At 40.7% G+C, this 115,620-nt stretch overlaps 3 protein-coding genes across 3 annotated transcripts; 1 reads left to right on the top strand and 2 right to left on the bottom strand.

Annotated features, from left to right (window-relative positions):
* Nucleotides 1-16,285: 16,285 nt before the first annotated feature.
* LONRF3 (LON peptidase N-terminal domain and ring finger 3) lies at nt 16,286-33,967 on the bottom strand. The gene is made up of 12 exons (XM_074147215.1): nt 33,224-33,967; nt 32,020-32,138; nt 31,314-31,436; nt 29,028-29,183; nt 27,402-27,636; nt 26,553-26,643; nt 23,202-23,316; nt 22,659-22,780; nt 21,855-22,013; nt 20,657-20,819; nt 19,774-19,923; nt 16,286-19,012 (listed from the first exon to the last, which is right to left on the bottom strand). Exons 1-12 carry the CDS (start codon nt 33,852-33,854, stop codon nt 18,854-18,856), a joined length of 2,223 nt encoding a protein of 740 aa, XP_074003316.1. The 5' UTR covers nt 33,855-33,967; the 3' UTR covers nt 16,286-18,853.
* Nucleotides 33,968-40,723: 6,756 nt separating this feature from the next.
* Nucleotides 40,724-65,192, bottom strand: COMMD5 (COMM domain containing 5). Its single transcript, XM_074147476.1, has 7 exons — nt 65,015-65,192; nt 61,733-61,893; nt 60,559-60,587; nt 56,695-56,745; nt 52,599-52,694; nt 50,715-50,790; nt 40,724-41,243 (listed from the first exon to the last, which is right to left on the bottom strand). Exons 1-7 carry the CDS (start codon nt 65,178-65,180, stop codon nt 41,142-41,144), a joined length of 681 nt encoding a protein of 226 aa, XP_074003577.1. The 5' UTR covers nt 65,181-65,192; the 3' UTR covers nt 40,724-41,141.
* A 207-nt stretch (nt 65,193-65,399) lies between these two features.
* FAM199X (family with sequence similarity 199, X-linked) lies at nt 65,400-77,771 on the top strand. Its single transcript, XM_074147477.1, has 6 exons — nt 65,400-65,590; nt 68,274-68,493; nt 70,172-70,321; nt 70,651-70,812; nt 71,934-72,194; nt 72,981-77,771. Exons 1-6 carry the CDS (start codon nt 65,403-65,405, stop codon nt 73,149-73,151), a joined length of 1,152 nt encoding a protein of 383 aa, XP_074003578.1. The 5' UTR covers nt 65,400-65,402; the 3' UTR covers nt 73,152-77,771.
* Nucleotides 77,772-115,620: the final 37,849 nt, after the last annotated feature.

The raw sequence follows: 115,620 nt of genomic DNA, 5'->3' as shown, positions 1-115,620 counted from the left end.
AAGAATGACAGTTCAAGCTGAGAAACAAAAGGCTTAGAGCGGGAAGCTACAATTCAAATTACTCTTCTGTAGTGGGATGTATCTAAGCCCAAGGAGAGGTGTTGAAAGGGGCCTTTAAGGAGTGAAGCTCTTCATGCTTCTCTTCTCCCTGCACATAAGGAAGCAGAACTTCGTAAGTTCTTGTAAATGAATGGAAATCCAGCAGAGTTGCCCACTGCCATTTGATGCAGTCCAGGCATTTCCACTTTATTTGGTCCAGGAGAGGTAATGCTTTTTTACCAGACCTCGTTCCTTATTCTGAACCACACTGTGCAGGTGAGCACCTTGACTGCGCTGCAAGTCAAAGCATGTTGTGCCCTGCTGGTAAAGTGCACAGCAGTGCAGCGCTTGAAATGGAAGTGCTGTATGATCTGTGTTAAATGCAACTTCTCAGATGTGAGCTAAACCAAAGTTTAGCACCTTGCCCTGACTTGCGGGGCAGATTATTGACTGTGGAAAATGTGAGATGCTACTATTATTCTTGTTGTGCTAGGAGAGATTTAAGAATAAGCTGTTTTAATATCTGTTTATTTTTTAGAGGCAGTTAAAAGAAGAAAAATCTAGAGGCAGATTACCTAAACAGGATTATTAACTGTCAATTCTTAGACTGACCTATAAATGAAGTTCGTCGCTAAACAAGAAACAGGTATGAAAATGGCTGAGGTGTGGAGTATTTCATTGATATAATTTTGTATGATGTAGAAATGAAAAGGCAGCAAGAAGGGATTGATTGATATACATAATCTAAATAGAAAAGGTTGTTTGGTACCTGAAGATCTCGTTCCAGTCTTTCTTCTATCTGCCTCAGAATAATTCTGTTAAAAACCTCCTAGCTTCTGTCTCTAAGCATTCTTACTTTTCATTTGTGGGGTCAAACTCACTTTTTACTTAGCCTGTTTTGCAGTCAGCCATATTTTGCAGAAATCTACTGAAAAGCTGACAAATCCAACATCACATACCTATCAATACTGGCAACACTGCCTTGTTCAAACTTTACCCTAACCGGATTTTTTAAGCTAATACTTCATTACTTTTTCCCTATTATACCATCCTGGCTCCAAATTAGTTTTGGTTTACAGGTATTTTTCCAATGTAGAAGGGTGACGTTTAATGCTTTAAAATTAGAAGCATTCCACATTGCCCAGGAATGCCTTCCTGTGGCATTGAGGTAACTTTTTCCAAATTACACAGTAAGTTCATTGTAGCAACTGCAGCAATGTATGGGAAAGGGTCGAAGTCCTGGGGCTGTGTTGTGTTTCCATAGAGTTTAAATGACACACAGCAGCCTCCCCTAATGATGTCATTGGCGCTTGAGAGCTAACAAAGCAGGAGGAGATGTTGCTGGCTGGCTCCTAGAGCAAGTGCATCGCTCCTGCTGTGCTAAATACCTATGTCATTGATGACGTGGGCAAATAGAGTAAAGAGACAGTCACTGCGAAGCAATGGAAGGGTGATGTGCCCCTGAAAGGTGCAGCTTTTTACCAGTTGTGCACGTGTGATGAATAACGTCACTGGACTTCACGAGCTGTGGAAGTATGCTTTATTCATACGGGATTAAATAAAGTGACTTTTCTGTCACAGCTAGATGTACAAATTAGGATACGTCTACATTAAACTTCAGCTGTGTTTTAAAGATGAGGCGTTTACTGAGTTTGGATCCTGAATCATACATATTTCAAAGAGGAGGGATATGTATCTGTTTTAGTAGAGCATTTCATTGGTAAAGGGTGTTCTACCCAAAGATGAGTGACCTGGTCCGTACTTGCATGAAAGGAAAGCAGAACACAGCCTCATTTTATGGTTTGGTTTGTTGTTTTTTTTTCTTCCATTTTGACAGGACAATTTATTACACAAGCATTCTTAGTGTTATGATCCCTTACAAAAATGTCTTCTTACTTTACATTGTTTATAAAATAAGAGCTTTGGCTTTAAGAAGCACTACGTATTGTGGCAGAATAATAACTGAGAAAATATGTACTTTGAATGTGAAATGCTAGAAGAATCAACACAACTTTTTACTTGCTGCTTATTTAATGGTTTCTGAGCATGACTTACTACTACAGCCCAAATTCTGCAGAGTACTCTAGCGTGGATCAGTACGGGCCAGCCCAGAGCTCCGCTGCTGCGGGAGGGTGGCAGCTCCTGCGCTGACCAGGTGCCACTCGTCCTCTCCCCGGCCGAGACCAGTGGCTCGGCTTCCTGCAGGCGCTCTGCAGGCGGCTGCCGTCTCGCAGGCACAGAGCCTTGACATTTATTTACTCTCCCCTAGTGTTTCCCTTGCTGCGCTGATGTAACCAAGGCCATTGCATAATAACCTGGTCTTCAAAATGAATTTCTTGTAGCTTTTACCATCTGAAAGAAGTTGAGCCAGCAAACGCTGGCGGTGTCCGGAGCCAGAGCTGCTGGACATCTGAATTCTTTGCCTTGGACAGGCAGCTTGTCAGCCTTCTCACTCTGTTTAATAATGGGAAGTTTAGAAGCGCGCGCACACACTTTGGTATTGACTGAGCAGATAAAACCAACCATTTTCCAGACAGAACTGATACTTTTGCTAGACTTTTGCATTTGTTTTTATTAACAGTATGGCTCTGTAACAACAGTACTGCAGCAAAGAGATTTTCTTTCAGGGAGTGACTTAAACACCACCACATTTTATGCAATTTTCCAAAGAAATGTAATATAACAAGAGGGATTTCAGTGCTAAGTGGCACTTTGGGCTTTCTTTCAAATCTCAGGCACAGCTCTGTGAGTCAGGAACAAATCTACTAAAGCCAATGGAATTAGTTTGGTCTAAATAAGATTATAATTGGGCCTTTTTGTTTCTGCATTGCTCAAAAATAAATCCCAGTAAATAACTTGGGGTCAAGTCTCCTCCTAGCTATGCCAGAACTATGCTAAAGTTGGGGGAAGTTGCTCCAAATCCACAGAGTCTGACAGTCTACAGTGAAAAAATGGTTGAATAAATACCTGTTTTTCCTAGGTAGCTCTTTCAGAACTTGACTTGTAATTAATAACTTTTTTTTTACTAAAAATACTATTTTATTGGCTTGAGTTCCTCAATGTCACATGTCGCAGACATTTCTTCCGCTGAATTTTCACAAGGTGGGAGATTTCACAGGCTGACCACAGCTAACTCAGCTCGTGTTCAAGGCTGCAGGGATGTGAGCTGGCACCAGACTGGGTGCCACCACGTGTCACCTATTGTACAGCAGTGTCACCTACTGTAATGCAGCGCCTGTGGTATAATGGCTCTTGGGTAAGAACCGACTGACGTCTGCCTGACTCTGAGAGAAAGAAGAGCAACTTGCACCTCCCTGGAAAACAAAGCCCAGGCATTTCCACGGTCATTCGTAGCATGTTCTTTGTTCATGTTTCCATTGGTGATGGATCCAAGATAGAAAGCTACATTTTGAGCTACATACAGAATTCTCCAGAGCCCAGCAAGTATATGAATTAAGATCTGGGTTCTGTGTGTTGTGGAACTGTAATTCAGATGCACTGCTCTGGTCCAGGTCTGGATCTGAACTCCCTCAAAACTTGGGGTCATTTGGAGGATTGTTTATGTTTTTAAAACCCAGGCAATTTTCTAGCTCTTATAAACTGTGTTCAGTTTGGGCTTGGCCTAGTAATAAACAGTCTAATAGCAGAATAGCTGCTACTATCAACACGTAATCATGAATATTTCTACTAGTAGCCCAAGTTTGACATTCTGATTCTAATTCATCTGATTATGTTTAATAATAAATTGTAGCAACGCTTTGGATATATTTGTAACTAGTGAAGCTGCTAATCAGTTTTGCAAAACTGGCATTCAGTGGGCTAGGGATTTACCTTGCTTGAAGGCAATATTAATCCCTGGCTGAAAAGATTACCATCTTTATATTTCTGGGATGATCAAACTAATCTTTTTTTTCCTTTTTTTTTTTTTTTTTTTTTTTTTGTAATGCAGTGAAGTATACACCGTTATTGGTTTGGAAGAAATTAATTTATGGAAAATGGTTCATCTACCACATGAAAAATATAGTTTTGAGGTAGGTCTTAATTTATTTTGGCTTTCTGAAGTCTTTGACTTGATCAGTTACCAGCTGTATGCTTAAAGCACAGAAATGATAGCTAAACTGATGAACCTGTGACCATTTGTTGTAGCAGAAGTAGCGAAGTGCCTGTGCGTCTAAAGCTGGCTGGCCAATCTTGTCTAGCTGGGAAGGGCTGAAAATAGGAAGCAGATTTCTATTCTGGTTTCCCTGATGAGTGTGTGTGGTTTGGCTCCGAAGAAGGCAGGGAATAGACATAGAGCTTTTGCCTTGTTTTTAGGAGACATCCGACTTCGCTCTTACCTGATACTTTGTTAAACTTGCCCAAAGATGTTTCCTGAGACATAAAAGGGCTGCAAATTTGACTCTGACTTTCTGTAGAAGCTTGTCCAGCATCTGTTCTGCTCTTGTGAGACGAGGCTCTGTGAGACGTGCAGGTCCCTGCAGGACTTGTGAATGTTTAACTTTGACCAATGTGAAATGGTGTTTTCGCGTTCAGTGCCTTTGCTGAACTTTCGCTGGTGCATCCTGCCTCCACAGAACAAGCCCGACATAAACTTTTCCACAAGGTTTGAGGAAAAAAGTTGGTGTCTGGCAATGAAATGCTGTTTTTATTTTAGGCATTTCAATGTATGAGTGAGGAAAGTAATCTGATTAGCACATTTGCTAGAGAAATGAACCAATGGGAAGGTGAAAATATTAATAAAAGTTAGAGTTGATTTATACTCAAACTGGCCTTTAAATTTGCAGTATATGCTGTAAGAACATGCTTATATAACCTCTATTTCTATTCATAAAGGTTTATGTGGGTCTATATTGAATTATGCATTTAAAATTAATCCACTGAGGCAGCCCACTGAGATGCCACTTCTCATTTAGTAACTGCATTAAGGACTTTGTGCTTCATTTAGAAACTGTGAGAAGCTTGCTTTGTGCTGTGGAGAGGAACTGGCCTGCCAGATTCAGACTGGCTATTATAGGGAGTTTAAAACAACCATCTCTCTGTCTCTCTCTTTCTGAGTTACCAGTAAAACTCTATTCTTGACTGGTATGACCCGACTCATGCAGCTTGGCTGAACCTGACAAACCCAACCGACTTGTGTCAGATTCTTAGAAGAGATTAATGATTTTCTTCAAGGGTTGGGAAGAGCTGGGTCTGCCTTTGCAGGGCTTGGGGACCCAGAATGAACAGACGCACACGTTGGGTTTTTATACCAGCAGCTGTAATTCATGTTCACTAAATGTCTTGTTTGTGTAGTTTTCCTTTTCCTCAGACATTGCGAAAGGGTCAAGAGCTCTTCTAGATGTTTACATGGATTTTTTTCTCAGAAATCTTAGGCTCTTAGCTCTTCCTATCTGCATTCTCCAAAGTGCAATTCCACTTCTAAAATGGCTGCAAAATGGTACTGTGAGGCCTTCTGTTGATTCTGAATTAAACGTCTTTAGCTTAAAAATAAAAGCAGACCAGTTCTGCATATTCACACTGTGATGTAAAATACAAACTGAGATATCTACACGGCCTATCTCATTCATCACCAAAAATGACTTGTTTGGGGAATGACTGCCTTTATTGACTGTAGGCAAACCTGGTGACTTCCTATTCTGCTTTTGCTTGTTATTGTTTTTAGTATTAAGATAGTGCTTGGTGGCCTAAGTTTAAAAAAAAATAATAATTGCTAAATACCTAGGAAGCCTTTTAGTTTGCATTTCTCATTCTGTGAATTGTATTCATGCTGCCAAAGTATTCAAGTCTCTCCTCAATATTTAAGAACTTAATTTTGTGAATGCTGACACTGAAGAAGTTTGCTGTAATACACAGTTGTGTACCTTTTCTTCCTTATTTCCCACTGCATCTGTCCCTCCGTCCCTTGTGCCGTCCACTCCACGTTGCAGCTAGACCAGAGCCACCTGGAAGCTCACCACCTCCTCTGTGCGTGTGCGTGTGTGCATGCTGGGTGACTGGCTGGCAGTTTCAAATTTGAAAGGAGGTGGTAGAAATCTCAAAAAAATTGGGTTTTTTTTGAAAAATCAGCCACCTGGTTCAAAACTTATCAGAGATGATGGACAGGCAGTATCAGATTGTAAGTGAAGCTTCCGTAGAAAACCAGGCTAAAAGGATAAATAATTGTAAGAAGAACATTCTCTCGTTTTTGCATTCTGTCTCCATTTACAGTCAGCAAACAGAACAACTTGTTTGGTTTGCCTCTTTATTTTTGCGTGAGAGAATTAATATGTGTGATTTGCTAGAGGGAAGCTAAGTTGAAGAAAAGGATTTTTATGTAAGTACAGAAAGTGCTTAGTCCCCTGATCATTTTTATCTGCTAAGGGATTAAATTCCATAGTCTAGATTCAGCTGCTATAAAAATTTTGTCCCTTGCATCTCTGACTGTGCTGTATTAGATGAGAGTTTCACTGCTGCAGGGTGTCATGCAGCCGGTCCCAGAGAGGTCTTTGACTATCAGGGTAGACACTTTAAATGAGATTCAGTAGGTAAGGTAAATAACATTTATATGTAATGACCTTATTTTAAAATAGTCTTGCCTTTACCAGATCTGCAACAAAATTATCCTCCAATTTACTTAGTTGTCTCAGTAATTCAGTGGAGAACTGGATGTCTTAGTATTTGGGGATCTGAAGTTAAATTAGAAAACAATGAACATCTTGAGGAAAATATTATCAATGATTAAAAATAGATCAGAAACCACTTGCTTTAAGTCTCACCATTTTAAGGACCTCTCATAGGTTTATTTGCATTTAGATTATGGGTAAATAAGAACATAAAATTGAATGTTCATTTTAATATGTGAAAAGCAACTGGTTGCATAACTGTCGAGTTATGAAACCTATATTTTTGTCCTCTGCATCCTGAACATCTGTGGCCTATATTTAATTGCAGTTTTCATCTTCAATTTGAAGAAACAATGTTTAGCCTGAAGACAAAAGTGATCTGTGTAGTGAAATCAGCTAAATAGCGTCGCTGAGTCTCACTTGCTAATAGAAAAGGCATTTTTATACATGTTCTAACTTAGAAATTGTATTCATTTGATAGTTTAAATACAGTTAAGAATACTCTGATGTTCGGAGCAGCGTGAAGGATGGAACTATTAAGACATAGAGGGATTGTAACTCAAGAAGAACAGGTGCATAAGGATAAAAATACGGGGCCATATTGCAGTATCAATTTTTAAGCGGATATCCATACTGATTCCAGTAGGGAGTCATTCTGATGAAATATTGATGAAATGATATGATACGGCCCATGGGCAGGAAATAAAGACATGTGGAAAGTAAAGCAAGCCGGTACAAGTAGGGAAAAGAATATGAAATGCAGAACCAAAGGGAATGGGCAACCTCAGACATAATACTCCTGAAAAATCTGGAGAATGATGTAGAAAGGTAGAGTGGAGAGGCAATGTGATATATCTCATCACCTTTCACGTAGCAGTGCATACGGCCAGATAGCTTCAGCCCAGATTTGCAGCTGTGATCTGTACTTTGCAGTTGGTCCGAATAATGGAACGGATGAGATTTCTGTTTCAGTCAACCTCCGTTTTTTGACTTGTAATTCAAATCCAAATGCTAATCTGCATTTGTGACTCAGAAAACTCTAAGTGGCATCCTTATCATAAAGGAAAAAGATGGAGCCTTCGTGTAGGTATAGAAAGGTAAGGTTTGAAGGATATTCATTACAGACTTTTAAAATGCTGGTAGTAAAAAGCTTCTGCGATGTTTGCATTCAGTTTGCTTCTGCTTCATTGTAGCTGTTAAATTCAAGGTCTCAATTGGCTTCATAGCCCACGTCTGAGTTAGAAATCAAGATGTCTGCAAGCATACACTGAGGAAAACAAGGCTAGTTATGCCCTTTTAGTTTTAAAACAAATTCTGTTGTTTGAAGTGAATCTTAGACAGGGTGCCCAGGAACAATCATGATGAGATACCTTGTGGTAAAAGTGCAGTTTGCTCCGAATACAATATGATTTACTTCCACAGAGGCAAGGATTTCTAAAGTTCTAGTTTCTGCCTGCAAATCTCATGAAACAGATAGGTGATCTGTCTGGCTTAGGGTAGACTGTTCGATAATGAAGGCTTGCTCATAGCCATGGCATGAAAGAGCCTCATCAAGTAGGTATCCCAGTTAACTGAACTGAAGATGGAAGTATTTTCATCTACTATTAGAACATAGCTTCTACTAGTTTTCTGCCAGAGACATAGTAAATATTTTATTTTGAGAGTTTTGTAGCACACTGCTATTCGTTTCCCCACACTGGATGTGTACATTAAAAAGAACACAAAGACGAAACATTTAAAGCATATGCCAACAATACGTATATTTATGCAACCAGCAGTTCCCTTATTTAAAAAGAATGCTTTAGGAATTAAATTTTATAATTTTCTGAAATAGCGAGGACATTTAAAGAGCATCTGTGGATTAGTCTGAGTAAGTTTGTTCTGTGAATTGCTTGAAAAGAAAACAGACTCTTCCTAGGTATTGCAACAAATTGTTCCCAGCACTTCAGCTTAATACATTAAATGAAAATTCAGAGGAAGCCACACAATATTGGATGAACCTGTTTCAGAACATTGGCTCAGGCCACAAAGCAAGTAATTAACAAGCTGAATGAAGCATTTAAACCCACGCCTTATCATTTATGTAACTAACCTTTGAGTTTTGGACGCATTGGTATGCTGCAGTGAAGCCTACACAGTGTTTCTTTTATGTGTGTGTATTGAGCAAATGGGAAATGCATACCCTGCCATTTGTTTTTCAGATTTTCAGCACTTATCGGAGTTCTCTGGCTGAGTGATCTTATATTGCAAAAATGTACGCCTCTTGGTCCCTTTTTCTGTCGTGCACTATAAATCTAGATGAGTCTCAGCCTTGTTATGTGTGTGGGGGGATGTATTCTACTTTTAAGGCTGCTTTTGAGCTTGTTTAAAGCATCGTTATTAGCACTAGAAATGAATTAATTGAATGCCACTTTTCACCAAAGAAGTGAGCAACAAAAAGAATGGCAGAGGATTCTGCAAACTCCTCGTTTATGGAGGCAGCCTTCACAAACAGCTTTGAAATCAGAACAGGAATGCTGTGAACCGATGAGGTATGAAAAGATGTAGTTTCCATCCTTGTAACACATCTGTTTTTCCCATCCTGAGAAATGCTGGGCATGTTAGGAATACTGAGACTGCTGGTGACAACATTAGCTTCCTATAGAGCAACTGAGATTTAAGTGGAGTGCAGCATCACCTCTGCACTCGGGGAGTGAGTCATTTTGCTTATTAATTCTCTCACTTCCATGTCTCCCTCCTGTTCTTTTCCCCATCGCTTTATAACCAGACTTATTTGGAACTCTTGTAAGACAAACACCGTTTCTCCTTGGCGGGAGGGAAACAAAATAGCATACTTAACATGGTTATATAACTGCTACGCATGCCTAAAATAAGGTCATTTTGATTAATATATTTATCTGGTGTGCAGCTGTAACAGGAGATGTAATTGTGATTAAAAGAGCACCCTTTTATTTAGTCTCTTTTCAGTAGTGTTCAGTTTTTGTAACTAATATCCCCCAACTTGAGGAGAGTTACTTGTTAGTTCATGTCATAATTTATGCCTTTGGGCTACGGTCCCAGCTCTCCAAACCTTGCAAAATCTTTATAGTGTGGAAACACAACTTCCTTTCTCCCTTCTTTCCTCAGTCAGAAGTCAGGTGAGAATTCTGCAATAATTAATTTATTAGAAATAATCCAGTAAGATATACATAGAAGCAGGAAAGAGAGCAGAGGCAAACTGTGGAATTCCTTAAAGTTGAAGATGTTGCTGGGCGATGAAGTAAAGAGACAAGAGACGAGTGACAAAGCCAGCTACAGCGGGCCAGGGGAAGGAGCCCAGCAGCACTCTGCAAATGGCTCTAGTATCATCTCTGGGAACGAGAGAACCGGTAGGATCTGCTTTTGGAATACAAGCAGATGTATTTTTCTTTTGGGATGTTGAACTGCCATTCTTCAAAGTTCTGACGCATCCGGTTCTATTTCGGTTTGATGACTCCTAACTAGACACGTTAGGCGGCTGCTGCTCAGAAGCCAGCATTAAAAACACTGTGTTTTTCTGTTCTACTCTTTCTGGCAAAAAGCTCGTTATTCAAGTGCTTGCTCTAACCTTTAGTTACCCTGGTTGCATAAGTGGAAAGCAGCATCCCACCATGCACTTCTGTGACCCAGTTGTGCCTTTCCAGTAGTGACTTTATGATTTATGAAAGGTGTGTCTGCCAAATTGCTACAGAAACATTTACTCTACTGACCCTGATTTCCTTAATATTATATAGTCATCATTCACTAAGGAGTAAAAAACAATGCAAAAGCATGTGAAAAAACCCTAATTCCGCTATGTTGAAAAGCCTCGTGTACGCTTTTTAGCCTTGATAGTGCTTGGGTTTCTCATTGATAAAAAATACTTGTAGAAACCACTTTTAAATCATTAATGCTTCAGTAATCTTTCAAAATGAATTTTAGATGGTACATTCAGTACTAATAGTCACAGTACAAATCATTGGCTCATCCAAGGAAGAGTCTGAATAACAATTGCTTTGTTAAACTAACTAAATTGTGATCTTCAGCATTCATTTTCTAGACTGTCTGCAGACTTGCTAAAATCTTTCCACGTTATCGTGTCATCTATTACTGTGTATTCTACTCGTGATAAAACCTCCCTGCAGATGAGACTGAATTTCTAATGTGTCACATAGAGAAAACTATTTATTACTAGCATTACTTTCACAAAATCTTTCTGTAGCTCATAGAAAACACACAAAAGGCATGTGCTCGGTTTTCTTTTCCATCACACAACACAGCGTAAGTCAGTTATATAAATAAAGTCACTTACATAAATAGCTTAATTCTCCTTTCATTTATGGCATTATAAATCAAGAGCAGATCTACTGAAACAAAAGATGTTACACTGGCATAAAACCGGTACTGACAGCATGTGCAGGCTTTCATTTTATAGATTCTTTTAGCCGGTAATTTTTCTGCTTTAACAGCTTAAAGGCCATCTTATCGTAGGATGTAAACTGTTCACTATCTGGCAGCTGAAGGTCAGTCTTCGTAGCAAATCTTGCTGCTTATGTCAGTGCTCTGTTTTTCAGGTAGCCATATTCATATAGGAATTCATATAGGAATTCATATAGCCAAAATTCATATAGGAATTTTTGGTATCAATACACAATTTATCTGGTTAGTTAAAAACATAACACTTCTGGTAAAGAAGGCCTGATGACGTTGCTGTTTGTTACTGGTAAGCGTAACTTAATCTGTTCTTCTATTGTGTAGTTTTTGGAGAACTTGGTATTAGTGACTGCTGATAATAAAAATCTGTTTGAAGATTAGAAATACATTTTAAAAAACCCAAGCCCAGCCCTGCGATAGGTTAGTAACGCAGTTCCGTCTTCCTTCTTCTGTACGTGTGGCCAAGAGGATGACAGATAGCGTACCTTACATTTTTACTGATTGTGAGTAGTGTGCAGCAGAGACCAGTCAATCCACGCCTGCTACAGCGGAGGCTTAACAACTGTTAAATTAAGAAGTCAGCTACATCTTTTGGAGATAAAAATGTTGCTGTACCTTTCACTCAGTCATAGAGAACCACAGGACATTAAGAGATGTTCCAGGACTTTGTGGCATCTCATTCACAGCCTAACAAGCATATTACAGCTGAATGACAACATTTTCAGAGCTGTGGCAGGTACAGCCAGGAGCGATGGTGTGATACACCGTTCTCTTTGCTCAGCACAGTCCTCATCCAAATCCCAGTGAAGTCAGTGCAGCTTCTTGTGTCAGGGAACCGTACTGAGAAGCAACGGCTGAGTGGAATAAGTAGTTTCCCTTGAACTGCTTTACATGATAGAGATCGTTAGCAGTTTTGGATGATCATTTTAATATGAAGCATTACGTAACTGCAGATGACTTTAGAATATTTCAAATATCATCTGAATAAATCTGTTATAAAACAAGAACACAGTGAGCAAGTAGTTGGGAAATAATTTGCTATCCCATATTTGGTTTAAATTTTCTCTGCTTTATATTGTATCTAAACACCACTTTTTAAATAACCTTTATTAAAGCTTTCAAAACTAACATCATGACTTAAAAGGAATAGCTTAAATCAATACTTTCCCAAGCAAACCTTCAGTTTTGATTATTTACTATTTCCTGATGGAAAAGCACTTCAACCAAAACACTTCCTCTACTCAGACGCAAATGTTATTTTGTTAGAGAAAACAGCAGTCTTGACATAATTAGCTGTTGGCTTACCATATACAGTCCTAGCCTGTGCCCTGGATTCTAAAATAAATACAGGGCCTGAGCAACCTTACATAAGAGCCCAGCAAGCCAGTCTCCCCCGCCAGAGGTGGCTGGGACTTAAGCAGCAAGTCACAAACACGCCACATCTTGCTTAAATGACAAGGCAAAAGGAGCAGCTCACACATATGTAACTTAAAAAGCTTGGTGACTCTTACATGGTTTTATTAGAATAAGATATGGAGCCACTCCCCATAATGTTAGGTTCATGAATAAAACTATTCACTGGCTTTTTCTGTAAAATTAAGGAGTTTGAAAATCCTATAGGACTTCTTGGTAAAGGGTCTTCCCTGAAAATAGTCCTTCCGTCGCCTCAGAGATACAGCTTAAATGGGGCTAGGATTTATTCTTGCCCGAGACTGCAAATGAAAAGGTACCCGGTTACGGCTTTAAATCACAGAAGCCTGTACAGCAGAGTAACGCAGGGGAGGTACCAGAGTGCAGAGTAGTGCTCTAAGCCAGGCCCTCTTCAGTTCCCATTATTCTTACTTTGTTACAGCAAAGAGGGGAAAAAGTACTCAATGTCCTTTACAAATGATGAGGTTCGGGCAACTTCATTTCTATGGTTTGGTTCCTTCACATAAGTGTTGTTGTGTGACTGCGGGATCTAGGATTTGGTCTTTGTTCCTTTATCTAAAACCCCTAAAAAAGCAGCTCAAGTGTAATATTTATTCACCTCTGTAGTTCTGTGTTATGCAAGGCAAAGAGTAAAGAACACAAAAATTTTAATTAGCAAACGACTCTCCACACAGACTTTGTTGGTACAACATAGTTATAAGTACATCTACAAACACAGGTTCTTTGGACTATGATTTTTTTAAAATATATTTTATATGACAATGTGAACAAATCTGGAAAAAACAAATTACTTCAACCTTACGTAGAGGTAGCTGAACAGTACTCTGTTCAGTGATATGAGAGTATAACTTAAGTTTCATTTCAAGTTCATTACAGTGCACAAAAGGATGTTTTACAAACGAATGGAATATACAAGTCCACAAAACTTTTTATTTAAAATGGCTTGATAGATATATTTCTGGCACTCTTGTAACCACATAGCTTGATAGAATTAAATCGGACAAGAATATGGTGCCAAATTAAGACATCTTACACAGATAGTCTTTTGCTCCTCGTTTTTCTACTTCTCCCGTTCCTCACCAGGGAATTATAGAAGCTATTACATTGGTTTTGCTACACTTCTGCTCTGTAAACCTTTGCTCTGCAAATTGAATGTAAAGATTTAAAGGTGCATATGTTTATATTTATAAAATATATGGCTATGACTCTATTAAAAAGCTCAAGAATGGCAATAACAGAATACAGGCACTTCTATGTGAGGGTTACTTTAGACCTTATGAAACTCCAACGTTAGTAAGCACTTCACATGATACCTGGACGAGTAAGTCAATGTAATTGTTCAGTTTTTTATTATCCACCATTTAAATCCTGTCTAAGCAGATTAGTTTCTTGTACCCAGACAACATTTATTTAGCAAAGTGTCTCAAAATAGTGACTTTGCCGAAACTACCATTTTTCTGTAGCTGTAAGACTTTCATTGATTTACTGGGCTTTGGAATAAACCCCAGATCCTAAACCACACGCTGCACCAGTTACAGGTTAGTTTGTGACGCTGACAAATTAAATGAGAACTAAGCAAGGGCTGAAAGCAGGGTTTGAGTTCCTCTGATGTAGGACTCGGGGGAATGGGGAGCACTACCCTAAGTGCATATAGTTCCATTGGGTTTTTATGCACAAAACACCTGTAGTTAATTTACACTTTTTTTTTTCCCTTAAGTTTGTGAACATGTTTTCCATTCCTAAACACTGCATTTAAATATAACTCCCATCATTAATTTAAACACCAGTAAAACTTCAGCACCATGTAGAAATCATTAAAAGGAAAATTCTTCCCAATGAGAACCATCAGCCATTGGAATAATCTCCCCAGGGAAGTAGTGGATCCCCCAACATCAGACACTGTTAAGATCTGGCTGGGCAGGGAGCTGGGCCACCTTGTCTAGACCGTGCTTTTGCCAAGAAAGGTTGGACCAGATCCCTTGAGGTCCCTTCCAAGCTGGTATTCTATGATTCTATGAAAAGGCGATCTAAAGCAAAACTTCATTTTATAAAGCTCTTCTCTACAGCACAGATTAAGCCAGCCCTGCTACATCCAAATCCATATCCATATGATTTTTTTTTTTTTTGATTAAAATAATCTTTGGATTAAGAAATCCACGGTTCAGGTGTTCTGTTAGTAACTAGTCATACAGGACAGAAGGATAGGCCAAAAAAATCAGTGTGGTCGGCCACTCAATATGACAGCTGCTATCTCTTATTGCTACAAGGTAATGGAAGATCAAATATCAGCATTTAAAATAAAAAAGAAGAGGAAAAAAAAATGAAAGGAACTTTTACAATTAACACCAGAATGTCACTTAAGACTTAGCATAATAACGGCCTATCACACCATTTTATCATTTCATTATTAAACCTATTGAACTACTTTCCACAACTGTGTCTGAGATCACTGTCAGGCTTCATTTTTCCTGATTAATCCAGTCCTGTTTCAGGTTCACTCTCAACCAAGTCAAGCCAGCCAAGGTAACAGCTGTTTTCATGGAAACATATCCCCTTAAGTTACAGCTAGACAAAGGAGCATGTAAGACAGAGCAAAGTTATTTTGAGTATCATAACTCTGTCTATATATGGGAATGAGAAATTAGTATTACTTCCTGCAGAAAACTTCTGGTTTTAATTAGAAACTATATAATATGAACGTACATGGATTTGGAAAGATGATACAGCCAGTCTTTGTTATTTATTTTTATGTATTTTGTTAAATAGTTCATTTACAGAAAAATGAAGAGATTTCAGATTACCTAAGCCATATCTTACAAACACAAGTCTAAAACTTTCAAGAAGTCTCTGGGAGGTGTTTAGATGATGTAGCCCCAGAGACTGGCTTACTCAGAGTTTGATCTGCTCTTGGTTCTCTCTCTGCCCCCGTTACAGAAGACTTGCTTTTTGTATTCACCACCTCCCCCCCTTTTTTCCTTTTTTTTTTTTTTTTTTTTTTTTAAAGTTTGACTGATCACATTTCCTTGGAAATAAAAAATTCTATTGTTTTTCATAATCATAACTCAGTGATCTAGGGTCAAAGGAAATTAGCTTCTTTGAAGAACTAGCAAGAAGCCTATGCATTACTTAGGCCCTCACAGCAAAGATTAATCAATAATTCTGGCCACACAGGAAATGGAAGTTTGAGTCATGCTTATTTTTAACAGATTAGCAATACTGGTTTATGGGAAAATGCAAGAAGCTTAAATAAAATACTCCCCCAATTAATATTTTCTCTGATCAATGTTGTTTCTATAATTAAAGTGAAAGTATTTTTAAATCTGTTCAGCTGTTTATTCATGCCTGTAATAAATATTGCATTTACGTCCTTGTAGTGATTAATACAACTGAAAAGAAAAGCAGCAAGGCTGTGGCATAACTAGAAGATATTTCTGTTTCTTTTTAACCCTCCTTACTGACACTTTCCTGTCTCAGCCCACTGAAGGCTAAGGCTACTCCTCGCCCAGCTTTTCCTGGACAGGTTTGTGTTCTCTAGTAAATCTGTTTCTCAATATTTTTTTTCTTCTGATGGAACTTGCAGACTTGCCTTTAATCTAGGATGTGCAGCCATAGAGCAGTCCCAGACAGAATGCTACTGTACAGGAATAGATGAAATTTCTTGATGTGTTTGATTTGCTGTGCATATGCAGATCAGCTGTATGCATTACATGCAGTAGGTCCAGTGTTTCCACGTTCCAACAAACACACTGGGCATTCATGATATGGGGCACGTACACGAGTTTCTGCTTAGGAAATCCTGGCAGCTTTACTCAAGGCTAATAGAAAAGACAATATTCACTTTTAAAGTCAGGGACTGTGTCCATGCCAATTTCTAAATCAACAAAATAGGCAGAATATGAGTGTGCAGAATGCATAGCATGCAGGATAAAAGAACAATGACATCAGTGAGAAAACAGTTTGAAATAGATATTTAAGGTCCTTTTCTCACAAGTTAAGAGTAACAAAGTGACACCTTTTTTCCTATGGGAGCAATATGGGCCCCTTATGTTTGCCATAATACATAATGGTTTAAGGGCAATTTGCATTTAATGCAGCTTCACTTCTGAACAAGTAGAAATCACTTTGTTATTGACTTATGAAGACAAATGCCATAGCAGGTGTCACCCACCATACACTTGTTAATTGTTCAGAACATGTATGTATTTCTATACATTGTTTACAGAAAAGCATGTAAAGTACCACCTATGGAAGAAGTGCGGCAAACTTGCAGTAAGGAAGTAAGTTGTAGCATTTCTAGAGTAGCTCAATGCAAACACAGGGTATATATTCCATTTGCATCACAAGGTTGAAACATCTTTGTCTTCCCTTTGTTTCTTTGGTACCTTTATGGAAAAGTTCTATAGAACTTAACAAGATGGGAAACAAAGGTAGTTTTATGGAAACTTAACAGTATGGAAATTACTTTTAACTAATAAATATTTCTGATGACATGATGATGGAAAAGAAAACCACATGGAAAACTGACATTAAGTTGTACTGCATTTTTTCATAAAGGCATGGAATGGCAAAGAGTGCTGCCCTGGGTAAAAATAACAAAGGAATTTGTAGCATGCCACAACATACTCAATTCAATCAATTTTTTTGCCACCAAAAAGAAAAACAGTAGCTTAGAATAAAAGGCCCAGGTCTGCTTACATTGAAATCAGTGAAAGTCAAAGTCAGAAGGAGGCAAGATCAGTCCCGGAAAGTGGTACACTGAAAGCAATAAAAGCAGCAAAACAAGTATATGAACTGTTGATTTAAAAACAAAACAAAACCAAAAAGAACCACCTCAAAACCAAGATACTTCTTATTCTCATTTCTGCCCTATTTTTACCTGCTTTATAGCTAGAAGTAATCATGCTAAAATTCAGTTTTCCTTGGGAGTTAGCTATTATTAGCAACACTACCCAGTCTCTTAAGAGAAATGCAATGGCTGGGTAGAGGTTTGAAGCTAACAGAAACCTGAAGATTGTGATGAAATAAATAGCATTTATTACAACATATTCCTTCTCATGTGACACAAACTGCCCTCCGAGTCCTACAGTTCAAAATAACTGCCCCCCCCCATATACACACACTCCAAAGCCAAATCCCACCAAACAATTAAAAGAAATAAAACTGATCTTAACAGCAACAAGAATTGATGAAAAAAAAAAGTCTGTGTAGTAACCTACAATGAAATGATACCAATACTTCCAGTTTTCTTTAGGAGAAGCCACTTTTCATATATTGTGGCTCTTCCTTTGCAGTTGTTTGTAGCCATTATCCATTCTTGCAAGACAGTTCAGATATAAATTCAAGTCCAAGTTATCCTCTGTTCTGTGAAAAATTAGGGGACTGTCCTGGTTTGATAGATCCTTCTGTCACCACTATGGCCAATATTCCCACTGACATCAACTGATCAATACGTGAATTTACCCATGTGCTTAAACGCTCATGCTTAAGGTTAAGCATGTGCTTGACTGTTTTGTGGTACTAGGAACCTAGTTGCAAGCACAGGATCAAGCTCCAACAACTCTGCTTGAATCATCTCAGACATAATCTGTGTATTCAGAGACTTCACGGCAGGCTGTTGCAGGGGGAAAAAAAAAAATAAATCCTTCTTCGGCTACAGTAGAACTGGGGATAAGTAGAAAAACATTCAAAATATTTGAACACAAATATCTGAAAAATTATGAAAGCAGTTGCTTGTGCACTGCTAGAATCATCATTGTGCCCCCCATCATAAATACAGGGTAAAAACACTATAAATAAATAGAGCAGCTCACCTTCCTTTAGAGAATGAACACATAAATAATACACATTTTGAAACAAAAAAATCATAGTGCAAAAATAAATTATCAAACGGAAGTTGTGAACATTATTTTACACAATTCTATATAAAACCTGAACCATTTGGAATAAAAGACTTTGCAGTTCACTGAAATAATGCATTAACATTATTATTTCTGCTTCACATTAAACTGCACAGTTTATCCTTTATCCACTAAAAAAATAAAAATAAAATAAATTAAAAAAAAACCTTTAAGCTTTTTCAAAGGTTTATGGCAAACAGGATCACTTTTTGTTCTATCACATTGTTATTAATTTAGCAGTGCAGTGATTGAATAATCATCTCAGAGTTCCAAATGGAAACTATTGAAGTATCCATAAACATCCCTTGCTCTTTATAACTCATTTGCTTTGAAATTCAGGCTTGAAACATCCTGACACTCAAATCTGTAAGACATTATTGCAGTTAGATGAAGTTACAAGAGACAGTCTACAGTCAAGTACTGTGGGAGACTTCACAGCTCTCCTCCTCACCATCACCGTGATCTTGTACGAGACATGAATGTAAGGACACGTCTGATGCCATTCAAGCGGTCTTTGAGGGATTTCATGGCAAGGAAAGGGAGCTGAGCTCTGTTCTCAAGTGGAAGGACAGCAAGGACCCACCAGCACCAGGCTGGCCCATTAGGGTTAGCCTGCAGTAAGGGGAAAAAAATGGAAGTTAGGATACAGATAAATGGTAAGGTCTTGTTTTTGAAGATAGAACTTTGAAAAGACAGTATTTTGATAGCAATCTACAAACAGGTCACTTCATTGCCAACCTAATGGCTTGTGATAACAGGTTGGCTTGAAACAAGTTACAACCAAAGTTGCACCTTTCCTAAAAATAGGATGAAAGCAGAAGCAAGATGCATTTCTATTTCTAGCCACAATTTGTAGGTTGGGCCTTCTAGTTTGTTGTTTTTGGGGTTTTTTGTCTGTTTTTTTTTTTAAAATGTATTTTGTTCCCATGTTATTATTGACCCAGTTCTTTGGGATTCCTTCCTCCCTTTTTCATACTTTATGACATTACTTCATATTTAGTCTCTGTTGTTATATTGTGTTATTTTAGGATCCCTACTATTTGCAGTCCTTGAACAAGAGTACCAAGTTCCTCTGGTCTATTTTCTCTCAGTCATTTAACTGGGGGAGTAGAGTAGGCAAAAAGGCATTTAAGTCTCATGGGATTAATGCAGTTGGTTAAGTAGTCTCAGGAAGTTACCAACATTAGATACAAGCTTTTTGTTCACAACGGTGCTACCACTAGTGTATGGCAACATAACTTAGATACTTAGGCTTATGCAGGATAAATGAAGAGCATTCATATTTTCATCTTAAAACACAGTGCCTCCCAGCTTATCGGATATCCCTGCTATTTCTGTATCTGAAAGTTACATAAGCCACTGATTCTGGATACCTGTGGGTCAGGATCCTTAGCTGGCATTGGACCAAAATGACTGAGAATTCGACTTTTGAGTGCTTGCTTGAGGGAGTTAAACCACATATATGCCTGATCATAGACAGAATCGTGGAGAACAAGTAAAGCAGCATACTCTTGTCCTTGCACCTGAAATGAGTAAAGAGACGGGCAAGGTTACTGTTAGTTCAGTCTGCTTGTTGGGGAAGGCACAGTGGGTAGGGGAAAGAAAAAGAAAGAGAAGCATGCCAAGAGTTCTGGGATAAATCCTGAAAGCTAGTTTGGTGCCCCCCTTTCTGGATTGCTACATGAGAAATCCTTTACATAGACATCATACAACACAGAAGATTATGCAAAGCTTTTTTTTTTAATTATTAGCAGCTCCTCAGAGTAGACGTTTTATCTTCCCATTGTATACCAAAAGCTCATACATCACCCAGAATACTTTGACTGCCTAGATGTATTTTTCTTTTAATATGAATTAATGTAAATAATTTCAAAGATGTAGTGGACCCAATTCTTCTCCTCCTTACCCAAATGGGAGTTTTCTAATTGGTTTCCATGCAAAGGGAGGCAGGCTCCTTGCCACCCCCTTAAAAACTGCAGTTATTCTGTCCAGAAGAGAGGTAATATCTTATCCTGGACTCAGTTTTGTCTTCTGCTAAAAACCTCTAGGAAAAACATTCTTCAGTGTATGAGAAGTGTGTGTGCATGCTTTTGGTAATTATTATGTATTCCATCTTTAACCTTAAGCAGTTAGTAAATACCACAAATTTGTTTTACTAGAAACTGTTTAACAAAAAAAAAAAAAGAACTCACTGAAAACACATGTGCTTAAAATTTCACATGTAATACAGTTTAAATGAAATATTTCTAAATTTACCTTTTGATCCTCAATGTACTCAATATCTGCTGTATTATAGCCATCACGCTGGCTGTGCTGGATCACCTTAAATCTCCTCTTGCCGATGCTGTCTACGACAGAGCGACCATCAGCAAAGAATTCAACATTTCTTATCTCCAGAATGCAGCCATAATCTGCAAACCTATTGAAATCAGAACAAAAGCAAGTAAACAAGTCTTATTCTCTCCACCCTTAGTTCCACAAAACCGCCATACAGCCAGTCCCTACCACAAAGGTATTTACCAGTGTCAGCTCATTTCTATTGTTCATAGCACTGACCTGCTGTAGTTCAAATTATTCCACAATTGTTTTCAAAACTATCAGGAAGATTCAGGCTGTCTAATCTGATTAGCACTAACTGCATGTTTTGGAATACAGAGAACATCTTATGAAACAAAGTTACACAGCTCAGAAGCACACTTTCTCCATAATCCTAATATGTTCAGTCTATTTTTACAAAAGAACAAGCGCAATTCAGGGTATTAGAATTATGGAAAAACTATAAAATCTGTAAGGAAAAAAGGTTTTCCACCATTTCACCAGATTTTACTTTGTAGGTGTGTTACTTTGTGCCAAACATACTTTTTATGGTGTATACATACCCTGTAAGTATACCCTCTAAAAAGAAGGGAGGAAAGCTAAATACAGAGACAGACATTAAGGTCAAATTAGACTAAGTAGCTCAATGTAAATATTCAGCCAGCCCTCGTGGAGGTCCTGTTGTACCTCTGCAGGCTCCACTATATTCAGAACCGTGAGGATGTAAATATATCTCAATAGCTTAGCTATTCTTTTCATAATTTTTTTAAAAACACTAAACCCACCAGCACACCTTACTGCTGTTTCAATTTGATTTCTTGTCCCAAAGCATTCAACAGATTTCAAATCAGTACAAAAACCTTCTCATGTGTGACAGGAGGTCTGCAGCTCAACTTCACATAATACATATTAGCTACGTGTTTCAAGAAAAATGGGCAGTCATATCAGTCAGAATCTAAGTGCTCAAGAGAGAAACTTCAGTCTTCTCAGTGTCTTTAACTGGCACGATTAGGAAGATTTTCTGTACTGGAAAAATATCACAGCTATTACAGCCATGGACCTTTTTGCACCTCTCCAAAGAGACTTGCTCCAGACTAAGTGGGGTACATCACATGGTCCGAGCCTGCTGCTCACTCACCCCTTAACAGGGTCACTGATGCACATCCCAAATTGTTTGGTGCCAGTCTCCATGCACCTTCGAATCATCAGGCGATAACACGGCTCAAAAATGTGCAAAGGGCACGGGACTGTAGGATAAGCCATTGTGCAGACAAATATAGGAACATTCTTATTTAGGCTGTAAGAAAGAAAGGACAAATCAGATACGGCATTTTACTAAACTACTGACAAGGTATCAAATACTTTTTATGCAATAACATTCTTTAAAATGATGATATCTTTAAATAAAAATTATAGCATCTTTAGAATAAAATTCTTACAGAGTAAGTACAAACTAAAATTATTTTTCCCCTTAATTGACTAGACATTATGGAAAGTGATATACCACTTAGCAGAAGAATTTAGTTATGCTTTCTGGTTTTACTAGTGGGAGCATTGATGCATCTCTATTATTGCTTTTATTTACTTTATTTTCCTTAATCCCATTTCTTCCCTACCCAGTACATTCAAACCCCCAGCCTGTGAGACTACTTCCACCTATTGTCTCACCCTGTGGCTTTCACGGAGGGCCACTGAAAGCAACCACGTTGCTTTATCCTGTTTATAAAGCAACCTTCTGCATTTCTTCTACTTCTGTTTAACACAGTATCCAGTTTTTATATTAACTCAAAGCACAATTTCACCTGTTCTCTTTGAAATTACACAATACCAAGAAAGAAGCGCCTTTATCAGCATCTTAGCTTGTGTTCCACAGAAGCAGGAGCCATTCATCACCTAACGCAGTGGTATTAAAGATTGGATTTTACATAAATGGATTACATACTTGGAAAGCTCTGCTATTTCCTCTTCATAAATCTTTCTTCTTTCGGTGAGTTCCTCTGGAAGATATCTAGCTATTAACTCTTCCATTAGTACTGTTTTGCAGTATTTCCTCATAGCCAAACACTGCAGTAAAAACACAGGCAAGCAGTTACAGATAATGTCTAGCATTTCAAAGTGTGTGGTGCCTATGCACAAGGCAGTCATCCCTTAGCTCCATTTTCTTAGGTCTACAGCACATCAAAATGATCTTTTAAGCTTGCACTACCACTGAAGAGTTGTTTATTGAACCATTCCCTTATGTTACAGGCATTATCTTGGAAAATCTGGCAAGTAAAATCACCTACAGATTTTCTAAGTACAGGTCTGGCCCTAAGGTTTGAACAGAGGAGACTATCCATGCTAAGTCACAAGAGCATTTTAAAAGTACATTCTTAAGTTATGTAACATTTATTTTGAGTTGGGAAATATCAAAGTTTTCTGAAGGTGCTGCTTGATCCTATCCCATGCCCTTTAATTTATGCTAAGAAAATCCAAGCATCATTACCTCCGAGAGCCCTTCCTTGCACAGGGGACATTTTGGGTTGTGATCCAGACATCTCTCAAGACACTTGAGGCAGAAGGTGTGTCCACAAGGTGTAGTGACAGGTTCATAGAAGAGCCTGGATTGAAAAATCCAAAACAAAAGAAGACAACAATATCGTGTACCAAAGTAAAAGAAAAAGCTGCTACCAAAAAAAAAAAAGCTGTATTCATTTGCTAATTTAACTGCTGACTACTCCAGGGACAAAGCTGTTCCTTGCTTTTAATTTCTTCAATCAACTTTTCTATTTATTCAGTTTACAGACTTTCTTATTACCATCAAGTGTGAAAGGCAGCCCATGAACTCTGATTCTATTGAACAGGAGAGAGAATATTGTCATAAAATTCCAAAAAGCCAAGATTTAATTTTTCTCTATGTGAATGATAAATATAAGCAGAAGTTGGACCATTTGATTTTTTCTAATGAAATTGAGCAATACTTGCACAACTATTACTGTGGAAATCATGTGATTACTTGTATGTGTAGAGCTAAGCACAAAATAGCTATTTGCAGTAATAGCCCACATAAGTGATTGCAATAAACTACTATTGCCAACTCTAATGTGGACTTGGAAAACAGTTTTGTTGGAATAAACAGTTTTTAACCATCAAATGACTGCTTTTCTGGAAAATGAGTGGCATTAGGTTCATGTTTCATCTAGAAGATTAGTTAAATACATAAGGCCAAGTCTTCAAAGTATCATGGCATCTAATCTTTACCCATTTCAAGTACCTCTGTGACACTTATTTTCATATAAGGATTTTTTTTACTTACTCCGATTATGTGATCTTGCAAAGTGATGTTTCCTTACCATAAGTGCCTTAAGGAGATGTAAATAACATGGAAGTTTGTTGTTGTTGGTTTTTTTTTGTTTTTTTTTAGTATAGAAAACATTCAAAACTAGAAATTAAGTTGCTTGGCATATAGTATATTTTACAACACACTGTCTAAGCATTTTAAAGTCTCAAATATTAGTCTAATTATAATTCAAGTGAATTAATAAGTTTACTTTAAAATATTAAATTTTATCAAAACAGTACACTAAGTTCTATTCTACATGTAGAAATTATAAATATGTAAACCCACATTTATTAGCATCTTTAACAAGATGAATGTATTTAAGAACATAATTGGCTCTTCACAAGATTGCCATAGCCAGTTTAATAAATGTCATTAGTTACTATAAATATTGACATTTAATTGAGGGAAAATAGGAAGAAGTATCTAAAATACCCCACCTGTCTTATTGCAACTTGTGTGTAACTGAAAAGCCTTGTTAATTATTTCACAAACAGAAACCTCACTGCTCCAAGGCTACCTCATTGCTGTAAACTACGGAAAATACCAAATTCTACACTGTTTCAGTAAGTACTGGTTTGCATAAGTAATTATTTAGTAGTGATTTACTTGATTTGAAACATTAGCATAAAGACAAGAAATTCCTGTTATAATGCATGATTCCACCCTAGCTCTCACAAAAGCCAGTGACAGGTTTTTGCTAGTGATTCTAAGGAAACCTAGACCAAGCCTCGTGACTTACAGAAAGAAACACTATACACCAAGATTTCTCATTACATCATTTAAAGTTATTGTAACAGCAGAGTAAATATTTACTCCTGCTGACTGATGCTTTGACTATTACTTTTTATTTTTTGCTTGCTGCTGGAGTGAATGTAGATCAATAACATTTTGGCCACTCCATCAGACAAATAGGTTAATAACAGCTCCTGCAGTTAATTGTGAACAGGTCAGTAGGTTACTAGGTAATTAGTCCAAAGTATCTCGGGATCCAAATCCCTAAAATACTTCTGAAGAACATAGCAGGAAATAATTATAATCAATCTTTATTAATAGCAGGGAAAAAAAAAATATCTTGTGACAGCTTCCCTTAGCACAAGCTTTCATTGTTGCAGTGAGGTTACAAAGCCAACATCCTTCTTGATGCAAGGCCTGTATTTGTGATTGTAATTACAAGATCAGCATCACCATCCTCTATCCTGTAAGGGAATCAGCAATCCTTGAGCAAATTCCTTTACAAATACATTGTAACCTGGCTCTTTCTGATTCAACATAGAGGATGAGAAAGTAGGGCTAATTAATTTTATTAAAAACATCTGAAAAATGCTTTGTGGACATAATGATCATAAACATACAGACTCATTAAAACCAGATAAGACTAATTGTGTGGCTTTCTGTTAAAAGAAAGTTTTCTTCTTAGCAGCATCAAGTGTTTTGACAGCTGTATAAACTTCGGGAGCACATTTCAGCTGTAGGCAGAGGGAGAAGGGGCAGATCTAATTTACTTCAAGCAGAAACGAATCAAACACAGCAGTTGTTCCCCCACAGGTTTCAGTTTGCCTGAAACATACTGAAGCCCCTCCCTGCTGCACACAAACAACAAAACAAAGCAAATCCAGATTTCTCAAAGCACAGGCCTTCAGAAATGCAGAAATAAATGCATAAAGAGGCTATTTGCTAATTAAGAATTTAAATATAGTGCAAAACTAGCCCCAACATGCATTATTGATACATCTGGGTAATTAAAAAGACAAACCTAAGCAACACTCACTGCAGAGGTCAAGACCCCTGTGAAACCCCTTCCCCATATTTCCTTCCAAGTCAGTGACAAAACCCCACATGTATATTTGCCAAAGTTAAAATGTTTTTTACAAAACAAGTAGTAAAACAGATGTAGTTGATAACTACTACTACTAAGTTATCGCTGTCCTGGAGAACAGCTGTTGTTCAACTGGAAGAAGAGCTCATTAAGCAAATGGAGTGATGGCCTTAGTAAACTATGGAACACATCTCTTAAGCAACAGAAAAAACATGCTTGTTTGCTTGCAAGATCCTCCTATTGCAACAGCAGCACCACAGTATTTTATATGCAAATTTGGAATATTCACTGGATGTGGTCCCTTTAGCTATTTTGTGCGTTATATAACATGGTACACAGCTCTACAAATTCCAAGGACAAACTGTGGATTTGTGCACTATGTGTGTCAGTGGGTGGGCGTGTGTAAGCGGTGAGAGGAAGTCTTCCAGACACCTTCACTAACACACTTAACCCTCACATCACCTCACGTGCCCTTTCCCAAACAATCACTAGTCCACAGCAGATCAAAAAGTTCCTATTCATCAACAGCATTCAGAACCAAAGGTCCAGAGTAACCTGCATCACTGGAGTAACAATTACAATAAAAACTAATTTCAAGTCAGAGGGAAAAATAAGTACCAAGTAAGTTACTCTAGGTCATAAAAGGGAAAGAGATACAGCTAAAAAGCTAGACACATACATGAGAAAGCAATGAATACCTCATACACAGGGAGCAGTCCAAATCCGATGGATCCACAAATCCAAATGGAATATATTGTCCAGTACTATTTCCCTTAGTATCAACTGTGTCTATGAATAACAAAAACCATATTATAATGTAATTGAACAGAACTATGTAAACGCAATGGTATTCTATGTACCTACAAGCAGCATCCGATATTTAAATGTCTATCGTATCAACTTGCAAGTTACTGAACCATTAAGCATCATTACAATAATTTCTATGCAAAGCATCAAATTAAGCCTTGGCACAAGTCATCACACTCCCCTTAGTTTTGGTGACATTATACCCACTAACAGAGGGCTGAATTTAGCCTTGCAATAACAACTATCATCAAAACATTTTTTATTGGCATTGGAAGTCTAAAGTGAGACAAATTTTTCTGTCATACCATTTTAAATACATCCCACAGCATGAAAACAAGGCCAGATATCACGAACAAACAGAATTTGTGCTTTTAAACAAACTTTTTAATTGATCCATGTGCAGCATTGACATTACTTAAAAGGTCTGGAGCTCTGCTGGTCAACAAGCACTTTACCCAACGTTCTCAGCCCCCTTTTTAGACTTTTTTGGTTGGCTTTGGTTGTTTGGGTTTTTTTTGGTTTTGGTTTTTTTTGTTTGGGTTTTGTTGGGGTTTTTTTGGGTTTTTTTTGTTATACACACAAAAGAAGGATTCTACATCATGTCCTGATTAGGCTAACGAGAAAATATAAAAGCTAAGTTGTAATTTGGACCCTTTTTCTCTAAGTTTTACAAAAACAAAATTACAAAATTCCCACTGCTTGCATGCCATGGAACTTATCCTGTGCATAATTAAACATACCTTTCTTCATCAGTTTGCAGGGTACCTCAGCATTTCGCATCTCCTCTGAGCAGCACTTCCTCTTCAGGAGGCTGCACTTCTCAGAAATGAGAAAGGTAGACTCTGGCATGGAGGTGAGTTTGTTCTCCTCCTCTTCCTTTTTGGTCTCTGTAATCTGTATAGATTTCCTCAAACTACCGGAAGTTAAATTTGGATCCTCTTGAATGGGAAAACCCTTTTTCTGCTCCACATTTACCTGTGTGAAGAGAGGTTCGACATTAGACCAATCTTCCAATAACTTGGTAAAGAAAAAACCCCAAACCTGTCACAAGTCTCTAACGTTATGGATCAGCGGGAAGGACTTTGTAGGTCAAGAAACCACAGTTTGAGAATTGCTGTGTCAGGGCCTGATTTCAATTAAAAAAAGGAGCAAACTATTTCTCACCCTCTGCCTCCCTCCACCCCCACCATGGCACTGAATATTTTCAGCCCTTTTGTTTGGCTTTATAACTTGGTCATGAAACTTGATTCAGGCTGAAATATGGCAAGATCTCAGGTTAAATATATTGTTATCACTTAACCTATGGAAAAATGCATATTGTTTATATCATAATGATGGTATCAACCATAAAAACAAACAAAATAATGCAAATTTATTTTAAGGAAGCAGCATAAACACACAAAATTTACAACAGAGAAAATGCACAGAGCTTCCTTTAGCAAGACAAATTTTTCACAAAGGATAAAACGATCAGTCTTTATCCCATTATGGCTACTGAACAACCTGTGAGCAGCCATTACACAGGACATCACCTATCCGCTTGTCACATCAACTCCCCAGATGAACCAGAAAGCAGATACTGTGGACTGTGGTCAGGAGCTGTGGTGATGTGTATCATGCAGAAAGATGAGTGAACTTTCCCTCAAATGACTTCACGAAAGGGTCATACAAAAGGATTTCTTGTCAGAACATCCTAGTAGCCTTTCCAGAAGGCAATGGCACTGATTGTTCTTATCAGTCTCAACAAGGCTGCTCAAAACCTACCATTTTTGTTTCTAAGGACAAGTGAAGTTTTCTCACCTACCCTCAAAGTTCAGGCTTCAGTGAAGCAAAAGTGGTCCTTGCAAACCCATGAATGTAAGTAAACCTCTACAGCCATTTACAGAACTATGTCTGTGAAACCAAATGTAGGGAGCAGCTAATATATCTTATGTGGCTCTACAATAACCTCTCAGCAGTGTACAGAATCTGAATGCAGGATGATTGTCACTGACATCATCAGTTACAGTTCAAGCTGAAACCCTAGATTTTAGCATGTCACAGCTTTTGAGGGTATCTCAATCCAATCTTCAGACTCCCTTTCCCACTACCAAATATTTGGAAGAGCTAAAGACAATTGCAAGAATAAAACCCACTCAACTCTAGCATAAAATTTACCAGAACAACAACACAGGACATCTATTAAAGAAAAAGAAGTCAGATAAAGAGACTTCAGTAAATCAACATTGTTTTGTATCTTCTGAAACTCAGTAAAAATCAGAAAAAGTATCCTCCTGTCTCCCAGAGGTGAAAAGGAGAGAAGGCTTCCCAATGTGAACATAACACACACAACAAATTAAGAACCACACATCAGACTTGATCTTTACCTTGAGCAACCTTTGTAGGTTATGGCTGGTGCCTCCAGATCCCACTGAATTTAGGAGATTCCCCTTTAATCTAGAGTGATGTGACAACAGCTGCAGGATATCAGGTAAGTGTTCCTGAGCATTTCCCGGGATGAGTGAAAACAAACTAAGTAGAAGCTGTGATATAAAACAGAATACTTCACTGCTTAGTTCCTTCCTTGCAACCTCTAAATGAAAAAGCAAGTAAGGGAAAAGCTCAAAGAAGCATCCTTGAGTTTGTTAAAAGCATTTAAAGAGGCCTTTAGACTAGGGTAAGAACAAAAAGAAGTGCAAGAGCAACATAGGCCAAGCAGACAGCAAGAGACATTTTCAGAGTTAAATAAGCCCATAAAGTTATTAACCATTCTCTGTGATGTGACACACACATCTTTGTCCTCTTTGTCCTGCAATTCAGAGCGCACCAGAAAGTACTAACTTCTTAAATGTTTTTTGCTGCACATCAGAAGCTTTCACTGGAGTTTACTGGTTCAGAAAGCACTCATCTCACAGTTTTAATCCAAGTTCAGTTAACTAAATGTCTCTGATATTGTAAACTGTAGCTATTTTTAATTCACTTACATGAGAATACAAAAAAATGCAGGCATTAGAAAAATGCTATTTTTTCCTTTGCTATCAGAAAATAAGTGAATCTGTTTCAAGTAGCAGCTTGTAGCTATTTGTACAGCAAAGCTTATCAGATGATTATTTAAGGAAAAAAGCAGAGCTGAACGGAAGATTCACACTTCAAAAACTAATTGCAACATACTACTGAGGTGATCCTGCTCATGCCCGAGGAAGCCACAGATAAGATTTCTTTTTAGAGCCAAAAAGGATTCCACAGGATCACATTGTGTCAAAACTAACATGGACAGACAATACAAGCAGAACATCACAGCTGCATCCAAAGAATTTGGTAAAATGTAGTATGTCATTGTTATGCAAACAGCCTTGGAAATGACCCAGTAGATTATTGCATCATGGATGAACTCTGTGTCTGATGAGTGCATGAGTAATTCTCTCAGTCATAAGAAGCCTAGTTTTTGTCAGAACCCCACTGCTCAGAAATTAGGTGTCTTGGATAAGGCTATTTGGAGTCTGAATTTAGAAACATATCTATTTGTTCCTGTTCTTCTTGCTCTAGTGCACAGGAAGTCTCCCACCATGACTATGAGAACAAATCATGACACAATGACAGTGAAAGACTGCATGGAACCCATTGGAAAAAAAACACCAAACAAAACCCCCAAATATCAGTTGCAAAAAACCTCACAGGAGATGGAAATCTCAACCATATACAAAAGATAAAAGTTTGATTGCACTACAGCCATCCAGGTTACACTCTCAGTTACCTTCATGAACAGTGCTATACTGTAAGAATTCTACTGTGCTTTTAGAAAGCCTTACGTATTACAGCACACAAACACCAGAAGTTCTCATCCCACCAGTGATGGAGAAAAGCATGAATGCACTGCCATAAAGGATAATAGAACTATTACATTTCTGTTAGCCTAAACTATCACTGCAATGCTGAGCCCTTCAGCTACGACAACAGAAAAAATGGTCAAAAAACTGATTTAGAGGAAATCAGAGATTTGAGGGGTGTGCTAACCAGAGCAGTATTCACAAAAGCTGTTTAAGAATCACACACCACATCTTAGGCTGCTACTGAAAAAAGCCTCCATGCAGATCTATTTTTTGCTTATGTAGCATTAATTATTAGCAACCTTTAAAAACTATTTTAAAGCAGCTCTTCTTTTGTTGAGTGCTTCCTTTCACACCGCCTTCACACACTGATACTCAGCACAGCACGGCTGGCAGTAGGAAGAGAGCTGCTGCTCCCAAGTGGAGTTTGAGGGGTGCTGCGTGTTGCATTCTACCAGTCAGTGGCCTGATACAACATTCAATAGCAACACCCCCTCTTCTGCACTCTGTTATTGGTAATATGTTGCCAAGCTAGAAAACACATTAGAAATTTGACTGTAGAGAATCACAATAGTCTGTGGGTGGCAATTATTAACAATTTGGTTTTACTTCAAATTTGCTGATGCTAACACCATAACTGTTTCCACATAGTGGCTTCTAAGTACGTTTTCTTGCTGCCTCCCTAACTTCAAGTAAGCAATACACATGACTCAAGTTTGAACACCAGTCTGGATATATCTCTCCATCTAGCTCTTTGCAGTAATGAGAGAGGAGGAAGGGAAGAGAGAAAAAAATCCTATCCTCCTTTATGAAAGGCTACTGAAAACAATGATTTAGGGAACTCACCTTTTGTGCCTCAGACTTCGCTGTCTTGTTCCCAGTATCTAGAGCAAGGCAGAACAGAAACTCTCTTAAAGCTTCTTCTGTTTTCCCCAGATTAGCTAATGCTTGTCCTTTCCTTAGGTGACCCTGCAATGAAACACATCCGTAGTTGCAGCTTTTACTCTTTTGTCATTAGACTGTGCAATAAAACCAAGATAAAATTACAAAAGATCTTTCCGGAGAAGAAAAAGTTGAGGAGGGGGAATCACTATAATAACTATCTCCTATACTTAGATACCAGCAGTGCCTGGGGTTTTAACCACAATGGTCCTGAAAACTCTTACAGGCAGAATTAGGATATTCTCTAACTCAAACAAGTATGATTCTCACAGCACCTGAGCCCAAGTGATCTTGGAGAAATCTACATCCCCTACATTAATCTCCTAAAATAGTCATTACGTCCTTATAGAATTTTTAGAGAGAGTTCATGAACTTGAGATTCATCCAGGTCAAAGACAGTAGCGTTAGCTCATCCTCCAGGATTATCACTCTTTTCCTTTACCCCAGGAAGCTCAAGAATATCACGGTTAAATGTCTGTACATCACAGGGGCCCAGGAAGTTACAGGACCTAAAGCCTCCTTCAGATTCAGCTATCTGACCATTCTAACAATCTTCTATCAGGGCACTATTAAGGTTTTAAAACAAAGTACAACTGGAGTTAGAACTTACTTTCAACCAGTATGGCTGCAGTCTGCACGCTGTTTCTGCATCGTGCAATGCATCTTCACAAGCTTTCAAAGTAGAGTTAATCTGGGACCGGTTGCTGTATAGTAAGTGGTCATTTGGAGCTGTAGGAAAAAGAAAAATTGGTTGACTGAAGTAAATTTAAAATAAGTTACATAAGCTTTATGCTTTAAATTTCTATTTTATTTTTTTTAAACCACATGTTGGTGCTTCCAAGTTGTACAAACCCACAAAATACCCAATCTTTAAATAACTGCACTAACTGAAATCTGGAAACCTTTTTGGGCAACTCCAGGCAAAGTGTCAGCTATGTATTATATAACTGCAGGGAACATTGCATAAATAAATGCTGAGATGATCACACAATAAATTACCAGCCCTGACTGAGGATCAGATGGTTGATAGAAACATTCGGGAGACATCTAAGGTGGCAAGAGGAATGCTGTCATACTGTAGGGAGGAGTTTCAAAATTTTTAGCATTGAAGTTTTTAAATGGTACATAGGGATCTTTTTGTGCCACAGCTCAACAAGAGGAAAACAAGTGACAACTACAAGAATCAGACAACACTACATCAGCGCAGGTGAAGCGACCTCCTAGTTACACACACTGCATGCTGTCACGTCGAGACACAGTGTGTACTGGATGAAGGCTGTATGCTTTTGTTTGGAACACTCTTTGGTTTAATTGAAACTCTTACCCCTAATACCTCGCCTTTAATTTCCACTTACTGCGTGCAGTTGCTTCTCCTCAAACTAGAGCCAAACGGCCGCAGCAGAAGTTTTCGCTGCTCGGCCCCGCGGGCGCTCCCGGCGATGGGGTGCGGGGAGCCGCCCGCCCCGGACCCGGCGGGACACCCCACACCCTTCCCGGGGAGCGGCGGGCTGCCCCGGGCCCGCCGGTTACACAACGGCCGGGGGGAGCCGGGCCGGACCGCGGGCTCCGCCTTATGCAACCGCCGCTCTCCTGACCCAGTTTCGCTACGGGCCGAAGGGCCCCTGCCCCTCCCCGGGGCTCCCCCACCACCCACCGCGGGGAGCCGGCGGCAGAGCGGCCCCGGCACACACACCCCCGGCCGACCCGGGGCTCAGCGGGGCGAGAGGCGCCGGCGAGCCCCGGCCGGTGGAAACTTGCCTCCCCCGCGGCGCTGGGGGACGTGGAGGCGGGGGGGGGGGGGGGGGAGCCGTTACCTAGGCTGACCGCTTCGTTGTACTTCTGCAGGGCGGCTTGTAGCTTCTTCTCCTTGTAGAGCAGGTTCCCTTCGTGCCTGAGCTGCGAAGCCTTCACTTGGCAGGGGAACCACTTGGCCAGCAGGTTGCTGAGGATGACATTGACCCGCAGGAGCTGCCCGGCCGCCGCGCCGCCCTCCTCCTTGCACAGGACACAGCGGGACCCGGCCGCCCGGTCCCTCTCCAGGCACTTTTTGCAGAACGTGTGTCCGCAAGGCAAGGAAACGGGCTCGAAGAGGAAGCCCTGGCATTTGCGGCACCTGAAGACGTCCCACTCGCGGGGCTGCGGGGGGCCGCTCCCGGCGGCGGGCAGCCCCTCTTTGATCCGGACGCTCTGCGCCAGGCACTCCACCAGCTTCTCCAGCTGCTCCGCCCGCAGCTGCTGGTGCCGGGACGCCAGCTGGTAGAGCGGGAGGGCTTCGTGCAGCCGCCCGCCGTAGGCCAGCGCGTCGGCCCGCCCGAGCAGCACCTGCCACTCGGGCCCCAGGCCGCCGCCCGACAGCTCCAAGTTCTGCGCCTGCAGAGCCCCGGCAGCCAGCTGCAGCACCAGCTGGGGCTCCGGGCGCTGCTGCGGCGGCAGGTGGGAGCCCATGGCGGCGGCGGGCAGCGCCTCTAGCAGGGCGGGCGGTGCGGGGCGCCGGGGCGCGGAGGCTGAGGGGGCGCGGGCGCGGCGCGGCCCCGCCGGCCCATGCTGCTGCCGCCCCGCGCCGGGAGCGCCCTGCGCCGCCGCCGCTTATATAAAGGCGGGCACGTGACGCCGGGCGGCGGCGCTCATTGGGCAGCGCCCGCAGGTTGTTACAAAACCAGGCGGTTTTGTAACGCGACTGTAACGGCTCCCGGCTCGGCCCGGTCCGCTGAGGGGACCCGCTGAGGGGACCCGCTGAGGGGTCCGCCCGCCACCCCGGCCCGGCCGCTCGTCCCCCCCGAACCCCAGCCCACGTCCCGCAAGGGCGGCGGGAAACTGGAGCCGCCGCCGTGGGCTGTCCGAGCCCGACCCGGCCTGGGGAGGGGGCGTCCTGTCAGCAGCGGTCGTTCCTGTCAGCAGCGGGCGGGCCGCGCCGCGCCGGTGCGAGGGTCCCGTCAGGCGCGGAAGCAGCTCGGTAGGTCTGACACGCAGCCGAAACTCGCCCTCCGACGGCCCGGCCGCCGCCGGGTCTGGCCGAGCCGTGCACCAGAGGAAGGCGGCTAGCCGGGAACCGTTTCCCACCGGGCAGCCCCGTTCACGCTGCGCTTAAAACAGTTGCGTTTGACCCGTTGGTCCACAGGGACACCGCGGTGAGACACCGAGTTCGTTCCCGGGCTCGGTGTTTTGATACCCACGGCAATACAAAAGAAACGACAGTTCAAAGGGATTTTGAGAAACGAGAATGCCATTTCCTGCGAGAACTGGAATTTTAAGGGCTGTAGTTATACAGTTAGTCACTCTCTTTAAGCGAATCTACATAGTAGTGAAGCTATTTTAATGTCAGGTAATCATGTTTTTAGGACAAGTAATCAGAACATTAGAAGGAAAATACGTTTATTTGGTCATGCGGTGTGGCATATTGCATAGATACACCTGTCCATGCCAGATTCTAGATAAAAAAAGCACATGCCTTATGATGTATGTTTGTTTTATTTAAGACCAGCTGTGTCCAGGACTTCAGTCTGCACATTCCCACCAATTGTCATTATATGAAAGGATCGCACTAGTTGTATAACTGTTCATGCTAAATGTAGCCTAGGGAGAAAATGACCTGTGCTACCATAGAACAGAAGCGGTTGTTTTAAAAGAAGTTGTCTGCTTTTTTTGTTTGTTTTGTTTGCAGTTTTACACAGACCTACAGTTACAGTTTCTAGAAATGTCCATGATATATATGCATATATTTTCAAATACTCTAAAAATACATGGCACTTCTCACACTGTCTTAAAATCCACTGCAGAGTTTGAAATCTGTGATAATATCCTATTACTGATACTATTGGCCTCCTCACAAAGCTCAAGAGAGGGGATGAAGGAATTAATTTCCCATTTCTTACAGAAGTGCCTGGACTCCCTAGCTTATACTGTGTAAGATAAGCAGGTGTTAAGGGACAAACCTTGCCTATGGGGTTTGAATGGACAGGACAAAAGATGGAAGAAACGAGGGGTAGCGCAACTTTTGTAAGACCATGTTTAGAGAGGATATTTGAGAAAGTTCAGATGAACTTAGATTTAAAATGAAAAACTAATTTAAAGCCACTTAAATTCTGGATCTTAATTCTTATTAACATACACTTTAAATTAAGAATGAGGGCTAATTTTGTGATGTTTATGTGTCCATGTGTAGGGAATTCTTAAGCTTATACAGAAAATCATATATATATATATACCTGGAAACAGAAGCCAGCCATCAGACCCTTCAATTGTCTTTGATTCCTGGGATGCTAAGATATTTTGCACCTGCCAAAAATTTGGCCCCTGTCTCTAGGGCTCTTGGATCTATTAAAAAAAAAAAAGTTCAACATCTAACCGTTGTTCCCAAGCAAGTTCTTTAATTAGAAAAAGAAAAAGGTTAATTGAATAACTGCTGGTTTCAATAATCCTTTCTGCCATCACTTAAGTCAGACAATAATTCAAAATATAGTACATCCTGCCATCAAACAATTCAAAGAAAGGCAGGACAACTGAAGGACTTAAAATTTCAGTCAAGCAATGCTTCAGAACAGTTAGAAAGAATTAGCGTTTTCATGTGTGGGGTTTTCCTACTGGACTCAAGCTTGCTAACATAGACTTCTTTCCAAACTTCCATGCAAGAAAAACTCATACTATAAAAGAACAAAACCCTTAACAACAACAAAAAAAACAAAAAAAAAAAAAAAAAAACAACAAAAAAAAAAAAAGAAAAATGCTTTCTTGTAGCCTTGAGGTTGACAGTTGTCTCTATTGCAAAACTATAGTCTCAGCAACCCCTCAGTGTGTTATTTTATAACCATTGTCCTGAAAACCACCATGAGTCAAAGCCTATTCAAGCGAGGGAAAGTGACATAACCACTGGTTACCAGTAGCAATGCAACGACAATCTCTCTATCAGGGATACGCCACCAGTATTTACATAGTTACATAGCAGACACTTAAAGAGATAAGTCATGGTATAAAGGGAAGGTTTCTAGCAGCTCATGAAGTCAAGATAGGGAATGGAAATAGATTATCATAGAAAATGTAATCAGCATTTGTGCTCTGAAAAGGAACTTCCACAGTTTCTATTTACAATGTATGAAAGGATCCTCAGGGCTCGCTGACAGTCTGATCACTCAGGGCTGAAATGAGTCTCAAAAAAGCACTGTGAAATGTACTTCTGGGAATTCTCTTACACCAGCAGGGACGTGGCTGAGACATTTCAAGAGAAAAGGGCAGCTGCGGTTTATGAACTACTGCTGTGGTGGAAGCTGTATGCTTATGAGGGTTCAGAACACAGACCTTTATTCACAGCCAGAAAACAGTTAAGACCTTATCACAGATGGCCTATGGGCAACAACTCTGTGACTTCTTAGGGGAGAAACCAGCTGGCTCTGCCTCTGCTAGTTCCTGGTATGTGTGGTGTTTGGTAAATGTTAGCACTTTGTGGGGTGTGACAGGTACAGAGTGAGCTGTATGGTCACTAATGGCAAAACGTTTTAAAGCCACGATACTAATTTACTGTTCACTAGAAGTCAAACAGCTACAAAATATTTGATTCTGACATCACGCCTGGCTCTGCAAAGACTGTTTTAGCAAAAACAGCTGTGTAAATTGAATGGTACATGCTCAGTCTAGATAGGCTGGGGTGTTTTTATATAATATATCCTGAAAGCGTGGAGTTTTCATACATTCATACATTCATACATATATTCATGGATTTGGAGCAACAGTGGGTCATGAGGTGTACTTGATTAGAAAGCAAAAAAAGAAAAAGCAGATAGCGGAAAAAAAAAGTGCAACCCCCTACCTATCTGCATTGTTCATGAGATCAAGAACGGATTTATCCTTCACTTAAGCAGAAGAAGCTAAAGCTAGGAGGTGACTCACTCTGCAAAAGCACATCTCCTTTGTATGACTTTTCTACAAAGGGAGGTTTAATTTCTTCCTTTTAACGACAACGAACACAATACTGATCTTCTTCCAGCAGTTAATGGCTGGCATAACAGGCAGTATGAGAGCATGACTACATTCTTCAGCCTTCTTCTGGAGCAATCTGCATCACACTTTGAGACCACAGAAACAACCAACAAACCTGTTTCTTTCCTCTTTCAAACACAACTAACCCAAGTGTGAAATTCTGACCTGCTAGTCATGCTGACAAAGCTCCTTCTCTACTGGCAGCAGGGATGCGGAAAGTCACATAAAAAATACAGCCACACATGGCTTTTTATTTTCAAGTGCTCTGTACACACTGCCATAGTCCATAGGCAAGAGCAGATTTGGACTGATGGCCCATGGGGTTGAACCAATTGAAAAAAAAACCCAACAAAACAAATCCAAGAGGGAGGCCTGATCATTACGTCAGGAAGCCGTGCTGACTTACGGTTAGAGAATAGGAAGTGAAGACACGTGAGTTCTATGTGATTTTGCCACTGAATCTCTGAATGACTTCTGGCAACTATCTCGAACTCTCCTTTTGCATTCTGCCTAGTGTGACGACTCCTGCATGTGCTGGGCATCTCTGCTATTGTACACACAGGATTTACATTGGAGCACAATCAAGTACAAGTTCTATTTTAAATAAGTTTTGACACATTAATCTTGAAAGAAAAGGCATAATGCTCCATATGTTATAAAGGAAATGAAATAAAAGGTGTAACGGAGAAATTTACATTCATATGCCAAGAAAATTGCTAGAATTAAGATATTCACAAATATATCAGCCAATTTAAATAAATGCATGGCACCATCAAGTAGAGAAAGCAACTGGATCATTGGGGTTTATTTTTCAGGGAAAACTACCAATAGAGCCTGTGAAAGGTGCTTGTTGCCTGCTGGTCCATCAATGTGTGTAATAAGAAAAAAACCAGCAGTGCCCTTCCCATGCAAACATCCTACCTTCCTGATTGATGGCTGACTAGTGGTCGGTTTGGCAAGACCTCGGGACCAACAAAGCGAGCATCCTGTTCAAGTTGTATCTTTCACCATGTGATACAGGGAGATCACACAGGGTGTCCTTAAAGTGCAATCACACCTGGAGCGAGTTGGGTTTCTGAACATTTCTGTTCAGGCATACCCAGACTCTTAGAAGCTTACTTTCGTTCTGTATTGGAATGAAAGGGCTACAGTCAGAAATGCAGTGGAATTAAAATTCCAGAGTATTTTAATTGTGAAGTAAGAATTTCAGTGTTGAACAAATATTTAACACATAATTCAACATGAAGTTCTGAGAAACCTAACAATAATTTGAAGGCTTTTATTTTATCAAAATTGAGGAATTATCCACTAGCCACTCCCACTAGCCATTTTCATGACAACTGCTGTTCTACTGGAAAGCTAATCTGTCAGAAGGAAAGCTTAAACACACTCTTAAGTAGAGAGGAATTAAAATCCCAAGTGTTTAAATCCCCCTCAGTGTCCATGGTAAACCTCCAATTACAGTAAAACTCCTGCTTAATGTGTGGCAACACAAACTTGAGACTAAGACGTCCATCACCTCTTGTAGAGAACAGAAGAAAATGGTCAGGAAGCCTTTCCATTTCTGGAGAACATGGACAACTGCTGTTACAGGAGAACATCTGAATGAATATATTCTGTCAAGAAGGTAAAGGTATTTTTGGATTCTTCTACTCTGACCAGTGAAAAAACCAACTTCGCAAGTATCTTAAGCAGTAGGTAATTTTACACCCATGCAGTGTTCTGTTTGTCTGAAAAGATTTCACATGATCTCAGCTGAGATACGTTTCCAGTTTGAAACCACGTAAACCTAAACATTCAGAAGGGAAAGGTTATAACAAGGAATATAAGAATGTGTATTTTGTTTTACAGCTTGTGACAATGTCATTCCAGAAAGAAGACGGAAAAGCTTCATAAAGTAAAACCAAAGAGAAAACCTCACATTAATGCAACCTACAGTCCACTTGAAGTGATAGGAGCTAATTCCTCTTCATATGCTTTGGTGTGACCTGAACACAGTAGTTAAGATGCAATATGGATCAAACCTGGAAGTTATTGATGAGTAGCCTACAAAGCAAATAGAACATGCAGCTTTTGAACAGTTTGAAATCATGGCTGACAGTTTGACTTGAAGCTACAGGACACATTCTTGCACAGGCTTTAAAAGCTCTCTGGACCACAGCTATTTAGCCGTCTTCAGATTGGTACGGACTGCTGTCAAACAACTCTCCTCTTAAAAAGTATGACAATGAAGTATTTTTATGCCTGTTTTGATTCTTAAAATCTAAGAGCCAAGTCATCCTTTCCTACACAAACATCTGTGGGAGTGTAAAAAGGCCTTCTGAATCCACGATTTCAGTAGGTTTCTGTGGGGAGTGAGAAAGATTAAGGCAAATTTTACAATGAAAAAAAATGAGAGAGAGAAGCACGGGTGGTACTACTGAGGTAGAAACCCTGAAAGCAGCTAGAATAAGCCAATGCTTAACCATGGGAGTGGCATGTGCTTTCTAAACTACTTTAGACAGCCAGAAAAATCCTATAGTTCTAGGGCCCACAGCCTCTCCTGTCTTTGGGCCATTGCTCACAGCCTCCATATCTTTGCTGCTGGAAGAAAATTTGTTCAGACAATGATTGAGGAATGCATCCCTTCTTGGCAAAACTCCTAGGGGCATACTTGTGGTCCCACAGCGTTTAAATGAGACTTAAAACATATGCTTCAAGTTAAGGGAGTTCTTCCAAGGTTTACTCATCGGGGAAAGGAATAACTTAGAAAATTTCACTTGGAAGGGACCTACAATGATCATCTAAGTCCAACTGCCTGACCAATTCAGGGGCTGCCTAACCTATTTGGGGAACATCAGCCTATGCTTAACTGTTTTATTGACCTGAGGGCTTGGATATCCTCACACCTGTGACTTTCATCCCAGAGGCTGTACGCAGCCTCTTCATCCTGAGGTCTGACTTGCACTATTAACTAGTATGTAGCTGTAGTGGTCTACAAGGTTACTGCCTCCTGCTGTGCCGTCACCGCAGTGCCAGAGGTTTCTGCCCAGTAATGTTCCATTCACATTGAACATACAGAAAATACATGAAACAAAAGGCAGGCATTTTCAGTTAGAACTCTATGAGATTACTGGTATTTAGCCCATTCTGATCAACCAGCTAAAGCCTTACATTGCAACTTTCCACTTCAGAATTCCATGGAATTAGTTCTGGAAGCACAGTCTATACTTCATGATCCACAGACTTTCATTTTTCTTCAAAATTAGCCTTTAAATATCTGTAGCTATACCTCAGTCACTTAGTGAGATACCAGATAGCAATTTTACTTATGCAACACTTAAATTCACATTTGTCATACTAGAGCGCAGATGTAGAGTTTTTTATTTTATTTTTTATTTGAGATATTGCAGAGCTTTCTTATGATACACATTGATGGGGCTTCCGGTAGCAGGCTTTCAAAAATAATTAGAGTGATGAATCATAATCAAAAATAAATGACTCTTACATCTATTAAGCCAGTTATTTAAAAAATGTTTTGATGAATCATGCAAAAATGCTCACAAACAACATTATACTTTTTCATAGATATATTTTTTTCCTAAGTCTTATGAAAAAAGCTTGTGCTTTTAACACTTGAGATGAAAAAATATTTACAGCAGACATCATAAACTGCTACACTGGAGTTCAGAAAGGCAAAGTGGAGATGGTCGCCTGCTCTGCCATTCACAAAACACGCTGAGGGTTTCAAATCTGTTCTACAAACTCCCAATTTTAAAGTGTTCAGTCCTGGATCTTCAGTATGCTCCTTTTCTCCAAATCATTCATTTCCTTCAGTATAAGGGCAACATTGTATCTCAGTTCTTGAAACTTTGCAACTGGCACCTGAAACAGAATATTCAGGTTAGAAAACATGAAACATTTTAGGAACTTTGAGTACAGTGTGCCTATGGATAAGAACATTCCACAATGTCAGCCCAATCTCTCTCAAAATACTTTTTTTTGAGACTTGAGACAAAGAATTTGAGGTTAATAAAATTCAGTTAATTCAACTAAATCATCTGGGTGAAAAAGAAAAGCAGAGTGGGAAAAAGCAGAAACAACAGCTACACAGTACGTTTTTTATACTGCCTCATGTGAGAAAGGAAGTACCAGAATGTAAACTGATGGCTGCTGTGGTAAAGTAAGAGAGTCGTTGATTGGAAGGAAAGATAAAGACACGTGGAAGGTTGTGGAGCCTACAGAATTCTCAAGGAACAAATTCCAGATATTCTGATTGTCCAAACTTGCAAGAGAAAGTGATTGAGCCTCAAAGCAAGAGATCTGGCAGCAACCTCAAGAGCAAAGAGGACTGGTGTCCTGGGTTGAGAGACACAGGACTAACTTTTCTTCTAATGCTGGGGAAAATTACACTTTTAGAAGACTCTAGTGTCTGAATTTGTGAAAATATTTATTTTATAGCCAGCCAGGCTCTGTGGGATTCAAGGTTAGTGTTTTCGAGCCTTGCCAGGTGCAGGGACAAGGAGGAGCAAGGCCTGGGCATTTGACCCAGGCTGGCCAACAGGAGTATTTCATACCATGAACGTCACATCCAATATAAATTAGAAAAGTTTGCTGCGTAGCTGGCTCTCTCTCCCTGATGGCGGCGGTCCGGACAACTCCTTGCCCCGGTGCCAGAGCCCTGAGGCCTTCCCTTCCTCCTGAAGCCATTGCGCTCGCAGTGTCTGATACTTGTTATCCACTGCTGGGAGTGCACAGCTTCCTCCTGATATAGATGGCTGAGTATAATTTCTGTATATCTTATATCAGTATCGGGATTAATACTGATTCTTTAGTATTATTGTTAATTATTTAGTCTTAGTCTATTAAATCTATTTATACTTCAACCTTTGTGTTTTCTTTGTGTTCCCCGATTCCCCTTTCGGGTGGGGAGGGGTCATCGGGTGATAGAATAATTGTCTAACGACAATAGATTGTTATGGGTTCTCTCAAACCATAACAAATTTGGCGCCCAACGTGATATTTTAACAAAATTTGGCATGCGGTGTGGTATTTTAATGACCTTGATACTTAATGTGATAGTTTGCATGTTATTTAAATAGTGCTGGGAGAATCAGAGGCTTTAATTTGAGACTTCTGAAGGGTTGAAGTTGTAAACAGATTTGATCGGATTTGTAAAACAGTCATTATGGATCTATTGGAGTGGTTTCAATGTACTGTAAGCGGAGTTCTCTGGTATCTCTGTGCAGCTGTATGTGGGCAGCTATGGGAGTGGTGCAAGAGGTTGTTGCCATTTCTCACTGGTTTAGGGAAGCTTATCATTTCTAAATGTGGAGTTAAAAGCATTGCCTTGTTATTTTGTGCAGTGGTGTTTTGCTATGTTATTGGGTCTTCTGTAATTGTTCCGTTTTGTGTCACTTATGTAATTGCATCTCGCAAATCGCCGCGATTAGAATCACCTCAGAACGGGGAAGGATCCTTTTTGGGCACCGTGCATAATTACACCTTGGGTTATATTACGGGCCACTTAGTGAGGGGAGGGATATCTTTTAAGGAGTTGTATGTTCCGGTAGCATCAATAGCAACAGTTTTTGAGAGTTTGAAATACCCTTGGAATGTTTTGGTCATTGCGCTTATATTGTTAATTTTTGCGGGCGTGTTCTTTTTTATGGGCTGGATTTGCGGTAGCAGAAAGTGTCTGATAGAGATCCCACTGGCCCCCCCGACAGACACTGCTCCTTCAGAGAATCTGCCAGCCTCCCCCACAGTCAGTGCTCCTGTACAGCCCCCGCAGACTCCTGCAGCAGATGTTCCTCCCGCGCAGACACCGCCAGTCCCCGTGACAACTACTGTGCCTGTCCAGACCCCACTGGCCCCCCCGACAGACATCGCACCCGTGCAGACCTCGCCAGCCCTCCCGACAGACCCTGATCTTATCCAGACCATGCTGGCTCTCATGACAAGACCTGCAGCTGCACCAAGTACTGAATCTACTTCGACCTTAGTAATGGATGATGCAGCTGATCTACAGACTCAATCAGTGCCAGTGTCAGTCAACCCTGTACATAAGAGGAAGCGTGCCGTAGCATCAGATGACAATGGTCAACCAGGGACATCAGGCAATACAGTAACACAGGAAACTATTCGATCATTAACCCTAACTGAGCTGCGAGACATTCGTAAGGATTACGGCCGCCAGGAAGGCGAGCAAGTGATTCCTTGGCTGCTCCGATGCTGGGACACTGGGGCTGATAGTTTGGACTTAGATGGTAGAGAAGCCAAGCGGCTAGCACCATTAGCTAGAGAATCAGGTATTGACAGAGCTTTTGGAAGACCACCACAATCCCTCACCCTCTGGAGGCGACTCCTGTTAAGTGTGAGAAGCAGGTATCCCTATAGGGATGATATCATGTACCAGCCATCCAAGTGGACAACTATTGAGAGAGGTGTTAAGAATCTGAGGGAAATAGCTGTGCGAGAGATGATTTTCAGTGACTTGGACGACCTGCAGACATCATTAGATCCAGATGCACTCAAAATTACTGGACCCGTTTGGCGCAAATGGGTACTGAGTGCACCGGCAGCATATGCTACTGTATTGGCATTATTTTGCTGGAGAGATGATGAGGCACCGACGGTGGGTGATATGGATGCTCGAATGCAGCATTATGCAAATAATCTTCTTTCTGCCCCACAGACCAGTGTCTCAGTGCTGAAGAAATCATTTGGCAAGGCCAATATCTTAGGTGGGGACAAACCCTTCCCTACTAAGCCTGGTCGAGAGAAGCAAAGCACACCACGACACATCCTGTGGTCTACCCTGCGTAGTCAGGGAGAAAACATGAGGAATTGGGATGGAAAACCTACTTCAGCTTTACAGACACGTGTACGTGAATTGCGGAGTAAGACACCTCCCAGGAGGGGTTCTTCCAGGAGAAGTGTTGCTCCAGTTTCCAGAGAAAAGTCCCCTAGAAGGCAGAGATAGGCCTCGGAGCCTGATTTACGACACGCAACTGTCACAGATGGAAGTGGTGCGCCCTCTCATCTAAACTAGGGTTGCCCTGCCTCCAGCCAGGGGGAGGAGAGGGTCAATCGAGTTTATTGGACTGTGTGGATTCGATGGCCTGGCACACCAGAACCACAAGAGTATAGGGCCCTGGTGGACACTGGTGCACAGTGCACCCTAATGCCATCAAATCACATAGGGGAAGAACCTGTCACTATTGCTGGAGTGACAGGAGGATCTCAAGACCTGACTGTACTGGAGGCTGAAGTGAGCCTAACTGGAAATAAATGGGAAAAGTTCCCCATTGTGACTGGCCCGGATGCACCATGCATTCTTGGCATAGATTACCTCAGGAAAGGGTATTTTAAGGACCCGAGAGGCTACCGGTGGGCATTTGGTGTAGCGGCGGTGGAGACGGAGAAAGTTGTGCAACTGTCTACATTGCCTGGCCTGTCAGAGGACCCTTCTATTGTAGGGTTGCTCAGAGTCGAGGAACAAAATGTGCCCATTGCTACTACAACGGTGCATAGGCGACAATATCGCACTAACCGAGATTCTTTGCTCCCTATTCAGCAATTGATTCGTCAGTTGGAAAGCCAAGGGGTTATCAGTAAGACTCACTCACCCTTTAATAGTCCCATATGGCCAGTGCAAAAGCCTAATGGGGAATGGAGACTGACAGTAGACTATCGTGGCTTGAATGAAGTCACACCACCATTGAGTGCTGCTGTCCCAGATATGTTAGAACTTCACTATGAACTGGAGTCAAAAGAGGCTAAATGGTATGCTACAATTGACATTGCTAATGCTTTTTTCTCTATTCCTTTAGCAGCAGAGTGCAGGCCACAGTTTGCTTTCACCTGGAGGGGTGTCCAGTATACCTGGAATCGATTGCCCCAGGGGTGGAAACACAGCCCTACTATTTGCCATGGACTGATACAGACTGCACTGGAGAAGGGTGGAGCTCCAGAACACCTGCAATACATTGACAACATCATTGTATGGGGTGATACAGCAGAAGAAGTTTTTGAGAAGGGAGAGAAGGTAATTCAAATCCTCCTGGAAGCCGGTTTTGCCATCAAACGAGGTAAGGTTAAGGGACCTGCACAGGAAATTCAGTTTTTAGGAATTAAGTGGCAAGATGGGCGTCACCAGATCCCAATGGATGTGATTAACAAAATAACAGCTATGTCACCACCTACTAACAAAAAGGAAACACAAACCTTCTTAGGCATTGTGGGTTTCTGGAGAATGCATATTCCTGGTTACAGTCAGATTGTGAGCCCTCTCTATGAAGTGACTAGAAAGAAAAATTATTTTAAATGGGGCCCTGAGCAGCAGTCAGCCTTTGAGCAGATTAAACGGGAGATTGTTCATGTAGTAGCCCTTGGGCCAGTCCGAACCGGACAAGATGTAAAAAATGTGCTGTACACCGCAGCCGGGGAGAATGGCCCTACCTGGAGTCTCTGGCAAAGAGCACCTGGAGAGACTCGAGGCCGACCCCTAGGGTTTTGGAGTCGAGCATATAGAGGATCAGAGGATCGCTATACTACCACTGAGAAAGAGATATTAGCGGCATATGAAGGGGTTCGAGCTGCCTCGGAGGTAATTGGTACTGAAGCACAGCTTCTCCTGGCACCTAGGTTGCCAGTATTGAACTGGATGTTTAAAGGGAAAACTCCTTCCACACATCACGCAACTGATGCAACGTGGAGTAAGTGGGTAGCACTAATTACTCAGCGAGCTCGAATAGGGAACCCCAATCGTCCAGGAATTCTGGAGGTAATCATGGATTGGCCACAAGGCACAGATTTTGGAGGATCCCCAGAGGAGAGAGTGATGCGGGCAGAGGAGGCACCACCATATAATCAGTTATTGGAAAACGAGAGGCGATACGCGCTGTTCACTGATGGATCTTGTCGTATTGTAGGAAACCAGCGAAGGTGGAAAGCTGCTGTGTGGAGTCCTATTCGACGAGTCGCAGAAGCGACTGAGGGAGTGGGTGAGTCGAGTCAGTTTGCAGAAGTGAAAGCCATCCAGTTGGCTTTAGATATTGCTGAGAGAGAAAAGTGGCCGGTACTTTATCTTTATACTGACTCATGGATGGCGGCGCATGCATTATGGGGGTGGTTAAAGCAGTGGAAGAAGAGCAACTGGCAGCGCAGAGGTAAACCCATCTGGGCTGCTGACTTGTGGCAAGATATTGCTGTCCGATTAGAAAAGCTGTCTGTGAAGGTACGACATGTAGATGCCCATATACCCAAGAGTCGGGCCACTGAGGAACAACAAAACAATCATCAAGTGGATCAGGCTGCTAAGATTAAAGTGTCCCAAGTAGACTTGGACTGGCAACGTAAAAGTGAATTGTTTTTAGCTCGGTGGGCCCATGACACTTCAGGCCATCAAGGAAGAGATGCAACATATAGATGGTCTCGTGACCGAGAGGTGGATTTGACTATGGACACTATTGCACAGGTCATCCATCAATGTGAAACATGTGCTGAAATTAAGCAAGCCAAACGATCAAAGCCTTTGTGGTATGGAGAATGGTGGCTGAAATATAAATTTGGGGAGGTTTGGCAAATTGACTATATCTCTTTTTCCACGAACTCGCCAGGGAAAACACTATGTTCTTACTATGGTGGAAGCAACCACCGGCTGGCTGGAAACATATGCAGTGTCTCATGCCACTGCTCGTAACACTATTTTAGGCCTTGAAAGACAAGTCCTGTGGCGACATGGTACTCCAGAGAGGATTGAGTCAGACAATGGGACTCATTTCCGAAATAATCTTATAGATGCCTGGGCTAAAGAGCATGGTATCGAGTGGATATATCACATCCCCTACCAGGCACCAGCTGCTGGGAAAGTAGAACGATGCAATGGACTACTGAAGACTACACTGAAAGCAATGAGTGCTGGAACATTTAAAAAGTGGGATGAACATTTAGCAAAAGCCACCTGGTTAGTCAACACCAGGGGAACTGTCAGCCGAGCTGGTCCTGCTCACTCAGAGCTTTTACCTACTGTAGAAGGAGATAAGGTCCCTGTGGTGCATGTAAAGAATATGTTGGGAAAAACAGTCTGGGTTACCCCGGCCTCAGGTAAAGGCAAACCCACTCGTGGGGTTGCTTTTGCTGAAGGACCAGGGCATACTTGGTGGGTGATGCAGGAGAATGGAGAGGTTCGATGTGTACCTTTAGGAGATCTGATTTTGGGTGAGAATCCTTAATTTAAATGATACGGTGTCAATTGTTGCCTAATACTACAGTGTTCAATAAGTGTTTTTCAGGATAATGTAATGGTAACGGACCCAGAGTCAGTTCTGTCGAATGGTGTCCAGCGACAGGGAACATGCTGGCCGTGAGCACAACATCTTATATGGATGCGCCCAACTCTAACCATCTGCGTTCCTGTATTGAGGCCTGGTCCTGATCTGACAACTGAGTGAATGCCATATCACTTGTTCCTACCCTAAAAGATTATTATGATAGATGGAACTCACAGTTTTGGACTAAAGAAATTTAATGGACCTTTTAGAGGAATAGCTCATAACTTTAGAGGATTATATATGTCTCTCTCTATATATATGTATATTAGAAGATAAATATAATAGTACGCTGAAGTGTGACATATATATGGTATGAAATAAGGGGTGGAATGTCCTGGGTTGAGAGACACAGGACTAACTTTTCTTCTAATGCTGGGGAAAATTACACTTTTAGAAGACTCTAGTGTCTGAATTTGTGAAAATATTTATTTTATAGCCAGCCAGGCTCTGTGGGATTCAAGGTTAGTGTTTTCGAGCCTTGCCAGGTGCAGGGACAAGGAGGAGCAAGGCCTGGGCATTTGACCCAGGCTGGCCAACAGGAGTATTTCATACCATGAACGTCACATCCAATATAAATTAGAAAAGTTTGCTGCGTAGCTGGCTCTCTCTCCCTGATGGCGGCGGTCCGGACAACTCCTTGCCCCGGTGCCAGAGCCCTGAGGCCTTCCCTTCCTCCTGAAGCCATTGCGCTCGCAGTGTCTGATACTTGTTATCCACTGCTGGGAGTGCACAGCTTCCTCCTGATATAGATGGCTGAGTATAATTTCTGTATATCTTATATCAGTATCGGGATTAATACTGATTCTTTAGTATTATTGTTAATTATTTAGTCTTAGTCTATTAAATCTATTTATACTTCAACCTTTGTGTTTTCTTTGTGTTCCCCGATTCCCCTTTCGGGTGGGGAGGGGTCATCGGGTGATAGAATAATTGTCTAACGACAATAGATTGTTATGGGTTCTCTCAAACCATAACAACTGGGCACACTACCTATACATGGAAGGTAAAAGATTTTGATTAAATACACAAAACATTTTCAACTATGCAGGAGACTAATGGACTTTCCTTTACCATTTCAAGCCTGGGAAGCCAAATGGATCAAAATCTATTATCTGTTAAGACAGAGAACCACATCTGAGCACAGGCTGAGACTGGGCGCAGTGCACAAATGCATGTGCTCACAGGAGTACCAACAGCATCTGGCTAGTCCCAGGCTGCTCTGCAGAGCACTGTCGCATTTACTCTACTACTTTGACTACACTGAAGGCACGCAGTTCTTTTGACAGAGTCCCTTGTCATATCCTTCTGCCTACTGTAGCACAGATATCAATTATGTGAGAGGAATCCAACACCTGATTTGCATTTTCCACATGCATCAGAAATGCATAAAAAGGCATCATGTCCTTTTCACTTTTGACATATATACAAGACTCAAAATGTGGCAATTCCCACGGCTTTTGAAAAAGAATCTTCATTGTCAGAAATCACACTGCAATTAAAAAACCAAACCAAACCCAAGAGACCAAAGTGTATAACTTTGTGTATAACCTGTGGCATACACATTCTAAAACTGTTCATAACGGAATTACCTTCTGGACTTAACATCCTGCAGAAGCCCTCTTAGTTAGGACATTCTCAACATGTCCGAATGAAAGGAAACTGCAGAGGTGAGGACTGTATTTGCTTGTGTATGGTAAAGCATAGGTTTATCCCAAAGAGCTACTAACTGTGGGAAGACCACTCATCAGATAGAGAAATCAGGTTTATAGCCAGATCTTCGGCATTCAGATCTAAGCAGCAGCAGCAAAGAGCTGATTTGAAGAAAAGCCCATTGTTTGCTATCAGATATCTGAACTTCTGTGCATACTGGACAGGCACACCAACACATCTCCACTGCAGAATAGCAAAGGGTCTTACACAGACTTACAACAAGAAAAACCAAAACCAAACCAAAACAACCAGGAACAATGCCACCAAGACCAAGACTTGACATTATATACCAGGAAATAAAGCCCCAAATCTAAACAGTAAAGAATATACTAGTTTTTATTCTTGTAAGTGAATCTTACCCTGTTGTACAGGGTTAACCTGAAGTCCATGGTATCATTTAAGTTCCATGGAAGACCTTAAACAGAGCCTACAGGATGCTCTGAGCTGGACTGTCCACAGAGGGGTGAATTTGATCTTCGGTGAAGTGACACCCCAACACTTTGCAATGTAGCACATAATTTGTGCCTTCCTTGTGAAGCTGCCTTCTTGTGAAGCCTTGTAACAGTACAGTCAGTCCACCTCTTTCAACTCACAGTGCTTTAGTGCTTCCTCCAGACTACTACTAACACAGGAACTGAAGCCAAAATCTTTACAGAGTTCAAATGTAAGAATGCCTGCTGTGCACTGAATTCCTGCACACATCACCATGTTATTTATAGAACAAATAGCATTCCTCTTCAAAGGTTAAAAATATGAAAGAGTTTATGCCATCTTCTGGCAAGCCTTTACGTAGAGTGTCATAAATACTACCACTGACTAATTCTGAGGTAAAAAGCAAAGAATTTTTTTACTTTCTTTCTAGCAGCAAAAACTGTACTGAAGAAAAAGAATAAAGCTACCTCTGCCACAGAGGAGAATGTTCCCATTCTTTACCAAATGCAGGGGGTTCAGAATTGTATGATACATTATACAAACTACCCCAGTAATTTTCCTGCCCTCAAGAGCCATCATCAGGTCTGAAGGTTACAGTGATAACAAACCCATAGTTTTTAGTCAAACCAGATATTATGCAACAGTGCTTTTCAGTAATTAATATTCTTCTAACAAATGAGGTTTCAGTGAAATGTGTGTAGGAACAAGGTATGATTCTATATTGTATGCAGCTACACTGAACATGGAGGATTCCAAAGCAAACCAATCAATGATAATGCACTGTTTGAAAAAGCTTTAGCATTTTAAATAGTAATTCAGCTTTCTAAAAGGAACTTCAAGTGGTTTCTTTTTCATTTATTATGGCAATCAGACTTACTTCAAAGCGATGAGCTGTCCCATCTGAAAGCTTCATCATCATTAGAATTGATGGCTGAAGTGCACGGGCCAGTGAACTGAAATTATTTACGTTATTAGTTTTACAACAATAGACATCAGCAGTGTGATGAGTACAGCATTGCACATTACCAATTTAAGATGTTCACGTAGGCTTTACATAGAACATGAATATCACAGAGTCCTGTACCTGGCTGGCTGGAAACTCATGAACACAGGAGTCCTGTCCAATTTACCTCAGTATTGAGGCTAAAAATTTTTTTAATAGTTTAGTAGCTGCAAGTTTAGGAGCATTTTCATTTTACATAATAACCAGTTCAGTGGAACTATGACAGGGATTAGAGCTGAACAAATACTGCTAGTAACAATGCAGTTTTCTTAGTCGATTTACCATGTTGCATTAATCCTTTCCAACCCTTCATACTTTCCACTGCCATCTCATTTGGGGAATCAAGCTCTTCCAGTCTTCATGCTAAATTTGTGGGTTGTTATTTTATTTGATGACCCAAAGAGGGGAAATGAGTCATTTTTGTGCAGCTTCCATCACCCAATGTTGCCAGAGCCTGCTCAGGTACTGACAGGCATTACAGCCAGAAGCCATACCTCTTTACAGAGGCTGTTGCTGGATGATAAACAAGAAATCCCAGGGGAGAGGTTGACTGGAAAGGAAAATAGGAAGGAGAATAGAAAAAGATAATATATTGCTCCTGTGTTGTTTGGAAAACAGATCATAAGCAGCTTGCAAGCATTGTGCCTGAGGATGTTTATCTGTACGTTTTGCTCTCTTATAGGTGTAGATTTTTTATGCATAATGATATGTGTGTGGTGCTTACAGCACTGCTCATCTGCGAGTCACCTGAACTAGTAGCTTGTGGACACCACAATGTTCACTTAGGAACCTTTCTTCTTGATTTCAGGAAGACTATCCCCGATTACCCAAGGGCCTCTCGACTATGGCGGCAACGAGACTGCACTCTCCCTCAGATGCAGGTATTCATGAATGCAATGAAGTCACTCATGCTAATGATTTACAATACTGACAAATACTGTATCATCTTCCAATTTCTTTCACCCAGGTGCATCTTGGTTAGAACTAGACAAAGACCAGAAACAGCACAGACAACTGGTTTCTGTTTCCTTCTGGGTCTAGCCAAAGATCCACCCCCCAGCTGCCTCTGCTGTGGCAGATGGCAAGAAGCTATCCATTGCAGGCAGAGACAGGATGGCCACAAAGGCCTTCAGTCCCGTTTTGTGAAAGAAACTAGGAGGTAGTTCAATTGCATAACTATGGCAGTGTAAAGCTGCTGTTTTGAAGCCTCTCTTTGCAGAATCTACAGCCGACTGTACAGCTGATTAAAGTAATTTTATTTAACATGCACAACATACAAATGGTAGTCTACTTGAGAAGTTGAATAGATGATTTCCCTCCCCTGCTCTAGAGAAACCAAGAGCTTGGCTGGCTGTGTGAGGCTCAATCCATCTAATTTATTCCATCATCTCTGAGGACCTGTGGAGTTATATCAGCTCCATTAAGTTTTGAAATATTGAAAGAGAAACTCAAACTTCGAGTGAAATGTTTTTAGTACAGAGGTTTTGGAGATAAAGCAAATAAGGAGCCTAAAAAGTATCATCAGTAGAAGATGAAGGCAGCAGCCTTTTGGCAGGTCCATGTTAACAGCAGTAACCTGTATATAAATTTGACTACACTGTTCAGAAAATTCCCTCCATCTCTTACCGTGTAATGCTACATGCCAATCCCTAACAGGAAGATACATTTTAACACCATTAACATTTTTAAGGAGCACAAGAAGTCAGTTTAACCATGGGCAAAATAATTTCTAAGGTCATGCAGGATTCTTTTTTATACCTTGTGGATATAGCTACGTCCACTCTCCACTTGAAGTCCTGGACACCTGGCAGCCTACTTCCTTGTATCAGAGCCGTGCCTTCGGAAGCAGGACGCCTACAGAGTAAATCAGAAATGGGAGACTGAAATGCAGATTCATAAAAGAAACAACAATCTAAAAAGATAATAAGATTCCTCAGAAAAAACCTGTCTGGAACTTGTTTCTCTTCTACATCTATTCTCAGGTCTGAATGAGTGAAGGTTTTGTGTATTTAAGACAGCTGTGCTCAGATTACCCACTTTTCCTATGCTCAACTACGGTCCATGTTAAAAAAAGAGACCAAGTGACTCTATGTAATTCCAGTATACTGATGTCACTACAAAGTTTAGTAAGAGTCATTGTGGTGGCTGGCATATCTATTATTTCAATTCTATGCAACGGTGAGGCATAGAAGGGCATCTGCAAATGCATCTTTACCTTCATGCAGATCCAACAGGAACAAGCAAGCAGGAATGAGGCAGATGACTTGAGCAAAAAAGTTGGAATAAGGTCACTGTGCTCCTTCAGCAGACAGCATCTAGTATCAGCGAGCAGCTATGTTTTAAAATATAACATCAGAGTGTACTTCAAAGCATACTTTAAAAAAAATAATAATCACACAGTGATTCTTGCTAGTCCAACATAATTTGAAAATTTTAAGTTCCTTACATAATGTTCACTGCCAACCCCAGCACAACCTTCAGGATTTTTGTCTAGTCTAATGTGTAAGAAGCCAAGGACTTCATTTATTACTCATATTGCAGGAAGAATCAGGCTGATCAAACCTCAGTTTATTTCTGCGAGGACATACAGTTGACAGTGACTAAACTTCAGATGGTTGACAATCTTTAAAATTTTAACAGCATCTTAAGCTCTGGGTAAGTAAACAAGCCAAATCTGACACAAAGACATAACAAGCACCCATTTTTAGATATACATGCAGAAATATCTTCAGAATGAGGTCACTGAGCTGGTCCATTTGGGAGCTGGTGTGGACTTCATGTTACTTACCATATTTATTTATTTTTTGCTAAACATCCCATGTCTCTGGAAGTTATTTACGGTACATTTCAAAGCTACTCCAGTACTCCCGCTAAGGGCAGGATAAGAGACGTTACATCCTTTATCCATGGTGCTAGACATAATCTAATTACAGACTCTACATCAGAAAGGAATCCTCTCTGAACAAATCAAGGACTGTGGAAATGATAGTCTAACATCCCTACTCAGATTCTTGTCTGCCAGTTAGCTGGTGCCTTTAGAAACTGCTCAGAAAGATTAATGATTTGATAAGGTACACAGGAGCGACAGGCTGAGATCCTCCAATACTCTTGCATTTAGCAAAGGCAATACCAGAAAGAATTTATTCTTTTTTTGGGGACGGTGTCAGAAGTAGCACACGTTCCTAATAGTATGGTAAAGGAATGAGCAGGAAAAAAAATAGATCAGCTGGTTCTTACTCACTGTCAACTACTGGATAGGAAGTAGGTCACCACAGCTGGGTGCAACCACGAGGAGCTGGAGTCTAGAATGGTCATTAGCAGGATTAAACAGTAAGAACAGGCCTTTCTCTCAGTGGTGAGCTGCTGCCAGAGTATTGCTTAATTTGGGGAATGCCTAAAAATAGCCATATTGCTGCTGCTTCCTTAAGACACACTAACTCCCATCAATGGAAAACAGTCCATTCAGTGCAGCACCAGCATTTTGGGGGAAGAAAGAGTAGAGAAAACAGGAAGATGTTCTAGTTAGCGGTGGTGGGAAAGGTCAGCAATGCCCAAACAGAGGTGAAGGTTCTGAATATTGTTAAGCTAAGGCATTTCTGTGGCCAAACCACAAAGCTTTAGCTCTGGTCAGGACTACTCTTCAGTACCATTCCCTCAGAAAGAGTCATAGCTTTTATAGCTTAGTTTAAGCTTCTGTCAGCACCTTCCCAGCTTGGACAAAATCACAACTGGAACTGCAAGAATCCTATAAGGATGACAGAATGTGCATAGCGGCCAACATACATACAGAAATTATACAGGCCATTAATCAAGCCACTGATTTCTAAGAGGAAAAGCAAAATGGAACAGAAAAGACTCAATGGATTTTATATCCAAAACCTATAGACTACAATCACATTTTGTAAACACTGTTTCCAGCAGCTGCAATATACTGTCAGCATATAGTGCAGAAGGCAGAAGTTAGAACAAATAAAGCACCACAGATCAGCTAGAGACCATCCAAATCATACGTGGAAAGGATGATACACCTAGTGGCAAGAGCATCATCTGTCAAAGGATGCAAGAGAAGAACACTCAAAAATGAAAGATTAGATAATCTGGAGCAACAGCTGACCTAACAATATCAGAACTAAAGACAAATTCCGGATGGTTCCCTATGCACATAACAAGACATGCCCAGCAGGCTTACTGAGCAGGGAGAATGAATAAATCGGTATGTGGGAAAGCTGACAAATGGCACACAAAATGCATCCTCCTGGCAGAAACAAAAGCTACGCTATTTTTTAAAAAATACAGTATGTTTATCATAAACATTCAGAGAAAGGAAAGTTAGGGTTATCCTTCCCCTTAAATAGAAAAAAGTTTTAATTTCATGTAGTTGTTTGATGGTGTCAATGTGGCAAGTTTTTCTTTCCTTTCAGTCTATACAGCTTGATGGAACCGTGGAGACACCGAAATAAAAATGTCAAACTTCCAGTACTTCAGAGCTCTTGTTTAGTGAACAAAATTGCAAAAAATAGGATAAGATGCCAGGAAAAGTATTAAAAATGGATTTTTCTGGGTTATCTAGCTCATACTGAATTTTTGATCAGATGCTAATACTTCTCTTACCATCACAATCATATATATTTACAACTCAATAAGCATATGTATGATTCAGTGTTACATTTAAGATTATAAAAGCAGATCTGTCTAGAAATCAAATCTGAGGTACTCTTCTCTGGTCTCAAAACACAGAGCAAGATTACACTGGATAATCACAGCTTTTGAAATGAGGAAAAGCTAAATTTTCCAGCATCGTGATTTCACAGCAGAAAACAGACAATCATGCATGCTTCAAATGACATCTAAATTTATCTTCTTTCTCCACTGCAAACAATATTTCCACTTTGCAACCATGAATTTTGCATTCTTAACACCTATAATTCAAACAGAAGAGCAAAGAAAAGATGAGAAGGCTGAATTTATTTTTACTCCAAGAACCTTTAGCTTTAAGCTAAGATCTTAACTGAAGAAATGTAAAATATTTTTAACTGTGGTAGCAGCATTCAGACCCTGGTGAGGTTAACTGAAATACCACAACTATGATTATCAGGATTTCATGCAGAATACCTGGAGCAGTGTTGGGTTAGTGATGCTGTGTGCTGAGTGACCACAAGTTTCAAGGAGAGAAGTTTTGCACATGCAAAAGTTCTAGCAATTTCTAGATGTAGAATAAGCTAAATATGGTTGAGCAGAGAACCATTTAGAAAAAAGGAATCCCTAGAATGGACAAAAGAGAGAGGCTGTTCAAAAAGATCTTAATTTAGTATTTCCTCTGGAGCTACTGAGGTATATGGCTTAGAAAATGACAGCTAGCAGAGCACTTGATATCTCATATGTGTCATCAAGTCACCCAGTGTGAATTCCCAATTCCACTGTACATTAAGACTCGATTAAATGCTATTTGAGAAAGCTTCCACGAACACCAGCATGTAGAAGGCATTTGTAGCTTGCCTCTCAACAATGCAAGATCTAACTTGAAGTGATAATGATGATAAAAATGCTTAATTCTGCACTGCATTTTTCATCTGTAGGTATTAATGCACCTTACAGAGGCTACAGAACATCATAAAAATTGATGGGTGATGATCACAGAAAAATTGAAAACTGAAAACTGGCATGAAAGCTACTTACTGCATATATAGCCACGCATGATGGACATCATGTTATGTTGAATCAAAATAATGGGACAAATCTTGTTCTCATTTATTTAGAGAACTTTGCTGTTCCTTTAGTAGGACTGGGATTTTTGTCAGTAGAGCTTTCTGCAACCTTGCTGGTTGCACAATGCATGATACATGAAGATACTAACCTGTTACCAAAGACTACACTGGAAAAGTCCACAATGAAATCTTCTGGTATCCTTAAAGAGAAGAGCAATAGAAAATAGTTAAGGGTTTTGTAACCACAAACACATGGCCTTAGCTACCAAAAAAAAAATAATCTATTATAGAACACAAAAAATGTGTCAACATTTTCCGTCTTCCATTGCTTAAAACTGCCATCAGCTCTTATGTAAGCACTTCAGTATTGATTCAGTCTAGGCTCTCAAAAGGACAGCTTATGTTTTTATATCGAGAACCCTAAAACTGTATTATGTATCTCTGTCCTACCTAGTATGGCAACAGTGAGTTTCAAAAGAACCAGTATTTGCTTAACTTCTCCCAGTAAAGTCAAGAAAGATTCTACTGATGGCTCTGACAAGTGCAGAAGGCAGGCTAGCAATGCATGCTTTCAAAAATCCCAAACCTACACATTTCATTTCACTTCACTTTCACTTGAAATATAATGAAAAGAATACAGAATTAATTGCTCCCTCAAAAGTAAAAACAGAGGCCTTTGTAGCTAAGATTACTTACAAAAGGAGCACATCTAACATGGGGATGGCAAGCATAAATTTGATGGGGACAATGAGAACAGATTGAATAGACTAACTCACATTCCCTCCACCCCATGCCTCTCCACTACTTTACCATTCCTCTGATGCTGCTGTTGTCTTACAAACAAGCTGCTGTTGATTTTCAGTTCAATATATATCAGGCTGTGAATTGCAAAGACTGCGGAGCAAACACTATCCATTCAGCTGCCTTTGCCACAGGGACAGTAACCTCCTGCAGAGAGGCAGGTTGGACAAGTGGAAGAAGTAACTACTGCTGCCACAGTTAAATCCAGAGCTCAACATCAATCAGTGCCCAGAGACATTACTCACCAGTGGCTTGAGATACACAGCGGTATATCAAAGAAAAATCAAAGCAAACAAGGAAGTTACCTGTCCTAAAGGGCTTACAGTATCTAATGATGGGAGAAAAAACAACTCATCAACTCACACAGTGGGAAGATGAAACAGCAGTTATTAGAGATTGAATTCTTAATGGAAGAAGTGGGGTTAAAACACATTTTTAAACAGTGCTTGGATAAAACTGAATTCATATTAGCAAGGTAGTTATCTAAGGCAAACTGGGAAGTGAAGAGGAGGGACTAGACAGTGCTTTTTTGGCTGCATGTGTCTGTCTGTCTTTCAGAAGAGACAAGACTATTTCTGCAACCATTACTTATATTGCAAGTGTATCACTTAACCCATCCTGATGATGACCGAATATCCTCTGTATGTAGTGGCATAGCTGGAGAAAGGGGGTGTAATATGATTATTATGATACCTACCACAATACTTGCTCGACTGTAAGAGCAAGAGTTATTAAAACTGAAGCACTAATGCTACCTTTGAGCTTGCATTATTTTTGCTGTGCAGTTAATGATTTTGCTGAAAATTCTGTTCCTGGCTCAAGCAGCTTACACGAGGCCAGTCACACACTAAGCAGATCAGACACAGAACATGGCACAGCTCAGGTCTGAGCTACAGATGGCAATCAGTTTTCAAAGGAACATTCTGAGGAAGGGACTCAAAAGGTAAGGAAGAAGGTGTGAGGATGTCTCAACCCTGTGTTATTGGTCTGAGCCATAAAGTTATTAAACAACATGTGAGGGGAAGGAAAAATGAGCACCCACAATTCAGAATGAATTTATTCTCACTGGCTCAGCCAGTCAGGCCACGAAACAGAGAACAGACTAGCAACCCTGTGAAACCAGTAGTATTGATCTAATTAATCAGAAGTGGGCATGCCTCCATGCCTCTCTCTTCACCAAAACTAGAAGACAAGACCAGCTGCGTCACCAGGAAATTGAGAATTACAAGACTTTATATGTGTGGAATTAGTTCAATCTTCAGCTTCACTGAAGGAAAAAAAACACAGAACGCAGGAGAGGTGAGAAAAAGGTAACCTGCCCAAACACTGGGTGCCAATAACGCCAAGACACTGCCGTTAAACCAATTACATGTGTTCTTCATGCACATGGTCACAGGATGACAAGTGTCCAAATGTAATTAGTAGATGACTTAAAAACAAGCAGGTATTTAATCTCCAAACCCAAGCGCATTGAGAAACATAGGAAATGACACTTTCCATAGGAACTGAAGATGCTAAAGGTGCTACCAAATTGACTAAGTATTAGAGCTTGAGCATAAAATAAGCTATTCAGTCTTCTAAAAGTTTAGCCACAAGGTGAAGAGAGCTACTCACAGGAAATAAGACTGTCAGAGAAGGAAGTTAGGAAGAGTCCCAATAACGTAAGAATCATGGGAGCAGAGCAGCAACGAGCAGCACATAAAACAGTCTGCAAGCAACACAAATGCAGTTATCTGAACTACTGCTGCTGTATCAGTCATGTTAACCAGAACAGCAAGACAAAAAAGATTTTTCAAGATATAAAAGATATAAAAAAGATAATCCAAAATAAAAAGTGTTTTCATAGTTCCATGAATAATCCATAAAGTGAGAGGACAAAAAACCCAACTACAAAAGTGTAAGGCATTAAAGTGTGGTCAAATGACAAGGACAGGGGCCTAGGAGTCTGGATTTCTAGATACAGCCAGTGACTTCTGGCACCCCTCTATACCAATTTTTTCCACTGCTCAATAGAGGAATATTCACCCACCCCCAGAGAACTTGGCAGGGAGCTTTTAGTGCTCTTCATTATTCCTTAATCACACTGAACACATTCTGTGTGCACCTCAAAAAACACCAACTCCCACTGGGTCAAAAGCAATTCATCAGTTTCTTACTGACCTACTTTAACCTGGGTGTGAACTCCATGACGTGGCAGAGGAAGCAGCTTGCATTTTAGCTCACAAGACAAAAGGCAGGCCAAACTCCAGCTCTAAGCTGCAGACAAAATTGTATCAACTAGCATGGCACCTTTCAGCATGCCCCCAATTGCACCCTTCACTGATTACACCCCAATTACAAGTCTAAACCCACAGCTTTAATTTGCCTGAAGTTGCTCATGAAGTTATGCTTATGACTCTGCAGAACAGAGCCTGAGAAGAAAGCCAATTTGCAGGTTAACAGACAAATAAGGATGAAAAAAAAGACAGAATGAGCAAAATATCTATCTATTTATCCTAGGTAGCAATCAGAATGCTAAGGATTATGGGAAATTAGCATTTTAAAGCAATTGGGCCTTGGTGCAGAGATTTCTCTATAGATGAAAGCATCAACTTTCTCTTCTCTCATGACTACTGAATATGGAAATAAGGGAAAATCCATAAAGATTATTAGCACCTCATGTCTAGCTTTTAGGATCTGAACATCTATACAGAGATACTCTGAACAGACCGATACAGGTTTTGCTTAAGTCTGTAACAAACGCAATGCTTTCTTGGGTAATGGGCAGGACAGATCGTAGCCGAACAAGGTGGTAGGATTTCATGAGCGTTATATCATTGGCCTTTCAAAGAAGAAAAAAAGTAGGGCAGTTTCTTAGCTTCTGAAATGTTACCACTGTCTTACCAAACATGTTAAAAAAATATTGCAGGGCAAGGTGGGGATGGCAGAGAGAAGGTCACTCACATTTGCATAACCTACATTACAGACTAAATTAGACCAATCTCCCCAGCATGTGAAATTTACTGCTCATGCTCAGTGCTAAATCAAGTCTTACACAACACCTGTTTTTTTCCTCTGGCTTCACATGACATTTGGCAACAGATGTATTATGTGTTATTTACAAGTAATTTTTATACTAGCTTTGTTGTGTAAAAAAGTTGATTTAGGGAAGCAGTGACATAAAAGTTATGAAAAAACAAACAGATTAAAAAACCAGGCATAAACAGGCATACCTTAGCTCCTTTAGGTCTTCCTTAAAAGCCTAGAAAGACAATGAAGGTGAAATTTTACAGGATGTAGTCTTGAAAAATAATTACTTACCTAGTGAATTAATAGTGGTTACTTGCTTGGTATCTCTCCCTAGAAGTTTTAGTCTCGAATGCCAGTAGTTTTGAACTGACAGGTTACATATTAAGAATAACTTCCAGAAGTGCTCAATCAAGTTGTGAGAAACTAATTTTAAAGACCTAAATCTCTTGGAAGCCTTTACTTTTGCAAACAACATCCCTGCCATTTATTTTATGTAGCTATCCATAACATATTCTTCTTTTAGAGTAATTATATGCCCTTATTCTCAAATACGTTTTGCAGTAACTTGTTCAAACTACAACAACCAAATGGAAGTGGCAAAAGATACTCTGAATACTAAAAACGTACTTTCACTATGTTTCCTGCAATATATGAGCTTTCCCCGTATGGCTGGGTAAACATGAAGACAGTATCTTCAACAAGAGAGAGGTGCTGGAAGCCTGGAAGAGGTTCACTCACATAAAAATAAAATAAGAAAAGAAAAAATATAAGGCAAAGGAAATGAAACATGAAAAAAGAAATAAAATAGCCATGAAGAAGGACTAGCGGTTGGGAACATGGCAGATGTATACATATTCTCACAGAACATCCGTATTATAAATAGAAAGAGCACTTTCTCCTGATTTCCACTATATTGTTCTGGTCATAAGACCTTCTTTCCTCTATGACAGAAGTATGAAGAAAGGCAGGCAAACAAACATGAGAAATTGTAAGTGCTGAGAAAATGAGCAGAATGTATGAACATACAGTTAGGGTAAGAGAGAGAGCGCTGATGCCAATGAAGTAACACTTTGCAATGGTTTCTTTTGGGGTTTTAATTAAGAGTGAAAACAAATATGCACAGTAAACAAGATGCTGAAGCAGGAGATACAGGAACCCCTTTCCCAAAGCTTAAATACTCTTCCAAAAGGCTCACTGTAAATTTACCCAACAAGTAAAATAATAAGCTCTAGATTTTTAACAGTTTCTTCCAAGCACTTTAACTCGGAGCAACATTTTGATGTGCAGCTGCCCACCCTGGCAAATAGAGTTTAGATGGTAACTCGTGTCTAACACAACTTTTAACATATCAGGATTCCACGTACTCCCAGAACTTACTTCTTGTTTGAAAGTTGATAAGGGGAGTCTCAACGCTTCTCGGAGAAGGGTATACATGCCAGAAATGAGGAAAGCAAGTTGCTCTTCTGAGAGATTACTGCTCTCTGCAATCAGCTTGACAGATTCCTTGCAGTCTTTTCCTTCCAATGCATTAACAGTGACTGAATAAGAGAGCAAAGTAAGATCCCTTTAAAAAGAGGAAGACCTGGAGACTGTGAACATTCACATAAACATGTCTATGATTTTACCTGACTTAATGTATTGACATTTTTCCTGATGTGAAACTGTCACTTCAGGTCTCTGTAAATACACCTGATCATCTACCACCACACATCAGTCTCACAACACTACCAAGAGAACTTCAATGGATTAAGCTTTTGCATTGTAAAATTGAAGATGTTTTCACTGCTGAAATTTGTTCCAGTGGGATAATGAAAAAAAAAATAATATTAAATTAGCTCACAAGTACAAATCCAACTTGAGCTTCTATCAACAAACTTGTTCACATCAAAAGTCTGCTTGCAGCTTAATTACACTTCTGATACACAGGATAAGAGAGGATTGAGAGAGTAAAAAACTCAACACTATTCTCCAATGTTTTACATAATTAATTTATCTTGCAATGTCAACAGAGACAAAGGATTAAATGAGGAAGAAGACAAAACTAAACCTTCAAGTCTTGTAGTTTGCACAACTGCTGATAATACAAACTACTGTTAATCCATGTGGCAATATTATACACTAATAACTGGTGTGGGATTATCTCAATCTTCTCCATTCAGTTATTCTTCCTTTTTCCATACATGCACTGCCATATACAAATTTCTGTTGTCATGTCAGCCTCTGTCCTGCACTCTGATCAGTCTGCAAGGACTGCTGGAGCCACAGGAAGCCCCACTGTGGATAAAAAAAAAAAGACTACTGACACAATCCCATTGCAGGACTGGGGCATTAGATTAGTCATTTACAATGAGCCATATTAGTGCAGTGAATAAAATACGAAAGTTAAAAACATCCACAAAGTGTTACTGAAAGACAACATTAAGAGATAAGCTTAATACTAAGGTTGGGGAAGAAAAAAAAAACACAAAAAAAACAAAAAGAAGAGTTTTAATCAAATTTCCAGCCTTCCTTTTGGTATTAGGTGTCTTCCATCTTCTAATTCTGGATAAATTATCTTTGCTTTTTACATTTTTAAATGCACACCAAATTCAGCGGCAGGTCCTGGATCATTCACATGGCTGACTGAATTTCTCTGGTGCTATCTGCAAGGCAGATCTCACACAAAGTAGCGAGATGACTAAGGTGCTAATACCAAGCTTTCCATGCTGTCTGAAAAAGGTTCTGCTCTATGACAATAAAACTGACATTGAGAAGAGTCTATTTACTGGGAAGGCCAAATGCAGCTCAGCACTGAGGCCCGTCTACTAGATCATGCACTGAGCAGGAAACAGGTCGCTGTCTACTTACCTACTTAAATACAACTTTGATCTGTTTCTTCAAAGAACAACAGGTTGCTTATAGTTTTTAACTAGACAGCTTTAATGACAATATCGGTCTTCTTTCTGTTGACCAACCTTAAGAACTGGTTAAAAATCCATGTCTTCTTTTATAACCTACTTGCATTACCCTAGAATACAAGATTTTTCACTCAGTATAGCTCAGGGAACTCAAAAACGTCGGCTGTATGAATATTTCCAACTGTCAATCTGAGGGAGAAAAAAATAGAATAACCCCAAAGCATCCAAGTAAATCTCACAGCTGGGTCATTCGCTCCTAGTAGAAGATGCCTGTGGTCTCAAACTTATACTTGCAGTTTAGCAGAGCCTGCAATAACACTGGCTGGGTAGCCCTGAGATAACGGTATATGCAGTTTTGACATCATGAACTGAGCAGGCATATGAAGCAGCATCTCATTTTCGATATTAGTTATTATTTAGCAATAGAGTAACAGCAACAGCCTCAAAAAACTAACTTGGTGCCAGCGCCAGAGCAATTTAAATATACTCTGTTGAAAGCCATCTTACGTCTTCAAAGACTTCTAAACCTTCAAGGGAAAAAGCCGCTGTCCTGCAAGCTGTTAACCACAGAGCAGCAAGAGCAGAAGATGACTTCTGCTTGCTCTGCATGATCTGGAGGCTGTCTCCATCCACCCTGGGGGACACGGGCACCGGGGTAGGGTTACCTGCCCTGGCTTCAGATGGTTTTGAAGGACTCTTTACTCCCCCTGCAGTACGAAGCATTTGTTGCACACCTAAATGCTGGCGGTAATTTATATCAAAATTATTCCCAGACGGGGTTTTAGGAGACGATCAGGCTTCCTGGGTCTGATATAACTTTTTGGTCTCTGTTGCTCCTGCACTAGACAGCAAATATGGTTCAACATCTGTGTTTACTTTTGTCCCAAGTGTCTCTGCCTACATGCAGCTTTATTAATTTCAATCCTCGTAAGGAAACCCTGGATACATTGCTCCATTTCTGACACTGTAATACCTAAAGACAAACCAGCTACTACAGGCTTTGAGTCCTCATTGACTCAAATCAGGAGGAAAAAGCCTGAAAGGAAGTTAGCTGAGAGAACGTGCACATAAGGGTCGCAGCACTATCCCACGCTGTGCAGCCATCAGTCTCCTCTCAGCTGGCCACAAACAAGCTGTTTCCTCTGCTAATTAGCTCTTCTCTTTGACTATTCCGTAATTATTTTGCATACAATAATTTACTCAACTGAGTAACTCTGATTTTGGTGGTCAAAGGTGCCTTGAGAAAATCTCACCTGACCAAAATCAAACAGGCAGAGGATTTTCAACCTTACAGCCCCAACTTCCGTGTGACGCCCGCACTCCGAGGTGCCTTTATTTTCTCCTGCACGTTATGGAAATATCCATGGGGTCTCCGACTTTCACAGTCTGACAGTGACTCGACCACTGGCCCTGGGACCGAGGGGTGAAAGCAGAATGGTCTTAGCAGCCCTCGGTATGATGTTGGGGGCCACCCGCAGCTCCATACCTCATTCTCACGGATTTTGCAGAATTTTAGAACACAACCAAGAAAACCCATCACCGTATTTAACTCTCGGCTTTAGCTTCCCGCAGGCAAAAGCGTCCCAGGAGGGCTGCGGAGGAGAGTAGACCCCCTGGCTATCCTCGCCTTCCTCAGAGGACCCACGGCTTCCCTGAGGGAGGCGGCGGGACAGCGGGTCCCCCTTCCCGGCCCACATCGGGGAGCCCCGGGGCAGGGCGAGCCCCGGCTGCGCGCCGAGGGCAGGCCGCGCTCGGGCCCTACCTTTGAGGAGCCGCCGGAAGGTCTCCTTGCCCACCTCCTGCACGCCCCGGGCCATGGCCTCCACCTCGGCCGGCACCCGCGGCCCCAGGAAACCGCCGCCGCGGCCCCCGCCGCTCTCGCCGTACCCGTAGGCCACCCCCGCCGCCTTGCCCACCGCCGCCGCCATGGCAGCGCCGCCCCGCCCGGCGGCCCTCCGCCGCGGTAGGGGGCGCTGTGCCGCCCCGGCGCGATGGGCCGGCGCCGGAAGGAGCCCGCCGCGCCGGCCGCAGAGGCTGAGGCGCATCCCGGGACCGGCCGTTCATGGCGGCGCTTGTGGTTCTGCCGCTGCCTGCGTGAGGCGCTTGCCTCCTCCCCGCCGGGCTGCCCCGGAGTCGTTCCCGCTGCCGCCATGACCGAGGAGCCGTACGAGAAGTTCCTGGCCCCCGAGGAGCCGTGTCCGCTGCTCTCGCACCAGCACCCGCCGCGGGGCGGCAGTTTGAGCCTCAGCGAGGAGGGCTGCCTGGACGTCAGCGACTTCGGTTGCCAGCTCTCGTCCTGCCACCGCACCGACCCGCTGCACCGCTTCCACTCCAACAGGTCTGCTCCGCGGGAACCCCCGGCCGCAGCCCGCCCGGCGGACCGAGGCTGCTGGGCCGCGGGAGGGTCGAGAAGGGGCGGGGGGCCTGGGGCTGAGGCGGCCGGAGGCGCGGCGGTGGCTGCCGCCCCTCGCCGGGACCCGTCGGTCCGCCCCTGAGGCGGCGGCGGGGTCGGAGCTGCCCCTGCGGGAGGGCCGTGTCGTCTCCCCCTCTCGCTGCCCGGTGTCACCGTGCCCGGCGGCGGGTGCCCCAGGTGGCCCCCTCGCAGGGCCCTGCTTGGGTCACACATCCCTTCGGCAGGGCTGTGCGTGAGCTTCGTCTGGTTCGGGCTAATAACGTTGCAGTTTTTAATCAGTGTGGGTTCGGTCAATTTTTAAGATGTATTTATTTTTTTCCGACTTTTTTGAAATGCCGTTTTGAGTGCTGTAGGATGGGCAACTAAAGAGCAGCGTGCTTTTAAAAGCAGGCCTTGTGTGGACACCAAGCAAACCCATCGAGGTTCAGAATGAGTCACACAGCTTGGTGACTGCACCGATTCCTACAGAAGCGTTTCCATCCCATGCTACTAATTAAGGGCAAATTATTCTGTCTAATTTGTAGAAAAGGTCTATTCAAAAAATGCAAATGCAGCTCTACAAAGAAATTCCAGTTGTGCTTATAAAATCAAAAGCAAACATTCCTGAAGAGTGAATAACAAGGTAACTTTTCAATTGAATTTGTATGAAATCATGGAAATTTTACTTTAAAAGTGTCATTCACAAGGGCAAGCTCTTAATTATAGATTATTAAATGATTCAGCATGAAGAGCCTTGATCAAATATGATACACTTTCATGATCAAGTTCTAATATCTTAAGACCCAATTGTGACATGAACAGTAAGATGTATTCATAGCATATGTAGAAGATAAATATATGATATTCACTAAATTTGGATTTATTTCATTTTGTATGTTTCTCTTGGTACTGCCTTTTGCTTCCTGAGTGCATTATTAAGGCTTGCTCGATTTACAAACTCAGGTCTGTAACCCAGCTGTCTTGAGTGGGTATTTCACTACCCTGGGCAAGGACATGCCCTGTCTTGAACTGATTAAGTCATTGGAGATGCACAGCTCAATCTGTGGTGTTCTCATATTTTTTAAAGTTACAAGTAACTTTAAGGTAGTTCCTGCTTCTTGTTAATCCATTTCACACCAGCAGGGACAGCAGCCTCCCTCCCCCCCAGGTATGGGAAGGCAAGTGCTGGCTGCCTGTACCTGTGATGGTACTGCATACCTGGAGTATCTCTGCATAGCTGGTTGGTGGTAGAGCCTCTGTACCCTCATCCTGTGTTTGATGAGTCTGGAAACTTTGTCCAGTCTATCTTTCCTTTTATCAGTATTTCATGAGCATTGAAACTGTAGTAATGTTCAAAAGCATTCTGTGTCAGCATATTCTACTCTATACTGATTCATTGCCCTGCCCACAAGTCTGTACCAGTAAAACACTGCACATGTATAAGGGATGCAGAAAGGGAGGGAGGGCAGGCAAGATTTCCTGAATCTGCTAAAAGAAAAGTCTTTAACATTGGATAAATTCACTGCTGGCCAAATAGATGTGGGAGTGAGTCCATCACAAACATATTTAGCCAATCTGGTATACAGCTTGAATAATGATGGTGAGGACCAGCCTTTCTGAGTGATAGTGCTGCTCAGCTTTTGCAGTTGGATAGAGGAATGTTTTTCTAGTTAGCCAGGCTGACGGAACAGGAGTTGATTGCATGGGTTTGTGTGGTGAATTTTAGAAGCCCTTTTCAAATTGTTTTGGCCATATTGCAGTGCTGTGCTGACTCATAGTTGTCTCAACCTACTTTTCACCAGTATGTAAAGTAAATCCAGATACGGAGACTGATTTCATGAGCTTGTTAAATTCTGGCTTACTCTTATTAGAGTAAAAAACCTGTTCTGTGAAGTTTGAGTCCTCAATTGCTTTCCTTTAGCAACAGCATTAGCTAGCTTTTAAAATGAAATTCTGAAGGGGGAAAAAAGTGTTTGCTTTTGGCATGGTAGCATTTTCACACAGGGCATTTTCCCATTTGCACTGTCTCATTTCAACAGCATGTCCTCTATGTTTTGACATTCAGAGTTGAAAATAATGAATAATAGAGCTTTGGGTATATCCATAATGTGTTTCCTTATTAAGCCTTAGTTTTGTGTGGGATTATAGAACAAGAATTTCTTTTTGGCTCCTATTTGTGCAGAAGTCCAATTGATTTACTTCTTAGTATTGCTTATTTCAATTTACATGGAAGTCCAAATATCCCAACTTATGGGAAATGATATTTTTAGTTCAGGGTATTTAAAAAAACAACAAAGCAATCAAAAAGACAATTTGCGCACTACAGAAATCATGGCTCTGGGGTAGAAACTGTTAATATATTAAAATAAAGGTGTAATTATACTACCTGTGTATGGATATTCGCCTTGCATTTTTAACATTGAATTCCATTTGGTGTTGTTTGTGGACCTTTAAAAATAGAATACTTCAATTTCATATTTATAACTTATTTCAATAAAATCAATGTATAATGTTACTGACAAGCAAAGTAGAGAGAGTTTTATGAAGCTTAAAAGAACTAAGCATTTTTCAGGACACATGATGCCAATATATGTTTGCTGATTTTTATTTATTTTATCCTGTTTTGCAGGTGGAACTTGACATCTTGTGGAACCAGCGTAGCCAGCTCAGAGTGCAGTGAGGAGCTGTTCTCATCAGTTTCAGTTGGCGATCAAGATGACTGTTACTCACTACTGGATGACCAGGAGTTCACCTCTTTTGATTTGTTCCCCGAGGGCAGTGTCTGCAGTGATGTCTCGTCTTCTATCAGCACATACTGGGATTGGTCAGACAGTGAGTTTGAATGGCAGGTAAACCAGTTCCACTGTAGTGTAAAATTTTGTATAGACTGTTAAGTGCTGGGTTTAGCCTTAATTTGAAAGTCCTCAGCATTTGTTTCGTGGTAACTACTAAACATAAGAGCAGATATCTGAATCTTCAGCGATAAAGAAAATGTTTTGTTCCATTTTATTCCAGCACTTTCAATCTGGAGGCGAGACTAAAGATGAGCTCTTCAAAGAGGGATGCTTACATATTATGGTAGTTTGGTTTTAGTGACCAAGATGTGTCTTGTAGCAATGAGCTTAGATCCTTTGTACTGAGGATCTTCCCTGCTAATGAAATCTGGTTATACATGTCTGCTTCCAGTGATCTGGTCATACTAAATCTTCCTTTGGAATGGAGCTGGCACCTAGGTAAAGTTTAGAATCTCTAGCCATAGCTTATTTCCATCTTTTTTTTCTGTGCCAGTAAGAGCACAGAGCTCACTTTGTCTCACCAGGATGGGAAAAGTGTGAAGGTGAATCACATCCTTCTCTTTCCCAGTCTGTTGAATGCAGTTCTGGTCAGGTATCTCTAGTTTGTGGTAGTCGTCTTTGTTCAGCAGTTTTCCAGTTATGATATGCAAATATTAGACTTAAATCGACTTTTTATATTATAGACTTAAATCAACTGTGAACGTATGCATAACTTTGAAGTAGGAAACATGGTGCTTTGGAATATACCGAGGCATACTTTTAAATTTTGCTATAAGTCTTCCAAGTGCAGTATGAGGACTGAAAACACTTATTTCAAGAAAGCACAAATCCTGTTCCTGAATGAATGAATGAATGGTGCAAATGAACTTAAGATAACGTGGACTGGGATTAGCTCTGAATTTTTTTACTGTTTTAGTCTAACTGTTTTAATCTCTGTATATTGTAACACAGAAGTTACAAGTGCATGTGTATAACAGCCTGTAGGAACAACTCAGATTGGATCCCATTTCCCATGTCTTTCTTAGTTGACAGCATGGTTGATTAGCAACTAGCCTTTTTTATTATTCTTTGTTTTTTAAAACAAGCATTTCTTAAGAGACATACTTGATTGGACTTGTAGAATTTTGGAAAGACTTTTTTGTAGCTCTTTATGGTGTTACCTGGCAGAATCTGAGCATGAGTAATCCAGCTGTCACACTTTAGCTGGAAGTGCATTTAGAAATTACCTGCCAGTTGTATAAATGAAGCTACCTGAAGTTCTGCAGTTGCTTCCAGGAAAATGACAGTGATTTTAATTGAATTGTCTTGTGTAATTATGGGGTGTGGTATAAATGACAAACCTACTTTGCAATGATCTTCCTTAAACTAGACTTAGGCTTTAAAATGGCAGGTTTAGATTTAGGTTTGGATTGTAATGGATGATTTACGCTGATGGAGAAGGGAAATAGCTGAAATGCCACATCATTCTGCTGTTTTCTTAAATGCAGATTTTTAAAAAGAGGATTGATAAGTAGAGAATAGTGTAAATTGAGCTTGCTGTACTTGTTGTTTGTTGGAAGATTCTAAGGAATACTGCAATGTTATGAGTAATTATTAAGAAGTTGTTAGAGTACATAGCAAAGCAACGCTTTGCTAATTTGATGGTATGTTTTGAATTGTTAATAGTGTTAGAATTACTTTGTATCTGCCTACTGTATTCTAAGGCTTTGTTCTTTGTCTTGCATATTACAAGTTGCCTGGCAGCGACATTACAAGTGGGAGTGATGTACTTTCTGATGTTATACCTAGTATTCCGAGCTCTCCCTGCCTACTTCCGAAAAAGAAAAACAAGCATAGGAATCTTGATGAACTTCCATGGAGTGCAATGACAAATGATGAACAGGTGAAACTGACTTTTTTTCCTATGTGAGAACTGTAATATGCAGAAGAACTTTCAATTAGTGCCACACCTTAAAAGACACTTGATTGCCGTAGGTGTAAACATAGACCTGTGCAGTACTGCTTGATTCTTGAAACCAAATCTTGTCTTTTGCATCTGTAGTGGGTGGTTTAATGTGTACTTAAGTTTTCACTCTGTGTTTTTGAGGATACTCAATGAGGCTAGGAAATGCGGTATTTGAGCACATTTTATTCTGTTGGTCCTTGCTTTTTTCTGTTGCTCATTTAGAATCAATAATACTTTAAAATGACCCACCTTTCTTTGGATTCTAGGTTGAATATATTGAATATTTGAGTCGCAAAGTTAGTACAGAGATGGGCCTTCGAGAGCAACTTGATATCATTAAAATTATTGATCCCGCTGCTCAGATCTCACCTACAGATAGTGAATTCATTATTGAATTGAACTGTCTCACAGATGAAAAACTGAAACAGGTGAGTTAAGGTTTGTACATAAGACTTTGGGGTTTCAGCCTCTGATATGGCTTGCAAAATCTTTTACAGAGTTGTGATTAATTTTTATACGTGATCATTAGATATAGGGAGAGACACTATAGCACAATATTGTCAATGAGGGAAATGAGAGTTCAAAAGGATATTGTATGTATTAAACCTTTATATGAAAAACTGTAGTTATATATTCTGAATACGTGTTAAGCCTAAGCTGGCACGTGTATAATGAGTTATGTTGTGGAGCCAGTACTGCTTATGACAAAGCACATTCCACTTCATGGCCATCAACTGGTTGGGGATCCTCATTTGCTCACTGAATATAAACTAGCATTTGAAACTCCAAAGGATTGGAATTCATTGGGGAAGACCATAAATTTGATGTAGAAAGGGATATAGAAAAATGCGTTTTAAAGATATTACCAAATAGAAATAACAAAGAAGGGTATCTGATCGATACGGTAGCTACATGCTACTGTCTTCTTAGTCTTTGTACTGTTGTGATGTGTTGTTGTGAAAAGATGCAGTATCCAAACAAGCTGAACTCCTCAGCCGTACTCTTTATTTGTCATTATGATGAAGGTAGAGATTGACAATGGGAAACAATCACTGCTTTTATGGACTTGACCTATTTGTTATTTCAAATGTTTTATAAGTATCAACTTACAGTAGAAAAGTACCGCTTTTCTTACAGCCGCTTTTCTCTGAGTATACCTAGCAAAATAAAAGGGTTTGGTACATTAAGTAAACAACTTAGTTCAGTTGAACTTGGCCGATGTTCCTTTTTGGTGTTATTATTATAACTTACTGTTACATAGTAGGAAACTTGGGAGACAGGAGAGGGGAAAAAACCCAAATCTTGTTACTTAGTTTTCTTCCTTCTATAATGAAGTTAATATTAACTTAGTTCTTAGTTAAGTTCTCTTGATGTCTGCCAGATGAGGTGGGATTTAAGCAGCTACAGCAAAATGTTTTAAAAGACTAATTGAACTCATCCAATAATTTGATCATTATTACTAGGCATGTTGTGGTTTTTTTCCATGAAAAAGAGTATCTCAGTACAGTATTTATCAGGCTTTAGTAATTCTGCTCCCTCTGTTCTAAAGGTGAGAAACTATATCAAGGAACATGGACCTCGTCAACGGTCTGCCAGGGAGAGCTGGAAGAGGAGTAGCTACAGCTGTGCAAGTGCCAGTGGTGTGAGCGGTGCCAGTGCCAGCAGCAGCAGCGCCAGCATGGTCAGCTCAGCAAGCAGCAGTGGTTCCAGTGTGGCTAACTCCGCTTCAAACTCGAGTGCCAACATGAGTCGAGCGCACAGTGATAGTAATTTGTCCACAAGTGCTGCAGAACGAATCCGGGATTCAAAAGTAAAGTTTCTAATTATGTATATGCATATTAAGCTGTCTAACTTGTTAAGGTTACTTGTATGATCTTAACTGGTGTATTTGTACTGAAGGAGCATGGTTAGTAACTGAGGATCTGCTGAAGTTACCTAGCTAAACTAGTGCTGTTTCCTCTGGTGTGACCATACGGAACGCATCTAAATTAATTCTTTGAATGAATGCAAGTTTTAGCAAAAAAATTTGTTGAAGATCGATCAACCTAATCTAGGCATAATTGCTGGAGCGTAAAGGTTGTGTTGGTTGTGTGTGGGGTTTTTTTTTCCCAACTAGAAATTTTATCAGGCTTTTTGAATCTTCTTCATTTATTCTTCCAACATGTCTTAAGAGGTTCCTTGATGAGGAGTGACCTACTGAAGCATGTTTCAGTTAAAGTAGTGCTGTGGCACTTGTCTGGCTCCATAATTTCAGTTTCAAGTGTGGAGGAGAGGAGCGGTTCCTGCTTGCTCTTCGACATCTCAGGTTGTTGTAAGACTGTAATATTTCCTGTGCAATAAAGATTCTTCTGATCAAAGACTCAGCTGTGCAACATCACAGGGTGATGATGTGCCTCATAACTCAGATATGGTAAATGGTCTTCATGTTTTAATATTAGATATGATTTTGGATGTTTGCACCACCTCTGAGAATTCATTTTAGTTATTTTTCAGAGCAGACATTATTTTAGAAGTTAACTTATATTTGCCAGCTTTTAAGGTGATTTCTAATCTACAGAACAAAATCTTATTTTTTGTCTCTTCTGTATTTTGATAGAAACGCTCCAAGCAACGGAAACTACAGCAAAAGGCCTTACGCAAGAGACAGCTGAAAGAACAAAGACAAGCTCGTAAGGAAAGACTGAGTGGATTATTTCTTAATGAAGAAGTGCTCTCTTTAAAAGTGACTGAGGAGGACCATGAAGGAGATGTGGATGTTTTAATGTGACAGGGGTGAAATTATCAGTGTTCTTTCTAAGCCTTAAATGTATTATCCATATTGTTTACATATATTTCTTGACCAAATTTTGATTAGTGCTAACAGTATAAACCAGATCTTTTCTCAAGTGTAATTTTGGTAAGAAGGTCAAAGTATTGAGTAACTTCAGCTTTTTGAGACTAATGTTGCAACAAAGACTTCAGAAACTTAACTGACTTCTGAAAAGCTGCTGAATAGATACAATTTTAAGGAAATTTGAACTTGGCTACCATGCCAACTTACTTAAAAGACATAAGTCTAGGGGTGCTTTTGGATGACACTAAGCATGCATTGCTATGCTTCGGCTTTTTTTTTTTTTCCCAACTTAATATTACACTTGCCTTGTTCTGTTTTTCTTTCCCAGTATTAGGAAGTTTGTTTAGCACCAGGGGAAAATATTTAGTTCTATAGGGATTTCTTCAGTCTTGCTCTTGGATCATACAATATCAAAATACTGTGATAAATCCTTTTCTAGAAGTTGTGATTTAACTCAAACTACACAGAAAACAAGAAGCAGGACTTCTAATGCAGGGAATCTGTAACACAACTAATGCCTAATAATTTAGTTCTTTAGGAAACAATTAGAATTCAAAAAAACAACTTGCAAGCTTAGTCTTCAGAAAGTTTTTTTACTGCTCAATATCTTACAGTATGATTGTTACTGATGGTTGACCAGTACATCCCTAGTATTGCTATGAAAAGATTCAAATGAAAATATCTTTATGCGTTGGAAGTACACTAATCTGCAATTAAGTTGTCCAGGACACTACTTACGATAGTTAAAAATGCTACTGGAAACAAAAGTGCAAACAAGTGGCACACAACTCTGGTCACTCTTCCCCAGAAGCATATCTAAATAGATTCATGTTGTTGGCAAGAGAACTTAATTAATGCAACTGTGCTTTTTAATTGTATGTTTAGCTGAGGATGTGTCTTCTGTGTGGGTTGTTACACCATTACATGTTACAGAATTCTCCTTTTGTCTATCTGCTTTTGAAATTTCTCTTGCTAAGAAAATGAGGTAAAATTGTGGCTTTCAGGTAGGGAGGTAAAAGTAGTTTTAACCTGTTTCCTAATTCTGACAATCTTTTTAAGGTGATTTTTGTCTTTATCTTGGAACTACTTCTTACAGAACTCTTTTTCCCCACAGCTGAGATAAAAATGATACTTCTAAATTTCAGTGTGAAACTTAAAAGATCATGAAAGCGTTTTCTAGTTCTGAGTTTCGAAAGTAATTTTTTGTTATCTTGATGCTTCATTACTTTCATTTTGTTCTGGTGAATTAAGGAGTTTGGCAGTTTAGTGTGACCACAGGTGCCTGTAATTGCAGGATATAGCCCAGTCCTGCAGAATTGCATGGTCAGCTTTATATAGGACTACTCACAGTCATCGTGCATGTCCTGTGCAGACTTACTAGCCCTGACAGCTGAAGTATTTTTCTTTCAGAAGTGCCATTCCTTGTAGCCTCAAAATAAGCCAACCAGTGAAATATCCTAACAATGGCCTCTGAAAGGGCTTTGATGAATCGGTGAGGTCCATAGTCAAACTAGTATGCATGAACGTAGTCACTCTTAATGGTGCTAGACAACAGGTACCCAGACTTGGCCCCTGACTGATTAAAATGTATGTAATGTCATTTTAAACTGGAGTGTTAGCAATCCCATATGGCAAGTTATTTGGCCACAAACGAGAAGTGACTGTTACCTGTCAGTATTTGCGTATACTGCGCTATAGGTCGTTGATGCCTGCCTCCCTCCTGTAGAAACAATACTAAAAACTTTTTGACAGTGTGTAAGTTACCGAGAATTTAGATTCACTTAAATCTGGAGCTTCTTTTAAAAATCTTAGATGGAAGAAAAAAATTGAATTGCTGTCAATTCAGCTAATTTCAGGGTGCAGTTGTTGAATTTTTGCAACTTACCACGGCTGTAATGGATGAATTCATTGTGAAACATTTCACTGTGTGTACATTGTCACAGTTCAGTACAACCTTTATATTCTGCAGTGACTTTGAAATGTGAAATTTTTTTGAAGAAAAATGGACACTACTATAGAGACTTGAGACTCTGAAATGAATTGTAAGAAAGGTGCAATATCTCAGCATGGTGGAGCATGAAATTGTGTCATTTCATTTTGTTTCAGCAGCTCTTCAGAGTTTAAAATCCCTCAGGCTTTGTTGAGAGAAGACGCCCTCATTTTGATGAGGTTTAGTTCTTTTTGGTCACCTGTCTACTAGCATCCAGAGATCATGAAATGAGAGAGGATAGTATTTCCGTCTTGATCTTAGTATGAGCATGTAAGTATAAATTAATCCAAGTGATTAGACGGGTCCAATTGCTCATCTGTTACATTGGATGAAAAGGTCTTGGGTGCCACAGTAGCTGATTGTGGTATGTTGTCTCCATCTGGATATTTCAGTCACTTGTGTGACAGTTAAAACAATAGAAGAGAGTGGATTTCCAGGGGTTCCATGGCAATAATTTATAGCTCTGTAATCTTGTAGTCCCAAAATGCTTATAACCTAAGAATAAAAAACTCTGAATGTTTTGATAGGAATGCAGGAGAACATCTTGCTTACCTGAACGTTTTCTCTGTCAAGTACTTGGTATCTCAGAGAATCAGGCCTGAAGTAGCTGTGGGATTCAAGAGTTCTCACATACTTCTACATGTTTGGGTGTTTTTCCCTTTTCTTTTCACATCTTTCATAGTTCTAATGACACACTCATTTTGTGGAGGGGGGAGGTGTTTTTATCAGATTCTTGTCTTTCCCTGCAATATGCTGTGTAATTACCCAGGGATGTGGTTGAGTCGCCTCCCTGGAGGTATTTAAAAGACACGTATATGTGGTGCTTAAGGACATGGTTTAGTGGTGGTTTTGGCCATGTTAGGTTTGCGGTTGGACTCGATGATCTTAAAGGTCTTTTCCAACCTAAATGATTCTATGAATTTGTATCGGATACCCATGACATTAGTCAAACAGTTGGAATTTTAGTTAAACCTGGTCTTGCTGATTCAGATGTTGGCCATTGTGGCTACTGCTTTGTTTTACAGGAAGTTATCTACAGATTATTTGGTTCAGATAGATAAAGAAGAGTAACAGACTGCTAAAATCATGCATTCTTATTAGTGCTTTTTCAAAAAAGAATCAAATCTCTGCTTTTTCTTCATAGATAAAAAATGTCAAGCTTAAAATCAAAATTGAGACAAACAGGAAAAAGCTCATAGATGTATGGCTCCATGGTACTGAGGCTGTATGTCCAGGTGCTTTGTACCCACTGTAATATGAATGTAGTCAATTTACACTCTGTAACGTTAACGGTTTGCTTCCATGGTAACTTTTTCTCTAAAAAGGCTTAGAAGGAGCACTGAAAGTCTGATTGCAATAGGACTGTAAACAATAGAGAACATCCTTTTTTAATATGATTTTAAATATGAGGAAGAAAACTAACTGCCTGACAAACCTGTCTAATTTTTGTGTGTGTATCTAATGTCATCCTTCGTCTCTGTTAAGATATTATCTATTTTTCTTTATCTGGGAAACTGATTAAAGATGGATATAGTATGCTTAGTATGGAGTGCTTACTCAGAAGAGTAAGAAAAGTCTTTGCAAGACTTTCCTGGGCTTAACTTTTAGTTCTCATATTGTGGTTTGAAACCTGTGAAGATCATTCTCTGGGGGAAAAACCAAACCAACCAACCTGCTTGAACTTATTCGTATGCATTTACATCAGAGTGCGTGTACAATATAGAAACATATAAAAATGGCAATATTTACTGTTCATCTACACTGAATGGCCTGAAGCCATTTCTTTTCTCCTAGCACTCTTTCAGCTCTGAAATCATTTGATGCATTGGTCTATAAATATTAATAAACCTGACTGTTTCGGGGAGCTCTTGAAGTTCATTCTTAAAAGCCAGATTTTTGTGGCGAATGTTGTTAGATTTATTGGTTTAATGTTCCCTAGCTTACTGATCTTGCAGTTCTTGTGCATAGAAAAGACAAGTCAATATGCAATTTTCCATTTAAGGATTGCAAAGATAGTTTATTAATCTACCAAGGGCAAATCCTAGTAATAGTCAAAGCTTGTCTGTTTTGACTTTTAATTCTGATTAATTGTACTTGCATTCTCCCTCATCTGGCTAACTTTAAAACATTTCCAAATTACAAATACATTCTTCAATTTAAAAAGAAAAGAATTGTAACATTGAAGCCTTGAATATAGTTCATAACCAAAGCAAGGGGAAACTGGGGTTTTGTGATTTTTTTTTTATTTTTTTTTTTATTTTTTTTTTTCCTGGGGGAAAGAAGAGCATATAGATTAGAGTATATGGTACTGCTTAAATTTTTTTTTTTTTTCCAAATTCTCTGCTAATTGTATTGCTAAAATGCACTTTTGTATAGAAAACTGTCCTCTGTACATTCTGTATTTACTTTCCACAATGTTTATAGAGATTTTTCTGAGGTTGTGAAGGATTTACTGAAAGCTGCGATGCTGGTGATTGATGCTGTTGACTTCAAGTTTTCATTGTATTTGAAAATAGTTATGTGCATATTGAAGTACAGGTTGGAATTAAAATTGATGACATAGCAAAGATATTCTGATGAAACTATGTGGTATCTTTTTCAGAGCAAGGGGATTCGTATACAGGGCTTGTATACTCAGCATTCAGACAGAAACTACAAGTGGCACAAGTTAACTGCTCTTTGTGACAGAAAGCAAACCAGTCCCTCTTTAGCTGGTTTTTATCCTCAAAATCTGAGCAGAATTGTTTCATAGGAAGACAATTAGTTTTGATTTTTGTGCCAGAGGATTTTATTATATATATGCTATATACTACATAGCTGTGGGCAGAGGAAGTCTGATCACTTTTGTTGCCAGCAATAACTCTGAATCTTCTTCTGCTGTCACCCTCAGTACCCATAGCCATCAAACTGTCACCTATCCTGCGATGTTTAAAATCCCTAATAGGACTTTTAAGCTGACAACCTACCGTGCTCTTACAGTTCATCATGCTGGCACCTGTGTGTCACTATTGTAAATCCAAATCTCATTTCCTACAGCAGAAGCAGGTATACTTGGGAATTCCAGAAGTTGCAGTGATGCACACCAGGACATGCAGCGCCAGCAAGGATGCGGCAGTGGCAACGGCTCTGCAATCAGCAGTGTTTGAGTAGGCTACAGTGAGGACACTTGCCAGCCTCTGTATATTCTGTGTCCCTGAACCAAATTTGCCTTCTGCAATTCTGAAGTTTCCACTGTAATGTTACTAAAATTCCTTTTCTCCCTGAAATCCAGCAGAAAAGTCCTGAAAACCTGAGAAGAGAATAGCTGGCAGAAGGATGTATTCCTCAGTATTCAGAAATCCTCAGGGATCTAAACTGCCTTGTTCATCCCAGCTCAGGTTCATCAAACGCTTACGGAAGTTGATTCTCATCAAATGCTTACAGAAGTTGACCAAATGTTACTGTCCCAGCCTGTTCCTGTAGATATTGAGGGATGGAGAGGGACAGATGAGGGCAGAGACACTGCATATCACAGCAAGTCTTGTCAAGCTGTCAGAGACATTTAACTGTTGTGGAGTCTGCAACTGGGAGGCTGTGGAATGTAACTGTAGAAGCTGCTGTACTTGTGGTGCTTTGCCTTCACTTCAGCAACCTGCTTGGGTTTTTTTGTCTGTTTTCACCCAAAGGTGAGTGACAGTACAGAGTGTTTTGCAGGAAAAACAAATTGAACTGTTGCCAAGGTCCTTGATGTGTTGTGGTGGTCACTTGTAGTAAGGACTTACTGCTCCCAGGGTGGCAAGCAGCTGTCAAGTGAGGTCCTGTGGTCACAACAAAACACTGCATGTTGTGGATCTCCTATTATACCTCCTTAAACATTTCTTCATTTATCTCTCAAGTGTATCGAGTTTCACTGCAATGACAACGTCTCAGTGGCCAAACACTACTTGGGCACAAGCTGAACCAAAATTTCCACACTGGCAACACTAATTGATAAACTTCCTTCATTAAATTGAAAGGAAAAGATGCCATTTGCTATGGTCTTGCTGTCCTTAGCCCTCCCTTACTACTGACCTGAACTGTACACTTGATCCAAACACTTTCCAGTACAGCAATAGGCACAATTTTGTGTCCTGAGTCCTTGTGTATGCTCCTAATTATCCTGCGTCCTACTGGATAGAAAACATTTTTTTTTCATCTCCTTCCAGAATATTCATCTCTTGTAAATGGTTTGTCTTGTTCTGAGATTGAATTCAAATTCAATCCACATTTCTGATCTGAGACCTCATTTCATGCTCTTTTCTATGTGGCTTGGCACTTGGCAGCACCACTGGTGTAAAAACTTGTTTCTCATAATGTAGACCACATTCTTCCGGCCAAAGTGCGATAATTCATCTTGGCTGCAGAGCCTTTCTAATGCTACTGAAGTTGAAGAATATGATTTATTGCCATAAAGTTTCTCGAAGAAAGGATATTTATTGCTGTAGCTGAAATTTAGAGTTTGAGTACTGACTTGCTGTGATTTTAATGGAAGATTGGTGGCTTACCCATAAGTATTGTCACTAGAGGGAGCACTGTAGTCGTCTTAACTTGCCTTTGAGACTACAGCTGCCAACGTTACTTTGCTACAAACACTTTATTCTGTTATGTTCTATTAAAAAAAATTTTAGGGGGATTTTCTTCTCCTCTTATGCTGTTTTGAAGGATGATTATTTCTGTTAAGAGTTAGTTTTACAATAATAACATTTCCAGTGATTAGGGAAAAAACTTGCTTTTTCTGTTGATGATGATGGCTAACTTATCGCTTATTGTGATTGAAAGATGGAAGTATGTTCCTCTTCAGTGTTAACTTTTGTATGCATACTATATTGCTGCTTTAATTTCCTAGTCTCTGTTTCAAATTCAGCCTGCCTTATGTGGGCTGAAAATTTTGCAGTTGAAAATATTAAGTAATGATAGAAAATAAGCAGTCATCTTCTAACATGCTGAGTCTCATAATGTAGATACCTGTCTGTCCCTGGAAGTCAGGGGAGAGAAGACGTAGCCTTTATTTTTTGAATAATAACTTATGCATTGGGCTTTGGGGCTTCCTTTGGAGCAAAGAAAATTACTGCTTCAACAGGAGCTGTTCTGTACTTGTTTGTTTGGTTGGTTTTTTTTCCCCTCACTACTTCTCTGACAATTATTTCTATCTTTAAAAAAGCTTACTAACACATATAATTGCAGAGAACACATGAAGGGTTCTCCCTGGAATCTCAAGTTGGTTCTGGGAAGTCAAGCTTTTAATGGTGCTGCACAGAATTAGGAAGGGTTTGAGCACTCGGATGCGATTGTGCAGATGTGCTTGTGACTGTCATCCTCTTCTCTGTGCCAGTAGCTGTCATAAAAACAAAATGCAAAGGAAATACAAGTTTTAGTCATCAAATTAATTACTTAGATAAATCTTTGCTCAGTGTATGGCTTAAGGTTTTTGGTTTAAAACAGTCACATTATTATAGTAGAGAGATACTTCCTCGCATTCAGCTTGGAAACTGTTGTCGGGCAGGCCTTGAGCATGCTGGCTGGCTGCAAGGTTATCTGAGGCAGCTTGCTGGAAACAGTGTCTCTGGTCCTTGCATTAGCCATACTCCCTTAAGAAAAAGCAGTATGTTCTAAGTTCTTTTCACGGATGCATCATCATGCAAATCCTATGCCCCAGTGACATTCACCTTCACAGCACATTCGGTTGCTGTTCCTTCAGCATTAGGAGAACTGATGTCAGTTGATTTAGTCCTTTCTTTCTTTGTTCAGTGTAGAAATAAATAGATCAGTCACAGAGTTTTGTTTCACCTTCCTTTGGGCATAGTAGTAGCAAAGGAAGAGCTGAGTGAGACAAGTTTGTTTTAATAACTGGCCAGTTCTCATGTATGGAGAGCTTCTTTCAGACACAGTTGGTTTGATGTCTCCTGCATTCAAGAGATATCTAAAGGTGTGATGCGTCAGTTACTGTCTTGAGGAGCACTGGAAGTAAGCAAGAACTGTTAACAACCGGTGTGTTCTTTGAGCAATAAATGCTCCACATGTGCGATAATTTTGGGCAAAGAGCTTGTACTTGACCATTTTCCTATGCCAGAGCGCAGTGGTGTGTTCGCCACTTGGCTGGTACTTTCTGGCAAGAGCAGTGTGAGCTATTTAGCAGTTACTGTAGATTATTTTTGCTTAGGACCTCACAACTCTTGGATGGTTCTGCTTGGCAACTCCTCTCTGCTCTACCAGAACATAGAGTAGCCTGGGGACCTCGCCACCGCATCCCTTCATTAACACTGCTACACTGTGGAGAATCTAAGGGCAGTCTTAGCGTAAACCTCGTGTTTTCCAGATGGCTGTGTGATTCCTGGTGTTACAAATACTGCTGAGCAGAGCAAAAACATTGCGTGTGTTAGGAGTGTCTTAAAAACTTGTGAATTAAATTATGGTGCTGACTATACGACTTTCACCTTACAGTCACAAGTATATTTATTATATTCAAATAAGGACTCCCTTCTGAAAGCATAATTGAACGCTAAAGTTGATCAAATTGTCATGTATTTATTTAATGTTCTTTAAATCATGTTTGATACTCAGCCAGCTCTGCTTTCAAAGAGTCCCTGTCTCGTTGTACAGGGGTCCAGGACCTATCATGTCTAGGATTGGTACAATTCTTTGCCCTGGAAAATTACCCTTTGTAGGTTGGAAATGATCACTCCAGAAACAATTTGTATTGACCGATTATGTAGGCAGATAAAGATACGTGCGTGAGTCTCTTCAAGTATTTAATTACATAAATTTTAAGGTGAGAAAAAAAGCATTATGGTGCTAGCAAGCCTTTATGAAGGTTGAAAGAATATTTTTTTTCTGCTTAATTTTTAAATAAGGTGAATTTATTTACCAAATAGAAAGTATTCACATTGTGTGTATGACTTATAAACATGTTGTTCAACAAATCCATGCACTTCCTCCTGAAACAATTTAGATCATAAAACTGTTTGTAGAAGTTACATATGTTAGTCAACCGAAAATGAAGCGGTCTAAAATCTTAGTACAAACCCATTTGCGGGCTGATAAACCCATTTGCGGACTGATAAAATGAGTGTAATTTATGGTCTAGATACCTTATTGGCATATGTATTAAAATTCTGGTATATGTCTATTTTTCTTAGTATTGCATTAGCTGTAATTTCTATGTAATGCTTCAATTCATTTATATATTTGCACAACACACTATCAGATAAAAAAGTGCCAAAATGTGTATAAGGAGGTCATCACTTTAGCTTAATTGTGCACAAATTTCCTGCAGACTCTGATGCTTAAGACCAATAACGAGACTGCTACAGCTAGAATAAACGCATTAGCCTATAAATTTAGAGCTTCTACCTGCTTCACAAAGGGAGAATCATCTCTAAATGAGCCTAGTAACATTGATTTGTGATTAATCATTTTACTTAGTGACTCATCCATGATCACAGTACAACAAAAATGTCATGTTTGCTTAGTGGCATTAACTCCATTTATCTTCTCTGCATTCGGAGAATTGCCTTGTTGTCAATGTGGGACTGTGAATACAGCTGAACAGTACTGTTGTTAAAGGACTTACGAAGTCAGTTTACCCAGAGTACAGACAAAAAAAGAAAAATAATAATTTTTTTGTAACCATTCCCTTCCTTGAAACTTAATTATTTTACTTGGTCAAGCCAAACCATTTGCAGTAATGACCTTGCATCTGCAAAAAAACCCTAATTTAACCTTGAAAATCAGTACTATTCTTGTTGCTTCTAAACTTTTTTTTTTTAAGGCCATCTCTGCAAGTTAACAAGTACAAGTTAACAACTCTATTTTTGAGACAATTTTGCTTTACGGTTTGCAAAGTAAACCCAACCCTTGCTTATTACTAGAATACTTGGCTTTGCCGTGTTACCACTGCCTTTCTAGTTGGATGCCATCAGAATGTTTTTCTAAAAATGCACTGCTAAAGAGCATTTATGGAAAGTGGTAGTCATTGTCTCTACAAAAACTTTTCTCAACTGCTCTGTGGTAAGAAACAGTAAACCCTTGCAGCACCCCTTCCCCCAAGAGAAAAAAAAAAGTCTAAAAGGAGCTATAATATTTTTTGCTAAGACTTGTCCTGCTCAAGAACAGGAATCAACATGTTAGGATTTTTTTTTTTTTCTGTAGTATCTCTTATTCAGCAATGTCATAATGGCGAGGATTTGCCTCCCTTGTAGGAGATGCCTAATGTCTCATTTCTTGTTCTTTTGCTCTGTCTCTTGGCAGTGTGCTTTGTTGCTATTCCTCTTTCCTATTCAGCTATTGTATTGAAAGTGAAGCTTCTTTCTTCAGACTTTCTCTACTGCACTCGGCATTGCAGCACCGCAATCTTAACCAGCACCTCTGCTCGTTACCGAGAGCCAAGACTGAAGATGAAGGTGAGTCGTACCTGTATCATGCTTCAGAATAACAGAAATGCCCACTGTGAACATGCCTGAGAAGGGGGGGAGCGTTAAGAACACAAAACATTGTAAAAGCTTCCCAGTGGAACAAAACTTAGAGTTCGATGATTGCTGTTATAATAATTGGATACTCTGTTTCGTGACAGAAGTCCAAAAAAAGCTTTGCTGGGGTAGATATGCCCTTTTTAGGTAGTACTGATGATTATCCCAATATTGGGGAAATATCTATATAGTCTATAATTAAGCTATTTTTGCACCACGTAGTAGAGATGGCAAAAGGCACAATATAATTCGCGTTTTCTGACGTGTAGGAAATACTAAAATGAAATAACAAACTGCATAATGTAGGGAAGTACTGAAAAGAAAAAAAAAATTAGTTATTTTCTAGACAAAGATTGCTGATTTTGTTCGGACCCTAAAGAGATGTTCTTAGCAAAACAAAACCTGGCATATGCAGCACAAGCCACCTCTGTAACTGAAGGCTGAAAAAGGCTTAAGTTACAAACACTGATATAGCTAGATGTTGTCTTACTCAAAATGATATTTTTGCTGCTCTGTGTATATTGCTAAGGTGATAGAAGGTTTCATGTCAGATCTGAGAAAGGAAAAGAATCCCAAACAAACAGCCCAACAACCCTCAGAGGAACTTTGGTTTTGAGAGCAATATGTGCAACCAGAAGGTTTAGTGAGAATGAGAAATTCACACCTGCCCTGTACAGGCACATACCTGCCCTGTATTGCCTACTCAGTGTCTAAAAAGTCTGAGTTAGATCTCTATACCAGGACATTACTTTAAAAAATCATTAATACTTGCATGCAGGCATAACTATAGCTGGCCTGTGGTTATGGATTTAGAGGGTATGCGTTGAGGGTTTCTTGTGACTATGGAAGCTGAAAGTTATCTTTAAACGAAGAGACACAGTCTTGCAATTTCATAATGGCATCAGTGAAGCTTTAATAAAAACACTACCTACGGTGAATGCTTACAACCTTGGATAATACATCTGGAGGAGGGCAGATCAGCGTGATAAAACTTGAATTTAAAAAAGAGCCAGGGACTCGTTGCTGCTTCTGTATAGCATTGGGGTTTTTTTTCTGTAACTTTACAACGGGGACTGCCTGCCTCTGTGCAGGTTAGCAGTGATCAATGTGAACATGCTGGAACTGTTTACATGAAGTAAGCTGAATCATTCAACCCAATATTCATTTGTTTGACTAAAGCCTCTTTAGAGCCACTTGTGATCTAATGACTAACGTGGCACAAAGATGCTAATGCTCAGTGTATACATAAATCATTAACTACTTAATTTGGATTTGGAAATCTGAGGCAACAGAATGCTCCATAGAGAAGCAGCTATATTTGTGTCTCTCCATCCCAAACCACCTGTCTCCAGAGACATGGAATGCATTAGAAAAATAAATGTAATGACTGAACTAAATCTAGGTCCTCTGTTCCAGAAGAAAACAACAGTTTTTACAAGCAGAAAGCATGGAAATTTAGGATCTGTTTTGCTGAAACTAGAAAAATGAACTTAAGCAGAAAGATCTAGTAATCTAGACAGATTTATGTTTTCAGTACTGCCAGAAAAAGAGGTAAAAGTGGTAAAAGAATCTGAGGCAAACTGTAATTTTTCAATTTTTTTTTTTTTTTTTAAATATTTTTGGAGGTGGTCTAGGTAAGAGTGCTTGTGGAAGTGAAAAAGAAGTTTTGGTCTCTGTTTAACTCCATAAAGTAGGATTTGGTGCTTTAAAGTCAGACCTGAAAGCCCCACTTCAGCAATATTTCAGCCCATTCCTGCAGGTATATTTAACTACATTTCTCAGTGAAATGTATTGACACCGATGAGGAAAGTGTATCTTCCAAACTGATAAGCTCACCTCACTAGATGAACATGATGTGGACAGCTTCCTGCCATTCAGAGCAGACTTTTCCTCTTCTTGTCACTGTCTTGTTCCTTACCCATGGTTATTTATTAAAGAGTTGTGTCCCACTGACTAGAATACCATAAAGAATATTATTCGTACTGGAGCCTAATGGACCATGTACAAGGGATTTTGCCCCTGTGCTGATGCAGGGCAATAAACTTTAAACTTGATAAAGGGAAGTTTTGAGACTTGTTAAATTTTTAGATATAAATTGGCAGTGAGAGAGATAAGTATTTCTTAATGATGTCAGTGGAAGATCTTCATCCTCTGAAGCTTTTGTTTATCTTGTGTTACTTTAATAGGGCTAGGTGGGTCTATTTAAGTATGCTGCATCCACAGAGCACCAAAGCTGCTTCTGTACCAAAGCTGGTTGATCCTGTGTTCATTCCTGCAAGTCCAAGAGGTGTTATTGCCCCGGTTGATAGAGGGGAAAACTGAAGGTGCTTTGAGCTAACCCGGATCCTGCTGCCCGTTGAGCAGAACGGGAAGCAGGAGCCTCCAACCTTCTTCCGGACTTAAACTTATCTATTCTTTCTTTAAAAATACAATACTAATCGCATTGGACCTTTTCTCCTTCATTTGAGTTGTTAATTTGATCCTCTTTTGTAAAGAGTATAGTAAATGAGAATCTACTGGCATATTGCCAGTTTTTTTTTTTTTATTTGAGGCATGTTGTCTCTGTTGTTAATGATGAGTGTGACTGTTTCAGGACGGAGTATTCTGTTTGGTATTTTAGTAGTATGTTTAACTGAATGGAAAGCTCTGTCTGCCAAATACAAACATTAGACAGGTTTTCTATTTAGTAAAGCAGATATTTGAAAAATAATTTTGTTTTAAACATCAGGTGGACTCACTCATTCTTACAGAAGCACTACTTAAATATTTTTGACAGCTTATCTTAAAGTGTTTGATCTGTCCTAGATAAAATGTTTGCTTCACCTTTAAATATATAGTGTCTAAACCCTACTCTTTTAGGTATTCATGGTAATACAAATTTGGAAAAGTGATATTAAAAAAAAAAACACAGTGTTGGAGGGCAAACAGGAATTATCATGTGCTTCAGAGAAATCAAAATCGCTTAAGTATAAGGATTTTAGCAATGTACTCTTATTTAGCTTAAAAGCTGGAAAGTGATGTTTAAGAGGCAAGTCAATATTCTCCCAAGGACTTGTTTTACTTCATGATATAAAACTTGGAGATTACTTGTCAGCTACATTAGGTTTTAAAGTCTATTTTTACAGTGAAGTGTATATATATACCTTGGAAGCAATAATTATTTTTCAGGAATACAATTTTAATTTTATTTCAAATATTGAGTGAAGAAAGCTCCAAAGAATTTAGTACAATAAACCATTGCTATGTTCAAGACAGTAATGTAAGAGATTTTTTTGGGTTTTTTTACGGTTGCTAATAGCAACTTATGTGGCGAACATAAGTACAGCAATTTAAAAGGACACTGTGGTAATGTGAATTTCTTCAAGTAGATAAATACTAATGTCTTTCACTATAACATCAATGTCAGCTCTGCTCCCAGTCAAAAAGCAAAGGACAAATGAACTTACCATTTTTATTTGCTTTTTTTGAATGGAAGGGTTTTCAGAAAACTGACAGTAGCCAGTCTAGTCTGTAATTTTAACTTGATTTATTTGAATTAGTGAAATCTTCAGTAAATACACCTCAGTACACTTCTTAAATATTTCCCCGGAGAGATTAAACATCCATTTACTTTAACTCCACCAGTGCTCACAGACTTTAATTGCAGTGTCTGACAAACTTCTCAAGAAAGCAAAAGTGAAGAAGGAGGAAGAGAAGGTCACTCGCATGGAGAGCTGTTGCATTGGGGGTGAGCACTGGCCAGCACACTTCAGCTGCTCATCTGAACGCGGGGCAAGTGTGGTCCTACAGCGGGAAGTGTAGCTGAATCATTTACCCTACAGATTTCTTTTGTGTGATGATCAGGAGGAGTATTTGTCTGCCGTTAAAGAACTTACCTTTCTGTGTGGTGTTCCCAGCTACTTGCTGCATCTGTGCACATGTAAGAGTGGCTGCGTTCATGTCATTCACTTTAATCTGTGTTTGGGGTGACTGGTTAATGGGAAGAATGTTTAAAGCAAAATGCTAGTTAGGAGTCCTCTGCATAGTGTCAATGGAGTGCAGACCTGTCAGAAGAGCCTGGCAATAAAATTGACTAATTGTCAATGTACATCCTTGAGGCGCAGTTCTACCCATGTTAAAATTGGTGTCAACAGTGTAGTTGATTTTAGCCTTGGGTTATTTGCTTTTTGCTGCTGGTAACCATGGTATGGCATGCGTGTTCTTAAAGAAGAATATGTGCTGTTGTCCTAGCTTGAGACTTTATTGCAAAGGCTATGGAAGCTGTCAACAGGATTTTTCCTACCCATAGCAAGGTCTGGACTTGGCAATGTCAGAATGGAAATAAAAGGCCTGTGCACTGTCGTCCTCCTTCATCTCTGCAGAATCCCCCACTAGCTCTCTTTAAGCCATCCCGGTGGAAATGGCAGAGACAAGTGCAAGTAACCTCCCCAAACCCTGGCATCGCTGCTCTCACAAAGACTGGGCAAATGGCTTGGATTGACCCAGAAGTATTTGCCAGAGTTCACCTTTAATTCTTTGTTTCCTGCCATCGCTGCTTCTGTTGTTCCAGGAGTTCACCCTTTAAAGTAGTAGCATCCTGGCTTCCTGGGACTTGCCTGTTCCCTGGTAAACTGAGCAACACAAGTAAGGAAAGTAAGCTATGTTAAAGATCCCTTTGGAAACACAAACGAGTTGCTTAAGAAACACCTTTTCCAGTCTGGAGGCTTCTCTATTGATGTCACATGCTGCAGTGCCCTCTGACTTGCTTTTGAGAGGCATGTTTACAGACTGGCTTCAAGGAGGGAGGAACTGGCCTTGCTGATTCTCTGTGCTAATGTAATCGTCCTTGAGACGTTGCTTGGCTGCGATGTGCTCAGAAGTGTCTTCTCATGCCCTTTTAGTGTTTCTAAACAAATCCAGGCTTAACTGAAAACATCATTCTGTGCCCTGGTAAAGTTTCTGGAAGCTTTATAAAGGGAAAGGTATGGTCAGTATTTTAAAATATATATATATATGTATTTTCTGCTGTAATTAGGTAGAATATGGACATAGCATTATAGGTTCAATTAAAAGCATGTCAAGAAAAGGTAGTTGTGTGCTACATAAAAGATTCTTTTGTTGAAAACTGGCCTGAGTTACGACTGTTTTATACACATTAATTTGCTTTGTACATACAGAATGGAGCTGATTGAACAGCATGATTGTCTGACGAGAGCTGAAAAGCAGCACTTGCTGTAGGTAATTTAAATTGAGCCCTATTATCATTTACGGATTTATTCTGCTTAGAATCAATAAGATGAAAAAGGGCCTGAAAGCTTTACGCTAATGCTAATCTCTTCTGGGTCAGTAACTCCTTGTGTTTAAGTTATGTATTTCTTCCCTGTATTCACAGAGCTACTTAGAAAGTGAAATGTTTAAAATATCTTCCACAGAAGAGACTCTTCCCACCTCTTCTACTTCACAGAGAATTCAGCATTGATAAATATTTTCTTGTACTGAAGAAGTTCCCTGAGAGGGACGTGACACCAACCAAAAGGACAAAAGAGATGCTCTGGAAAGAAGCTCAGCACAGAGTGCCCTGAAAATTTTGTTATAAAGCAGCATTCTTAGTGGCTGGAGATTCAACTTGACCCCAGAATGCAGAGTGAAAATAGGTTTGGGTAGCTGCAGTCATTTTGCTTTCTACTATAGCAACAATTTTGTTCCTGAATAATTTCTCTTTTCAGGCCAGAGAGGTATCACTGGGCACAGGACAGAAGAGAAAGGACAGAAGGGGGGATTTTGGTATAGTGATGCAATCAAGAGGGAATACAATGAAAGGAATTTGTATATATCAAGCGGAAAAAAAAAAAAAAAGGTAAAATGACCCCAAAACATCAGCTCAACAAATTTAATTGTCCAGTAAGACTTCGTTTTTTGTCTTTGGGGCTGCAGGCAAGGGGCAGAGGTGTGCTGTGCTGAGGGATTTTTTTGGCAAACTGGAGGAGAGCTGGCGAGTTCTTACGAGGAAGAAACCTAAACACAACATCACTGTGAGTAAGGAGCCATGATGAAGTTCCCAATCCTCCAGACTTGTTTTGTTCTTTTTGAAGTTCAGGAGCTGGTGCTAAAAGTATGGCTTAAAGAAAAGCGTGTGTGTGTGTGGTACGACAGTGCTGGGGCTCAGGATCCTGATGCACTGTAAAGTAGCAGAGTGGGTGATGCTCCTTTTCTGAAGGAGACTCTGCTTTCCAGACAGGGCAAAGTGTGGCAAAAGGATGAAGTGTCTTGCCTAAGGTGTGTGGAGCTGCAGGGGCAGAGTAAGACATAGAATAAGTCTTTCAAGTCCCAGGTGAGTGTCCTGGCCTCTGCACCATCTCTGTTCAGATGCAGAAAGGTGACTAAACCATCAGTGCTATTACAACTATAGTCCATCGTGTACATCACTGTTGAAGCTGATTGCCAAATCCTTGTTATTTCATCAACAAAGTTGCTTTCCCTCCTCATACTCAGTTTCCCCAGGTACCCGAGAATACTACTTCAGAGGTGTGTTTTAAAAAAAAAAGTTAAACTTTTCTTGGATTAAAATGGGCTGGAGCAGCTAATACAAACCCTTGCAGTAATAGCTATAAAAACATCAACGGTTCTGATAACTGTTAGCTGTATATTTTGTAATGCCTATTGTATTTCCATTTTGTTAGCTCTATTTAAAGAGCAATATTATCATGCCCCATTTCCTGTTAGATAGTTCTATTTGTCTGCTCTACAGGAGGCAGGAGATTTTTGGTCCAAAAGAAATTATCTCTCAGTAAATTACTCCTAACTCCATTACGGAATACTAAGCACTCTCCCCTTACTGTGTGAGCAGCTTGAAGAGATAACATTGCAATTTATTTATTTGTTTTGTCCCATGTATATAGGTGACACACGAACTCATCTGAGCAGAGATGGTGATAACTGACAGGTACATTAGATCAGTCACATATAGTCACACAAAGTTTACTTTGATTATGTAGTCAGTGTCAAGATGTACAGTAGCTGATGTCAGTTTGATCTGTCTTACGGTATATAATGGCTTGTCTTTTTCATGGTTGAATGGACACTAATTTTTGTCTAATAAGTATGCTATCAGTTGAGTGTTTTAGAGAGTAGCCAGAGTTTTTTATCCTACTGAAAGGGAAACCATTCGTGAAATTATTTTAAAATTTGTTTGGATTGCTTGTTGTATTCATTCTTCTCCTTCTAAAGTCCCCAGTTTACTCAAAGGTACTAAAGGTACAATATTTTCTAAGGACCTGCTGCGAATCTATTGCATTGTGTATGAGACCTTTCCATATTGAAACAGTAGCAGAGAACAGAATAGTTTCTGTCTGTTTTGATGTATATCTGCCAAACTGCAAAGAGTGTATGTAACGCCTTTTAAACTTTAAAGGGAGAGAAGAAACGATGTTCTGTTATTACAACCCCCATCCTTCTCCCCTGTAGTAAATGTGGGAATTATCTAAGACTGTAACTTCGTAGGTTTGTTTTATTATGTGGCCATGATTTCAGTTGAGATGTGTTTATGAAAATAACTTATAAAAGTACATTTCACAATGCATAATGTAACTTATTAATAATGGACTTAAAAAAAAATCCAAACAACCAAAGCTCAAAAATAACACTGGCAATCTCTGGAAGTGAAGGGTAATGTTCTGGGTTGTCTAACATGGCTTAGCTTCCTGGCACAAGGGCAGTTCTAGGGGAAAGAGATATGTTTACAGTGAATAGTAATTTCAAATTTTTGGGGACTATATCAATTAAAAAAACCCCCACTTTCTGGCTACTACAAGTATGGTGGTAGTTATGAACATCTCTGAACCCTGTACCCTTAACAGTATACTTCGGTGGGACCAGAATCAGTTCAGTATGGTTAGATCTTCTCTTGTGCTTCTTGCTGACAGATTGAGCTGGTTTAGCTCTAATTAAAGCGATCCGTGGCTCTTATTCAGCAGGATGCTGAGGCCTTTGATGCTTGCTATGCATGGAGCTGGGTGTTTTCTTGTTTTTCTAGCTCGTTTGTTTGTTTTCCAGTCTAGAAATACGTCTTCCTTTTAGATCATTACTAGTGTATAGGAACTTCCCATAAAAAGCACTGTTTTGTTGGGGGTGTCAGGGGGATTTAACAGTGAATGGAGACCACCTAGTCAAGTGCAGAGTGTGAATAACTAGTTTTTAAGTAGTAACACTGGGAAATTTGAGGGTACTTTTAGATTTGCTACAATAATCAAAGCTTCTTTTCGTTATCAGGTACGTTATCCTTAGGTATGCATGTCTAAGTCTCACAGGACTGGGAATTGTACAGACATCTGAATGACCTGCACTATTTTTTTATTTCTCCAGTGCAAGTGTTCTTCCACAAGCAAAACTGCTGAATGCAGTTCAGTGCTGAGGCTGTGAATAATTTCACGTACTTGTCTGCAGCATAGTCATGCATTTTTGTCTTAAGTGTTTTCAATAATAGCTGTTCTTGAAATGGCACCTTAATAAGGTAAAGTTTTGTAAGACTCATTAGTAATGGCCATGTCTGTGCTGGACACAATAAATGAGGTTGTTTCCTGCCTTCTCTTGGACTTGGGATAAGAAATTGAGATGCAGGTCGAGTTCTTTTTAAAATTGAGAATTTTGTCTGTGCTCTAGTAATGCCTGGAGCTGCTCTTTTATTGTCTCCAAGGCTGTGTCTTGGCAGTCCTTAGCGCTTGCCATCCACTCTGCTTGGGAAGGGTTATTTGTTTTACGTCCAGGGCTGGGATCGGAGCACTGGACTCACCACGGTCCCAAAGCAGAAACCCTGCTGTGGAGCTGGGAACTGAGTATGAATCTCTTCCATCTGTTCCTCCAAATGTAGTCCCCTTACTCCTTCGCTCTCTTTGCTTAGCTGTGTACAAAGAAGGTGAACGCTTACAGCACCATTGCTAAAACATCAACGGAAAACTTCATTGCTGCAGTCAGCAACTTCTCTACTAGTTCAGTTTGAGAGAGCACTAACAGAGATAAGACTTAGATGTTCTGATAACTTACTGAGAGGCTCTTCTCATACATTAACATTGCAGCCTGCTTCACTTCTCTTCCTATATTCACTTTGGGATATATAGAAAGTAAGGCTATAATAATGCTGTCCTTTCTTGTCTTCTTTCACAAACATTAATCCCGTGATTTTTTATCAGTACAAAACAACCCTGGAGATAGGGCAGTCTGTGGAGCAGCTTCTATGAAACTAGAAAACTGAAATTATTTTGTTTAATTGCGTGTGAAAGTCAACTTTTGTCAAAATCTCTAGCTGTGACTGGGTACTTACAAAATGCAATGTATTCTTTTCTTTAGCAGATCACCTAAATACATTTTACTAGCAACCCTTTTGAACCAGATGAAACTGTAATTCAAGCTGTCTTGTCTGCTTCTGCTTTAGTTCACAATAATGTCACTATGCTGCTCACACCAAAGACTTAAGTTTTTATCTGTAAAAGCTACATCAGGTATTTTGTCCTAGTTTTTCTGCAGATCGTTACTGATAAGGTAGGTTTTCTAAAATAATTAAAAAAAACCAAACAACAATTCCCCATTCAGTATATATTTTTAATGTAAAAGTTTTGTTACTCCATCAATGTGACTTTGCAAGCTCATCCCCATCTCTCAGTGACTTCCCACCAGCCATCGCAGAGCAATTCTTCTCCAGCTGGAATATTGGAAACATTGCTGCAGCCAACAAGTGAAGTTAATTGAGAATATTACGTTCCTTCCAGGAATTGTGCCTTGGCATACTGTTTGACTGAGCGTCTTCAAACCTTGAAGGTTAACCTCTTGTTTTTCAATAAACCGAATGTGTTAGGGGCTTGGGGACAGCATGGCCAGGGCTGGAGAGAGGACAAGGGGCCAGGGGAGCTGGCTTCTGTGGGTGCCCTGCTGCTGCTGTTGTGGAGAAATGTGTTACTGCCTTGTGCTGTGGCTCCTTCACCGGCAGCGGGGACAGCCCTGTCCTGGAGCTTGGGGGGATGCCCAGGACAGTGTCCAAACTGGGAAGTGGGGTAGGGGCAGTGAAGAGACAGGTTCTGTGCGGGCAGAGGGAACAGCCTCAGCTACAGTCAGGTGTTTCATAAGCCACGGGGAAGTTCTGGGTGCAAAGATGAGCTTTCGAGACATCTCTCCTTGCTGTGCTGGGTGCGGGTGCCCGGGGCTGCAGGGTCCCTCTGAGGAGAGCCAAGGGGCTGCCCCGCGCCGGACACGGCCGGTTCCAGCGGCCCCAGGGCAGAGCTGAGCCCCTCAGCCGGGCTGGCGGCACCTCGGGGAAAGCCTGTTTGAGAAAGGGCAAAATGGCTGCAAGGGGCGAGGAGAAAAGTGTGAGAAACAGCCCCAGACACTGAGAATCCGCTCCAGGCCCCGAACAGAGACTCCCCTGCGGCCGTGGAGGGAGCCCGGGGAGCTGGTTTTCCTGACAGGAATGGCAGCCATGGAGGGCCCTGCTGGAGCAGGGGATGGTGTCACGTAGACCAGTGCGGAGCATAACACAACCCCTTAGCTTGATTTCTTTGTAATCCTTATGTAGAGCTGCTTGAATATAAGGTCTATAGAAATGCCCTGTCCTTAAGCACATTTTATGCATTTTGGGTGGTTGTGTAGCTCGAGTAAGTGAAGTACAGGTGGTGCGCATATCATCCCATGCTTCTTACTATGTGTATTTTGTTCATACAGCTTCCTGGGAAGCCACAGCTCAGACCTTTGCTGGTAAGTATAATTATATTGACCGGGATACACTATGCTCAATCTCTCTCTCTCTCTCTCTCTCTTCCTTTTTTTCTTTTCTTTTGGCAGCCTAGCCTTTACCTAGTTGTGATCCATGGTGTTTAATGACAAGGTCGAAAATGAACAAGTTGTTAAAAATCTCAATAATAGCAAAAAGAAAAAAAAAAAGTAGTTCTGCCTTGGGGGATAAACATCTGAAATTTGGGGATGTTTTTCCCTTATCTTCCTTTTCCTTTGGTTTCAGTCATCTTTTGCAGGATAAACAAGTGGCTGGAGAAAAATCTTTACACAGAAATTCCTATTTACCTGGTTTAGAGTAGTCAGTAAATCTCTGTTTCCATGTGGCATTGCAGTTGCATTTATTGTTCAGAATAAGGAAAAAAAGTAATATCCCACCCTACGGTTGGCAAATTTGCAGTGAGGGACTCCATTGCAAGCTGGTGGTTTACATCTCATATAACTTGAAATAAAGGAGTCACTCATACATTCATAATCAATACAATTACTTCTACTTTACATGAATTAAGTAATTTGTATGGCATTACTGTTTGGGGCATTTGTATCCCTATTCAGAGCACTTCTTCAGTATTTCAACCCCACTGATGGTAAAGGCAGGTGCATGCCAGTTACCCACAAAACCAAGGCAAAGCTCTATGGGGAAACTCTTTTATGTCCATCTAGATTTGAATTTGTAGTCCCTTTCCAATTACTGTGCTAATTGTTTAAGAGATTGCTAGACTAAAAAAGTTTTTAATCACTAATCTGTTTTTGAAAGGAACTTATGGGCTCAAAACCTGAACTACATACTTCTTAAATTAATTTTCTTCATGAATACTTCTTTCTCAATACAGATTTGTGAGTCAGAACACCCTACTGTGCTTGTTTCTTTGTCTTTTCTTCAAACACCTGGCCTATTATTCTCCTTTTTTTCCCCCCAACAAAATTGCTCTTTCTTTGTAGGCAAGGTTCTGATGATATTATGTCACTGGAAATACGGAAACTTACCCAACATCCTATGTTATCAGAACTGAACTTGGGGCAGAGAACAAACCTGACAATTGAGCCAAATGTGAGCACTCCAATAGAAATATTTGTGAACGTTTCTTGAGGAGATACCAATATGCTGCAGAATCTTCAATGAAACACCTCAAAAAATTGTGACATAGACCGTAATGTCAAGAGACTTAATTTGGAGATTGAGGGGTTTTTTTTTAGTGGGCTAGGGGCTGTAGAAAGTGAAAGGGGCTGGTGGTGTATTCACATCTTCTGTGCTGCTTTGAAAATCTTCCTCTATGTTTTTGCTCTCAGGAAAACCAGACAAATGCAATAAAACAACCAGGGCTCCAGACCTGCTTCGTTTGAAACCCGTGCCAGGAAACCATCTTCTTGTCACCCAGAGAAGAATTAGGCTGCAACCCTTCTTTATTCGGAGGAGAGGCATAGGGTCAAACCCTGCAGTCTTAATCCAGATCAGTGCAGGCTTTGCCTAAATTAGGACTAAAGAATTTAGTGCATAAGGCAAGATAAAATGTCGGTAAATAATTGCAATGTTTGGTGTGAGAAACTCTCTGTAAAATGGCTGGGCTGTTTAGAGTCCGAGATGCTGCTCTCCTCATTGCCCTGAGAAAATCTAGGAAAGTAAATGCCCCTGCTAGGTTTTTCAGTTAAATGCTCCCCAACATTTTTTTAAATGTAATTTTAATACTATATCTGTAATAGCTTGTAATTAAGCCTCTTCATTTAAATTTAAAATAGACTGAACAAGTAAACCTTATTCCCTTGGTGTGACATTTCATTGTAAGATAGTAATAATTAACATAAAAAGCTTGTTGAGTTTTGGTTACAGACGCACTCTGATTCCTAAGCTGGTTCCAAGTGTTGTCCTGCATACTTATTTTCATAATATCATTAGCTCTCACAGTTGGCTTTTCAATTCACAGGAAGGAATGGAAGTTTCTTGGAAGGACTCATTAAAGCAGAAAAAAATGAAATCAGCTTAAAGAAAACCTCTCTGCATTTCAAACTAAAACCAGATGAAACATCAGTAAGCTGCATTTTCTACCTGTACCCATGGGGAAATGCTAATGATTGCAGACACCATCTTCTGCCTAAATGGCAGCTCCTATTTAATCAGCAATGTACCAAAACAGGCAATGTACTTACCTTTGCAATTCTGACAAACAGGACACAGTAGCTTGAAGCCACAGGGCTATGCATAGATACACACTAAAGTGGAGACTATTTTTGCCTCAGCGTGAAGTCAAAAGAAAGAGACACAGCAGGTGCGTGGCTGTAGTTTCAGGAACAGAGAAGAGTGTCTTGGAGGAAGGGTACCCTCTTGCAAGGAGAATTAGGAAAGACCAATACCAAGGTTGGTGGCAAGGGTTTAGGAGTTAACCTTGCTGTCCAACCCTACAGTTCCCAGAGTGGTGCTAAAGTGGCTGTGTGTGCTGGGTAGAAGTAGCAGTTCCTAGATCTGGCATGAGCTGTAGTGCAAATGAGTGAAGTTACTTGCCTCTGTGTGTTAATTGCTGTCCCTGAAATGAACTCAACTTCGTTGATAGATGAAAGTTATCTCTGATGTAAGTGCTGAAATCAAAGAAATTTTATCTTGTGAATTTGGTCCACACACCCCGCCCTTCACTTGAGTGAGATGTCTGTAGCCCTGTGGTCAATGATGAAGATTTTGGTGATTACATAGGACTGTGTTCAGCAGTTATTTTTCATGTACTGCTTCTGGTGAATCTGTCTAGGAGTATAATTTGGCAAAAATACTTGGGTTTTATTTTTGAGTTCTTTTCTGAATGGCTCATGGGAAATGCAGAACAGTTTCTGCTACTTTAAATGAAACCGTGACACAGTCTCTTTTCCTGCAGAGCCTCCTTGCATTGCAAGAGAGAGAGACACTGATGGCAAGGAGGGATCCCACAGACACTTGTACAGAATAGAACATGAGTTGTGTAATGACAGTTTTCAAGCCCTTAACCTACTTAAAAGGTTAATTTGGAACAAACTCAGTGCTTGAGTGGATACTGTGTTGTGCTGCCAGTTGGCAGTCTGGGCCACGAGAGTGGATTGGTGGGAGCCAATAGCTGTTATGGAAGAAACACACTCAAACTTTGTGTGAGAGGTCCTGGTTACATCGCTTCCCAAGTCTCCTGCTGCTTGAGCCACAGTGCAGGCCTAGTGTCTTGGGTAGAAAGCTTGCTTTTCCTCACAGGAAAATACCACCACCTTCTCCTACCTGTGCTAACAATGAGGTCTATGAATCCAGAAGTACTTCCAGTCTTGTGGTAGGTTATGACTCAAGAGGAGTCAAAGCTATTAGTACTTCAAAGGAAACAGAAAAGGGATCTGTCTGATCCAGCAAACTGCCTTCTCTGCCATGTACCTAAGTACAAGCTCAGAGGAGTCTACAGAAGCAGCAGTTAGGTATCTGGAGCTCTGCACTCAAAACTCTACCCTTGAAAACATCTATGTAGTCTTAAGAGTAGTCCCAGAATTGTCTGAGAAAGAAGTTCTAAAATATACAAAATCTTTTCAGTGTGATTATAAGTGCTTGAGAACAGTCTTGAGGAACCAGGCAGTATCAACGGAGGAGTTCCACGTTGTCCCACCAACCCACAGAAACAGAGCTTGCTTGGACTGCTGCTACAGATGTGGGAAGGTAATCTTCATGTATAGTAAGCTGTTTGCCTTTCTTTTGTAATTGCCAACCAACAATTAGCACTTGTATAACTCTACCATTTGCACAGCGTCATGTTTGTTTAATCAGTCCTCACAACAGCCCTGTGAGGTAGGTAAGCTGCACAAGGAGGATACTACTCACCCTCACTTTACACTAAAGCATCAGACCTATAGGTGAGCTAGTTGTTCTCAGTCCTATTTCCTGGATGGGGAAGTTCAGCAAAAACTTTAAAATGACCCATCTCGGGCCAGAAAGGGAGCCCAGGATTTTGATGAACTGTAGACTCCTGCTCAGTAAGGCCTCTGTTTTCACTCATTACAACATCAGTCCAAGGAAGAATTTAACACCTCACACTTAGTTTTCACTTAAATTCTGAATCTACTCAAGGCATGAAATGTCTGGAAATGTACAAGTAATCTGTTAAATTACTGGTCCGGTAAGATGGGCCAGTAATCATGCTAAAATATTCAGCAACCTCATATTTACAGCTATGAGCTACGTATTGATATGTATATACATACATAGAGAACTACACACAATTTACTGCACATTGGGAATCTACTTTTACAGGATACAGTTTTCATATACAAAGGTTAAACTTTTTTAATTATTAAAACATTGCCATCTTGAACATAAAACAAACTTTTTTTTTTCAGTTTGAAACAAGGTACTCTTTGTACAAACCTAGTTCTGAATCAAAAGCCTACACTGAAAATAGTCCCCATCTCATTCCTGCTGTCCAAAATGCGAGATTTCACTGGCATTTGCACTTCAACATGAAGCATGGTTTCAAAGTTAGTAACTGTGTACTGATTCTTACGTCTCAAGTACTGTATGTAAGAGTTCCTCCTGAGAAGTGAGTTAAGAAATGCTTAAAATACTGAAGTTATTCCTACAAAGAATTCTGAACCTTCGGACTAGCATCTGGTAACTGGGGATTTCAAAGCTTCAGATTCACATTAGCCTGAATTACAAAGATGAAACAGTTCCTGCTTCTACTTCTGTAGTGTCAGAAATTATACAAGTCAATTTACTACCTGATTTCATGTTGTAGCGAACGAAACCAATTTTTAGCAGGGTTGTTTCCTTTTGGACTGTTACCGCAGATGGAGGAACTACAACTCTGTGTGTTTGTGTGTTTTCTTTCTTTCTTTAAATGTGTCTCTCTAACGGGAGCTACTTATTGGAGAAGGCATTCACTTTCCCCTCCGTGGCTGCAGTCTGTGGGAGAGCTCCTAACAAAGTTCTTTGTTAGTGTTTGTAAGACTGGAGATGAGGTTTAATTGAGGGATTTGTGCTGAATGTTCTTTCGCTTTGAGTCTTAGTGCTGCAATGCTTGACGTTTTCCTTTCAACGGCTGCTGGATCAGTGAAGGCAGTAAAAGCAGGGTCTGACGGGGGTCCAGGAGCTTTCATTAGTACTGAAGCTGTTGTCATGAGAGGATTTAAAGCATTGAGAAACCTGTATTTGAAAGAAGTCAATATTATCCAAATCAAGAATTGTTTTGGAGAACAAATACTAAGTTGCAGCTTCCTCCACCCAAAGTATCAGAAAAAAATGTGCCAAAATTTCTAGTTTCTTCCAAATGTACATTTTGTTTTCCAGAATGTATTTTAGCTTTATTTTGCAGTATAGTGTCTTGTCCTTAAAAAATAACCAAAAACCCCCACCCCAAACAAGAAACCAAACACTTTTAACTAAAATAAATGAGAGATGTGGCATGCAGATACCTAGAAGAGCAACCACTTGCTTAACTCCTAATGCTAAATCCTTTCTAAACAAACCTTGAATGCTGTAGAACAGCCTGTTCTGTGAAAGCAATAAACCACCTCATAAAAAAGACCAATTTATGTGGCTGTTTATGCAGCCAATTTGTTCAGACAAGTTTACTCCATGTGAAAAGCGGTCTTTTTCTGTCTGTTAATGTGGAACTGATACAGGCTGTAATTTCAGCAAGAGGAGAGTGCTATCTTCTCTTTTCAAAATATATATATCTACACACCTATTTTACGTATATGCACACACACATGCTTTTTCCCATCTTACAAGGACTGCTACAGCAGCAGCAGCCTTTTGCTGATAAATTTCAGGTTGCTGGGCAAGAAAGCCCAGACAGCAGGTTCAGCTGAAATGAACTGCTGGAGTTCTAGGTGTCTGACTGCAGAGAAAGAAACAGAGGCTTGCTCTGGGCTTGTATGTGTTAAGAGCACACCACCTGCCAAGGGACAAGGACTGGCTTTTAGTAGGATGTGCAAGAACCAGGAAGATCTCTTTCTCACAGTCTCTCTCTCTAGAGCTGTGTCACTCTTGCATATGTAGCCAGGCTCCTGGTCTCCTGAGAAGAAACGTCTAATACCTTCATCCTGTCAAATCACCTACAAGCCCTGTCTGTCTGCAGTCACATCTTTATGGTGTATAATCTCTGTCAGTCTGCGAGATAAGGATGGAGCTGGAGCCACCTAGATTACAGCAGTCCGTGTGAAGACTAGAGTTCAATGAGACAAGAATTTTGGTAAGTGTGCACAACTGTTCTTCAAAGAGCAATTACATGTTAAGTTTTTACTAGCATGACTTAAAACTACATCTTGCTATTCCTAATCAAGTGATCCTACATAGGGAGTAACCCAATTTTAGTAAGTTTGTTTAACCATGGAAGCACGTTTATTGAGAACATGTGAGTAGCAAGCTAATGAAAATGCAGTATTTTTTAACAGTATTGAGATTTAGGAAAAAAAAAATTAATTCTATACCTTCCAAAATGTGGATTTAAAATAGGATTTCTGAAGAGAGAAGTCCAGGTAAGGCTGCTGAGGCCAAACGGCCCTAAGGTTGAAGGACTAAAGGTTGGAGACACGGATGGCACAGCCAACGTTGAAAGAGGCATTGACCTCCACGTGTGATCTAGGAGGGGAGAATGACTCAGTGGAACATCCAAAAATAGACCAAGTGGGTGTGTTAAGGAGATTCCTGGAACAGTCCCCAGAATTTCATTTTTTTCACGTTTCCTCCACTTTGCCCTTCTGTTTTGGAACCAGACCTTCAATAAGAAATTATAAAGGCATTAGCTGAACTTACTCTGCAGTCTGTCTTACCAGCTACTACTGCATGCAGTGATACAGGTGGCAAAATATTTACTGTTAAACCAAACCCAACTTCTTTAATATTAAAGATCCATTCATAAATGCCTTAGTGGGTTTATTAAGAAATAAATTGGTTATAAATATTGCAAATTTGACTACTCTCTAGCTCTGACTGAGTAGTCCCATATGTTTTAAAGCCATTGTAATAGATAAACCTATCACCTGAGAACTCATGATCAGTTATGAAAAATGATCATTCTTCCTTTCATAATCTACTTATTGAAAATTAAATTTCAACAAAGCCATTCAAGAGGTGGCTATTTCTGTACAGATACCTCAGGAAGCAACTTAATCATGACCATAAGAGTAACTAGGCCAAATATATGGTGTGTGCTTTTTATCTTGATAGCTAGACCATACATTTTTATACAGAGGATTCAAAAGTAAAATGAGAAGCTTTTGTTATCTACCATGCATGCAAACAGAATATAGTTACGTGAAAGTGATTAACTGAATTGCAGTGAAAGCCAATACTGAACTAGAAAATCTAGTAAGCAGTATTAGAACAGGGTATCAAGCTGTTCCTAAAGGGGCTTTAGCGAGTATTGGTTTTGTGTAGTAAGCCATTGAGTATATTGCCTCTTCAAGCCTGACCAGTTATTATTTTAGCCCATTAAACATTTTTTAAAGACTTCAGTCAATCGAATTTACAGATCAGAAAACTGACTCTTCACAGTGTTATTCTTTAGTATTCGCTGAGCAGAACCTTTCAGACCCAGGATGGTAGGACAGAGTAGAGTGAAGAGCATCAGCTCTAAAACAAAGGAGAGAGGATCTAAACCAAGGATATTTAAAAATGGATGCTGCCGAGGTTGAACACAACATCGGAATGTGCTCAGCTGCTCAGGTCTTCTAGCCCCCTCTGCAGTGGAGGCCGTTGAAGGTGGATTCTGAACTGGATCTGGATTTGGAAGAAAGGCATTAGCTGTGGCCCATAATCTCATTTAGCGATCTTGTATATATAACTACTGGTGAAATTCAGTGAGCTGCTTGCAAGTGCGTTCTATGTCTAACACTTGAATGCAGTAATCATGATTCCGTATTTAGTAGAGAGTGGTAACACAAGGAACAAGAGTTGTTGGAAAGACCAACTTCTGTGCATTATGACTTTTTGAAATTTACTTCTGATTTAGGACAAAGGTAAACTTGAAATATGAAGGTCTTTTACCATACAATATAGATAACTTCATAATAAAAATCTAGCAAAGTCACTAAAAGAAACTAAAATCATAAAAGTTAATTGCAAAAATTTGTCTCAAAACTATAACAGACTAAAAAAAATAGTTATTCCTTTGGTATTAGTATTTCTGAAATAGTAAAATTCTATAGAAATCTGTATTATGATAAAACCTTTGGATGCAGAAGTTTTATGGATGCATGATTTTTTTTAATAGTTGTTTTTTGTATCTGCAATTTTATTTCATCCAAAATTGTTTTCAAAGACTTTTACATTTCTATTGTGTAGCATCGAAAAACCCAGTTTGGGGGGTTTCCAGCTTCACTGCTCACTTTAATCTCAGACATGCCATATAACCATTTCCAGTGACGTGACTTACCTTCAGGTGCTTAAAGAATATTAAGTGTGTTTGAAAGGAAAGCCCTCCACGCACAAGGGCACTGATACCCAAACCAGGAGGCTGTAGACTGCCCCAGCCTTGCTGTCATGAGTTTGATGTTGTTCCGGTATGTGTGTGTGTCAGTAACAATCTACTCTTTCAAAGCACTCGCTACGTGGTTCTCAGGAGCCAGCTGAAGAGTTACTACTCTAGTCCTTTCGTCGCATATATTATTGTTACACTGGGAAGTTGTCCTCCTGGAAGAGTGATTCATACCCCTCAGGTTACGTACGTAACACAGAATTGTCTCACTGTACAGGCAGTCAGCAGTGGGATGTACCCTTGGAAAAAAAGTCATATTCTAAACATCAAAATTTTGAAGTTGGTACTTGAAATTCTTGAGTGCTCCGATTCATTCTTCAGCCATTTCTCCAGCAACCACAGGCTTTAAATGATCAGATGTCTTACAAAGGAATATCTGAACCAGTGAAACACCAGACATCTGCGCCTGCATGACAGTGAGTACTAGACACTTGGTCTGTATTAGTCCAAGATAGGTGTCTGGTAAGAAAATTATCTCAATTACTGGGATCAGATGACTTTAAAGCACTGCTAACCAGTAATCCCAAATGTTTTTAAGTGGAGGTAGCTGAGATCTCACAGAAGACCACCAACCCAAAGGTGTTAGTGTTTTCTATGAAAACAAAATCCAATTAAAAAGGCAGTGAACTGCCTTACACTGCAGATATGCAGATAAAGCCTCTCCTAAAAAGGATAAAACAAATGCTGCAAAGGTATTAACTTCCTTATTAAACCTTAGTATTGATCTTCGACCTGTTTTTCATAAAGACACCTAACACTAAATGAGATGTCTGCTTCCTGCTTTCGCTGTCCTAAAGTGAATCCATTTGATCACTCAGACATGCACTTGGACTGCAAAATAACTTCTTTAATGTTACAGGTAATTTTGCATTTACAACTAAACTTATTTAGTCATCACTCAGATTTTGTATTTATCAAACTGGAAGGAAATACCAGCATAGATATCTAATAATTATCTTTAGGAAAAAAGTTGGCTTTCAGTTCGTTACAGGTACAAACTCATCAATTCAAGTGATAAAAGGACTAAAGGCATGCCTCACACCTTACACTGACAAGAGAAACAGCTTTCAAAATTTAGTACATACATTATAGTCATTAACATTCAGATTAGTCATCTTGAACTTCTGTTAAGCAGTTTTCCTTTGCTTCTAGTAAAGGCTTAACTTGCCTTTACTCTATTTTCGGACACATTTGAAGTGCCAAACTAAACATAACAGAAGCTGCTATACCAGTCTTTAGATTTTTATGGCATGATTGTAATATAAGTGGTAAGATACTTTGGAAAAAGTGCATTACTTAATACACCGAGATGAGTTTTAAGCCACTAAGTTTGAACTGTATGCTAAATATTACGTAGATTTTTTTTGTAATTACTAGCACCACGTATATCTGACAAAAGCGGTTTAGGCCTTTCAAAAAGAAAAAGGTGAGCATGTAAAATTTGATAGCTTTCTTGCTGTAATTTTCTTTAACAGTGTATCCTATTTAATTGATGTAATAGCTAATAATGATAAAAAGACACATAAATGTGACTAAGTGTAGATAGTGTTTCTACTGTAGCTGAGTACAGGATTGTAATCAGAAATATGAGAAGGATGCTTAGATCAGTTATATTTCTAAGGGGATGTTTTAACACTGACAACGTTTATGGTACTGAAATATCCAAATAATGTTTCACTCATATTAAGAAAATAAAATATTCCTTTAACTTTTTCTTATTTTCCTCCCATCCTAACAATATGAACTGTGAGAAGCGGCTTGGCAATGACAGATGTGAATGCTACTGAAGGGCATCCCAACATGGCTTCAGATTATGGAAAGGTTTTGCAGACTCTCAGACAACCCTTTTCCCAAGGTAAGGAAGAATACAGAGATTCCTGCTGCCATCTCCCTTCCTCTATACAAATAATGGGAGGTGGATGAGGGAGATCTCTTTGAAGTGACACTGAAATGAGAATATGTTCAGGGGCAATTTTTTCTCTTATTTTTTCCATTTTCATGTAAGACTCAAAATGCAAGAGTAAGGGACAATGTAGTGGTTGGTACCTGTTTCAGCTGGTTGACTGAGGGTTCTTCGCAGAGAAGCAGACCTCAGTTTGAAAACACACTGAGGTGAAGAAGCAGTCTGATTGCATTTGGTAAAATTAGTTTCCTGGGTTTACACTTGAGTAAACAAAGAGGCATCACTTTTCACGTCAGCTGGTTTAGCCAGGTACCATGGGAGAGGTATGGAAGTCTTCATTTCACACAGGACACCACACAGAGCAACTATAAGCATGGGTGTACGAGGCAAGTATTTGGGAATTAAGATAGCTTGTTAAGTACAGTACATCACTGTGTAGAAGCTGTTCCTGTGCATCCTCTTCCCTCCAGGCTAAGTTGTCCCCCATCTACCACAGGACAAGACCACAGGCAGAGGCACTGTGCACTGGAAGTTCACCCTAAGCAAACTGTGCTGACTGTGTGCTCACGCCCAGGAGACTTGTGTTAGGATCTGACAAGGAGTAAGGAGGTGCAAAGAACAGCTCTCTGCTGTTCCTTCCATCCACTGGGGTTACATCAACTTTGCTATTTTGCTTGTTAATTCCTTCTTGACTCCAAACTTAAACATTTCCATTTCTTTTAGATGAGTCATTACAAGAGCTCCTCTTTGCCACCTACCGTTCCTTCACAGGTCATATGGACTACAGAGCAAGTACCCCATAAAGTGAATATGACAGTGACGGGTAAGTTAACGGCTTTTCACCCATGTCCTTTCCACTGGTAGATGCCATCTGTCATTGACAGATATTGGGGTGTTTCACTGACTAGAAGTTTTAGTGATTGTTGGTGGCAGGGAGAGGGGAGGGCACATTATTTTCTCCACATCCACAAAAGAGAGATGAAAAGCATACCCAGCTATTCTCAGATGAGTCAATAATGGGTACTGTTCATATTTCTAAGGCTTTTTCTGACGATGGTGCATATTAAAATTAAAAGTTAAAAAACTTACAGCTTTACAGACGTTAGCTAGTGCTAACTATCGCAGATCCAGTGACTGAAGTAATGACAACATATATAAGCAAAGATCTGGCATCAACAGTGACAGAGCTTTGAGGAATAAGTAGGGCTGTCACTCTGAGCAGCTGCACCACTTCTCAGGCTTTCACAAGTATCCACACACCCAGAGCTGCGCTGGAACAGTAGTTCAGTCAGTATCTGATACATAGCACAAGCCAAATTTAGTACAATTGTCATTCTGAGCTTGAAAATACTTTGAGAGCCTTCACACATTTTGAAACAACTTTTTTTTTAAAAAAAACCAACCTAATGTTTCTTTGTAAAAAGGGATTTCTAGCTTATACAAGCGATGAATCTAAAGAAACAGCTTCTTAAGAGGTATTGTTAAGTACAAGTGCTAAGAGTCAGGAAAAGCTACCAGGGTCAACTTGTAGTTTCACAAAACTGCAGGCTGTGAGATGATGAGCGTCTGCTTCTGTACGCTCAAGATCCATCACCGTTCCTTCTACTACAGCCCGGCTAGGCCATAAAACTCTCCCAGACAGTGCCTGACCGTCCTGTAAATGTCAAATTAATCTTCTATTTGTTTTAACCAGTCATTTAAAAGTGTGACTGTTTTACTGAGCTAAGTTAGAGCACGAGAAAAGTGTAAGCTTCTCTGAAGCCTAAGGAAGTAACTTGAGATGCCCCACGGAATCCCTCCGTTGCTGTAAAGCCACGGATTTTTCTAAATACTGTTTTTATCATCTCAAAACTCGGGAGACAGCACCTGCCTGTAGACGCGTGAAGGCGGCAGCAAACGCAAGAGTGAAGCGCAACCTGGGAATGCTCCTGACCCGCTGTCTGCGTTCCCCTCGCTGAGGTACCTTCCCCATTTCTCCGTCCTTTAACTGAAGCGGACGGCACCCCCGACACCCTCCCCCCCAAACCTCCCGACCCCTCGCCCGGCTGCGGGTGGGGGGACCCGTCGTTATTTGTCATAGTGGTCCCACCGCTCACCTGGACGCGGGCTTCCGTCAGCTCCAGCCGCAGGGCCAGCTCCTCTCTGCGGGGGCACCACACCGTTAGCGGCCGCGCCGCCTCAGCGCCGGCCCGGCTCCCCCCGGCCCCCCGCCCGCCCCTACCTGGTGAAGACGTCGGGGTAGTGGGACTTGCGGAAGGCGCGCTCCAGCTCCTCCAGCTGGAAGGTGCTGAAGGTGGTGCGGTACCGCCGCTGCTTCCTCCTCAGCGGACCCGGCGGCGGCGCCTCCTCGCCGGGCGACCGCCCCCCCGGCCCCGTCGCCACCGGCTCCTCCGCGGGGGCGCGCGCCCGGCCGGCCCGCGGCGGCGGCGCCGCGCGCTCCTCGCCTGAGGAGAGAGAAGCGGGGAGTTACCGGGGCGAGCGGCGAGCGACCCGTCGCCAGCCCCGCCGCCAGCCCCGCCGCCCCTCACCGTGCCGCCCCGCGGCGGGGGCCCGGGCCAGGATGCTGTCGATGAAGTAGGAGGTGAGGAGGTGCAGAGCCGGCGGGGCGGCGGGGGTCGCGCTCTGCATGGCGGCGGGCTGGCAGCGGGCCGGGCCCCCGCGCCGCGTCGGGTTTTATTGGGGCGGGCAGCGCCCGGCTCCGCGCCCCGGCATTAGCATTTCATTAGCGCGCTGGCGTCAAGGCCGGGGGTGGGAGGTGCCGGGCCTCGCTCGCCGCGCAGGGGCCGGGCCCGCGGCGGCCTCCCCCCGGGCGGGCGGACCGGGAGCCGCCCGGTCGGGGTTGCCCCACCGCGAGGCCGGGCCGGGCCGAGCCCTTGGACCGAGACCGCTGGTCTCTGCTCCCGGCAATAACTTTTTAAAGGCTCCTTGGAGGGTTTGCGCGGGTTTGGTGCGGCTGCGCTGAAGTTGCGCCGGTGCCCGGCGGGATGCGGGAGAGCCTCGGTGCGGCTTGTCGAGAGCTGCCGCTGCTGGGTCGGGGCTCGCGTTCACCCCCTGCGCTGCCGCCGGGAAGAAGGGAGCAGGCGGGACAGCACCTGCCTGAGCTCCGGGAGTGCGAGGCGGGACCCGCTCGCTGGCACAGGAGGAGAAGGGCCACTAGGGTTTGGCTCCCTGAGGCTTCGGCTGAACTTGAACTTGTTGAATTCAGCTTTTTGAGACTGACCTTGCAAAGTGCTGCGTGCCGACAAGCGCAGCGAAAATGCACAAAACCGTGCAAGATTGAGCCTTTTTTTCCTGGAGATCTTTAATTCTGCTCCTGCTAGAATTCTGCTGGTGGTGCTGTTATAGCGATGATTCCTCAACAGGGGGGCTGGAAACTGTTTCCTACACAGGGAGACTTCCAGCAGTTCTGTGATCTTGCAATGGTGTTCTGTTAGAGACTGATAAAAATTAGATGGCAAAATGACTTGATCCTGAGGTCTAGATTTTGGGGGATGAGACTAAAATACCAGTTTCTAGAGAGTCTTGGAGAGAGTGCAGCAGAAAAGGGAATAAAAAAAAAAAAGAAATCCAGTGGCTGAAAGCTGCAGACAGACAAATTTAGATTGGAAATGAACCACAGATCTTAAAATCTGTGTGTTCATAACTAAACTTTGAAAAAATATAGCTGCTGAAGTTCTGGGTTGTCTGTCTTTCCGTCAAGGCTGAATGGTTTACATTTTAGCTGAAGACGTAAAGGCTGGCAGTGTGGTGATGCTTCCTGAATCTGTGACCTGTCTTATACCAGATGTCTGGCTGAATAATCTTTTGGTTCCTTCTGTCATTGTAGTCCACAAACAAATGATTTTTTTTCTTTTGTCCTCCTCTCCTCTTACCTCAGTGGAGTTGTGTGAGTGCTTTAGCGCTTCTGTCTTTGGTTGCTGACAGACGTCCTGCTTGCTGTCTCACTGCTTTGCTGCAAGGCTCTTCATTGAGTCAGCCTTCAACTTTATTCCTTTTGCTACAAAAATTGTGTTTGGCCTGCAGCAATGCCTTTGTGAACCCATTCTTGCAGCATCTTCCATGAGAAGGTTTGGGAAAGCACTTACTGATGCTAACTCTTGAAAAAGTAGGCTGCCTTTATGAGAGATGACTATATTTAAGGGTAACATTCACAGAAAGTGTTTTTTACATATAGTTTTCTTGACCTTTCCCAGATTTTTGTCCTTTTTCAGATCCCCACCCTCAGCTTTAAACCTCAGAAAGTCTCTTTGGCTTTGTAAGATCTTACTTATGTTTGTAGAAGCGTGTCATCAGAGGAGAAACCAAGGTCACAGAGCCATATACTAGTGATAAGTGCTGAGGGGAGCACAGGAAGGGAGAGAGAAGTCATGTAACTGTATATTTTTCAGAATATGCACAGTTGTCTGCAATAATGGAGGGATGCAATTCAGTTATAGTGGGTAGGGGAAAAAATTTCAAAGTATATCATAGGAGTATTGAGATGTGGTCTGGGAGTAGTACAGTGCAGAAGTCATAGGCCAGTCCTGCACAAGTCTAGGTTAAATCACTAAAATTTACTAGCTATGCTCAGTGCTATCTTAAAGAATGAGGTGTGGTGTGTGTGCATGTGTGTGGTTTTCTATGCTATGCTCCTTGACCAAAAAGTCCTTTTTTCCCTCCCCTGCCTGCTTTTCCTTATGTGCTTCCAAGAATTCTCTAGACACTTTTTTTCTAACAAACTCCCTGATAGTTCAACATCTTAGGGCACTGCCATTGTTTTCTCTGCTTGCAATTGTAGTTTTAGCAGCTTTTGTCTTCACATACTGAAGAACTGACCTGTGTTCACAGGCTTACAGACTGATCTGTGGTGGAAAGAACAGTGGTTCTGTGCATACTATGGACCAAATGTCTATAATACAGTTTCTTTCAATTCCAGGAAACAGGATTTGAGCGATCTAATTTCCTCTGGCCACAAGAAGCTTTGTCAGAACCTTATCGAGGAATCTGTTGGTTGTGGAATACTCTGTGATGTGCTTCCTTCCCAGGTTGTACTCACAGTTATCTTTGCCCAAAGAGGAGCCTTTGAATCTTGGAGAGCAGGCCCAGGAACTCCAATGAGATCTCCCAGGACCAAAAGTGACAAAGTTTTGTTACTTTTCTGTTCCAAACAAACGAAATCCAAGAACAACCCAAACAGCAGAAAAAGCACCGTTATCTCCTTGCTAGTTGTTCAGCAACAGCCATCTGATGCAGGCTGATTTTTGCAAAAAGTATTTTCCTGCATTGCCCTCAGCAGAGCTGTCTTTTAGGAAGCTGTTTTTCTTTCTACAGTTGTGTTTTACCGGTGTTTCCTCTTTTGAAACTGAGATAAAAATAGATTTTTTTTTAGACAAAAAATGGCTGGATGAGAAGGTCAGTCCTATTTTGTATTTTTGCCCATCACTCCAAGATGCTTTGTTCTATTAGTTGGCAGTTTTTTAGCACTCTTCCTATTTTATTAAGTGAATAATGCTACACCTGGAAATTCTCAAGGATTAATTTATTATAACCATTATTTTTAGGATACAGATTCCTTTCATCTTGTGTTTGGTTTCTGTGGCAAGGTTTTGGTTGCAGGGGACTACAGAGGTGTCTTCTCTGAGAAGATGCCAGAAGCTTCTCCCATGTCTGATAAAGCCAATGATGGCTGGCTCCAAGATGGACCCACCCCTGGCCAAGGCTGAGCCCACCAGCGACCGTGGCAGCGCCTCTGGGATAACATAGTTAAGAAAGGAGGGGAAAAAACTGGCGATGGACCAGCAATAGAGAGGAGACTGAGAATATGTGAGAGGAACACCGCTGCAGACACACAGGTCAGTGAAGAAGGAGGGGCAGGGGGTGCTCCAGGCACCAGAGCAGAGATTCACCTGCAGCCTGTGGTGAAGACCATGGTGAGGCAGGCTGTCCCTCTACAGCCCATGGAGGTCCATGATGGGGCAGAGATCCACCTGCAGCCCATGGAGGACCCCACGCCGGAGCAGGTTGATGCCTGAAGGAGGTTGTGACCCTGTGGGAAGGCCATGCTGGACCAGGTTTGCTGGCAGGACTTGTTACCCTGTGGGGACCCACGCTGGAGCAGTTCATGAAGAACCGCAGCACATGGGAAGGGCTCACATTAGATAAGTTCGTGGAAAACTGTCTCCTGTGGGAGGGACTCCAAGCTGGAACAGGGGAAGAGTGTGAGGAGTCTTGCCCGTGATGAGGAAGGAGCAGCAGAAACAACATGTGACGAACTGACTGCAACCCCCAATCCCTGTCCCCCTGCACCAGTCGGGGGGAGGAGGTAGAGAATCGTGACTGAAGCTGAGCCTGGGAAGAAGGGAGGGGTGGGGGGAAAGTGTTTTAAGATTTTACTTAATTTTCTCATTACCCTGCTCTGATTGGATTGGCAATAAATAAAACTAATTTCCTCAAGTTGAGTTTGTTTTGCCCGTAATGGTATTTGGTGGGTGATCTCTCCCTGTTCTTATCTTGATCCACGAGCCTTTCATTATATTTTCTCTCCCCCTGTCCAGCTGAGGAGGGGAGTGATAGAGCAGCTTGGTGGGCCCCTGGCATCCAGCCAGGGTCAAAACACCACAATCCTTTTTCGGTGCCAATGTGGTGCTCAGGCAACAAGAGTCATTTCTGAAATAACCTCATAAACTTCTTGGCAAAGAAACATGGCATTGAGTGGATGTATCACCTTCCCTATCACCCACAAGCCTCTGGAGAGATTGAGAGATATAATGGACTGTTAAAGATTGTATTGAGAGCATTGGGCAATGGGGCGTGGAGGTACTGGGATATAAATTTAGCAGAAGGCACTTGGCTGTTTAACACCAGAGCATCTGCTAACAGTCCTGGTCCTGCCCAGACAAACCTCCTACATGCTGTGGGAGAAGATAAGGTCCCTGGAGTGCACGTAGGGAAGTGGCTGGAGAAGGCAGTGGAGATTGCTCCTCCCATGGGAAAAGGCAAACCCATTCATGGTATTGTCTTTGCTCAAGAATCTGAGTGTACTTGGTGGGGAGACCTGGTGTGTGCCTCAAGGAGTTCTAACCTTGGGGGGGGAAATAATCTGTGTTTTGAGTTGTATGTTGTGGGAAGTAATGTAGCAGGAATGACCTGAACTGATGAAGAGTGAGTTTCATAAGGAACTGGGTGAGTGCAATGATGACCCAAACCAGGCTGGTGTTGGCGCCCAACAACTGAACATACTGGTTGTCTTGTCCTGAGCGCCCATCTTGACAGATGGGACCCAGGTCATAGCCTGTTCTTAGGAACATTTAGAGGAGTGGAGGAAGCCCATGGAATGGGAGAAAAATATCTACCTGTTAAAGGACAGGGGATAGTAGTTTATGAGAATGTATAAATCTATATGTTGGGTGTAAACATGGTTTAGGTATGTAGTATAAGTTGTAAGTGTTGGTAAGAAGGGATTTCAGTAATGACAATTAAATACAATGGGAGGATTAGAAGATATATATATAAATATGTATTAAATTATGTGGGACCTGAGCATGATGCAAATGGTATGGGATAAGGGGTGGAGATTGTATTGGCTCCGGCTGAGATGGAGTTACTTTTCCCCAGAGCAACCCTCATAGTGCTGTGCTTTGTATTGGTGGCTAGAAAGGTGTTGATAATATGCCAGTATTTTGGCTACTCCTGAGCAGTGCTGGCATCAAGGCTGTCTCTCCAACATTCCCCCAAATCCTGAAGGCCAGTAGGCTGGGGGTGGGCAAGATTTTGTGAGGGGACAGCCAGGACAGTTGACCCCAACTGATCAAAGGGATATTCCATACCATACGGTGTCTTCTCAGCAATAAAGCTAAGAGAAAGGCGGTGTGTGTGTGTGCTTTTGTTATTATGACATTTGTCTCCTGGAGCAAACACTACATGTACTGAAGCCCTGCTTCCTGGGAAGTGCCTGGACATCTCCTGCTGATGGAAAGTAGGGAATAAGTCTTCTGTTTTCCTTTGTTTATGTGTACAGCCTTCATTTTTGCTTTATTAAACTCCCTTTATCTTGACCCATGAATTTTTTCCATCTTATGTTCTCCCTCTGCTGTCCTGCTGAGGAGGGGAGTGAAAGAACAGCTTGGTCTATCAAGCATCCAGTCAAGGTCAACACACCACACATCTGTATTTTTTGGATGTCCTCAGGCAAGTCACATTTACACTGCTGACTGCACTTTTGTCTTGGTATTTTGGAGTTGTGTTGTCATGAGCTGGACAACCTGTGTTGTAGTTGCTGCCTAATGCCATTGAAAAATGCTCTAAAAGAGTGTGATCTAAATGACATATTCATCATTTCATGTTTAACCAACCTTGCTGCTACTGCTTTCTTGGTTTTCTTTGGTTCCATACAAAGTAAAATGTGACAGATGAATCATAAAGCTCACCTTGTCCACAAAGTGTTTGAAAGATGAAAGGAGGCATATGTGTATGTTTGTGGATTACAGCAGAGTTGCAACTGCATGAGGGGGACTGGTATTTGCTGTACTTGAAATGTTTTTTGGTTGGTTTTAAGGGCACATTGATTCTGTGCATCAGCATTCTTTATAGTCCTTTAAATACATAAATATATTTTAATGAAGTTTAATATTTAGGGTTAGAAACCGAAGCCTGTTTATATTGTAAGAAAGTTCTGAGATAAAATATGTGATGAGGTTAACAGGGAAAATTTCTTGAAGAAAGTCCAAGGAGTTAGTTTGACAGCTCAGCATGGATCTTTATCGGGTTTAAGAAAAAAGGTAACTGCTTACTAGAGACTCAAGCGCAGAACTTGGATAAAGCAGAAGTGATTCTGATGAGAGCCCTGAGTCAACTTTGGGTGATGTTTTAGGAACCAGATCTTGAAAGATGCTGAACATTTTTAATGCCAATGTACCTCTCCAGATTGTTTCATATTCTTATTAATACAATTGGTATCTCATTGTATTTCTGTTTTACACAGCTGCCTGAAGATCTGGATGGACTTGAAGATCAGCATCTCTCTTTCTTTATATGGGTTTAGATCTAGGTTATGTGTGGCAATCGTGTAAATACTGGGGAACTGCAATACTGAATGTTGTGGGACAGAGCCTCGGTTGGCATAGCTATGTTCTCTCAAGCCAATTGATACTTATTATACCAGCTGCACCTGAGTGCAGTAACTCTTTTGTAATGGAATCACAGTATGCTGGTTTCCCATTTCAGTTAATAACTTCTGAAAATAATGTAAGTGCTTTTTGCTGATTAGGCATACCTGACTGCTTGGAAAAAAATGTGTGCACAGTACATGGCAAATCAGCTTCCCTTTCTGTGCTGCATATTCAAGAGCACAATGAAATATTAGTTGGAAAACAAATGAGATAAGCATTGAGGTGTTGTTGGCTACCTCTGGAAAAGCCATCGTGTTGAGATGGTTTCTTAATTTCAGATCTGTTCTCTACCTCTGCAGGCCTTTTATTTTATGCAGGCAAATAAAGTGAGAGCCTCAGTCTTCCCTCTGTGCATTTGGTTCTTGAGGGAGATTGTTCATGAAGGGCAGGCATGTAAGAGGTTCCTGTTGAAATTATATGATAAAGTATTGTGAGAGAGACCTTGAACAACGTAAACATAGTGCGCAAAGTGTGCTTTCAGCAGCTGCTGCAATGCACTGTTTCTCAAAGCCTCTAGGTGAAAAGTGAAGAGCTCTTTGCTGCATGGGGTACCTCTGGCAGTGCTGTTATGATATTGTAATATTTACTGGGTCTGCTAAAGCCACCTTTTTGGGGTCCCGTTTATATAAGGCTTGTCTCTTCTGGAAGGTAAAGAATGTGTGTTTTAACTTCTAAAATTTTCTAGTCTGCATTTATGGAGAAAAACTTCAAAACCTGGTAGACCCTAGGGGCCCACAAGTCCAAAGATAAATAAAAAACAACTCAGTATTATTTTATTTTTTCTTGGCATTCTTAAAACAAAGTGCCAGATAATAGATTAATAGTAGGCATAACTGTAGAAATCCATAGCATCTGCATCTGTTCTCCTGACAAAATTGTAAGTGAAGCAGCTATCAACAGGTAAAAGTCTGTAGCAGTATATTTTTTTTTTAGTGTGCCTGTGTGCTTTAATAGCTGAGAAGTTTACTACAAAACAGGTGTAGCAGTAGTGAGGTTCCTGCACTGTTTTGTGGATTGCTTCTCTGACTCGTTCTTGTCTTTTTAAGGATCGGAGAACCCTGTGTTTGGTAACAGGGTGATTCAGGAACTTCCTCTGCTGCATTTATTGAGGTACGGAGTCTGACTGGGCGTGGGGGGTTATTGCACACCTTTCTGACCACAGCAGTTATGCTTCTGATTCATCGCGGTGCAAGTGCGAGGGGAATTGGGTGAAAATGTGTCATTCTGAACTGTAGCACACTTGGTAACAGCGGGCACCTGGGGTCTGCCACTGGTGGTGGTTGTGACAGCTGCTCTCAATGTCAAAGGGAAATAACTGTGGTCTACAGCCAAGCTGACCTCTCAGGACTCCACAGGGGTATTAGAAATGAAAGGGCACCAGTTTTTTGTTTAAATTGTAAAGAGTTTGTGACTTGGTTCCACAGATTGATACTGGCAGTTACTAGTCACTTGGCTTCTTTATTTTAGCAACCAGTTCTGAACAGCAAAGGCTGTATAAAATTACTTTGTAATTAGCTTTCTGGAATTGGATTGGAGTGAATTACCAAAAGGAAACAACTCGGTAGCTAAGACCTGAGCTGGGCAAACCCCTCATCCGCATGTGAATGACGGCACAAATGCAGGCTGGATCTGAGCGAAGACTTGGATAAGCTACAGCC

This window comes from Numenius arquata, chromosome 5, assembly GCF_964106895.1.
Source record: "Numenius arquata chromosome 5, bNumArq3.hap1.1, whole genome shotgun sequence".
In the NCBI taxonomy this organism is placed as follows: domain Eukaryota; kingdom Metazoa; phylum Chordata; class Aves; order Charadriiformes; family Scolopacidae; genus Numenius; species Numenius arquata.
This window is presented reverse-complemented; position numbering and strand designations above follow the sequence as displayed.

Excerpts from the sequence above, each read along its gene's own strand:
- LONRF3 (XM_074147215.1), bottom strand. The coding sequence starts at position 33,854 with ATGGGCTCCCACCTGCCGCCGCAGCAGCGCCCGGAGCCCCAGCTGGTG. Across the intron at positions 27,637-29,027 it reads ACCTACAAAGGTTGCTCAAG|GTAAATGTGGAGCAGAAAAA; the intron begins GTAAAGATCAAG and ends CTCTTCACACAG. Across the intron at positions 19,924-20,656 it reads AGTACATTGAGGATCAAAAG|GTGCAAGGACAAGAGTATGC; the intron begins GTAAATTTAGAA and ends TACTCATTTCAG.
- COMMD5 (XM_074147476.1), bottom strand. The coding sequence starts at position 65,180 with ATGGCGGCGGCGGTGGGCAAGGCGGCGGGGGTGGCCTACGGGTACGGC. Across the intron at positions 56,746-60,558 it reads GAAGACCTAAAGGAGCTAAG|GATACCAGAAGATTTCATTG; the intron begins GTATGCCTGTTT and ends CTTCTCTTTAAG. Across the intron at positions 52,695-56,694 it reads AGTGTAGTCTTTGGTAACAG|GCGTCCTGCTTCCGAAGGCA; the intron begins GTTAGTATCTTC and ends TTTACTCTGTAG.
- FAM199X (XM_074147477.1), top strand. The coding sequence starts at position 65,403 with ATGACCGAGGAGCCGTACGAGAAGTTCCTGGCCCCCGAGGAGCCGTGT. Across the intron at positions 65,591-68,273 it reads CACCGCTTCCACTCCAACAG|GTGGAACTTGACATCTTGTG; the intron begins GTCTGCTCCGCG and ends CCTGTTTTGCAG. Across the intron at positions 70,322-70,650 it reads CAATGACAAATGATGAACAG|GTTGAATATATTGAATATTT; the intron begins GTGAAACTGACT and ends TTTGGATTCTAG.